Source organism: Eschrichtius robustus, chromosome 15 (assembly GCF_028021215.1).
Source record: "Eschrichtius robustus isolate mEscRob2 chromosome 15, mEscRob2.pri, whole genome shotgun sequence".
Classification (NCBI taxonomy): Eukaryota; Metazoa; Chordata; class Mammalia; order Artiodactyla; family Eschrichtiidae; genus Eschrichtius; species Eschrichtius robustus.
Window position 1 is genome coordinate 88,477 of NC_090838.1, and position 144,179 is coordinate 232,655.

At 42.8% G+C, this 144,179-nt stretch overlaps 3 protein-coding genes across 6 annotated transcripts; 1 reads left to right on the top strand and 2 right to left on the bottom strand.

The window, feature by feature from the left end:
• Positions 1-21,009: 21,009 nt before the first annotated feature.
• Positions 21,010-66,438, bottom strand: SH3YL1 (SH3 and SYLF domain containing 1). Of its 2 annotated transcripts, none has more exons than XM_068564393.1 (10): positions 66,127-66,438; positions 50,888-50,998; positions 47,792-47,905; positions 45,595-45,659; positions 39,896-40,008; positions 38,669-38,797; positions 36,469-36,631; positions 35,763-35,841; positions 26,466-26,522; positions 21,010-21,798 (listed from the first exon to the last, which is right to left on the bottom strand). In XM_068564393.1, coding segments are annotated over exons 1-10 (1,023 nt in total). In that variant the 5' UTR covers positions 66,128-66,438; the 3' UTR covers positions 21,010-21,607. The 2 variants fall into 2 exon arrangements, with proteins under 2 accessions (XP_068420494.1, XP_068420493.1); XM_068564392.1 differs by having other exon boundaries at positions 36,463-36,631.
• Positions 66,439-66,981: 543 nt separating this feature from the next.
• ACP1 (acid phosphatase 1) lies at positions 66,982-80,893 on the top strand. 3 transcript variants are annotated; one of them, XM_068564626.1, is made up of 6 exons: positions 66,982-67,141; positions 71,485-71,558; positions 71,646-71,759; positions 78,307-78,368; positions 80,357-80,462; positions 80,622-80,893. In XM_068564626.1, exons 1-6 carry the CDS (start codon positions 67,099-67,101, stop codon positions 80,697-80,699), a joined length of 477 nt encoding a protein of 158 aa, XP_068420727.1. In that variant the 5' UTR covers positions 66,982-67,098; the 3' UTR covers positions 80,700-80,893. The 3 variants fall into 3 exon arrangements, 2 of the variants coding, with proteins under 2 accessions (XP_068420727.1, XP_068420726.1); XM_068564625.1 differs by lacking the exon at positions 71,646-71,759 and adding an exon at positions 71,807-71,920 and having other exon boundaries at positions 67,019-67,141; XR_011076597.1 differs by lacking the exon at positions 80,622-80,893 and having other exon boundaries at positions 67,019-67,141; positions 71,646-71,920.
• A 2,136-nt stretch (positions 80,894-83,029) lies between these two features.
• ALKAL2 (ALK and LTK ligand 2) lies at positions 83,030-90,832 on the bottom strand. Its single transcript, XM_068564808.1, has 5 exons — positions 90,574-90,832; positions 89,181-89,234; positions 89,015-89,095; positions 86,197-86,262; positions 83,030-83,637 (listed from the first exon to the last, which is right to left on the bottom strand). Exons 1-4 carry the CDS (start codon positions 90,830-90,832, stop codon positions 86,198-86,200), a joined length of 459 nt encoding a protein of 152 aa, XP_068420909.1. The 3' UTR covers positions 83,030-83,637; position 86,197.
• Between the last annotated feature and the right edge of the window lie 53,347 nt (positions 90,833-144,179).

Below are 144,179 nucleotides of genomic sequence, written 5' to 3' on the forward strand. Positions count from 1 at the left end.
AATCTCAAAATGATACATTTTTCCTTTTTTTTAATACTTGTATTAACCCTAATATCAGATAACAGATTCTAGGTGCATGTATCACTTGAGGGAAAAAGTCACCACGTTTCTTTAGTAACTGAAGGTAATTGTATGATTTAACAGCATGTACGCTTCAGCAGCAGCAACAGCAACAAAACAAATAATCTTGTTAAAAAATGGGCAAAGGACGTGAACAGACATTTCTCCCAGGAAGATATACAAATGGTCAATAAATACAGGAAAAGATTCTCAGCATCACTAATCATTACAGAAATGCAAATCAAAACCACAGTGACATGCCACCTCATACCCACCAAGGATGGTTACACTCAAAAGAGTGGACAACAGCAAGTGTTGACAAGGGTGTGGAGAAACTGGAATCGGTGTCGTCACCACGGAAACAGTATGGCGTTCCCTCAGATGATTAGAAATAGAACGACCAACATATTTTCCAGCAATCCCACTTCTGGGGTTATCCCCGCAAGATTTCGAACAGGATCTCACGCCCATGTCCGTTCATTACAGGTTTATCCACAGCAGACAAGAGGTGGAAACAACGCAAGTTTCCACTGGAAGATGAATGAATAAAGAAAATATGGTATACACACTCAATGGAATCTTATTCAACCTTAAAAAAGAAGGAAATTCTGACACATGCTGCAACATGGATGAACTTTGAGGGTCTTTTGTGACTGGCTTATCTCACTCAGCATAAAGGCAAATGCTGTGTGATTCCACTGGTATGAGGAATCTAAAGTAAAAACAAAAAAACAGAAGGAATCAAAGAAACAGAAAGTAGAAAAGTGTTTGCTGAGGGCTGGGAGAGGAGAGTGGGGAGTTAGTGTTTAATGGGCACAGAGTTTCAGTGTTGCAAGACAAAGACGTTCTAGGGATGTGTGGCCCAACAACGTAAATGCTCTTAACACCACTGAACTGGACATTCAGACATGTTTATGATGCCAAATTTAATGTAATGTGATTGTACCCACAATCAGAAATAAAATCTAAAATTTTTAGAAGGCGTGTGTGCTTACCCAATCATAGGACACAATTACTCAGACTGGTAGAGCTTTGTGACCCTGGGTCCAAGAACTGCCAGCGAAACTGAGGAACCTCTGAGGTCTGTCCCACGACCCACGTCTGTGGATTTTCTGTGTTTCTGTTTTCTGTGTTACCACTTGCACTTTTCTATTTGCACCTACTTCTACCAGCCTCCCTGCAAAACCCCCAGCCACACCCCGCCAGCTCTTCCTCACCTGCCGTAGCTCGCAGAACCACTCTTGTTCACCTGCTACGGGGCAGCGGCCCGCTTGGCAAGGTGCTCCCAGCAGCAGGTGGATGGGCTGCAAGTGGCCGGATTTATGATTGGTGAAAATATCGGAGCATTAAGTTGGAGAGAAAGTAAGTGTTGCTATAATTATGATAGAAGAAAAGTAAAGGAAATATGGCACTATTTTCTCAGTGAGAGAGCTGAGAGGGAGGGAAGAAACACTTACGGAATGCCTAGGACGGCCCAGGAAGAAACCTGGGGCTCAGAGCAGGTGAGGGACTTGCCTGAGGTCACGTCACTGCTTGTGAAGGTGAGTTCAAGCCTTTCTGAACCCTACACCTGTGCTTTCCCATTTCACCACAGCAAGAGTCTCTGGCTGCTTGAGTACCCTTAGCAATTCCTCCACTGTAACCAAACGGTCGGAAATCCGTTCAGACCAGGGAGGGTGCCCTCAAGTGACCGTTTCCCCACCTTCTGTCATTATTGATGTCTATTTATTCAAAGGGCCTTGGACTTCCCTCCCTGTGTCTTTTCTTTTTTCTTTGCCACGCGAATCAATGCTTCACTGCTTTTTATTGCTAAACAGCAAAATTCCGTTGAGTGTATGTATCGCAGCTTGTTCGTCAGTGAGAAACTCTGGGCTGCGTCCAGTTTGGGGCGGTTATAGGTACAGCTGACGTTTGCATTCAGACCCTGTGGGGCCCTGAGCTTTCGCCTTTCCTGCGCGGACACGTAGGAGCCAGTTGCCGGGCCGCAGCAACAGTGTGTGTCTGACTTTGTACGCGGCTGCCACACTGTTTACCAAAGTGGCTACACTTGGCTCTCTCACCACCAGGGCATGAGGGTCCCTTTCACACTGGACAACGTCTAGACTTTTCTCGAACACCCAGTGGTCTTTCTTCGTGGAGAAAGAGCTTCCTCAGTCCCCGGGACCCCCCAGGCCTTCACGCTGCTCTACCAGCCCTCACCTGGCCTCTGCTCCCTGCTCCTTGGTAGAGCTTGGGATTGTCTACTTCACTCCTGGAAAATCAGCTGTAAAACCTGACTTGCTTGACCATTATCATAAACCAGGACCCTCTGCCTCTCCCGCCCCACTTGCGGTCAGCTCCCGCGGTCTGAGAAGCACTGCACCGAAGCCCGCCTTCCGCCTGTGTCTGGACCAGCAGGGCTGCGCACAGAATTGTGACTCTTACCCTCCCCAGGCCTGGAGGTCAAGGTCTTGCCAGCTGCCTATGGAAGCTCCTTTCAGGACGTTTCCCTTCACCCAGAGCTCAGAGCCGCTATAAATAGGCCATGCGGCAAAGATCTGCTCCTCGGAGTTGCAAAAGTCCTCCCTGGGACGTTATTTCCCTTCTGAAAACATCTGACTCCTAAAATGTTCTAGCTTTGGGGGAGGTAGAGAAAGAGAGGGTTACTTCAGAGTTGTTTAACCTTCCAATTTTACATTGTCTTGGCCCTTCTATGGCCTATATAGACATTTTCCCATAACCAATAACTCACCATAGCCTGAAGAGAAGGTTGATTTAAAAAAACCACCAATCCTTAAAATGTATTTTTTATTACTAGCTCACAACCTGTATCTAACAGAGAGCAAACTAAATAGAAGTTAATTCTGAACCGAGACAGGCCCTGGGCACACAGGAGGGGCAGCAGACTCTGTGGGTGGGTTCCAGAGACCAGAATCAGGCCAAGCTGATGTTACCCAGCCGGTGACAGCAGGAGCGCTCCTCCTCGGGGACCAGGACCTGGCACGTCCACGGTGGTCTCACCAGGACCCGTCTGCAGACATAGATACACGCACGCCTGTGTGACTATCGCCATCGAGCCTCTGTCTTCACGACATGCACCTGTGGTGAACCAGAGCGGGCATGGGTGGAGCTTCAAAGATCATCTCATGCAGAAATAAGACTGTAAAAACTGAACAAACTCAGAATCCTTTTCTTTTTCACTGACATTCTCCCTATCCTAACAAGTCACTTGTTAGCATTTTCCCACACACTTTTCCAGTTCTTGTTCATATGTATAATCATGTTTACCTCACTTTAATCATTGCTTAGAAAAAATCTTCTCGTATTTATTTCACTTCTAGTACATTGTGCATATTATAATGTGCTGTTCCATGTTTAGATTTTATTTGGATGCTGTACGATGCCCTATAGAGTGACTATATGTGATTCTCTTACGCTCAGTGCTAGTGTTGGACATTTAGATTACGTTATGATTCATAATACAATGAGTAACTTTTATTATAATTTCATTCTCCCTTTGAATTACTTTATTGAGATACATTTCCATAGGTCCATATATTGAAATAAGTAATATTAGAGGTAGTCACAGTGTTTTCTACTGACCAAAGCATATTTGAAGGACTTGTAATAATATGATCTGAACCAACCACGCACCTGAGTGAGTTTCCCTTTGTCTCTCAGGGTGTCCCCCCTCCATGCATCCTTCCCTCTTCCCGACTCTCTTGGGGAAAATACACACACAGTTTGTCTTCAGTACCAGAGCGAAGCCAGGCATCTCTCCTCTCAAAGAGTGTCCTCCCACCCCTTTTTTGGTCTTTTCTCACTGTCTGCTCTTAAACTGGCCTCTAAGCCCCTTCTAAGAAGGAGCTGGCCCCTGAAGGGGAATCTTGCAAATAATACATAACCAAAGAATCAGCGCTGAATTGAACCAGTCAGGTGACAACTCTGAAAGTAAACCACACCAGCACCTTGTGTCCGTTGTCTAGGACATCCGGGCAGGTGGGCGTCCTTCCCTGGGGTTGCCCTGCGTGTTTGCCTGACCTGCCCTTCGGCCCGGAGCCGTGGCCGCCACTCTGGGTCTGCCCCACAGAGCCCAGGGTGACCCCAGGCCTGGAGACGGGCCCCTTTAGCCTCAGACCATGCTTCTCAGTCAGCCCTGCGGGCCACCCAGAAACGACGCCGAGTCCCCACGGTGGCCACTTTATGCTTTTTCTTTTCTCCTGAACCTCCCACGTCTCATGTAGAGACTGAGCTACATGAGATCAGAGGTGGGAAAGCCCTGGTCTTCTGAGCCCAAGCCTACCAGCCCAACAATTTCTGAGCACAGGGTGCCTTTCACCCTGAGACAGTAACTGGATGAGTCTGAACACATCAAAGGCCACCTTCTCGAAGCCCCACCCTTCAGGTGTCCCCTCCGGGCCCTGCAGGCGTCATTCCTGCCCACATGCTCCCACTTCTGCGCTTTTCTCCGCCACCTTCACAGCGGACGCTTCACCTGCCTCCCCGCTGGGCCTCCCTCCACGCAGTTCCCCTCACCCTGCCCTCACCCCACTCCAGAAGGCTCTGGCTTGTACCCGCCCCTGAAGGACTGTGGTCTAGACTGTCATTAACTTCCACACCAAACCCCCCAGGGGCTCTCCTCTGCCTCCACCTCACTTGCCATCCCAGTAGCTCTGGTCCTCTTGACCAGTACCTCTCATTTTAAGTATTTTTTTTCTCTTGGTTTTTTTTTTTTTTTTTTTTTTTAAAGAAGGGTTTTTTTTTTTTATTTTAAGTTATTATTTATTTATTCTTTTGGCTGTGTTGGGTCTTCGTTTCTGTGCAAGGGCCCTCTCCAGTTGCGGCAAGCGGGGGCCACTCTTCATCGCAGTGCGCAGGCCTCTCACCGTCGTGGCCTCTCTCGTTGCGGAGCACAGGCTCCAGACGCGCAGGCTCAGTAGTTGTGGCTCACGGGCCCAGCCGCTCCGCGGCATGTGGAATCCTCCCAGACTAGGGCTCGAACCCGTGTGCCCTGCATTGGCAGGCAGACTCTCAACCACTGCGCCACCAGGGAAGCCCTGGTTTTTTTTTTTAAATTTAGTTATTTACTTATTATTTATTTTTGGCTGCATTGGGTCTTCATTGCTGTGTGCAGGCTTTCTCTAGTTGTGGCGGGCTGCAGCTACTCTTCGTTGCGGTGCGCAGGCTTCTCATTGCGGTGGCTTCTCTTGTTGCAGAGCACGGGCTCTAGGCACACAGGCTTCAGTAGCTGTGGCTCGTGGGCTCTAGAGTGCAGGCTCAGTAGTTGTGGCGCACAGGCTTAGCCTCTCCGTGGCATGTGGGATCTTCCCGGACCAGGGCTCGAACCCGTGTCCCCTGCATTGGCAGGCGGATTCTTAACCACTGCACCACCAGGGAAGCCCTCTCTTGGTTTTAAATCTTCTTGCTTTTCCCAACTTCGCTGGCTACTCATAGCCCCAGTCTTTTGCTCTGCCCCTCACAGAGCTCTCCCAGGACCTGGTCTCCCTCCTCCTCTTCTGTATTCTTCTTTAGGTAAATGCATGTTCCACAGGTAGATGTTAGCCTTCTTTGGGCTTTAGGTCTGCAGACACAGGTCTCACTTGAGAGCACCCCCTTGGATATCTAAGAGGCACATGAGAATTTACGTAGCCAAAGGAGAGCTGCAAGTCCCCCATCGAGCAAATGGACCCCATTCTTCCCTTGCTCTCACCTTCAACATCCAAGCCATTTGGAAGTTCCACAGTAATTCCTCTGTGGCCCCTTTTTGGCCACCACTCCCTGACATTAGAGCACATCTGATTGTCACTCTTCTACCAAAATATCTTGTAAAGGCCTGAAATTTTGGATCTTGGCCTATATGGCCCTAAAACCCAGGCCATCCTTAAAGCCCTTTGTCCCAAAGAGGATGTGTATTTGCTCTATCTAGTCCTGGCCTTTACATTTTAGAATTAGGGTTTGGGGGTCACAGAGGCATGTGGACTGAAGCCCCAAACTGAAGCGTTGTGCTCAGGAAGACTCTGGAGTGACTTTTTTCTCTTTTATCCTGTTTTCCCTCCACCAGGATTCAAAAAGAGCTAAGTATTTCTCCAAGGCTGATTTGCTTTTCAAGCACTCTAGTTGTCCCCTTCCAGAGGACCTGAATTTACAAAGGCCATTTCCACTTCCTGCCACGTGAGCCCTGTGAAATCCCACACTTCCGGCCACCAAGAATTAGCATTGTGCTGAGCCAACCAAGACTTGCCTGTTCTTGCAGATTACACTCCAAGGCTTGCTTTATTTGTCTATGTCGTCAGCTGTAAGTTTTCAAACGTCTCGTTTGTTTTTGTTTTTCCTGGCTCCCTGGTCCATAGGTCGCCACATCACAGACAGTGAGCCCTCTTTGCTATTCTTCATTGTGGTTAGGAACTTAGTGTAATTCTCAACCAGCGTGGTGTCAGATCAAACAAACCTCGAGGAGGGGACTTTATGACAATGGAGGGGAGGTTCTGACCGTGAGATCTTCAAGCATCTCCAGCCTGGGCAGAAGAGTCTTGGTCTTTCTGGGGAGGAGTCGACAAGGATAAGAAGACGGGTGTGGGCAAGCCTGACGGCAGGAGGTCAGAGGTCAGCTGTTCCGCAGAGATGCAGTGAGAGGGGGCATTCCTCATTTTAATGCTCAAGGGAGGGTCCAAGTTCAGGGGCCACGGGGAGGAGCGAATCTCAGCCAAAGTTTGGTTAACAAGCCGACAGGTGTGTTTCCTGCAGCAGTGGCGACAAAGCAGTTCAGCTAACCGTTTATGGGACAAAGAACGGGAACGTGGACAAGTGGCCTTGTCGCTGGTGAACAAGGGGGTCTCATCTCAGGTGTGGGGAAGGTGTTCTTGGCAGTCGGTCCTTTCTCAGAACACAAAGGGGGGATGCCTAACCTTTGCTCTTTGCCAGGAGCCCAGGGCTGGGCAAAGTGCAGCGCCGTCAGTAGTTAGAAATAATTTTTGTCCAGGATGGATTTCATTCTGTATCCAGTGTTCAGTTTTGTGTGGAGTTCCCTACGCTACAGTGTTGTTGAATTCTTACCTCAGCTCCCTTATTACCACTCACAGCAGTATTCAGCTCACAATACTGAGAACTTCTTCCTGGGAGAAGAATTAAACTGAAAATAGAACTTCCATTCCATAGAATGTGGGAGCCTTAGTGAAATCATTGTAACTGCCTGGGAAACAGAAACTTAAGGACTTTAATCACCTTGTTTCTAGAATTATGTGGTTTGTGCCTGCATGCATATAGTATGAACTCAATCTTTTTCAACTAAATATTTTATAGCATTTTTAAAGTCCTATATTTAAGAAACCCTTCAAATATTGTTGAGAGTTAAAAACCCAGACCAACTGGACCCAACTTAACTGCTGCAGCCACCCCAGGGCAGACCTGGGCAGTGGGCGGCAGGGAGGCCCAAGCAAGGGCTACCCCTCGGTTGTCACCCAGGCGGGGAGCAGGGGAACAGCTGCTACGTATTCACCGTTACTCCTATTCAGTAAGAGACAATTTACTTCTAGTGACTTAAACAGGAAACGTACTGATGCGGATGGCTGCCCAGGTACCTTTTAGAACCTAAGTGACACATTAACCCATCCACATTGTAATGCACCGACCTGGCTTCTATGGGGTTGACCGTGTAACCTCATGGGAAGTTCTCTCCTCAGGACTGACCCTGAAATTATAATCTCTGCGGAGGTGCTAAGAGAGAATTTCCAGCTTGTCTGGCAAAGGTACACCAGGACAAAGAAGAGCAAACAAATATCCTGGTTATGTTTATTTTTACCCTTTGGAAAAAAGTTAATTTCTGCTTGAAATCTTTTTTAGCTGTTATTAAGAAAATAAAACATGATATAAAATGTTAGACAAAGAAAAATTTTACTGCACAACCTCAGCACCCTGACACACAGCCTGTGTTCACCTGTATTTTCCCTTCCAACCTCCAAACATGTATACATTTCACTTGGTCATAACGCATGTAAAATTGTGTATCCTAATTTTCTCTGAACAATATATTGTAAGCACTTTTCTGAGTTGTTATTTAGTTGTCATAATCATAATGGTAACGGCTGTGTCATATTTCAGAATTCCTCAACACTAATAAATATAATGTTCATATGGCTGTAAATAAAATAATATTGAACCACGAAGGGTCTTTGAAAGTTAAATGTTATTACCTGTACGGCCAACAATAGTTGGCTTTTCCCTGGGCTTCACGTACTTTGAAACTCATGAAATATTTAAAAATACAATTAATTTATCTCATTTCTTGCATCCTTGGTTCCAGTCTCCATGGTGTGGGTCATCTTGCTGGGGTGAGTATATTACAGCACAGACATTAAGAAACCCTCCCTGTCATTCTTTTTTCTCCAGCTGTGTTGTCTGCATTCCCATAGTTTAAAGTTTATCTTAAACTTTATCCTTTCCCATGTTCTTTGTTTCTTTTAGATAACGTGCATGTAATTATAAAAATAAATTCAGATCAAGGGTGCCTTTTGGAGAGATGGGTGCATCTCAGAAAAACCAAGGTCTGTAAAAGGAGGTATTCCTCCTCCGTTTTGTGCCTATTGTGTGGGAATAAAGCAATGTGACCATTTTAGAATAATTAGGGGGATAAAAGTCCAAAACACTGACTAAAAGTTAGCCTTGCTAGTCTGTTGATTATTTTTGAGTTCCTCAAACTTACACCCATATGTATTTATGGCTTTTTCTGCCTTAATTTTGTTTTCAACCGCTTTGCAAGAGCGCAAGAATGCAAGCTACAGACTTACTTCAGTTGCGTTGGGGCTTTGCCAACCTGACGTGTGCTCTGTGATAGACCTGAGGAGAGAAGATGAGCGAGACACAGAGTGCGCCTCAGGAGCTCGCAGGCAGGAAAAAGACTGTTACCGGCAGGCTTGGGTTTTGGCTGTGGGAAACACCTGGCTTCAAGGTGTCTGGGGCAGGAAGGAGGTGATCTGAGAAGATTTCATGCAACCTGGATGACTTTCAGTTTTATTTCATAGTATGGCATCAGAAAGAGTTGTTTTACCAAACACTGCTTCTAATGCATCCTTGTGCTATTTTTCTAGACCCTGATGAGTGACAAGAGTGCTAGAACCTCCTATTTTGCACCAATACAGTAATAATTCTCACACCACTACAGAGGCACGGGGATATTTGTCTTTTTTATTCTCTGCCTTGAACGGTGTCTGGCACACAGTGTTCAATAAACACATGTTGATTGAATGTATAGATGGTCGAATAGGCATTTAACATAATAGACCAGTATAGATTTCATTAGAAAGTTGTCTTATTATATATGTAGGTACAAAATTTTAACATGGGAATTGCAAGACTTACCCAACTTCCATTTATTAACCGGCAGTTAGTGCAGGTCGGTTAGTAGGCTAAGCTCCGAGGGCGCAACAACAAAGCCCCGTCCTATCAGGGACATAGGGAGATGGAAACAGGCATAGAGAATACAGTGTGCATTAGAGGTAGGTTCAGTCCTCAATAAGCATGCCTCAGAAACTACAGTTAGAACCAGAAGGTACCCACAAAATCCTTGGGTGCAGTGATTCCTGAATTAACAGCCCTGTGTGATGCTCAAGGATCTCCTACTTTCATGTTCCTTGATGATCATGTCTACTGATGATCGTGCCAGAAAGTGGCAAGAGCTAAGTAAAGCACGCCGGCTCTACGGGTGACTGACATCCGAGCGCCCAGTTGGGTTTATGCATATTGATCAACGATGATCGCCAGTTCAAGTTGCAAACTTTACGTGACAATAGTAAAAACACTTCAGTAATGCTTATTGAGCATTTCCTAAATGCCCAGCACTCAATGAAATCACTTACATGCATTATCTCATTTCATACCTGTTTTACAGATGGGAAGCCTGAGGTTCAAAGATGGAAAGTCCTTTACATAAATCATAGAGCTTGTAGGCAGTTGAGTCCAGGTCTGGTATTTACCACTGTGCTTAGCAGTCTAATTCTAGCATATCACATTGACTTAAAATTTATGTGACTCTATATACATTACTTCAGACTCAGGACCCAGACAGGATATGGTAGAAAGGCCCCTACCTGTAGATGGTTGAGAGCCATCGGTGAGACAGCTGGTTTCCCCACAGTCTCAGGGCTGACTGGAGCCTCCATGTAAGTTTGGAACGAGCACACCCACCTGTTTTGGAGCTCTGGGTCTGCCACTTACTAGCAGTGTGATGTTGGGCAGGACATCCAGTTTCTTCACCACTAATATTTGCACAACGGTACTATCTTCATTCAGCTGTGAGGATTAAATGAGAGAATGGTTTGGAAAGTACCCAGTAAACCATGAGGACTGAAATACACATGTAATATTTTTATTCGACATGCTAAAGAAAAAAACATTGCTCACCTTTGTGAATATAAAATAATGACATGAGATTTTAAAATTTTGTTTTATTGTTTTTAACTAAATTCTTTAATCACTCTTTTCTTAGTATGACACAAGTCCTATGGATTTACACTGTAACCAGTAAGGATTTGGAGGTACTTGACGGAGGGATCAGTCTGTTAGATACTAAACTGGCCCCACAGAGTTTATCTGAGCGTGAACCTTAACCATACGTGGAAACCAGGTGACGTCTGGAAACCACCGGCAGAACAAGCTGGTCCAGGCGCGGTGCGCTCACAGCACGGCTCTGTCCAGGCTGAGAAAGGAAAGAGAAATCACTCAGGACCGATTTCTTTTTGTTTCAAACTAATGTCAAAGTCTGGGAAACTTTCCCAGAAATCTCACTTCCTACGTGAGCACAGCAGCCCTAGGACCACCAGGTGACCTGCTAAGCTAAGCGAGAAGGACCCCTTGCTTCAGGCAAAGTCTCCTTCCTTGGTTTCCACTTTCCATCCTTTGCTTATGCAGTCCCACAAGAGCTGTGTCTGAAGACAGACAGCGCTGTTTGCTCTGCTATGATAATAAAAGCACAGTTATGAAATAATGTAAACGTGCATATAAAAACATACAGAAAAGCCAAATACAATAACAACCCAGCCAAGCACAGCAATTTAGCCCTAACCCTTCAGTATGCCAAGTAGAGAGGCTCGGGCCTTAAAGGCATACTCAAGCAATGCTTAAAAACGTGCAAAACTTTTAAAAAACTCTTCATGCACAAAAGTCAATTGCAATTGTATATTTTTTATTTTAACATAATTTTAGACTTACAGAAAATTTGCAAAAATACTGCATAGATTTTCCACATACATTTCACCTATCTCCTTCCAATCTTAATATCTTATCAGTTATCAAAACGATTAACTGCAGACTTTATTTGGATTTCATGTTTTTCCATCGATGCCCTTTGTTGTTCCAGGAATCTGTCTCCTTGCTCTCCTTCAACATCTAACATTTCTCAGTCTCCCCATCTTTCACACTGAGAAAGTGCTTTTGGAGAGTATGCTCAGGTACTTTGCAGACTGCTTCTCAATGTTATTATTGATGGTGTTAGCCCTGGTCACTTGGCTGAAGTACTATCTACTGGGCTTCTCCGTTGTAAGGTTACTGTTTATCCCTTTTAATCAAAGATCTTGGGGAGACACTTTGAAGATACGTATGAATCCCTTGCCCCTAATTTTGCATCCGTGAGTGGATCTGGCCTGCAAGAATGATTACTGTAGTGTTCTAATGGTGATTTTATATTTTCTTGATTCTTTTCACATTATTGATTAGAGTCTTCCCTGAGGAAGAGCTGCCCTTCTTCCCCATTTACTTACTTATTCAATTATTTATATCAGTATCGACTCTGGGTGTTTGTTTTCTGGGTTATAATAGATAGTTTTCATTATTTTTTTGCTCAGATTATTCAAGCTCAGGTCACTGGGAGCTCTCCCCAGTGCATACCTGGCCCTCCCCACATCCGCAGACCCTTTCTGAGCACTTCCTTACTTTCTGGTCCCGCAGACTTCCCAGGCTCATCTTGTATTTTCCCTGCCCCCAACCCAGGAATCAGCCAATTCTTCTATTGATATTTAGATGGTATTTTAATGGTATTTCAAAGCCAGGATCTGGGTGGTGGTGGGGGGGGCTGGGTGAGTTCACAACAACCAGGGTGCCATGGCTCCTGGGCTGTCCCAGGGGACAGAGCTGGAAATGCACGGTGTGGACATTCTGTGTCCATTTATCTGTACACATATTAAAAACCATGAGCTCGTGGGGATGCCTCTGATTCTAATCCCAAACCAAGGGCTCATTCTCACCTTATTCCCTGCTGTACTTGTAACTTTTTTTCCTGAAGATGAGAAACAGGGCTTTCCTGTTTGTTCAGTCCTAGCGCTCACAGAGTTATGATTGCTACCCCACACCACTGAACACATTTACTAACTATAGTGTAGGACTAGTGCATAATTTTAAGTTTGTTTTTTTCAGTCAAAATCCTGTTAAAGTTAGGTTAGCACTTTTCCTTCCTTCCCCTTCCAGAGACTCACCTGCAACACAGTTAGTTTCATTCTGTGGTTTTTCCTCTCATTTTATGTCACTTTCATGTTCTTTGATGCAGTTTAAAATGATGCTTTATTTACATGGTGATCTCCAAAGACTGCTGTTAAATTTACTGGAAACTGCTCCCTGGAGGTGAATGTCAACATCATGGGACCTTAGATGTTCATTTGTGTTCTTGTACATAGAGAGGCATTTCCAAAAATACTATAACAGAGATTGGATTCCAGACAAGCACAAAACCTGTCCAACTCCAGACGATTCCAAGTCAGACATGCCCATCTTCTCCTGGTTGCCCCCCAGAAATGCCCGACGCTCCCACATGCTTTTACCTGTGTGGTTTCCTTCGTCAGCATCCATGCTGACGTTAGTCACTTAATCACACTCTCGCATTCCGAAGGACACTGCAGCATCAAACCAGGGAGAGAGTGTCAGGCTGGCCCACTTTTCTCAGGTCCCAAGAGAAGAAAACCGTATTTTGAGAAGACAGATTTCCTTCCTTTCCTTTGCCTAAGATAGATATTGTGTTGGCCAAAAGGTTCATTTGAGTTTTTCAATAACATTTTGGCCAACCCAGTATCTTGCTGAAGATAGACTGTGAATTAAGAGTATGGAAATTCTTGAATTGCCATGTTCGCTTTTTAAAACTATTCCTTTGCCACCTTTGTTTATTCAGCCGGGGGAATGGGCTGTGGGGAGGGGAAGAAGATGCTGGCTCGTGTTTATTGTAGTTGGATTATGTTAGATTTGCCCTTTTACTCTAGTTTGTAAACACATTTATATACTGAACTGTCATTTTACATATTTGTAATCCCTGCCAAATTTGCTTAATCTAAGAATGTGATAACCAAGACCTTTATAGTGAAATCCAACACGCTAATGAAAATTTTGAGTAGAAATAGGGTCAGGAAGGGCAATTATTATTCCAATTTTCCATAACATTACCATTAGTCTGTAGTATTGCATCTGTCAGATTGTGTTTATTTTATGTCCCCCCCTCCCAATTTAACTTAAGTGAAATTAAGTCAGTGATGTGTTTCATTGACTGTACATTGCATTGTTTGTTTTGTAGACTGGAGATCAAACATGGAACCTGACTTTCACAGTGATCTATGTCATTCGTTTTCACACGTTCTCTCTAAACAATTCTACTGCAGTAACAGCATCTTTCTCGTGAAATTCTAGGTTTAAGAGGAAGCAGATATTTGCCACATTTCTTAAAAGCGGGTGCCTATATCTCCTAAGGTACTGTTTCTCAAACATCAGTGATTATATATAATTTCACAAGTTTTTTTACCACATCAGAAAACCATCTTCCCTGTTACTTAACACTTTTCAAAAGGAAATCGTGTATTGGCATCTTAAATGGAAAATTGGTATCATTTGACATAAATAAAAACAGGAAATATTTATATGTAAGCCTGAGTTCAAAAAAAAGATCACTTTTTATAAATAAAAATAATTAAACATATCTTAATATAGCTATTTGGTTTTACAAAATGAAAACTTAGATATTTCCCAAGTGAGAAAAAATGGTGATTTATGAAGAGTTAGTAACATGTATATTTTGAGTAGATGTCATTTACTCTAAGATAAAGGTAAGTAATTTTTATTTAAGAAAATCAATGTTTTATTTAAGAAAATAAATGTTAAACCATTCTCCAAATACCAACTCATGTGTTTGAAAAAAATCACAATTATTTTACCACTACTTCTCATTAATTTCTCATTAGTTTACAACGAAAATTAAGAAAGTAACTATTTTTTAAAATACTTTTGTTTCCAAAAGACTTCTAGAGCAATGGATTGTTCTTTTGCTGTGTTAAACTATTTCATAATGTCTTGAAAGAGAGCATAAAAGGTCTATTTTTTCACTTACTACTGCCACCTGGCTTGAGAAAATATCCGTGAAGCTCAAATTTGAAATGTTTTATATGACTTTCTTTAAAATTGAGATTGCAGTATCCTGCTCTTAGCGTAACTGACAATTTTTGCCGTCATGTTAAATCTTCAGCATAACTCACATTTGACCCATTAATGAGGGAAGCTCCCAAAGAGCAAAGAAAACCCGCCCACGCTTTTAGCCTTGAGAGTCCTCCCCGCCCTGCAGCTGGAACCAGCCCAAGGGTGGAAAACAGGAGGGGGAGGGGCTCCTTCCAGCAGAGCCAGGTGTGAAGCTGTTTGTGCCGAAGCCTCATTCCTCTGGGGGCTCACCCAGCAGGTGGCAGGAGGAACCGACAGGAGTGAGCCCCGTGGAGGACCCGGGCTTAGCAGAATTTTGTTTTGAGGAGCTATTGTGAATACCAAACCTGGAGGAAACATCCCCGTCTGCGTCTAAGGAGCTGGCCCCATCACCAGTATACATACGACAACGCATTCTGGAGCGGAAGAGAATTGCTTCTTTCCTTTTTGATATAGCTTATCTAAACTGCCAGTACAAGCGATTGCTTGAAAGAGCTGGTTAAGCCAGTGTGTCAGTTAGACATTCTTCTGGTTGCAAAGAAGTGCTAATATTTATTGAGCTTTTCACGTGTTGGGCACTGTTCTAAGTGCTTCACGTGACCGTCAGTGATAAGGCAACTAAGGCACAGAAGGATTAAATAAGTTGTCTGAGGTCCCAGTCACGGAGGCTGGATCCAGAGCCTGCAGTCTTAACTGCTGGGCTCGCTCTCCTGTTACCGAAGAATCTCATCCAGGACAGATTTTTTGCCAGTATCACTAGGGGAACATGGGCTCTGCCCACTAGATGAGCCCCATCTTCACAGGGATGACCGAAACCACCACTGTGTTTGCGGGTGCATTTCTCCCCCACCCCAAAGTATTCATCAATTAGCTCCTAGATGACTTCAGTGGGAACTTTCAGTTGAACATTCTTCGAATACGTGTGAAATTAAAAAATAGACATTCATGACCTTTTGCATCTTCCTTATGCTGTGGGAAATAGCCTTTTAAGGTGTTCCAAACATTTTTCCCTACCTCGGATCCGACTTATATTTGTCGTAGGGCTCAAGAGTGTTGGCCCTCAGGGGTAGTGTGTGTGGAGGGGGGAGGGGGGCCCCCCGACCCCCACCCCCAACCCCCCCCCCCCCCGGAGGAAGAAACCAGTGCTTCCAACCCTGCCCTGCTGCTGCTCTCCTTGGAGGTATCCAGAGTTTTCACATCCATTAGCTCATTTAATCCTCCCAAAAGCTTGTTACGTGGCTATGATAAAAATTTACCAAGACTCAGAAATTCTATTATTGATCCAATTTCACATGGAATTGAACATTCTTTCAAAATCCATGCTTTTGTTCATGCGGCCTTCAGGAGCTCTTGCCTATGAGAAAGAAAAAAGTGGTGTGTCTTCTCCCAGAATATCCTCAGCCTGTAACTTCTAATTTTCTTGAAAGGTTTAAATTACATGCTATAATTATAGTGATGTTTGAATCTTGAAAACAAGGGCTAATACTGTCATATAAAAATAGAAATTATATTTTCCTCAGCTGTTAAAATTTACTTATGAGTGGATTAAGTTATAAGATCAAATGGATTGGTTTCATGTTATTTTTAAATTAAGACTTTACTTTTTGAGCAGGTTTTGGGTTTACAGAAGAAAAGGAGCCCCTAGTATGGAGAATTCCCAAGTCCCTGTCACCTCCACCCCCAGTTTTCCCTGATTTTAACATCTTGCGTTAATGTGGTACATTTGTTACAATTTCGTTTTATTTTAATGAATGGGCTGGATTTTCTTTGTAGTTCTGTAAAATTTATTTTAATTTTTAAGCCACGAAATAAATTGTTATATCCATAGTAGAAGGCATTGCCCTGTTCATTTTTATCATTACTTTTAGGGCAAATCTGATTTCAGGGGAGGTTCTAGAATGATGGATTACTTTTGTTAAAGAACTACCTTCTGTTGGTAAGTGCAAGGCTTTTTATTATGCAACATAAGGATCACTTACTCAATTTTCAATTTAGCTAAAAAAGAAAATAATCTGTGCATGACTTTTGCATGGAAAACAGGGTGCACCATAACACAGGTGTTCTGTGAAAACGGCCAGTACTGTCCCGGGAAGGATGAGCTAATACTGAACTCGTATGAGGTGCCAAGCGCTTGGCTCTTTGCTCATGCAGGCCTCCTCGGGGCCCTGCCAAGCCAGTGTCTTCAGGAGTGAATTTCTAAGCTGTTAGAGCAGGTAACTGGCTGAGCACGATGTCTACCCACAAAACCATGCCAAGCACTGAGGGGTCTGATCTTTACACTTCAAGCTTTTGGGAAGAGGGACCATCTCATAAATTCTCTGTGACAGTCAGATTTAAAATGCGCCCCATTCTGAGGCAGGGAGATCTGCCTTTCGGTGTCCAGCGCTCTGGGCTCAGCCGTCCTAACTGCCCCACAGCGGGCTGTGCTGTCGACGTCTTCCTGCCTGCTGTCTCTCTCTGGTCTGAGTTGGCTACTGTGTCACAGGTGTTTTCAGGAAACCCCGTGGCCTCATTTTACCTTTCCTAGAAGCAGTAAGACCACATTGGGACACAACTTCAAAAAGAAGAGGCCTGGTGATGTTGGAAACACTTGGGGGGTAGTTGTTAAAATTTACTGCTGTCTTTTGTAAATGCAGCCCTGACTGACAGCACATGATGTTGCGTCCCAAAGCCCAGGCCACTCAATGTGACCATAAATTAACGAGGTACTTAAAGAGGCAGGAAAATGAGAATACTGAAATTGAAGAGAGAGTGTACAGAAAATACTCTAGATGGCAAAAGACAAAACTCAAAAAGTGTTTAGGCCTCTAGTTTTTTTTTAAGTATTTTTAATTCTAATTGAACCTCTTGATAACATTTCCAAATTGTAGATAATATTGAAGAAATGCTCATGAACATCTTGGATGAGAAAAAAAAAAATTTATCCTTTTTACAAAAGCTGACTACTAGTGAAGTCTTAAGTGTAAAACAAATATGATATATGAATAATGGTTGGAGGATTTTGTTTAATTCCATTAAATATAGACTGTTTCTGTAGACTCAGAAGAGTGTATTTTAAGTTCCAGTTCTTTTTAACAGTCTGTGACCCTTGGCAAACGGTTTAATTTTCTTGAGTCTTCTCTTTCTTTCCTCAATTGAGAAAGGGAAATTCATTCAGTAACAGAGCATTTTGCTGGGCACTAAATACAAAGTTGAATAAGACTTGGTCTTCTCCTCAAGGACCTTTGGTGAAACGGGAGGCAAGTAAACAAATGAGATGATGAGATATTTAAAGTAGGTAGATGCGAAACTAAGATATCCACAAAAATGATGAAGTGCCGAGATGTAACCTTAACAGGAAATATGCAAATATCATGTGAGAACTTTAAAACACTTCTAAAAACAACATTAGATTTGGACAAATAGAAAGACATCCATTATCCTTGCTTTGGACAAATGAACATCATAAGGATGACAATTTTCCTTACGTTATATATATATGTATATATATTATTAATATAATTTAACACAATCCCACTAAAAAAATAGTAAGTCTTTTTTCTGGAGATGGTTAAGTTGATTCTTAAGTTCACACATGAAAATAAACAAAAAAGAACAGCCAGGGAAGCCTGCAAAAAAAAAAAAAAAAAAAAGTGAGAAGAATTCCTTAACTTGCTACATTTAAAAAATACCATAAAGTCTTGTAATCCAATCAGGGTGGAAAAATGAGCAGACAAGTCTTTCCTGTATTTTCAGTTTTTTCAACTCACTATGCTTTAGACCTACCTTCAGTTCAATGATTCTCTTTTTGCTATGTCTAAATTACTGTTAAATCCACTTATTGTGTTCTTGGTTTATTCTATTTTTCAATTCCAATTTTTTTCATTTCTCTCCTGTAGTGTCAATTTTCTGCTGAAATTCTCCACTCTGTCTTTTAATTCCTTGAATGTATACATCATAATTTATGATAATCCCATTGCAAATGAGTGCATTCACTGTATAATTTTTATAAGTTTAAAAGTCTAAATTTTGTAAGCTTACAAGTATGCAAGACAATACCACATAGCGCTTAGGGACACATACATATGTAATAAAAGTATAAAGAAATATATGGAATTAATAAACAGCTAATTCAGGATGATGATTACCTTTGAGTTAGAAAGGGAGGGAGATTGGGAAGAGTGTTTTATTTCTTGCTGGGTGATGATAATGCAAGTCTTCATTCTTTTTCCATGCCTTAAGAATTACGTTATAAAAAAGTCAACACATGTATGTATAAAATGTAAGTCTATAAGAACACAAAGCAGGATAAAAATCTGGAGCATAAGTTTGGCTTATGGCTGCAGTGTGGAAGCAATGAATCAAAACTGGAAGCTGTGACAATAGTCTAGGGCTAGAGTTAAATTCAGAATACTCTACTGTTGTAATCGTGGTGGTTAAATCACTTATAAATCTAGTGTGAAGGTTAAATAACAAAGCATTAAAATAACTATAGTTACAAGAACTTGTTGATGGACACACGGGTAAAAGAGATAAATTGTAACATTAAAACCATAAAATGGGGGGGAGAGTAAAAATGCAGAGCTTTAATATGTGTGCTAAGTTGTTATCAACCTCAAACAGACTGTTACAAATATAAGATGTTTTATGTAATCCCTCATGGTAACCACAAAGCAAAAATCTACAGTAGATACACAAAAGATGAAGAGAAAGGAATCTAAGCATACCACTACAGAAAAGTATCAAATCACAAAGAATGAGGGCAAGAGGGGAATATAGGAACAAAGGAATCACAAAACAACCAGAAAACAATGAACAAAGTGGCAATAGTAAGTCCATACCTATCAATTATTAGTTTAAGTGTAAATAGACTAAATTCTCTAATCAAAAGACATAGACTGGCTGAATGGATTAAAAAAAAAAAAAAAGACTCAACTATATGCTGCCTACAAGAGACTCACTTCAGATTTAAGGGCACATGCAGACTGAAAGTGAAGGGATGGAAAAAGATATTCCACATAAATGGAAACCAAAAGAAAGCAGAGGTAGCTATACTTATATCAGAAAAAATAGACTTTAAGCCAAATACTGTCATAAGAACAAAGAATGCCATTATATACTGATAAAGTGGTCAATTCAACAAGAGGCAATGACATTTGTAATTATTTATGTGCCCAACATAGGAGCACCTAAATATATAAAGCAAACATTAATAGACTAAAAGGAGAAATAGACAGCAATACAATAATAGTGGGGTACTTTGATACCCCACTTTTACGAATAGATAGATCATCCAGACAGAAAAATCAATAAAGAAACATTGTCTTTAAATAACATGTTAGACCAATAGCAGCAGAATACACGTTCTTCTCAAGTGCACATGGAACATTCTCCAGGATAGAGCCTATGTTAGGCACAAAACAGGTCTTTATAAATTTAATATTGAAATCACATCAAGCATCTTTTCTGACCACAGTGATATGAAACTAGAAATCTACTATAAGAAGAAAACTGGAAAATTCACAAATATGTGGATATTAAACAACATGCTCATATATGGCCAGCACACAGATAACATCATACTCAACGGTGAAAATGTGAAAACTTTCCCTCCAAGATCAGGATGCCCACTGTCACCACTTCTATTCAGCATAGTACTGGAAGCCTTAGCCAGAGCAATTAGGCAAGAAAAAGAAATGAAAAGGACACAAATTGGAAAGGAAGAGGTAAGGTTATCTCTGTTTGCAGATGGCATGCATACTTATATCAGAAAAAATAGACTTTAAGCCAAATACTGTCATAAGAACAAAGAATGTCATTATATACTGATAAAGTAGAAAACCCTAAGTGTCCATCAACAGATGAATGGACAAAGAAAATGTGGTGTATATAAATAAAAGCAGAAAATCCTGGAATTTGCGACAATATGGATGGAACTTGAGAGTATTATGCTAAGTGAAATAAGTCAGTAAGAGAAAGACAAATACTGTACGATCTCATATGGGAATCTAAAAAAGCCAAACTCCTAGAAACAGAGAGTTGATTGGTGGTTACCAGGGGTCAGGAGGTGGGTGAAATTAAGAGATGTTGGTCAAAGAATACAAACTTCCAGTTTCTACGAGGAATATGTTCTGGGGATCTAGTGTACAGCATGGTGACTATGGTTGATGATATTGCATCGTACAATTGAAATTTGCTAAGAGAGTAGAACTTAAAGTGTTCTCACACCCACAAAAAAGTAAATATGTGAGATGATGGATGTGTTAATTAACTAAGTGGGGATCCTTTTGCAATGCATATGTATTTCAAAGCATCATGTTGTACCCTTTAAATATTTTACAACTTTGTCAATTATATATTAATAAAGCTGAAAAAAAGAGGTTAGTAGCGTAGTCATGGAGGTGGGTTTTAACATCCAGACCAACCACAGACCTCTGGTTACTTTACAAAAAGAAAATAAGAAAAACAACGTCAAGACATTAACTTAGCACTTTAAAAACATTTATTTAGGGACAGTGGAACCATATCAACATAACTTTATTCTACTGCTACCAATGAACAAGCGTAACCTCGTAAAGAAGGAAAGTTAACAGATGTCATCTTTTTTTAATGCATAGTGGTTGAATTTCTTTGTCATAGTGTATTTCTTATAGATAATTTTTAAGGATTAATATTCTAGTTAATACCTACAACTCTAAGTATTACTTAATATACTATTTAAGCTGATTTATTCTTTTCTAGTCACTTTGCAAATATATAAATTGGTATTCATGCCCCTATCCTTAAGATTCTCCAGATAAAATAAAGTCATCATATACCTAGCCAAATCAAATGTTTAGTGATGTTTGAAAATGAACACAAAAGAAATATGACCATATAAATTGGAGGATATTAAACTATTAAATAGTATCTGTGATAAAAATCAGTGGAAAGTATTTAAAGATATGTAACTCTCTCTCTCTCTCTCTCTCTCTCTCTATATATATATATATATATATATATATATAAACAAAATCTTTTACATACTGGATAAAAGTTTATGGAATAAACAGAAGTGTTTTTAAACTTATACTAAACATTGTTTAACTGAATAGTAAATCCTGCCAGTATAGTAATAATATTTTTGTAATTCTCAAAGAAGAAAATAATATAAACTTTAATTCATGGTAACATAGTTGGCTGGAAAAATGCCAGTTTGACCTCGAAGGTTTCCTTCCCACCAATCAAAATGTGAATCTGTTTTTGTTATAACTGTGATTCTGTCTCCAGCTTGAAAATTCAAATCTCCTGGCTGTTGTCCTTCAAAAGAATATAGTGCTGTCACTTCTATAGTTTGGTTCAAATTGCCTAAAACAAGAAAAAAGTATTTATTCACATTTTTATGAGAAAAACTGGAAGTATGTGTAGGTAAGATATAAATTAACAACTCAGGGCTTGGTATTCTGATGTCGGAGGCCAGCAGAACTCACAGCACATGGTCTGTGTGATTTTCATCACTTTATTAAACTTACGCTTTTCTTCTTTGTAAAGAGCAAATATTTGGTAATAACATTTCCTAAATCCACACAAGTCAAACTGCATATTGCTATGTACTTAAATAGGTGTTTGGCAAATATTTGTGGTTATAATTGTTTAAATTTTGACTAAACTATAAGATAATATTATTGTTTTTCCAATTTTAATAGAATAGTCATGGTAGCTTCAATGAATTATAGCTATTAGATAAAAGCTGATATTTATGCTCTTGATTGTATCATAAAAGATCCAATTTAAAAACCGTGCTCTGTGGTCATTGATAATGAGGATTCCAGCTCGGATGCATTTGCTGTTTCATCAGTAGACACTTCTTTTCCCCAGCCTTTTACGGCTGTTTTCATTTCTGTACTTACTTGATCCTTTCTCTCAAAAGAGAGATGAAATTCAAATTAGCACATCAAGAAGCATGTCTACATATATTTAATCAGAACTTCAACCCATATTGGGAAAAAAATACCTTGAGAATTGAGTGGGTAACATGAGTAAAAGACATTAAATATTACAAACTGTATAGCATCATAAGAAATCTAAAGAAACAGATACTTTCTGGGTACTCAGCTACATGGAATTTGGTATTTCCATGTTTCATACAATTTTGTGCAATTAGATGCTTGTTAAATGCATCTCAGTACAGTTGTACTGAAAATATAAATAACCAAATTCTAAATCCAGTTACTTATTTGAGCCTATAATACTATAATAAGAAAAAATAAAGTGACCTTGGCCTATTAGTAAGAAATGAAAATAGTCAACACTCTAGTTAAACTACATTTACTGAAGCACTGAATGTGTATCTCACACAAGATGGTGCTACAGTTCTTTCAATAAAGCATGAGCCATGTAGTTGAGTTCTCCTAAAGAAATAACTTTAATAATAACTAATATAATTAATTATATTAGCGATATTACTGGTACAGTTTTTTTCTATAAAACAGAAAAGTTCTGTGTATTTTTATATTTTATACTGTATTTACTTTTAACCTGTTAACTTTAAGAAATGAGATTAAAAGTATGTCATTAAAAGAATAAAATTTTGATATAGTCTGGATAAAATCAAAACCAGCTAAATGACTACTAACACATATGAATGAACAGTCATTACTATGTACTTTGAAACATAGCTATAATACTACATTGAGATGGGGCGTGCAGAAATGCCATGCCTCATTGTGATTAGATCAGAAGAATGTAAGTTAATGTTAAAGAAAAAAATCATTCTGAAAACTATTTTCCTATATTAATTAATGAAAACCCTTGAGTAACTCCTCCTCCACCTCTTGTCTCCCAGACATTTCGGATAATAGAAAGAAGCACGTAAAAAAAGAGTGCTTGTGAATATCAGGGAATGTTCTGGAAGCCACAGCCATTTAGCTGCCACACATGTACACATCTGTAGCACTAATTACAAAATCAAAGATGCATAGGAATGGGGATCACCATGATAACAGGTGTCATTCAGTGTGGCTATAATCAGAGCAGCTCCTGTTCCTTGAGCCGGGCACTGTCATGAGCACCCTTGTTGCTCACTCCCTAGGAAGCAGCTCCCGCATCCCCACTTCACAGAATACGAACCTGAGACTTGCAGATGTTAAGTGATTTGCCCAAGGGGGTGAGATTTGAATCTCGGGAGTCTGTCTCCAGGCAATCTTAATCACTATTGAGATTATACCCCAGGGTCCACAGCAACCATATGAGTCTTAAATTGCATTCAATAGACTGAACTTAGATTCATCAGTGCATTTTGCCTTTGTTAGGCAGACTTTCAAGGAGAACTATTATATTTTCCTGTATCACTGAGTTATCCAGACTGTACAAATAATAAGAATATCCGATGCTGATGACCCCTGGTAATCACTGATAACTGAATTTGTTTTTAGCAGTTTTAGAAATATATTTTATGAGGAATAAATTAGAGGAAGAACGATATTATGACCTAAAGAAAAGACAGAGGGGATCACAGACTTGGTTCAATCCCTGCCCCCCGACCAGGGGTTGCCATTGCCTCTGAATTGCGGTTTCCAAATAAGATAATGGGAAAGATGGGTAGAAGGGCAAAGCAGATGGTTCTGAGTTGCAGCAGAGGACAAGGCAGTGCTGCTGGGTTTGAGGAGGCCAATAGTCAGCGTTCCTCTTCCCACCCGAGTTTCGAACAGAGGTGAGGCAGAGAGGGAGGTGTCATGGCTGGTAGAGCTAGTGAAGAATATGGCTAAGACAGGCAGACAGAGGTGGGCCAAGTTCCTCACCCAACTCACCAGTCAGGCAAACCCCTCTACCTCCTGGGAGGAGTGTAGGAGAGTCGGGAGTTGAGGGGTTGTTGGGAAAGTTCATTCACATGAAAACAAAGGAGTGAGCCGGGCCCGAGTAAGGGCAGGTGCTCCCAGGAGGGACCCGTTCACAGGCCGCTCGGTGCCATGCCCTGCTGCTAGCTTGTTCTTCAATAAGCTCAAAATGACTTAAAGTTCCTCTTTACTGTAAATATTTGTGATAATTTCCATAAGGAGAAGTTTAATGCCCACAAAAAAATTCATTAGAAAAGGTGAGCCAAGGAGATATGTTCTTCCAGGAAGGGAGACCACCCTGGAAACCATGGACGCAAAGCCCACTGGGTTACTATAGCAGCCAGTGTTCACAGACGCCTTCCTTCTGAGTAATATATGACTTCAAGTTTTATATTCCTGCACTCAAAAAAATCTGGAGGATCTCTGAAGCAATTGACTGTTTTCATCAAAATATTCAAGTTTAATTCAAATAGAGATTATTTTTCTCTCCCAAATCAGGGCTACGCTTAACAGGAAACAGATTACAATCAGCTTTGGTGATTGGCAGCTGCTCTGAGGCTCATAATTAGCAAGTCTGCATCCACGGGATGCTGCTATTTTACTTCTCAGCGGAGCCTGCGTCATGTAACCCATATGTAGCCGACACATCTGGCCCAAGACATGACTCAGAAGAAGAGTCTCAGCCTTTGGAAGGTCCCCTTCAAGAAGCAACCAGAAATAAGAGAACACAGCTTTGGTTTTGTTTCACATTTACTGCAGTGATGAGCTGGGTGGCTGACTTGATCCTAGCACCCACGACCCTCCAGGCAACGTGTGGCGTCTATAACTTTGGCGACCACGTCCTCTGTAGGAGTGTGAGGGTCAATGGCGAGTGAGCCAGATGAGGCTCCCAGGCAAGGCCACCAGACCAGCGGTTCTCAAAAGGCAAAGTCTGGGGCATTTGTGGTTGTCACACCTGGGGAGGGGGTACTACTGGCATCGAGTGGGCTTAGTCCATGGGGGCTGCTAAAACCCACACAGCACAGGACAGCCCCACAATAGAGAGCTGTCCACTGTGCCCAAAGTGTCACTGACAGTCATAGGGTGGGTGAGAAGCAGATGATGGAGGCTGGCCGAGGAGGTACAGACCTTCAGTTACAAAAAACCCCAGTAAACAGGGCTGTGGACGCTCCAGGCTTGCTTCACCGAGAGGCCAGATGACAAGGTGGTTTGGAGCTTCCAAAGGGTGCAAAGCAAAAGTACGTACAATCTGGAGAATTATCGTTATGCCCGTGCAAAATTGCAGCTCGTCTGTGGGCACGGGACAGGCTGTGGCGAGCCAGATGTCCCGCTCAAATGGGTTTTCAACTTGAGCCTCAGGACTGTGGGTCATGACTTTTCCCTGCAAGGCTGATAGACCAGGTGTAAGGAAGTCCTTGGTAAGAATTTAACTGTTTCACACAGTAATGTAAAGTAAGATTTATTTTTTAAATAGACTTTAAATCTTTCCTTACATTTTCTTCTTCAAAATCTCTTACACTTTCAGAAAGAACTAAAATAAATTAATATTTGTATTAACTTATTACATGCTGTTTATACCACTTAACTTGTCCTACTCTCAAATATAAAAGCAAAACCCAACCAACCACCCAACCATGGGAAGTAACATTGTGTTTGGATCACACAGCCAGTGAATGAGAGTATTGGCTGTAAGTCAGAGCCTGTGTCTCCAGAGCCCAGTTAGGGTTTTGTTTCTTATTATTAGACATTTTCCCTCATTGCTTTTTAAGAGATATTTCTAATATTTATTAGGCATCTAGACTACAGGTACAGACTTTAGAGAAATCTGAGAAAAGGAACCCTACTTCCCAGAGTCACTTTGCCAAGGCCTTCTTGGGGGGGATCCACATTGGTGGGGGGGGGGGGGAACCACAGCCTCTGCTCAATTGTAGCCAATGTCCCTTATCCCTCAGGTCCCGATGGGCCCCCTTCCCCAAGCAAGTCCAGCCTGTCTGTTGACCTTATCAAGTTTAATCATTCTAACCGTGCGGAGCGTGTTTTAAATGAAGTGCTTCTCAGGATAACGTGGATACCCCATAAATCAAAGAAGCGGTGCTGAACAACTTCCCAGGTATTTTCACAACCTGCCAGATTAATTAGGAAGTTTGTGATTATAAGATGGTTATGAATCATTTTTAAAACAGAGATATTTTTACTTACCAACTCTCTCACGGTAGCTGGAAATTTCAGGATAGAGATTATATTCATTTCTGTTCCCTGAAAAAAAGTAAATAGATAAATAAAAGAGGGGGAACATTTAGAAAACTTATTAGTATATAGTATATAAAATACCCAAGAACGTCAAAGCTTGTTCCGTTAAGCAAATATTTTAAATCACTCTAACTGATAGAAATACCATTATTTTATCATCTTTAAATAAGGAGGAATACCTGAATATTCCTCAGGTATTCCTATTTTCTACCTGAAAATAGACCAAACGTAAGGCAGATGGTAAATGTCTGATATCCGTATGACCCGACGCACATAAACTACAACTCATGGCCTTGCAATTACACATTCATGAAAAACACAGGCACCTCTTTTTCCAGAAAATACCTGAATAAGAAAATTTGTAATCCCCAAGCCAGTGATTTTCAGACATTCTTGCTTGCTTAACATCTAAAGTAATTTTTAAACAGCAAGTATTCACTTGTATGTTTTTAAATTGATACCTAAAATTGTTAACTGTAAGCTTAAGGGTGTACTTTTTAGCATATTTCAATATCAATTCACATTCATATCACTCCCTTTTTGGATAAAAGGATCTAAATAGGATAGTGATCTGAACCCATCAGCATTCATTAAAGAAAATCAACAAGATGTTTTTAATTTTTAACCTTCAAATCATATTTTCAATTCATTTGTCCCAAAGATTTTTTAGCAATGTATTAATATTGTACTTTATGTAAGTTTCTACAACAAAAATTTGTACATAAATTTACTTTTAAAATTTTATTTTATGTAACATGATCATCTATTAAATAATTTCTTATAGATTGAGTTATCATGATCATTATTAGCACACACTGATCAAAACTTTAAATATAGTATGAATTTGTTAATTTACTAAACAGGAAACTAAAACGTTACTTGAAATGAATCTCAGTAAGTGGACAAGACTTTTAAAAATTAGTTCATATACACAGGATGACTAGTATTTCTGGAATGACATAGTTTCAACATAAAATTGTATTTCAGTGTTCTTTTTTAAAGATATAGGTGTTAAGAAAGCTGGTTGTTATAAAAACTAGAGAGGGAGAGAAAGAGATATTTTATAGGAATGTAACAGAATTTTTTATGTGCCTTCTAAGATAGAGGTAAAAAAACCCAAAAAAATCGCATAGTGATCTATCATCAAAACAATAGCAATAATAAAATATTACTTATGAAATAATAAACTATTACTATTATAATTTTTTATTTTGGTGATAAGTAGCTATGTGATTTAAAAAATAATATATAATGATAATATTAATTACTATTCTTATTATAAATTCAGATAACAGTGCCATTAGGTCTCTCTTCAGCTTTGTTGAAAGCAAAAAAAAAAAAAAAAAAAAAAAAATGTAAATCACCTAATCTACAAAGTATTTACTGCTCATCAGACTTAACTAACTACACCAACATTAACATCCATATTTCAAACTGGATCATTGTTCTTACCTTTTGGGGACAATGTGCTGTAGTATGATTAAGATGGTTTGGGGTTTGCTTTTCTTATTCAAGTATGAAAACAAACTACTGTGAAAGGATAGAACACAGAGAGGGTAGCCTGCACGTCATGTTCTCACTTGGACTGGCTTTAAGAAAGAACACATGTGGAAACTGGTCATCTGTAAACTGTATCTCTTAAATTACCTATGCCCAGGTGCACTTCCGCAGTCTCTGTGTTCCCCCTAAGGATAGAGGTACACCACTTTGAAGGCCAGTGGCCTCAGAAGTTTATGAACAGAAAAATATAGAAATAAACATTGGCAAGGTGGGGAAGAGGGTACAAATATCAGAGGATCTATTTTTAACAACTGACTATAAACAAGAGATTTGGGGTTGGTGACCATATATTAGACAAAATATATGCAAATTAAGACTTTCTCAACTATTAAAATAAGCACTCTGAAATATAAATGGGAAAGTACATTCCATTCAACACAGCAAACCAAAATCACAAAGTATTTAGGAATAAATTTAACAAGAAAGGCACAGAAACTATGAAATCTTAGGAAAGACATAAAATAATATCTCAACAAATGGAAAGCATAAAACAGGAAGATTGTCATACAAATGCCAGATTTATTAGCTTATATATGTAATGTTACTGGAATTAATATCAAAAAATCACAGAATTCATGTAAGTACATAATATTACTTCAACTAGAATTGCATATTGGGGGTCGAGGGGAGTATTGGTAAAATGATCTTAAAGTATATGAAGAGTAAGTATCCAGTAATTGCAAGAATAAAACACGGCAAGAAAATTTAGGATACCATGAATGCAATCTTGTATAGGAGGGAAGACCTTAACCATGACTAAAAAATACAAAACCTATGAAAATAGGTGACAGATATATTTTTACATAAAAATTAAAACTTTCATATAGTAAAATACATGAGAAATAAGATCAACAGACAAATGATACATGTAGAAAAAAAAACTGTCATCCAAATGACAAAGCCCTTAATACACAAAGCACTCCTACAAGTTGAAAATGCAACAAATATTCCAATAGCAAAAAATTAACCAATGAAATAAAGAGACTTTTCAGACAAGAGTAAATTCCAAATACCAGCAATAGTATGAAAAAATATTTAAATCACTAATAGGGACAAAAACAATCCAATTAACAAGGAGATATAACCAACCCTCAGACTCGTAAACACTTCAAGACACTCCAACACTAGCAGTGATGAGGAATGAATATGGTGAGGAATGTTACGGTGGGGCATGTGCATAGTAGGGAGTATAGGTATATGATGGGGGTGCACATGGTGGGGAGTGTATATGGTGGGGAGTGTATATGGTGGGAATTGTATATGGTGGGGTGTGTACATAGTAGGGAGTGTAGGTATATGATGGGGGTGCACATGGTGGGGAGTGTATATGGTGGGGAGTGTATATGGTGGGGTGTGTACATAGTAGGGAGTGTAGGTATATGATGGGGGTGCACATGGTGGGGAGTGTATATGGTGGGGAGTGTATATGGTGGGGAGTGTATATGGTGGGGAGTGTATATGGTGAGGAGTGTATATGGTGGGGAGTGTATATGGTGAGGAGTGTATATGGTGGGGAGTGTATATGGTGAGGAGTGTATATGGTGGGGAGTGTATATGGTGAGGAGTGTATATGGTGGGGAGTGTATATGGTGCGGAGTGTATATGGTGGGAAGTGTATATGGTGGGGTGTGTACATAGTAGGGAGTGTAGGTATATGATGGGGGTGCACATGGTGGGGAGTGTATACGGTGGGGAATGGCTAATGAGACTCTGCAGTAGTAAAAACTTTTAAAAAGCAATCTACCAAATCTGTTAAAAATTTAAAAATATATCCTTTGACCTGTCATGTCCTTTCCTGGTAATTATCTTTTAAAAAGTGCCAATGTTGTAGACAACTTAACTTTAAAAGATATTAATTGTGGCATTGCTCGGCATGGGAAAAAAACTGAAAGTTAATATCTATCAGTAGGAGAGTGGCTGAATAAAATATGTACATCTACACGATGGAATATTAAATAGCCTTTAAAAAGAATTAATTAGAGTTGTATCAGTTGATTCAGGGATTTCCATGAGGTGCTGTTGAGCAAAAGGAACAAATAAAACCCACAAACAAACAAGCTACAGTAAAGCATAAATAATACGACAGCATTTTTGTGAGACAACAGCAAAATATTCTGCCCATGCGTATCTACGTGTTTGCACACGTGCCCACGTGTAGGAGTATAGAAACACGGAGAAAAATACCACTCCTGTTGTTCACGTGGGTGTGCTGGGATGAGTATGGAAGAGGGTGCCGTGCAAGTTAAGACAGAGGAGAAATGGGAAAAAGGGAATGACTCCTAAAAGAAAAAGAAAAAAAATGCTTTCAAAAACCATATTTATGAACCACGTATGTACTTATATAAAATTATATATGTGAGGATATATAAAAAATTAAAAATGAAGATTTTGTTTTTAATAAAGAACTTAGGAATAGGTCAGGTTTAAAATAAAAGGTTGAAAATAGATACCAGTTTAAAATTTGCCTTTTATTGAATAAAAAATGGGTGTTCGCAACTGGGGATGATCCGCTGCGTGAGAAAAGGTGATGCGCGTGTGAACAAAATAGGAATCGAGCAACAAACAAGGAAGCTGAGAACGTCAAGGGAGAGGAGAGTGTTCACAAGGACATATGGTGAATAGAGGTGAGTTTGCAGAAACGTGCACAGGCGAGAAGGTGGGCTGGCAAGGACACTGCAAAAAGTAGGGAGAGCAGCCCCTGCCGACACAGATGGACAGATCAGAAGACACGAGATCACTGTGGGAAACAGACAAGCCAAGGCTGGCTAGGGTAGGGGATCCAGTGACCAAAGATGATGGTGAGATTTTAAAATACATGCTCAGGAAGAATATGCAAGAGAAACAAATCTTCCAAGATTTTTCCATTGTTAGGTGAGAGGAGTTTCTTGAGATAAGGTAAGTAGCTTCTTAATCTACACTGACAAGGAATTGATATTGAGGACTAACAGGATTTTTATGTAAGCATGATACAGATACCTATTCTCTTAGCAAGGAAATTTTAGAAACGCTATGTATTTTAAAGTATACACATGGGTCAAATTTTATGTAATCACTCAGATCTAAAATATCAATAAAAATAGATTCAGTGCTCACATCTTGCTACTGAAAATAAGAGCGTAAACAAATTAATCAGCACAACATGAAAGAAAAATAGACTATCCCATCTGGAAGAAGAAAGCAGCATCCCAAGAGAATGGGATACAGAGTAAGTTGTTAGGGCGGGGGGGGGGTGGGTAATAAAGAAGAATAGGTCTAGTTCCTGAGGATCTTCCTGGAAGGGGTGAATTTAAGCTAAAGGCACAGCCAGGAATCAATATAAGGGCCATGAGTCATGTTTCAGGCCCAGTTCTCACCTGGGCATGAAAACTGGGCAAATGGATACAGAACACGGAGGGGGAGGGGCAGAATAGGCTTCGTGCCCTCGGCAGCACTTTGACACTTCCGATCCTCCTCCCAGAACTTATCATGTACTGTTGACCCTTGAATAACATGGGCTTGGACTGCGTGGGTCCTCCTACGCGTGGGATTTTTCCGATAAATACACTGGAAAATTTGTCTGAGATTTGCCACAATTTGAAAAAACTCACAGATGAAATGCACAACCCAGAAATATCAAAAGAATTAAGAAAATGTTAGGTGTGTCATGAATGCATGGAATTTATGTAGATACTAGTCTATTTTATCATGTGCTACCATAAAATATACCCAAACCTTTTACTAAAAGTTAAAATTTATCAAAACGTATGCACACACACACTTGTAGACCCTATATGGCACTATTTGCAGTGGAGAGACATGTAAACAAATGTAAAGCTGCAGTATTAAATCGTAAGTGCACAAATGTACGTACTGCACTACTGCAACAGTTTTGTAGCCACCTCCTGTTGCTGTAGCGCCAAGGTGAGCCGAGGGTCGCACGTAATCATCCCCACACGAGGAGCAGTCTCTCCAGTAAACTGTGTGTCACTGTAATAAGTCCGCTTTCATGGTTCTGGTGTATTTTTCATTGTATTTAGTATGATACCGTAAACCTTGAATAACACCATGGGACCCATACAAAGTGCCACTAGTGGTCCTGGAAGTGCTTCCAAGAAGCAGAGAAAAGTCATTACAAGCAAAAGCTGAACTGCTTGATGTACACTGTAAATCGAGGTCTGCAGCTGCAGCTCCCCACTATTCCAACATAAATAAATTCAGTGTAAGAACCGTTGTAAAATTTGAAAAGGAGGGACTTCCCTGGCAATCCAGTGGTTAAGACTTCACCTTCCAATGCAGGGGTTGCAGGTTGGATCCCTGGTTGGGGAGTTAAGATCCCACATGCCTCGTGGCCAAAAAACCAAAACATAAAGCAGAAGCAATATTGTAACAAATTCAATAAAGACTCTAAAAATGGTCCACATCAAAAACAAAAATTAAAAAGAAAGAAAAGGAAATTCCTGAAGCTGTTGCTGCAGCTACACGGACAGGCGCATAAATCTTGCATCTTTTGTGAAATACCTATTTATCTTGTATTAAAAATACAGTTTTTAATGTGGGCGCAGGATTGCTATCGACTCTAATATGATTCGAGAAAAAGCAAAGTCATTATATGACAGCTTAAAGCAAAAAGAAGGTGAAGGATCTAAAGCTGGAGAATTAAATACCAGCAAAGGCTGGCTTGATAATTTTAGTAAATTATCTGCTTAAATACTGTCAAGACAACAGGAGAAGCATCTTCTGCTGACCAAGAGGCAGCAGACAAGTTCCCAGATGCCATTAAGAAAATCATTGAGGAGGTAGGACATCTGCCTGAACAGGTTTTTAATGCAGATGAAACTACCCTATTCTGAGAAAGAAAAATGCAACCAAGGACATTTATTAGTAAGGAAGAGAAGTGAGCATCACGATTTAAAGCAGGAAGGGATAGAGCAACTCTGCTCTTTTGTGCAGAGGCAGTGGAGTTTATGATCAGGACTGCCCTCATCTATAGAACTGCTAAACTCCAAGCCTAGAAGGGAAAAGATAAACGCAAGCTGCCCATCTTTTGGTTGTACAAAAAGAAGGCCTGGATCATGAGAACCCTTTTTCTGGATTGGTCCCTGAAATCAGGAAGTACCTTGCCAGTAAGGGACTGCCTTTTAAAGTTCTTTTGATATTGGACAATGCCCCTGGCCCCCCAGAACCCCGTGAGTTCAACTCCATGCGTAGACCACCAAGTTGTGTACTTGGCCTCAAACACAACGTCTCTATTTCCAGCCTCTAGATCAGGGGATCATCAAGACCTTTAAAGGCTCTCATCACACATGGTACTCTACGGAAAGAACTGTTGATGCTACGGAAGAAAACGCCTATAGAGAGAACATTAGGAAAGTCTGGAAGGCTTACGCCACTGAAGATGCTATTTCTTATAGGAAAAGTCATGAAAGCCATCAAGCCTGAAACAACAAACTCCTGCTGGAGAAAACTGTTCCAGATGTCGTGCGTGACTTCAGAGGATTTACAACAGAGCCAATCGAGGAAATCATGAAATAGATTGTAGATATGGCAAAATAGATGGGGGCGGGGGGTTGCTGTGAAGGGTTTCAAGATACGGGTCTTGGAGAATTTCAAAAGCTAATAGACACCACACCGGAGGAATTAACAAAAGATACTAGATGGAGATGAGAGCTTCTGAACCAGTGCCAGATGATGAGGAAGAAGATGTAGAAGCAGTGCCACAAACAAACTGACATCAGACAATCCGGAAGAGGGTTCTGATTATTCAAGACTGCTTTTAACTTGTACGATACGGGCACTGAAACTAAAGCAAACAGTGGAAGGAGGACTGGGATCCTATAGACACATTTTTAGAGAAATGAAAAAGCAAAAATGTCAGACAGAAATTACGATGCATTTCCGTCGAGTTACACTGAGTGTGCCTGCCTCCCCTGCTTCCCCCTCCCCCGCCCCTCCCCCACCTCTGCCACCCCTGAGGCCAACCTCCTCCTCCTCCTCCTCAGCCTGCTCAACGTGAGGACGAGGAGGATGAAGACCTTTACGATGATCCACCTCCACTTCATGAATAGTAAATAATTGTCATGCTGTTCAGTTAATAAACTTTTCTGTGGTGTATGTGTGAATGTCCTCATGTGAAAATCTAATAATTGTATGGGACGTCTTTGTGTTATCACCATCATCGCCTAAGTGTTCATCGTGTGGAACTCATGGGCAAGACTTGTATAGAAGTGGATAGCCTATCCTTACATAGGCATAAGGTGAGTCATATTTAATACAAAGTTAATAATGTGTTAGTTTTCTTACTGTTTTATAACTTGGCTTTCAAAGAATTACATTGCTGTACCGTATGCCCCTCTCTCTCTCTCTCTCATAATTGGAGAAACTATCAGTCTTCATCGCATGTAAGTGGTTTTTAAAAAATGTAACAATGTTTCTAATACTGTATTATCACTATGGCTGTAATACTGTGTGCCATAAAAATTTCATAACTTTTCATTCATTAGTGTACAGGCTAGGCTACCATAAAGCAGTCATATTGCTGCTTCTTTTTTATCAATGCATGAATTATTATACCTGTAAATACGAATTTCTTTTTCCATTATCTTTTCATTTTTATGTCTAGTGTTAGTAATACATAAAACATTTACAGTTTTTTGTATCATATAAGACAATATTGATGTACGTACTGACAGACAATTCATCTTGGAAACAATGTAAACTTATGGTATAAATAAATACAGTACAGTATGATCAATGTATTTTCTTTTCCTTATGATTTTCTTAATAATATTTTGTCTAGCTTACTTTATACAAGAATATAGTATGTAACACATATAACATACAAAATACGTGTTAATAAACTGTTTATGTTATCAGTAGGCTTCCAGTCAGCAATGGGCTATTTGGGGGAGTCAAAAGTTATATATGGATTTTTGACTGCATGAGGGGTTGGTGTCCCTAACCTGTGCATTATTCAAGGGTCAACTGTACTTCCTTCCAGTAATTGCAGTTACTTTTCCACCTGTAATATCTCTGCTCCTAGAAGGAAAGTTCTTTAAAGGCAGGAGATAAGTTAGATTCATCACTGTGCTCTCAAAAGCCACAGCCCAAAGCCACTTGCAGAACAGTTAATTATTACATGAAACATTGCCTACTTTAATATATTGCTATTTACTGGTAACCTCTATACATGAAAAGCAGAATTCCAAGAGTGACTGTCATAAAAATGAGTGATGGAAAGAGGTGTAAAGGCCAAAAACCTGGTGCTTTACAAATTTATCCTATTTTTAAAACCACCTTATGAAACCCTGAGCTCCCAAGAATGTATGGTCAAATTAATATTCAGAAATATAAATCTATGTGTATATGAGAAAAATAGGCTTATTTTGTTTCCATTTCAAATTAGCAGGATAATAGTCTTTGGAAGAAATGACAAAAAAAGAAAAACTTTAAAGATAAATCACTTTGTCAATTGGAAAAAGCATTTTCCGAATGAGAATAGACGTTTTCACAAATTACAGGAATGAGAATTTGCCTTGTATGTTTAGAAGAGGCCAAGGATTTGTTTTTCTCTCTTTAATACTCATTAGTTCTTCTATTTGACGCTAAAGTAATGACTTTAGATCTATCATTAAATGTAGCTTGATTTCTTAATAATATTTCACGATTACTTAATTATAAATATATTTGAATTGCAACACAAATATTTACTTTGAGAGCCAGAATTCAGCTGTACTTGTGCAGACGATTGCTGTGGTCTTGACAATGGTTTTGAAGGCAATTCTTTAGCCTGGGAGGAACAACAACAACAAAAAATGCACGTGATTTTAAAACTCTGTTTTTACTTAGGCCCATATAAGGCTTCCCCCCCCCCCCCCAGTGGGTGTACACGCAAACGTTATCCTGTGCACTCGTTAACAGAGCACATGTACTGCTCTGGGCCACATCTGGTTGAACTGGACAACAGGCGGGTGACGGCAGGGGGCGCGCTTCTATAACCGGAAGCTTCCCTCATCCCGGCACCTCTGACACCGCGCATGCGGAGCAAAGCGACGCGCTGAGCGATGGACCCGGAAAGGGCCACGCGGCTCCGAAAGGTGCGGAACTAGATGAACGAGGCGCACAAAACCCTCTGCACGTCAAGGCCCCGGGCTAGCGGCAGTTATTAGTATTATTAATTAATATTATAAAGTTCTATCCTTGCAGAAATGCAATCATGGAAAACCATGTTTCTTCCTGAAATTTGCATAGATGACTGTCAAGGTTTTATGACATTTTCACAAGAACTTTATGTTAATGAAATTACAAGGGAAGTGTAGTAGGTTATTAGAAACCTGGTATCAAGGATAGAATGTTCTATATAAAGACATTTTCTGTGGCTACTAAGAAAAATATAAAAACCAAGCATTACAGAAACCTTCTTCTGCTCCCGTGCTGCTTTTCTTGCATTGATTCGTTGTCCGTCATTTTCATACTTTTCAGTAAAAGAATCAAGAATTTCATAAAGATCTTCTGCTTCAGCAGGCCGTGGTATATCTCCAAATAAAATGTCATAAGCTCGAATGTCTTGACAATAAAATCTAATAAGAAATATATTAAGAACATTTCTTTTGCAGACAGAGATCTTTTCTAGAGTTAAATGTAGGACACACACCTGTGTATGTGTGTATGATTTACTCACATATAGCACTTCATATATACTACTTTTCAAACACTAACTACAAGCCATAACCCATGTTAAAGCCTCTAAATTCACCTCTCCAAGCTCACCTCTAGAGGCAATCACCATAAATGGTGTGATATTTATAACCTTTTCCCAATAATATAAAAGCACATCATATATACATACAAACACTTATACATAAAAACATATATAGAACATTTATATACAAATGCATATAATAAACATATAAATATTCATATAAGCACTTACACACATATAATTACAATCACATACGTATACATCTTTATAGGTTTTTACTTTTTAAGTTTCTTATAAAAATGGTGCTAACATATAGTTTCCTTAAAATGTTTATTTGTATCAAAATTATGTAAGGATTTGCCTTACATGTTTAGAAGCCCTGCAACTGATTAAGAAGTATATTTGTTTTAGTTTATCCAGGATTTAGGTGAACTTTAGTTGGAAAATCTTCCAAAGGCCTAGAATCACAAATTTCTAAAAGCATTCTTAACTTAAATTTCTCAAATTAATAAAACCAGAAGTAAAAACATTTCTCTTGACTTTACAAGATGGAGAGTTCTGCGAACCTTACTTTCCCCCCATTCCTCCTATCTTCTGGTTGTTGAGGTCTGCACTGAACGTTTCTGCATGTGCTCCGGGATTCTGGGTAAACGGGCACCGCAGACTTGGAACTCAACTTCTCTCAGGTCTGCTGTAAGCGGCAGACGTGTGTCCACCACCAGCAGGGGCAGCCCTGTCAGGGTCACTATTAGTGGGATTCCTGCCAGGTTCTAGAATTAGTCCTCTCAGTCTTAGCTTTTTATCTTTTTCTGGGCAATTAGACATATTTTAGTGGAAATACAGAAGAGCAGTTTTGGGAAAAATCAGCCAGATGCCAGTTTAAAGTGGAAGCTCCTCGATGCCTGTTAGGGTACTTCCAAATCTTGTGTTTTTTAAATCAAAATTGGTCTCTATCTTATGGAAGAAAGACAAAGGCTGAGCCTAACAATAGGAAACCTCTCATGAGGAACCCTGCACTTCGACGTTATGGAGACGGCTGCTTCCCTTCAGCCTCACGAACCAACCTCGGCTGGCTTCACGCTTTTCTTCTGCAGCTTCCTCAGCTCTCTCAGCCTGAACAGAATTAAAAAGAATTAGGGCCTTGCTCTGGATGAGGCTTTGGCTGAAGGCAATGTCGTGGCTGGTTTGATCTTCAGTCCAAACCACTAAAACGTTCTCCGTATCAGTAGTAAGGCTGTTTCGCCTTCTTATCATTTGTGTGTTCACTGGAGGAGCACTTGTAATGTCCTTCAAGAGCTTTTCCTTTGCAATCACAGCTTGGCTAACTGTTTGGCACAAGAGACCTAGCTTTCGGCCCGTCTTGGCTTTGACATGCCTTCCTCACTAAGCTCAGTCATTTCTAGCTCTTGATTTAAAGTAAGAGACGTGCAACTCTTCTTTTCACTTGAACACTTGGAGGTCTTTGTAGGGTTATTAATTTCAATATTGTTGTGTCTAAGGGAATAGGGAAGCCTGAGGAGAGGGACAGAAACTTGGGGGCAGGGGGTGGTGGTGAGTGGAAACAGCCAGTCTGAGGAGCCATCAGAATACACACAGTTACTGATTAAGTTCCCCATCCTATAGGGGTGCAGTTTCTGGTGCCCCAAACGATAACCATAGTAACATCAAAGGTCACTGATCACAGATCACCATAGCCAATGTAGTAATAATGAAAAAGTTTGCAATATTGCAGGAATTACTGAAATGTGATGCAGAGACACAAAGTGAGCAAATGTTGTTGGAAAAATGGTGCCGACACAACACTTGCCTGTACAGAGGTACTCTGTACACTCTTAAGAACGACATGAATCTACAAAGTATTATTTTCCCATCGCACGTTTTTCAAATCAATTAAAATTATTTGCCTTGCACTTACTTTCGGTTAGTTTCTTTCCTCTCAATCAAACAGCTACCTTCTAAAGATATGCCAGCGAAGAGGCCTCTTGACTTGCAGTAAGTAAAGACAGCAGCTGAGCTTCTTAGGGAGACGTCTCCTTCTAAATTCCTGCGAAACGGAAGGCTTTGCATCACAGAACTGTAAGCACCTTCGCTTAAGGATGACTGTTTGGCACTGTACTTCTAACCCGAAAGAAGGATCTTGCTCTGCACTTACTTCAATCATTTTTTTTGGGGGGGGGGGTAAGAAATATTGTTTATTGAATATTTAATGAGGTCACGTCCATAGGGCTTTTTTTTTTTAATTTAATTTAATTTATTTATTTTTTATACAGCAGGTTCTTATTAGTTATCTATTTTATACATATTAGTATATATATGTCAATCCCAATCTCCCAATTCATCCCACCACCAACCCCATCCCCAACTTCAATCATTTTCACATATTTTACTTCCTGCTGGCCTAAGCTAGGTGTGTTCACAGTGGTCTAGAGGACGGACAGTTCATGGCAAGTACATAGAAGGTAAGACGGCTGTAGAACAGTGTGATGCACGTGGAGAACACACGCACAGCTGATATTTTCCCATATTGTCTTCCTTCCCTAAAACAGGGAAACACACCTCAAGAGTAAAAGACTGTGGTTCTTTCTACAGTGAGTATTTTCATGGAACTTAGAAACCTTTTTAAATGATTTTACTGAGTAACTTCTATAAACAGTCTGGATTTAAAATATTTAATTGCTCAATTAACTCAAGAATAGTTATTGATTAATAGAGAAGGAAAATACACTTTAAGTATTGTAAACATCACTCAAGGAGAACACTTCCATTTCAATTTTTCACAATTTAGTTTGAAAAAAAAACCCCTTGTTTTCCCTGATCAAAGCTGCCCTTTCTCAGTTAATTAAAATTGACTCGACCTGGCTCCTTCAAAACTTAAAGGTAAATTTTATGTTGATTCCGGTAGATACAACAGCCTGCATTTCTGAAATATTTAATTTCTTTTTGTGTGTTTTAGTTTCAGATTTTCTCATTTTATCACAATGGCTGTGTTTTATTTCTTATTTGTAAGCAGCCTCAAACCCTCTGGGACACGTGTAAATCATAAATTTCTGTCATTTTAATTCGTTTCTCTTAATGAAAAACAATATAGTTTTAAAGCCTTTACTATCCAAGAGCTGTTCAACAGGGATTTCAGAGTACTCACCTTCCCAAGGGCCCAACTGCCACAGTCAAATTCCCTCCAAGTGTTAGGTTACCACCTTTTGCAAAAGCTTCTACTGCTCTGTCATAATTCAAAATTATTACCAAATCCGATACCTGAAATGTAGACAGCCATTTATTTTAAAATAATTATGCCTAAATATCATTTAAAATATATGTTTACTAAAACTCAACATACGATATGTAATGTAGCCAAAGAGAGTGTGAAAGCAGAGTGGTGCTGTATTTTGAGCTGAGGGTGCAAGCAGCTAACCTTCCCGCAGGCAATCGGCGCGCAGGCCTCCGGGCCGCCACTGTGCATCGAGCACGTGGTGGGAGGTCTCCGGGCATCCACTTCTCAGCAGCCTCGCGGGTTCGTGAGGCTGAGTGACGTGTCCTAGTGACACCTGAACAGGTCACACACAGGTAGGTGGGAAAGGTCAAAAGGCTTCCTCAAACTAAGCACTTCACGAAAGCCAAGCCGGAGAACGAGAACGAGGAGGGTCGGAAGGTCCGGGGGCCCGAGTCTGGTCCCCACCGGCGCCCCTGCAGGTCACGCGACCCGCAAGCAGGAGCCGCCCCAAAGTGCAGCACACCAGGAGGAAGAGTAGTTAACCAGCAGTTATGCCTATTACCAGGGTTAACCCTCCAAGTAAAAGCAAAGCTGGAGCGAGTCTCCACGCTCTGGGCGGGTCGCTGGGGACAAGGCGTGTTCTTCAGACTCGCCTCCGCTGGGGCGGGACCCCCGGTGAGGCCGGGCAGGGTGCCCAGGCCACGGCCCCTCACCCCACGAGCCCAGGGGAGAGGCGCCGGCTGGGGAGGCTAGACTTTCAAGCCCAGCTCCTCTTCACAGCACCGGGCCATCTGGGGCATTTTGGCTCCATTTGGCCTTTTCATGGTTAAAGGCCAGGGCAGGACCTGCTCCCTGAACCACGGGGAGGTCAAGCACGTGTGTCAAGTGCCGAAGAACGGAAGGCCTGAGGGCCTGGCGCTGGGAATCTGGGCTCAGAATGGAAACCATTTGGGTGTTAATTCCACTTCTTCCCCTGGCATATTGCATGACCTTGGGCAAATGATTGAGCGGCTCAAAGCCCCAATCTCCTCTGTAAAATGGGTATAATAGTAATCATTTATAAGTATATATAATCGTATAGGTATATGTATATACATGTATGTATGCATATACACAAATCTAGGGTTGTTTGAAAGATGAGTTGAAATCATTTGTAAACCCTGGCATATTTACCACATCTCAATAAAATATGCAAAGGCCAAGCAGATGTTTAAAAGATGACTTCATTTATATCGTTCTTTAAATGTTTTGTATCTTTGTTTTCAGCTGACAGAAGAATCCGATTATTACCAAACGTGATTGCACTTGGAAGGGCCTAGTGGAATTCCTGATACAGTTTAATTTGAATTCCTTCATGAAAAAATACACTCAAGTTCCGTAGGACAGACCAAACACGCCAGCTAATTGATGCATGCCAGACATATCACTGTGACTCATGTCAACTGTTAATCCCACTTTATACATGGACAATTTCTGAGGATCATGGTGTTGAATGATACAGAATTATTTAGCGTTTCTCATGCAAAGCTAAGCAATTTTGCCAGATTATATAACCAAATCTTATATACTTTTAAAGATAACATATATGAAATTACTTTGCGTAATGCTTAGTGTATACACACTCAGATAGTATAAGTCTCTAGCCGTGACCTTGTGGATACTCTAGTTGTTATGTCTCCTTCTACTTGGTACGTCTTAGGATAGTTAAGTAAGGCACAACTATATGAGTCAATAAAGAAAATAAATGAATCCTTTAACTTTATGTCTAGTCTCAATTCAGTTCTCCTGAAATAAGAGTAAGATAATCCTGTGTTCTTTGGTGACATGACTAATCAGAGAACCAGGTCCAAAGCACCACAGTTTGAAGAGCAGCAGTACGGCCAACGGCTCTTGATTTATTTCCACAGCTTAGAATAAAAAGTAAAACAGATTTCCTGAAAGAAAACTGGAGCAATGGAGCCATAAACAGTTAAGACAGACATTTAAGAATTTGATAGAGGCTTCTTAATAAGTTTGCATTAAGATACAATTAACTGTAAATAAAATGCGAGTTTTACAATTAAGCTCAATTCTTTAAAAAGAATTTTAAAAAATACAACTATCATGCAGGAAAAGCTGGGGGAGAAATGTTCTCAGGAACCGGAGGGCTTCTCGTCCCCTGACACACTGTCCCCAACACGGCACTGCCCCATCTCCCTCTCAAGTGTTTACCCACCTTGAACCCAAGCCACTGAGTCCCCAATGCTGTGGTCCTGTAATGAAGCGATAGCTTTCAAGCCCCAAATCCAGACAACCTGGCGAGAAAGCCCAGGGCTCCCTCCTGTGGTTCTAGTGAGACCGTCCCCCAGCCCCACCCCTACCCTCCACAGAAGGGTCTTCTTTCCCATCTCTCAAGCCATTCTGCTCAGGAGTCTGTCTCACTCCCCAGAAAGCCTCATCGTGTGGGCAGTAAGCTTTCACACTCTCGGTACATGGCATCATCAGCCTCAACGTCCAACCCACATCTGAGGGGTTCCCATTGCCTTCCACTCCTCACACCAACAGATCCTCCCCTTGCACAGCGATCTTAGGGGACTTGGAAACTGAACTCTGATCTCTAACAGTAGTCTCTCAGCTTAAGCCTAGATGCCTTCCTCATCATTAAAGTAAAAGAGTTCATCCAAATTCTCCTGGAAAAAGCGGAGTCATTTTTCTCACATTACAATCTTGGGTGAAAGCGAGGTTGATCTGACTTGATGGCCCAGTGTGGATTCTGGATTTTGGTAAACAACGAACAATTGGATAATCCAAGGTATCAGGGTTTTCAGACCTTTGGGCTCTGCTATAATTGTCCTGGAAAGAAAATATTAATGGTGTTTAAACCAAGTCTTAGCATTATCTTTCCTTACTCCACTGACTTTTAAATCTTTCATTTGTTGTTGTTGTGTTTGGTGGGTGTGTGTGAGTTACACAACCTTGGGAACTCTCAGCAGTTCTCATGAGTGGACCAGTGCCATAATCTGTATTTAACTAACGCCCAAGCTCCTGAAGGCCAACAGATTCTGTCAAAAAACGACACGTCCCTAACTTCACATACCTTCAGAACCTTAACCTGGTCGAGATTCCAAAGCGGAGCTAAATCTAGACTTCCTGATAGTCAAGTCCGCTTTCCACGTGTAATGAAGGGGTCACCACCTGGGGGAGGCAGCACGGGGGCGGAAGCTCGCAGGGGGTCCTGGGCTCAGGATAGGGGTCTGGTCCCACCATGGGGGGCGCTGCAGTCTCCTCCAGCCCTGCCACCACACGCCACACCCACGTGCTGCCAGGTGGCGAGAGCAGCCGACCCCAAACGCCAGCCCCCTTGCCTCTGTCGTAAGACCTGCCTTCTCTTCCCGTCATCAGACCAGGGCGACTTTACCTGGAACCATGGCCTTGCTTGGACCCTTCCCCTTCTCTGTCCTGCTTCCCTCAGCCCCTTAGAGTTTCCCCCCCACCCAGAACATTTGCTCAGTAAGTCACGTGCACCATGAGCCCCGTCTCAGGCTCTGTGTCCAGTGAAACCAGTTAGAGACAACCACACACCACCTCTGCAAGCTGCTTAGCACCTCTGTGCGTTGAAAATAATCACATGCGCCCTGCCTACCTCATCCGTGCCCTGAAATCCACGGCGTGTTATACGGGTGGAAGTTACAGTTAGGACCAGATGGGGCACTAGAAGCGAGGAGACTCACCCAAGCACCCATGGAAGCCAGAGGCCTCCCTCTGAATGGCCAGCCTGTCATTCTCAGGCTGGAGGCGTCACATAACTCAGTTATCTACACAATGACAGCAGCGACGGCCACTCAGTGTGGCTACGGTATGGAAATGATTCTATGAGAGTACATGTGAGAGTTTTATGTGAATGTTAGCCATTATTGCTAATTATTCCATTCCAAAACAGAATGGCAGATAATTAAATTATTCAACAAACATTTAATAGTTTGAACCGATGATACAGTGCTTTAAAGAAACAGATTTATTTTGGGTGTCTACTTGTGCTTGATACTTGGCCAGTCTGAGGACACAGGTTTGAAGGACTCAAAATCTAGGTAAGGGCCAGGCAAGAAAATCTCCAGACTGGCACATGTGCCGAGCGCTCCATCCCGCTAGGAGCAAGCGTGAGGCGGAAGAAGAATGCCAGAGAGGAGCCCAGGCAGCCTGGGGGGCTGCAGACTCGAGGGCGTGGGTCCCCCTGCCTGCGTCGGCCACAGGCCTGCTGCACTTCATTGGAACTGGAGCTGGGGCGACAAGAGCATCCAGCCGCAGGAGCTCCGCGGGCGCATGGCCACTGACCTCCAAGCTCCCTCGCTCATCCTGGGCCAGAGCTGCACCCAGAAGGTAACTGCGTGTTTCTGGCCAGGTCTGAGATGCTTCCTGGCGAACCAGCACGGCCTCTCATTAGCACTGAAAAGTGACTGACAGCTCTAACCTTACGGCTACACTCAGGGAAGCAAAGCCAGGTCATGTTCAAGAGGCACAAACTCCTAGGACAGTCTTCTAATCTCTACTTGAAGTGGATATTTTTAAAAGTTAACACTTACCTTCCATGTACAGTATTTAAATGGAATTCCAGAGTTAATTTCTATACAGCCACGAGGGTAAGTTGCATTCAAAGTTTCCACAAATGGCAAATATAAGTAAATGCTCTTTGAGATGGAGCCCCAAAGCCTGGGGTCAGAGGGCAGTGATGAGGGACACCTGGGTACAGTGCCAGGAGGTGTGAGCAGGGGTGCACAACAGATGCTGAAATACGCTTTCCACACGAGTGCGATGTTTCTGAAGGCTATGATTTGGTTGAATATACAACCAAAAGGCAGTCATGATAGCAAAACTAAAATATGTTCCTCTTTTTATATCACAGATTTATGCAGCAGCAAGTAAAGGTCAAATAAAAATGAAAATCAGTAGTGGAAATACTTCCTCCTAATAAGGCCAAGGGCACTTAAAACTATGGCAACAGAGCAAATTCATAAAAGGATAGTTCAGGAAGAAACTGACTGAAATTTGAGAAGAAAATGATTTGGGAATATTAGGAGATTTGATTTACCAATCACTTAGCAATAAAGCAGCAGCTGAAAGACTGATACCATGCAGATGCTCCCTGTGGGAGTGACCTCTGTGTGCTGGTATGATTTCGAGTCCATTTGATTAGAAATGGGCTAGAAACCATAATCATTAGCAGCAAAGTTGTAAAATGAAACAATACAAAGTCAATCTTTACTTAAAAAATTGGAAGTAGTTTGAACATTAGGGGTACCAGACTGGATTTTGCCACAAATGTTGATACATGGCATTGAGCTGTTTGCACCCATGACTCTGCAATCAGAAGCCATAAACTGCCAATTGTAGTTTGTCAGATCTGAGAATATGTGTTCTACTGATGTGCTGAAGATGGAAGCAGATGAGATGGTGAATGAAAGAAACTCTACCCTCAGGGAAGGAAAAGGAGAAAAATGATAAACATTACATAGCTTCAGGTAGAGAGTCAAGAAAATAAATGGGAACAATTTCCATAGGTGGTCAAACAAGAACAGTAGGAGACCACTCAACTTTCACGTATCAGTTGCTTTTAGAGAATAGGGCAATTGTACGTACACACATCACCCACTCACCTCTATTCCTAGTTCAAATCCTCCACCAAGCCCAGCTATCCCGATGGCCGAAGGTGCAGACCATTCTAATAAAAACAAACAAACATTACTCTAATATTAAAACTCCTTGGCACATAAATATGGGGAGGAAAAATGCTAAAATGTGAATTAATAGTGTTTCTTCTTAAAATAATGAGATTTTGGCATTTTTGCCTATGTTTTTAAATGTTCTTTAATAAATATATATAATTTTTTAAGTTAAAAAGGTTTGAAAGATGTTAGGTATTCATTATGAGCCGCACAGACTCACAAGTCTATGTTTTCTAATCTTTCCCTACAAACATGCCTAATACCAAACTATTGAATTCTCACCAATTAAATATACATAGCATTTGATAATTTCAACCATCAGTATTCATAATGTTTTACAAAATAATTGAGCTGGAATTCTAGTCTTTTGTTAGTATTTTATCATAGATATAAGAGAGCAAATGGATTCAAAAGAGTTCATTATAATCACTTCTAAGGGTAACATAATACTAAACTGTTTCTATTGTAAATCCTGGAGGGCAAAAACTGTTTTGACACCCTTTGTGCCTAGTAGAAGCACAAGAAATAGGTTATAAATTCAAGATTATTAAAATTCTATCAAGATACATATCCTTACATTTGGAAACTAAGTACAATAATTCCATTTGCCATGATATGGTACATTTCAGGATTATTGTGTGCCTATTTTTCCTGATCTAGACACAATTGTGTTAAACAAGTCTAGAAAAAAATAATTGGGGGGGTGGGTGGGATAGTCTAGATGAAGTACTTTCTGAAAATGCTCAGTAGCTCCCTAAGCCTAATTTTTCTTGCTATCATGTATTCTAGATGACAGGCTAGTGCTTGAATATACCCAGAACTAATCTATCTGGGCTTAGAGGGGTTTTGATCACAGAAATTAATGTCTCATAATCTCAAAGTTATTTTCCACTTCCTATGTTAGGCACTGGCCCTGTTTAAAAACTGCCCACCTGGCCAGGGTCTGGGGATTTGCTGTGCCCCACTGGGTGGCTTTTATATTACCCTCTGCAGAGCGACCAGCAGCTACTTGGGAAGATGGGAGAGAGAAACTTAGGTATCTAACCCAGTAGGAAGGTCCACCTGAGGTTCTGATAGGAGCCCCAGGTGTCGACGGCTCCTCCCCGTTTTCTGACAGTCACCGGTCCATGACCATTTGGGGCCTGCGGGGCTGGGGGCTCCTTGCAGACTCGGAGCCCATCTCACGGTGGACTCGATTTCGAGTGTGCCTACTTGTCTGGTTGTACTGCTGGGAATCTGCCCGTGAAAATGTGGGTAATGCTTCTTTTCTTGAGAAGAAGAGAATGATGTCATTTTTTGTTCTGTAGCCAAGCCCAGAGCTATGAAATCTGAACCACAACCTCAGGGGCGAACTCTCATTTGCTGTGGGGACGCCTCACAGGGGACAACAAATCCCGCTGACTCAAGTTCTGGGGCCATGCGCCCCCCAAATGCCAGGTGTCTCTCCTGTCAGTGGATGGCCCACGTTCTCCCTCAAAATAAAATTAAATTATCTACACTAAAAAGAGCTATTAACAGAAAAATGTGCTCAATTATATAACTGAACAGCAAATGTTAAATTCATATAAAAAGCCTTTTAGCTGGTTATGACACACCTACACACATTTTAAATATTATGTATGTTGGTTCTTGGGATTCAAGCAAACATATTTTGATGTCATGTCTGAAAAATCAAGTATTAGATTTCGCCCCAGAAAGTAAAACCAAATTATACTGATCTTGATATGATTCTGCCCTGGGGATGTTCTTTAAAATGTTTCGATTTTTAAGATACCGCACAGGAACAATGGGGTAAAAAAGCTTCCATGAAACAAAAGAAAGCAAGTGTAAGGTGAAGCCGAGGAATAAGAAAGCATATTTAACAACAGAAATACAATGTCAATGTTTACTATACGCTCCATGGAAGGACAACAAAGTGTGTAAAGACGGGGGCCCCATCTTCTGATATTCTGAGTCTCACGGGTGGGTCGGTTGACCACAGAGAAAACCGAGGGAGCGGCCCGAGGAAGGTGGTCCAGGCGGCACCGGAAAACCTGTCTCTCTCCCTACAAAACCTGTTCACAGTGGAAACAGAACAAAAAAGGGACGAGGATTCTCTGCCCCTCCCAGTGAAGGGACGCTAGCTTACTTCCATCTGGAAGGCGCGCCAGCACGATCCCACTGCCCCCTCTCGCGGTGACCAGAAACCCAGCTTTTATCGCAGACAGGACCGCCAGGCCCTTGGCTTTGGCAATGACGTGTGCTGCAAAAGATGAAGACAGGTGAGCACCCGGCAGGCGACAGCTCAGCAGGCCCGTGCGTGCAGGTTTGCTTCCCGGGACCAGGGCCTCCGCGGCCTGAGCGGCGCAGGGAACTGCGAGGAAACAGCCCCAGGACAGAGGAGCCTGAAGCCTTTGGTGGCCCTAAGCCGACAGGGCGGGTGCTCAGAATCCTGCAGTGGACACAAGAAATGAGACACTGGGAAGAGACTGTACTGATATCTAGTAGCAGGACAAATAATTTGGAGATTTCAATTAATTTACAACATAATTTATAATTTTACAGGTTATAAAAGTATTTTCAAAGAAATTAAGATCTACACACTATTAAGGAGAAACTTAAAAAGGGACTGACATGCAGTGTGCAGCAGAAGGTTTGAACTTAGAGCCACATTGTTGAGTTCAGCTTCTATTAATATGAAAATCTGGATTCAAAACCAGGAAAATTAAATGATTTTGCCACTTTAAAAAGTTTTTTGACTTTATAAAGTGACCTGATCAGTATTCGAATAACACATAACTACCAGGGCACTGAAAATATAATTCAATTTACAAAATATTGGTTTATTCACATTTCAGGGAAGTTCGTTACATAAAAGGAAGATTATTAACATAGGTACCCACTAAACTCAGTGCCTTACTAGTCTGTGGATTTATTTACATAATAGTACATCTTTCAAATAACAAAGGAATCCTAAACATCGGAAATTATTCTTGGATCCCAATGTTACTTTTAAGGTAGTTTAATTTATCATCATTTTAGTCAAATATTCTGTCAAGGAAGTCAAACCAGACAGTGTACTCACATACACAAAAAAGGCTTTGTAGGTGTCCCTAGGAAACACTAAATTTCTAATACACTTATGCACACCATTTCAAAATTTAAATTAATAACAGACTCTCAGAGACGATTCAACCGAGAGCACGAGTAGGGTAACACACACACCATTCCTGGAGCTCTTGGTACTTAAGGCTTAGAAGTAAGGCTCTCTTCTCTCCGATGGTCATCAACTAAGTGTGCCTTAGTTCGTGTTCTAAAGGGTGTAACACATGGTAATGATGTTGACAGCTTCATTATACATCAGGTAGGTTTGTTTATACAACACTTGTTGGCAGAATATCCTCACATGCCATTCTCAGTGCTTTTACAGTGAGTAGTGCCTCTATTCAGGAACATTAGGTATAACAGAAGTGTATTTTTTAAAATGAACATAGTTCAAATGTCAGGTGTGTTTTTATATCTTATCCACCCAGATTCAGGGACATTAAAATACCGATAATCCCTAAATAATTGTCCAATTAGCTCTTCATTTGTAATGTAGATGCACTGATTGCAGATTTACTCTCTAAATTGAGTTTCACTTACGTCTCAGAGCCCCTCACACCAGAGGACTGTGAACTCACAGCCTAAGAAAGGCTAAGGGTCTGGGCATTTTGTTTTAAAATATTTTTTAGATTTTATCTCCTATCACATAGTACACCTCCTTAGCTTTAATGTACGCGTAATGGGCCCTCCCTCCTCATCCCAAGGAAAGATGAGGCTTGGTCATCTGGCAGCTGCGGCCTCTCTGGCTTCCATCAGACATGCAGCCCGCAGCCCTGCGGGACTTCGCTCTTCTTCAGGCTGCTGTGTAAACGGGTTTTCATTTTCTGAGCTACACCCAGTGAAAGGGAGTCGGGTGGCCTTTGACTGGAAGCAGAATAAAGGCAAGGCAGAATTTTGCTGGACAAAATCCACGAGAAATAATCCGTACCCAAATGTTTTTATGGTAGGAAACACAGCTTATCTAGCCTGACATGTATGTAGATGCTGCTGTATATTGAGAAATGTCTTCTGCCTCCTGCTTCAGAATAGAGCTACAGAAAATCGAGTTCTTCTGGTTGAATTTTCTTCAAGTGTTACACAGTGCTTCTCTAACTTGTACGTGCATGTAACTCACTGGAGATCTTGTGATAAATGCAGATTCTGATTCATCAGGCCGAAGAGGAGCCTGAGGTCCTGCATTTCTAACAAGCTCCCAGGTGGTGCCCAGATGTGGTCATCTGCCTTCGAGTAGCAAGGCTCTGTGAAGTGCTGTTTTCTTAAGATGGGAGGAGCGGCTGGGCCAAAATAACAGCACTTAATATTATTACTATAACAACAACAAATTAGAAATTCTTACAACCCTTAAACGTCTGTTAAATAACTTCAGAAAATCTGGCTTAAGAAATTAAACTGGTTTCTCTAATGCAGGATGAGAGTTATGCACTAAGAGGGAAATTAGCCCGCAGCTGCCTACGCTAGTCTGCATATGAGTGTCTTTGCATCAGACAGAAATTCTCTGAAACACCTTTTAGAAATAACTGGTAGTAGTAATGAACAGACAGTGGTTCCCAAAGGCTTGCCTCTGGACCAGGTCTTGTGTGGTCAGCCGACTACAGGAGAATCACATTAGAGACGTGATAAAATCTGCACTCCTGGCCACGCTGCTCCCAGGGTCTGATTCAGCAGGTCGGGGGGGGGGGGTGGGGTGGAGTTTAGGAACTGCACTTTAATGACCCAGGGAATACAGATGTGTAGCTGTGTTGGGAATCATTGATTAGTCTTCTTAAACCACTATAAAGTATAACTATCTTACCTAGAAAGAAAAAACACAAAATTAAAACTTATTTATGAGATTAGCTAGTGAGTTTGCAAGATGAGTTTGCGAAAGTCCTCAGAAATTGAGGACAAGGACCTGTGAGTTTGAGGAAAGTGGAAGTGGAAAAGGACACAGGGTACTTAGGGCCATGGGCCGTGCAAAGGGGAGGAGGAGAGGGAGTCTTACAAGGCGGGTGGGAGAGGGAGGCCGCCCAGGACCCCAGCCGGGAAGACGGGCTCAGAGGAGAAAGGTGCTCTGAGGACCTGCGTGAAGTCAAGGGTTGAGAAGGTAATTTAAGAAACAGAGCAGGTGTAGAAGTGACAAGTATGTATTTTATTTACCTACCAGGAATGATCTTATCAGGTCCATTTCTGGAAGTTATTTCTGTGAATTCTCTTAGAATTTTAGCAGCCTTTTTTGCTTCAGATTTCAAATTGGAAGGTATAGGGTTATTCACTGAAAGATTAAAAAAATGATTTTAATGAAGAGATCTACTAAATAGAAGTTAGAAATTTGTTGTAATTTCATTTTTCTCATACAAAATTAAGCATTATCAAATTGTATCCTACCAAAGGAAATAAACTGAAAATCCTTATTTATTGATCATTTCATCTCTATTTTCCTAGTAAATTAAATTCACTGGGATTGGGAAACCCTAAACTCTCAAAATCTCAGAAATTATGAAATCATGGAATTCTAAAGGATCTTAAAATCTGGTCCAGTCTCCCAATTATATATCTTTTCGCTGTAATTCTTAACTCACCACAATATTAACAAAAAATATTAAAATGTTAAGAATGAACAAAAGATGTATTTTACTACTGTCTATAACAGATAATATAAAATTTAATATATTTGACTATTGTGTTGAAAATGTTTGACCTGTCTGCACAGATTTTCCTTATCAGTGAAATTCTAGTAGACTCAGGAATTGAGTGATTACTTCCATTAATGGACATTTGCATTTGTATAGCATTCTATGTTTTCAGCATTGGTTGGGTATTCATAAACTCAGAGGAAGGTTTATGCATCCTAGCAATGCTCACATAATCTTTCCAGCTCTGAAGTATGTGGGATGGATCATTCCTTTATCACAGGACAAGGAACCAGAAGAGTCAAAGAAATCAAGAGGCTTCCATATAAATCCTGCTGTTCCGACCATCAGATGAATTTTTCATTTCAAAGACTGTATTTTCAGCCCTGAAAGTCCCATTGGTTGTTTTTCATTCTTTCCATTTCTATCCTCATTGTGTTTTTGTTGTTCTTTCAATCCTTGAGCATATTTTAAAAAGTGTTTTTATATCCTTGTCTGATGATTGCGTCATCTCTGCCCTTTCTGGGTCTGTTTTTTGACTGACTTTTCTCCTAGTTATGGGTTATGTTTTACTGTTTCTGCCCATTCCTAGTGAAATTTGGTGGCTGCTAGAACTGTGAACGCTGCCATGTTGAGGATCTAGATCTTGTTGTCTTCTTTAAACAGTGCTGCTGCGTTTGTGCTGGCGCCAGGGAGTCACTTGCAGATCAGCTCAGTCTTTCCAAGGCTTGCTTTTATGTTTTGCTTGGAGTGTGTAGTCTTCGGTGCCAGGCCTGCAGTTACCCTGTGACTCTGGGCTCTCTCCTGAACGTCCTCGGGTGTGACACACTCTCTCCACTCGCCTGGTTGGAACTACTGCTCCCAACGCTGCATAAGCTCTGAGGACTGTTTGCCTCACAGCTTCCTGAGAGTCGTTCTTTGCCCTGCCTTGAAAGCGTCCCCTTCACACAATGCTTCCTGCTCAGCCAAGGACTCAAGGGTCCCTCTGCAGATTTCTTGAGCCCCTTCCATCTCTGATTCACTCTCCTCTGGGAATCTGCTCTGTAAACTCCAGTTGCTCAGCCTCTCCAAACTCAATGTGTCTCTCCCATTCAGAAGGAACCCATGCCACGGTGGGCTTCCCTCCCTGTGCTGCAGCTTGGAAAGTGTTCCAGGCAGAAACACGGGCAATTGTGGACTTTACCTCAATTTCCCCTCTCCTCTGGGATCCTAGACCCCCTCGCCTGTCGTCCAACATGAAAACAGATGCTCCACATATTTTCCCCAGTTTCTGGTTGTTTACGGCAAGTGGCAATTCCAGTACCAGTTTCTTTGTCATGAAGCTCTCAGTGTACTTTTGTTTTTTATGATGAGTAATATTGAATATCTTTCCATTTCTGTCAAATCTTTTCTTATTTCTTGTCCATTTATGGTGGGTATTTCTCTGTTCCTTATTGATTTGTATATTAAGGGAATTAACCTTTTTTTCTAGAATATGAGTTACAAACATTGATTTCCTCTTTGCCATTTGTCTTTTCAATTTTCTTATGATGGTTTTTCTACTTTTTAAACAATGAAATCAGGGGCTTCCCTGGTGGCGCGGTGGTTGCGAGTCTGTCTGCCGGTGCGGGGGAACGCGGGTTCGAGCCCTGGTCTGGGAGGATCCGGCGTGCCGCGGAGCAACTAGGCCCGTGGGCCACAATTGCTGGGCCTGCGCGTCTGGAGCCTGTGCGCCGCAACAAGAGAGGCCGCGATGGTGGGAGGCCCCCGCCTGCCGCAACTGGAGAGGGCCCTCGCGCAGAAACGAAGACCCAACACAGCCAAAAATAAATAAATAAATAAATTTAAAAAAAGAAAAATGAAATCAAATTCCTATTCTCTTTTAAGTCTAACAAGTGTCTAACTACTAAACAAAGTAGTTCCCAAATTCATATGGAAAAATAAGCAAGAAAAGCTAGAAGAAAATGTGTGAAAGAAGAAGAATGAAGGGGATAAGCTCTGGTTTAACATATTATAAAGCCTCAATAATTTACCTCTTAGTGATGTAAATACAGACAGAAAAATCAATTTCACAAAATAGAAAATTCAGAAATTGGCCCAAATATATAAATTAATTTAATGTATGATAAATATTGCACCTCAAATCATTGTGGAAAAGCTGTTGTACACAATAAATAGTGGTCCTTTGGGGGGAAAAAGTCACCCACAGTTTCGCATTACATAACAATAAACTCCAAATGCATTGACGATTTACAATACCAAAAGTCAAACCATAAAAGAACCAGAAATTATGGGAGAATTACTTTTCAAATTCATAGTGCAAAAGGCCCAACTATGAGGAAGAATTCTTTTTTCTTTTTTTGGCCGCACCGCGTGGCACATGGGATCCTAGTTCCCCGACCAGGGATTGAACCTGCGCCCCCAGAACTGCAAGCATGGAGTCTTAGCCACTGGACCGCCAGGGAAGTCCCTGAAAATTTTTCTATATTTTTTAAACAACCAGAGATTATGGCATAAGTGCATTGTAAAAATAAAGGAAAAATATAGATACACAAATATTGAAGAAGAAAGGCATCCCTACTACTAATACTCACCAATACTACTGTCTGCATTTTAGTGTGTGCTTCAGTTGGTTCCTACTGCTAAACAAGTAGATTATTTCCATTTTTAGTTTTTAGTGATACCACTGTTCGATGGTAATTATCTTGAGAGAATCTTAGGAGTTGGAATTAATGACTGAAAAAAAATCAAGAATGTCTAGCTTTTTATTCCCTTATCAAATCACCTTCTAAAATTACTATCCAACCTTAGAACCACTGGGTATTACCATAAAAAATTCGTACTGTTACTGGGGAAGCTGGTCGAGGCAAAGTGTGCACATCAGAAAGGATGACAAGTTTTTATTTGAACTTAATCTGAATACTAGAGAATTTTTTTGTTTGTTTACATTTTGTTTTGCATATTTTCTGTTCATGTTCTTTGCCTATTTTTCTGGTGCCATACTCCTTTTGTCTATAATTTTAATCATGTCGCAAGTTTGTATCTCAGCTTCTTGTTTTTATACTTTTATGTATAGTTTTTCAGTATTTGATTTTATTTATATGGCAATATCTCTCTGGGCTTTCTACCATTATCATCTTTCTATTATTGTGACTAAAGGCCTTTAAGAAAAAAATTATACAAGTATTATTCTAAATTTTCTTCCAGAGCTTTTATTTTACATTAAATATTTGACCCTCCTCAAACTTGCATTGGTATAGGATATGAAGTAAGAACCTAATATTTTAAAAATATACAACACAATTTATTGAATAATCCACAGCACTTAATTAAAAATGCTACCTTCATGACAAAAGCAAGAAAGGAATATTCATATATATATACTCATATATTTAAAAATATATGACAGGAGGGAGGGAGACGCAAGAGTGAAGAGATATGGGAACATATGTATATGTATAACTGATTCACCTTGTTATAAAGCAGAAACTAACACACCATTGTAAAGCAATTATACTCCAATAAAGATGTTAAAAAGAAAAAAATATATATATATATGACAGAGATGACATGGTAGATTAATAAATTATTCTGGGACTTTAGGTCATTCAAAGGAAAACAAAATAAAATTAGATTACAATATCACATCATACACACACAAAAAAATTCAATGTAATTGAATGCCTAAATATTAAAAGCAAAACTTAGTACTTCTAGAATAAAAAGAATAGGGAATATCTTTATGATTTGAGGAGGGAGGAATGCTACAAACAAGGCACAACAATAACGGGAAACTACAGATACATTCAACTACATTAAAGTTTAAAAAGTTGTATCAACATACATTTAAAAAATAAAAATATAAGCCACAGATTGGAAGATATTTGTCATAAACATAAGTGACAGAGATTTAGAATCCAGAATATATAAAGATCTTTTATTTTTTAATATAGAAATTTAAAATTTATTTACATTTATTATGATTGATATGATTTATGGTTGATTTATTATAATTATGAATCAATTTGAATTTTTCAATTTGTATTTCTATCATATCTTTAGTATCTTCTACTGTTTCTTTTGTTATTTAAAATTTAGAATTCTTCAAGTTGAATTCTTAAATCCTTCTTTAGTTCTGGACATTTTGCTTCTTCCATTTCTTTTTTTTTTTTAATTTTTATTGGAGTATAGTTGATTTACAATGTTGTGTTAGTTTCCAGTGTACAGCAAAGTGAATCAGTTATACATATACATATATCTACTCTTTTTTAGAGTCTTTTCCCATATAGGCCATTATAGATTATTGAGTAGAGTTCCCTGTACTACACAGTAGGTGCTTATTGGTTATCTATCTTATATATAGTAGTGTGTATATGTCAATCCCAATCTCCCAGTTTATCCCTCCCCCCCCAACCCCTGGTAACCATAAGTTTGTTTTCTACATCTGTAACTTTTTCTGTTTTATAGATAAGTTCATTTGTACCCTTTTCTTAGATTCCACATATAAGTGATATCATATATTTGTCTTTCTTTGTCTGACTTACTTCACTCAGTATGACAATCTCTAAGTCCATCCATGTTGCTGCAAATGGCATGATTTTATTCTATTTTATGACTGAGTAATATTCCATTGTATATATGTACCACACCCAGCATATATAAAGATCTTTTAATATCAATAAAAATATGAAGTCACTATAGAAAATGGGGCAAAGTGTTCAACTAGTTAATCCACAGAAGAGGAAACCTCCATGGCCAATAAATATATGAAAAGTTGATCAAACTCCCTAGAAGCCAGGGACACGCAAAGCCAGACCATAATGCATTACCGTTTCTTGTCCTTTAGGTTGACGGAAATTAAAAAAGCCTGCCAATGAGCATGTGTAGGTTGTGCAGGGGCACATAGGGAAGCCTCTGTCCCATTGGTGGGGACGTGAGTAAGTGCAGCTGCTGTGGGAGCTGTTCTGAGGACAGCTGGAGATGACCCACCAATACTACTCCTGGACGTGCTCAGAGGCACTGGCTGCCCGGCTGAATGGTGGCCCCCAAATTCACGTCTACCTGGACCCTGTGAAACAGACCTTATTTGGAAACAGGGTCTTTGCAGACGTAATTAAGTTAATCATTCTCGACCACCCAGGTGGCCCCTAAGTCCTTAAGTAGACAGAAAGGGGAAGATGCAGAGAGGAGGGGAAGGCAACGTGGCCACAGAGGCAGAGGCTGGACCGTGTGGCCACAAGCCCGGGAGCACTGGGGCCCCAGGAGTTGGGAGAGAGAAGGCAGGACTCTTGGAGGGGCGCGTCCCTCCAAGCGCGTGACAGCCCACGGGCCGCCTCCATGCGGGACAGGGCGTGTCTGTGGTAACTTGTTGTGGCAGCCCAGCCACCGAGGCAGGGCCTTTAACAGCACAAAGAAATAAATACATTCAAAGAGGAGACAAACGACCCTCAAAAGGAGGACGGATATATCTAGTTTGGTGTAGTATTAAAATTGTATTCTATACAGAACATCAGATAAACTAGATCTACTGTATCAACATGGCAAAATGTGAATAATATTGACAGCAAAAACAAGTTGCATAAAGATATATAGGGTATCACACATTTACCTAAACATTTACATAAATGTTATACAAATATTTATATATAAAAATAAAGTAAAATGATATTTGATCTGGGGGGTGGGGTGGCCCTGGGGAAGGCTTATATAGGAAGCTTACTGGAAACTACTTTTTTCCCTTAGGCTGTGTATAGTAAGTCATGAATGTAAAAATTGTTATTCTCAATAGTCTTTGGTATGTCTGAAATATTACAGAACAAAGATTGTTCAGCATAAATTGAATCCTGTACTATTAAATATTTAATATATTAGTGGAAACGTATGACTCCAGCTGTAAAAAAAATGTATATTATGAATAATTACTCCGTAAGTTGTCTTTTGTTTAAAATCTGACCTCTCACAGCCAACAACATGTCTTGCGTGAAGAGGTGTAGAAAAGTGAAAAATGTACCCTTATGTTTTACACAAACAAGAGAGCACACACAGCCTCCCCTCCCCCACGCATGTGCGAGAGTGTGCGCGCACACACACACACACGCACACACATAATTCAAAGGACAGGGATTTGGTGAGTGGCCATACGGTAAATATTCAGTTGTTATTATATGCATTTGTATATCATTGACAATTCTGAAATTTGAATTTTTAGGAACTAACATAAAGTTGCTCTTCATCTTCTCGATAATGTATTTGTTTAAAATCACACTGTCCCATTTTGATGATGGTACTGAGATACTGAAAGGCTGATACTCTTGGTTCTCTACTTTCACTTGCAATGGTGAATATGAAACACAAAGATGAACACAGAAAAATTCTCAGAAGCACATAATTTTTAAATAGGGAAGGAATCTTAAAACATCTATTTAAAATTATGTCAATTTACTAGTGGTCTTTAAACTTTTCCTATTATCAATGCTTTGGTTATACAACCTGGATTTAGAAGGCCTTAGAAAAAATACAACCTAGAAAAATTCCAAGTGAACATATTTATGTAGATATTTGGGCCTTTAAAGTACATTTTATGGAAGTAGCTGTTAGTCATGACTTGACTAATGTCAGTAGCAGGCTAATGACATACAATTGTTTTTGGTATTCCACAGTGATCAAGAAAAAGTGTACATGGTAGGGGGCATTTCCAAGTTTCCGATATGGTACTGACACAATTGACAGCTTCTGAAAACCACAACCGGTGTGAACAGACTCGATGGGAGCCCGCCTCTTCTCCGCTGGGTCGCTACAAAGGAGGCACCGAGCTGGCGATCAGCAAGGCAACAGGAGCGCGACTAGAAAACCGACTAACGTGCACCGTCCATTTGTAAGGCACGTGCTTTGATACCTGGCGTAGGACTAGATGAGGCCTTTGTTTTCTTAATTTTTGTTGGGATCTAAGATGATGTAACCTTACTCTTTATGGAATGAACAAGTCGCATGCAGGGGGTCTGCTGTGTTAGCTAGTTTCCCACACACTCGTGTGCTTCCCGCGTCAGCACAGCGCTGGCCCCGGGAGCGGCTGCCCAGAGACAGTAATGGGTGTCGCTTCTACGCCAAGATAGTGGGAAGGAGCGTTTTCTGCACCCTCCCTTTCCTGTCACTGGCTGCCTGAAGGGGTCTCCAGGGTACAGCCGCAGTGGGAGGGGTGGAGAGCCCTGGATCAGAACACAGGGGAAGGTGCCCACCACAGCTCTTCCCATGCTAAGAAATCGAGATTTGGGGGCTCGTTGCTGCAGCTGACATAACCCTACTTACTATGTTTAAAAATTACTTCTCATCTCTCCATGGTATTTGCTGCAGAAGAAAGATGGAGACATATCTGTAATTTTTATTTTCTAACTTAGGACTAGACTTGTTTTATATACATCCTAATCACTTAATTAGTTTGGGGGGGTAAATGGGTAAAAACACATAAAATATAACATACCATATGTTACTATCTTTCTCTTTGATTACATAGCATTCCTAATAGACTACTTGCAGGTCCTTCTAAAAAAGCAAAGCAGTAGTTTTGCCTTTTTATTAAATGTTAAAATGGATAAAAAGATAGATCTTTGCTGTACCAAGTGCTCCTATTAGCACGTGCCTGAAAACAGCTTCATGTTACAGGGCCCTTCCTGTGCCTTCCTCACTGCGCCCGAGTTACGCCTCTGGCCGTAACCCCCCTGGTCACCTGGAGAAGGTGTAGCAGGCAGAGCCCAACGGCAGGTGGGATGCACACAGCGGGTCAAAGAGGGGATATTAACTGTGGGAGTTATTCACTCTGTGTGGCGCCCTCGGCTGAGGGACAGTCCTGGGGGGAAATGTGAGGAGGTGCAGCCCTCCCTGGAGAAGCTGTTGCTCAGCCCGAGGACGGCGGGCAGCTGCGCTCCGCCAGGCTGGGCTCCCCCTGGGTGCGGCAGGGGCCCGAGTCCTCAGAGCAGTGGGGCCTCTGGTTTCCGAGCGCAGGGGGCTGTGGAGAGGACTCTGAGAGGCCTTCCCGGGCCTCTGGCCAAACGGGCTTGCCAGATGGCCTCTCGCCGCTCGCTGAGCCCTGCCTGCCCCATCCCGAGGGAGCTCGGCATCAGCCCCTTACAGCAGCCCCACCGCTCCGCCCAGAGCGCGTACCGAAGGGGCGTCGGAGCTCAGAGGCCCCGAGGACTCGGCACAGCCAGCCACTACCTGTTCTCCCATGGGAACGGCTGGTTGAAAAAAAGGAATCAAAAGAAGAATAGTTTGTGTGAGAACACACTTTCAAAGATGAAATAGGTAACATCACATCATAGATCAGTTTTGATAGCTGAACATTGGTGATCTATCGTGATAAGGGGCGCTAAATAGTGAACTCAAGTTGAAAACATTCTCCCATAAAGAGAATCACATTCTACCCATCAGTAGACTTGGATTACAAAAAAAGTTCTCAATTATTATTATAATTCAGTTTTCATCAATAAAAATTTGTGGAAGATTGTTTTCTCTCTTGTGTAAGTCTCAATACACAGCCTCAGTTTTCCTCGTGGCCCCCAAAGCCTGATATACGGGCTGTCTGGCCCTAGAGGAAAAAAAAATGCCAACCTCTGACCTCTTAAAATTCCACTCATTCTTCAAAATCAACTTTAAACACCGCTTCTACTTGAAACCATGAGTAACTTATATCTTAGACCAGACCTGAGATTTGGCAAGAGCCCCCCCACCCCGGGGCCAGCCCTTCCTGGGGCAGCTGAGCAGAGCTTTACCACCTGGGCCGCACAAAACAACGGATGACCCGAGGAGCAAGGAAGACACCTGCCCCCATGTCTTGTGGGAGAGGTCCCAGAGGACCCAGCAGTGCCAAGGTTGCTAACACTGCCTTCGTCTGTCTTGCCAACTGAAAATTGTCACTTGCCATCTGACTCTACAAAGATTAGGTCACTGCAGTCGCTGACCTTTAACACACCCTGAAAGGAGCTCAGGGCGGAGTTCAGGAATGAGGCCCTCTGTGCTCTGGAAAGAACTGGCAGAACAGGCCTTCAGATACTTAGACATTTTCAGGAGAAGATTTTAAGAGCACAGTTTCTCGCATTTTCTCATATCTAGAAAAGCACTAAAATCATCGACAGAGACATCTGCTCCTCGTGACGGGCAGCAAACTTCTGCCAAAATGTGTGCTTGATTACATGTACCCCCTTCACCGAAATCACGTGTATACGGGCCTCCCCACCCCATCTCTTCAGAGCAGTTCCTCAGCACTATCTGAGAGGCTATCTCCGTGGCTACAGTCCTCATTTTGCCCCAAATAAAACTTAACTCACAACTCTCACATTGTGCATTTTGTTTCCCATCGACAGCCTCCAAGAAGGAGTCAAGAAGTGGAGGCCAGCCCTTTCAGGGTCCTCTCAGCTTCCCCAAGGCTCCACCTTTCCTATTCACACTCACACCTCAGGTCCTGTGACTTGAAGCACCATTTATATCTGATAATCCTCCAAGCTTGATCTATTCTTTAACCTTTCCCTAAATGCCAGACTCACCGTATCAATTACTGATTGGACCTTGAAATCAAGTATCCAAGTAAGCATCTCAAATTAATCACAGTTAGACTTAACTGTGATGCCCTAACCTCCTCTCCAACCTGCTCCCCGAGTTTCCTCTCCAGGTAGGTTTCATCCATCAGGGAGCTCACACTCAACACCTGGGCCAACTGTGACTTCCGTATCTCTCTCATTCCCAGTGCCAATCCACCAGCACACCCTACTGGACCTTCACACGCTACAGACCTTCAACATGCTCCGAATCTGATTACATCTCCCCCCTCCCCTGCCACCAGTCCCGCCCAGGGAATATCCGTTCCGGTGGTGTCTGTTCAGCAGCTTCCTCTGTGGTTTCTCTGTTTCCAGTCCTGAACACCTATGGTCATTTCTCCAAAGAAATGCGCTAAGTAATATCTCATTGATAACACGCCTCAAAGTTTTTCCACCATATTTAGTCTACACCATGGCTTTTATCTACCCTGTCTGTCTATCTATCTATCTAATCTAATCGTTCTAACCTGATCTCCCTCTCTAGAATGTAAGTGCCACTAGGTTAAGCACATTGACTATTTTATTAACTGTAATATCTCCAACACACACCAAAATAACATATAGTAAGTGCCCAATAAATATTTGTTAAATGAATAAAGCATCTGTTGCTTTTAGGAATTAAAGATCAAAACCCTGTGAGGACTAGGAAAGGCTCATTTACATAGAAAATCCAGTGGGTTTAGAAGAATGTGTGCTGAGTAAGAGCAAAGGTTCCCTGACTCTCAGACTCTGCAACATTTCCTAGATCTTGAGAGAGAGGAGGGTGAGAGGGAAGCGTGGTACAAGTTGATGGCATAGTACCTTAAAATAGTCCTTTCTAGGTTGTCACAGGAAAGGGAGGACAAAACCAAACCAAACCGAACACCACAAGCTAAGGAGATCTGAGTGTAAGGAGACCAACAAGCACACTGGTCTAAAAAGCCTCACGCAGCCCCACTGCCGAGTGGCGCTCACCCAACTAGGACCCCTTCAGCCCAGAAGGCACGGGAGAGCCAGCTCTCTGCTTGCAGGAAACTCTGCTGTTGTTCCATCAGAGCCGGGATGTCAGGGCCTTGTGAGTGCAGCAGGGGCCAGCTTCAGAACTAATGATAACTGAAGACCCAGAAGCAAATCTGAGTGGGCAGAGACGGCATACACCTGACGCTTCTTCTCAACACCTGCTCTGAGACGTGACTGAAAACGAGGACTCAACAGAATGCTTACATTTCCGGCACTCGAGTTTGCGATTTGATACTCCTACCCACACAGCTGTCCAGCACTCAGCTGCAATCCTTACAGGCCAGAAGCAGTGCTTTTTACAAAGCTTTGTGCCCCTGCAGAGCCCTCTTCGTATATCCAGATGCTCAGTACATCTCACTGACTTGAATGAATAAACTTCAGTGGAAACTGGTTCCTTTTCCTACTGAACATCTATGCCTCTGGTTTTGGAACCAGCACAGTGTGTCTGTTTCCACTGATGCCGCACCTGAAGGGGACCCATTTGCAGAATTAGACCAAGTGTCCTCCTTGTGCTACAGCAGAGCTTTGTAACCAAGGCTGATCCACATCAGCATCTGACCAAGGGCTTGTGTGGGAGCTGCCGGAACTGCCTCTTTCACAGGCACTTCTGTTTGGACTTGCTGCAAGGTTTTGTCACCACTGGGGAGAGCCTGAGAGCAAAGCCATGCAGAGGAGCGCTTGACTAGAGTTGGAGAAAGAACCTGGGCTCTGCCGGCACTGCTTGAGCCCAGGGTTGGGACACAGCTGGTGCCAAAAGCAGCTCTGGACTCTTCAGTCACATGGACCAGTAAAATACTTTTCTGCTAAAGCCAACTTGGATCAGATTTTCTGGCATGTGCAACTAAAGCTTAGTAAATGATACATAAACCTTACCCCCAAAAGACTTTCTACTTTGAACTCCATCAACCAAGCAGAATTAAACCAGTTAAATAAGCAAATTCCACAGTTGAGAGTTGCTATTGCAAACATCCTGTGTAGGGAAGGTCAGAGCCTCTTTTATAAACATGGGAAGGAAAGCTACTGGACTGGGGAATTCACATGCAGCCCGGGATGCCTGCAGACCACAAAGCTCAATCACTAAGCCTGAGTGCTAGACACAGCCCTGTGTCACTGCGAGCTGGGTGTCACAAGGCTGGTCATGGTGAGGACACCTTCATGTTCAGCTGAATTCCAGAAGAACCTGGCTAATTTGTTTGAATAGTACAGATCCTATTACATTTCTAATAAGAGCATATTGCCAGGTAATAGTTGCATAATGGTGAATTTTTCTGTCAGAGCCAACAAATAATAACAACGATTTAGAGACAAGCCTCAATTCCTGTCCTCAGCATCAAGTCATGGCTCATCCACTTTTCCTCTGCTGTACCATTAGGCAGATGGGCACGGTCTGATCAGAATGTTGATATCATTATATTGCTGAAGTTGCGAAGATAAGGTCATTATTAAGTCATGGTTTGCATCTCAACATTCATAAAATTCTTAAGTCTCTTGAATTCCAAGGCAAAGCAAATCATCTATAAATATTTGAGTTTCCTCTTAAGAGAAGGATGAATGCCAAACCTCAAGCCAAGAAAACAGATGTAAAGTTTTCTTTAAAAAGTAACGGAAATATTTGAAAATTTCCATACTAAGACTTTGTTTTTTAATTAAGATGATTTTTTTTTTTAATACTGAGGAGAAAATTTTTACTTTGGAAACCTCAAAAGCTTGAAATGAGCTTAAGATGTAGAAATAATTCCCATATTGGTCATAGGGCAATAAACTCAGGGCTGGGGTGACAGAGGGCCACAGTGACATTAGAATACTATTTGGAGTAAACTGCCACCTGGGGTGAGAAAACTGACTAGCTTCTAGTCTAGCCCTCCAGTCTAGAATGAAAGCAGGGAGAGGAAAGGCCCCCTCCCAATACCTCATCATTTTAAGACTTCAAGGGCTTCCCAAACTTTCCCTCTGTCAACAAGCATCTAATATACTATTTTCCTTAATGGAGTCTCAATTATGAGAGGGCTACCTATAGGAAATTTTTAAATTAATTTTTATTTTGGCTATAAGCCTTAGCTAAAATAAAAGAAACTTTATGTATCTATGTAATCTTTTGAAAGCCTTTGAAATATTGAGTTTAGCTTTATTAGGACGTTATCATCTCGGACACTACCACCTGATAACTATGGCCATTGTTTCTTTTTTTTTTTTTTAACATCTTTATTGGAGTATAATTGCTTTACAATGGTGTGTTAGTTTCTGCTGTATAACAAAGTGAATCAGCTATACATATAGATACATCCCCATATCCCCTCCCTCTGTCTCCCTCCCACCCTCCCTATCCCACCCCTCTAGGTAGACACCACTGTTTCTTAAATTAATTCTTATCTCTCTGTGGCCTGGGTTTAACTGCTTCCTTTGTCTTAAGGAGACAAAGTCTGTCAGTTCTAGAAATCAAAACTGGTCTCTCCGGTCAGGTCATTAACCTTCTAATCCAAACTTCAAACTAAACTGATGATTTGAGCCCCAAACATTACCGTGGCCTTTTCCTCTTTTCTTGTTCCCCTGACCACAGGATTCAGACAGGGGACAGAGAGTATGGAGTGACAAGAACCGTAACTTCCAGCATAAGGAGACCCTTGACTTACACCACTTCACCTTTTCTCAAACTGAAGAGTGAGCCTGGCTCAGAGCAGAACCACACATGCCACTTTAGTCTGATCAGTGACTGTGAAAAATGAACTCCCCACGAAGAAAATAAAAATTCAGTGTGTTTAGGTCTTAAACTGCACAGGATGATGTCTTATCATGACACACTTGCACATAAGGCAACTTGTAGAAAGACGTCTTTGACCACCGGTCACTCAGCGACACGGCAGCAACATCCCCTTGACTTGTCAGCATTCTCTTTCCAAACACCATATCCTTCTTTCTAAACAGTGAGAAAGCCCCTGAGAAAATTTCCTAAATGGAATAAAAGCATCAAATCACTCTTGATGAGCACAGATTTCTTTTAAATATTATTTTTAATCTTACAAAAGATGAGGGATAGTATTAACTCATTTTAAAGAAACTTTGTTTAAATAGAACACTTGTAAACCAGATAACCAATTCTCCTTAGTTTATGCATGATAAACAGGATGGAAGTAACAACTGATTTTAACCTCCAGCTGGTCACTGCGCAGGTATTCCAATAGCAGGCCACACAAAGAACTAAACAGCACCATGGAGACTTGTTATTTCTCTGAGGTGCGTGTGTGCAGTTTCTGACTAACCCATTATTAATTCAGGCATCTCCCACACCTCAATAAAGACTCTCCTGAGGACAAAAATGCAGGACACGCCTGTTCTGTATACAAAAGAAAACATGAAAACCTCCACCCCTTTGGTGGAACATTCTGGGGCCATCAGATTCCTACTCTCTGTGGGCAGGGGTCCCTTGTCTGTGTCATTCTCTGCAACTCAGCCTCAGCAGCAGCAGTGGTGACACAGAACTATTTGTTGAGATGAAGTGAAGATGACACACTTCCAGCTAGCAGGGTAAATCTCATTACCTTATGGTCATCTACCTGTTCAGAGCAGTTTCCTATTTCATTACACAAGGAAAAACCACCACAGTAAAGTAAAGAGGTCCAAGGTCCAGCGCTCACAGCACCAGGGGGGCGGCCACTCTGCCCCAAGAGGTTCCCCGGAACTGCGGCTGATCACAGGCAGGGCCAGGTGAGGTGTGGAGGGCCTGGCACTTACACCTGGGGAGCCCGGAAACAACGGCAGCCTTCAGACTCGTGCTGCGCGAGCCAGGCGCAGACTGAGCCCAAACCGTCCAACAAAGGTCCAGAATGTCCCCCACTAAAACAGTCGGGAACGAAAACAGATAGTGACTAATAACTTGGCTTTTCAAATATTAGATATTTACAAACGAAGTGAATGATAATCGCTAAAATGAAAAACGAGAAGAGCCATTCTGTGAACTGAATCAACTGGGGCTAAACCTGAATCACAACCGCATTTGTGGAGAGTCCAGGGAGCCGGTTCCTCTTAACTTCTGACAGTTGTGGGATAACTGAGTGTTAATAGATGGGCAACAGCAAAAAAAATCCCAAAGACATCGTTTCTACCTCTTTCACCGAACATTTACCCTCCCCAGCAAAACTTCTGTAAAGCGTAAGGGGTGGTCCCGATTCCAGGTGAGGTTCAGCGGCGTCACCGACACCTGTACTCACTTGCGACCCCGAGCCTGGTCCGTTCCGGCGCCCCTGGAGCTGCGGACACCTACCCAGGAAGAGCAGGGGCCCTCCCCGCTCGGCTCCGCCTCCCAGGGCAGGGACCGGTCTAGCGAGGTGCACACCTGAGACAGGTGAGGGAGCAGGTAAACACCCGCGTTTCCAGGGCAAAGCACCTAGTTTACACATATTCGCAGGACAAAAACAGCAGCTAAGGGAGGTGTGCGCTCGCCCTCACCGGTCCCAGGGCGGCTGCTGAAGCAGCCCATCTTCGACGACTGGGCAGCCCAGCGGCCGCCCTGCCGCAGAGCGGACCTTGCGCAGCGGTTCCGACCCGGGCACCGGGGGCGGGGGTCTCGGGGTACCAGGAGGTGCCCGTGCGGACCCCGCCCAGCCCCTGATCGCGGGCCTCACCTTCGGCCGCGCGGCCCAGGTGACGGGCGCTCACCTGAACCCCAGGACTGACTCCCTACTCTCCGAGGACACTCGGGGACCCATCAGGCCCCGTCTCTCTGGCTTCAGTCTGTGGCCCCCCAAAACCCCGGGACTCGGGGCTACGCCCTCTTCTGCCCTCGCGTGGTCACTCCGCAGAGCCGCGTGACCCCAGCTCTCCCCCATTGGGCCCCTCCCCTTCCAGGTGGCTCTTGGTCCCGCCCCACCCCTCCCCTCCCCGCGCCCCACCCCTCCCCTCCCCGCGCCCCACCCCTCCCCTCCCCGCGCCCCACCCCTCCCCTCCCCGCGCCCCACCCCTCCCCTCCCCGCGCCCCACCCCCCGCCCTCGGGGTGCCTCTCGGCTCCGCCTCCCGCGGGCGGCCCTGGGGCCAGACTGCGCAAGCGCGAGACTGCACTCTCGCCCCGGGTGGGGCCAGGGCAGGACTACGCGGGCGCGCGGAGCCGGCTCCTCGCGGGGCGCATGCGCCGCGCCGGAAAAGTTCCGACGTGATTAGTGGGCGCCTCTATGAGCACGGGAAGATGGCCGAACAGGTGACCAAGTCAGTGCTGTTCGTGTGTCTGGGTGAGACAGCGCCGATCTAGCCCCACTTTGACTTTCCTGGAGGGCTGGGGAGGGCTTCGTGCGCTCTGGGCCGCGCCGCTGGACCAGGAACGGTGATGCGGCGGAGGCCGGAGAGGGGAGACCCGAGGGTGGCATGGGGCGCCGCGCTCTCCGTCAGCGTGGCGCAGTTGCCCGGGCAGCTCTGCAGGCGGGGTGTCCTTGACGTGCTCGGTTCTCTCTCCAAGCGGGGTCCCCTGTTCAGTCCTGTCTCCGAGTCGGATCCCCTGTCACCTGCCGAAGTCCTCTATGCCTGCCTGGACCTCTAGCTTCTGTACAGTCCTTTCTCCAAGCCCGGTTCCCTTCTCACCTGCAGCACCTGTACTCCAAGCCAGGGTTCCTGGCACTGCACTTGCCTAGAATCCCTTTTTCCCCTTCATGAGGTAGACTCGAGGCCACTGGACTGATCTGTCCTTTAAGGGCCTCCTGATGCGCCGAAACCCATGACAACACTGGTTTGCTGGCTTGTTTCCTTGGCCCGTGCTCACAAATGGATCTGACCTAAAGGCAGGGGAAGTGCAAAGGTTTAGGATTTCTTGATTGTAAAAGCCAAACCAGGGAGACCTGATTCCCTAGGTCGCTATGTAACAGCCCCATGTGCCAATATTCCTCTACATGAAAATGAAGGTATTATTTATTTTTAATTCTTCAGGGACCTTCCAGCTCAGAATTATTTTCATTTTTAGGATTTCAACAGTTAGCCTCCCTTACTTTAAATAGAGCTCACTTTCCCTTTAGCTTTCAGGATTTTTCCTTTGATAGGGCACCTCAGTGCTTCCACCCCATCTCCTTAATTCCCCAGAGAGGAAGGCTTACATGGTCAATAGCCCAGTGACTTAAAACCTTCCGATGAGTCTGCATTTCCTGCATTTCCTTCCTCTCCTCTTTAGGCGCACCCTTAAAGAAGACCACAGAAGTGTGCTCAGCGTTTCCCACGTTATCCCCTTTACCGTTTCCTACCCACACACCCTCTGGACTGCCTGTTCCCCAGTACTTCAGATGCTCAGTGTGCCTTCCATTGTGTGCTTCTTTCTGGGAACCCATTTTGCATTTTGCCTGGAAAGCCTTTCTAAAATGTCAGACCCAAGTATTCCCTTCGTTACTTTTTCCAGACCCTCTAGGTAGAGGTAGTTGTTCCCATGACCCTTTATAGACACCTTTCCTCACACAAATTTTATTATAATTACTTGATAGCCTCCTGAGATTATAGCTAGACTTAGCCCTCTTGAAGGCAATAACTGTGGCTTATTTCTCTTTGTATTTCCAGCTTTAGGACAAAATATGATGCACACTAGGTATTTGCAGAATTGAATTTCTATGAGGGGAAAAGTAAAAGGCCTCCTTGTTTCACTTTGACAGTAGGCATCATTTGATTTTTAAGCTCTCCACTGAAGGCTGACTGATGGCTTCAGCACATATTTTAAAGGGCAGCTCAGCCCAGGTTGGGCATCTAACAGGATTCCATTGCCGTGTTTATTTCACTTAGTATTGTTGATTAGGCTGACATAGTGCAGTATGGTGGTTCTTAATGGGAGATGTCTGCTTGTAAGTATTTATCTTCAGTACTTTTTTTTTTTTTTTTAAAGCAACTGCCATGGAACCAGGCAGGCACTGTTCTGAGTGCTAGGGATATAGTGGTGAGGAAAACAGACAAAAACCCCTGCCTCTCTAGAGCTCACATTCCGTCATCAACAATCAAGTATTTGGTTAAGACAGTAAGGCAGGAAGAAAGGGGGAGCGGAAGGGGGGGTGCAGCTGTAAGTAGGCTGTTCAGGGGAGGCCTTACCGAGAAGGTGACATTTGAGCAAAGACTTGAAGGAGGTGAGGAAGCAAGCGTAGGGTATTTTGGAAAAGCACCCTGGACCCAGAGGAAGGCAGGTGAAAGGTTTTGAAGTGAGGGTGCTGGCCATGTTCAAGAAACGGCCGGGAAGCTGAAGTTCTGGGCCTGGTGACCTAGTACCTTCTCAGTCAGACACTCGTCTGTACCTGAGGACTCAGAGATAATGTGAGTGTTTTCTCAGTTCCCAGTGGATACATAAGTAGTACTGTTCTTGGTGCACAGGGGAGAAGTTACTTCCTCACATACAGTGAGTGTTCTGGGGCAGGAGTCTGCAAACTCTTTACGTAAAGAGCCAGAGAAATATTTTGTGCTTTGTAGGTCATACCGGAGGTGTAGTGCAAAAGCAGCCCTAGCCAATACATAAATGATCATGCTTGGCTGTAATTGTGTATGGACACTGGGATTTGAATTCTATGTAATATTCTCAAGATATTCTACTTCTGAGTTTTTTTCAACTGTTGAAAAATGTAAAAAATTATTTTTAGCATTGAGAACTATATACAAAGCTGGTGGGTCCTGAGCCCTAGTTTTCAGACCCACATTTAGGTTCTGTGGTGGACAGATCTGGTGAGGCCGTGTGAGGACTTGGGCTCACTGCGCGAGTTAAGCCATTGGAGGATTTTGAGCAGAGGTGGGAGGTTTAAAAAGAAGCCTTCAGCTGTTGTGTTGAGATTGGACTGAGAAGGGGTGAGGGCCACAGGAGGGAGACCCACAGTTCAGAGAGAGTTTGTGTGTTGGACCAGAGCTTTGCCGGTGGAGGGGGTGAGACGTGGAGTTCTGGGGGGATTTGAGGTTGCTGTTTGCCGTTTCACTTGGCAGCCTGTATGCAGGGCAGTAACAACAGTGCACTTCTGAAAGATACAAGTTTTATTCCTTCAAAGCGTTCATTTGGACCTTTTTCAGACTGAAGTGCAAGGAAGTGTCAGATGTATACCATTGGTAAGGGTAATAGCAGAAAAGAACGGAACTCCTTATTTTGGCAAGATTATTAAGTGTTTAATGTTTTAAAGGTCTAAAGAATGTGTGCTGTTAATTGTGTCCCAGCCAGCACAGTGGGAGATGAGAGAGAACATAGTGGTGTCAGATTACCTTTTTCCTACAATTAACCAGTATTTAAATACTCTTCATCCTTTAAAGACCAGCCCTAATTGTTCTTTCTTTTTTTCTCATAAGAAACTTTCTTATTCTTTATGCTTTTTAGAATCTTTTCCTGTGCTCCTGTAGTATATTGCTTGCCTATCAGAATTTGTTTTCTTGTTTTTATTATAGCTAATTCCATATCTCCCATAAATACATTGCTTGGCACGTGGTAGAAATATTTTGAGGGAAGATTTTCTGTCTTTTATCTTTCTTCCCCTGTGTAGAAAGGAATTTGACCCCATTTCACGAGAGGTCTTGCCTCTATCCTGGCTGCTGGGAGGTAACCTTCAAACCCCTTGGAATTCCCTTGGAGTGATAGGAGAGTTTTGTGATTCAGGGATGGCCCTACACAGCTTTTGCTGAGGAGGTAACTCGGGGCGGAGGCTGGGAGCCACACGTGGGAGGGGAAGGGGCTGGACACTGAGTTCAGCCACAGGCCAGTAATTCAGTCAGTTAGGCTTATTTATGAAATGCCAATAAATCCTTGGCACCGGAGCTCTGCGAGGCGTCCTGGATTGGCAGTACTCTGAGTACTGTCACACATGGGTGACGGGAATGTGACACGTCCCCGAGGACCAGAAAGTTTCCTATTTGGAACTCTTCCAGAATCTTTGCTGTGCTCTCTGACTTTGGCTGGTTCTGCTCTGTATCTTTTTGTGATAATAAAACTATAATCATAAGTATAGCATTTTCCTGAATTCTGCAATCCTTCTGGAGAAATACTGAACCTGTAAGGTTCAGCTGGTTTGAAGTGGCCAGCTGGTTTGAGGTGAGGGTGGCTCTGGGGATCTGTGAACTTGCAGCTGATGTAAGTTCTGGGCAGACTGGACAGCCTGGAGGACCATCCCTACCCCAGCTGGCTGACTTCTGGGTCCACAGCACTCAAGCAAGGGCTCCGCACGGGTCCTGCGGTAGAAGTCTGTGTGGAACTACTCTTAGGCCTAAATACATTTGCTTGTGTATTTTATGAAACAATAGTCGTCTGTATTATGTGCAGTATGCTAGAAAATACATATTTTAAACTCTATTCTGTTGTATTTCATCCTAAAATAGACTGGTTGCCACCCACTTCGTTGATTTCCCGACTCGCTTCTGGGTCAGTGATAGCAACCTGAAAAACGATGGTTTTGGTCATAACTGTTCTGATTTCTGAGGTCTTTGTCATTTGTACTTTGAGTACTTGGACAGTTGGTGTGAAATCATTGAGCGAGGTTGGCTCAGCTGTTCCCCCAGGTTCTGCCAGGTGCTGGCAGGACGGTCACCTCAGAGAAGAGTACCTTGCTTCCCTCAAACCAGACGCTCACTCTGCCCCCTCCTTTTTTTTAAGGTAATATCTGTCGATCACCCATCGCAGAAGCAGTTTTCAGGAAACTTGTAACTGATCAAAACATTTCAGACACTGTAAGTACTGTTCACTACCTTAAAGAGGCCAACCTGAATGGCTTTGGGGCAGAAAATTGTGAAAAAAATTCTTTTTTTCTCCTGCAGTGGAGGATAGACAGTGCAGCAACGTCCACGTATGAACTAGGAAACCCTCCTGATTATCGGGGGCAGGCTTGCATGAAGAAGCATGGTATCCCCATGAGTCACGTTGCCCGGCAGGTACCGTACTTGACCTTGAAGGTGCACTTGTGTGTTTTGTGTTGCAGTGGGTCATTGACAGTGGCGCTGTTTCTGACTGGAACGTGGGCCGGTCACCAGATCCAAGAGCTGTGAGCTGCCTAAGAGATCATGGCATTAACACAGCCCATAAAGCAAGACAGGTAGAAGAGACCTTGTTTAATTTCTAATACGTTGATCCCGTAACCTGAGAGGTTGTGAGAGGCTTAACCAGACTTATGTACAATGAGTGTGTTTATTTGAGTGTGTTTATTTAGGGTCGGCCTAACCAGCCACAATACACCCATTCTGGTTCCACAGTTCTGAAAGGTTTGCATGGTCTTGGAATTGACTTATTAAAATGCATGGTCGAGAGAGCCCTGGCTAAGAGCTGGAAGACCTGAGCTGTCATCTCCTTTTTTTTCTATCTGTGAGGTCTTTAAACATTTAAGCCATAGTGACTTAGTCTGCTTCCATTACTAGGTTGTTGCTAGAATAAATTTCTGTTACAAATGCAGAAACATATTGCCAGCTGTGAAGTGCCTTAGAAATACAGGGTAATGCTGATATTATTATGGAGGCATATCCTGTGCACCAGCAGTAGTACTTCTGGGTTTTGGTTCTGGGATGCGGCCCAGCAGAACGTCCTGCGAGGAGGATGGTGTGCCTTATCTGCTCTCCAGGGTGGAAGCCACCAGCTGCATGTGGCTCTTGCACTTTTGAGATATGGCCAGTGTGATGGAGGCTGAATTTTAAATTGTAACTCATTTAAATAGCCACTTGGTCTGGTGGGCACGTTATCGGGCTACAGGGTTCTAGACTCCCGTGGAACCGCGGGAGGTGGGGTGCTGAGGTTTTCATGGCAGCATTTGTGGCGAGACGTTGGGGTCCGTAGGTGGCCTGTCCAGTCCCTCCCAGTCTAGGAGCCGCTGTGGGTGCTGGTGCTGCACCTTCTATAACCCCAGGGACCAGCTGCCACAGAAACACGCTTCATTTCTGACTAGCGTGTTGTCCTAAAGGGACTGCTACTTTTATCAATATGATTATTTTGTGGAGATTCAGTTGGATTTTTTAAAAACCTCGCTAAAATCTGCTAACTTCCTTTTGTATCCATCCTAACAAAACGTAGGCTCTATAGGCCAAGAAAGGTCATGGCTTGGTGTCAGATGAGCTTTTGAGGCCTTTAGAGTGAGAAGCCAAATATTTTGAAAATCAGTTGTCAAATATATTGCATGTTTGTAAGTATGGATGGCAGTGTGAGAACTATAATTTAGTATTAGTGCTTGGATCAGACCTTTTTGTAAGACTGGATAAAGATTCCTTAGTCATTGGTATACTAAATTTTGTCTCTATTTAAAACTTTGCAGATTGCTTTGCCATATAGCATCGTATTTTAAATTTTGGCCGTTCTCAATTTTTATCAATTACAGAGAGGAGTGGTTGGTAAACACATTTTGCAGATCAAGAAACAGTTCTGGAGAGAAAATAAATGACTTATTGAAGGTTACGCAGCTGCAAAGTGGTAGAACTTGGATTTAATTACAGGTTTATTTGTTGAGGTGTGAGCCAGAAAATTCACAAAACAAAATTTCTATAGAAACACTTTTAATATGTTAATAATGTCTCAGAAATTGGTAATACACACGTTATTTTTGACTTAGATAACTGAGACCTGTGAACTAGTTTCTGGCTACATCAGTTGACTCTGCATGTTAACAATTTACTATTTAAATTAACTATTTTAAGGACCCTTTCTTAAGTGGAATTTTCATTGGAGATTAAACATTTTTTATATCATTTGTCCATTCTAATCTCTTCAGGGTTTTGCATACCTTGCCAATTTCTACTTTCTGTTTTTTAAATAATGTAGATTTATTTTGAGTAGACCTTCAGAATTATGAGCAATCATACTTCCATGTTTTCTATTTTTAAGATCAGATTATTTTTCATATGCTAAGTTTATAATAAAAGTGGGTACAAATGAAATATTTTAAATACACATGCCTTAAAAAAACAAAGCTAGAAAGTTACTGCTTATGAAATTATTACCAGTTTTAGAAGTAGTATTTCCACATGATCTATTTTCTTTTTCTTTTTCCTGTTGCTTTTAAGAAAATTTTCTCAACAATGATTTTTTTAAAAATTTGAAAGTCCTAGTAGGATATGTCAGTATCACGTCAGATCTTTGTTATTTTTTAGCATTTTCTAATGTTTACAGATTTCATCTTTAGTGAGTATCACAATTTGTATGAGAACTATTCTAACATTTCTATTAAACCTGGGTTTTATAGACAAAATACATTTAGGTTACTTTTTTCTTTTTAGCGCGTGTAATCATTTCCCTGGGGTATGTGAACTCTCACATCCAGTTAGTTCTGTGGGGATGTTTACTTTATCATACATTCTTTCCCTTTTCAGTAAACTTTATTTGACACATACACAGATGTCAGGGAGCTCAGTGCATCTTACGGCACGACCAGCTCTACTCCCTCTACTCCAGAGGTCACCACTCAAAATGCCGTCTACCTTTTTAACTTTATGGCAGTGGAATCCTATAGTGTGTATACTTCTGTCAGCATTTTCCTTTGTGAGATTCTCCATATTGTTGCTCATAGCAAAGCTTCAGTCATCTTCATTTGTGGACTCAGTATCATTTTACAGTTAGGCTACAGTTTATTTATCAGTTCCACTCTTGATGAACACTCGGGTTGTTTCTAGTTTGGGGCTGAGTTCCACTTAATATTTTTGTATGTGTGCAGTTCTGTTGGATACACACCCTGCATCACACACTGTGTCAGGGATGGATACACACCTGGCATCACACACTGTGTCAGGGTCGAGCAGCCTCATAAAACAAGTTAGCTAATGTTTTTTTTCTCTTCTGTTAAAAAACTTTTGTCAAACAATGATGGTATTTCTACTTTAACTGTTTGGAAGGATTCATCTAATCCATTGTCTTTTTGTTGTTTCCTGCAGTTGCTGTCATTTTCTTCTGCTGTCTTTAGTTTTTCTTCGGTGTGTAGTTACCAGCAGTTTTATGTGGTCAAACTCACTTCCTGAATTTGTGTCTTGATGGTTTTCATCAGTGCTGGAAGATTCTGGGCTGTTATCTTTGTATACTTTTCTTGCCCTCATTCTTCTGAGATTCAACCTAAATGTATTTTGAACATAAATTTCTTGTGCTTTTTCTACTTTCTCCATCATTTTCACTCTGTTTTTCAGTCTGAGATTTTCCTACTGACCTGTTTTGTGATGTACAAATCTTTCTGTGTTTTCGAACAGTCCATAAGCCTCTATTTATTGAATATTTAGTGTCTGTTACTTTCTTTAATTCTTTAAGTGTTATTTGATTTTTTAAATTGATTCCAGCTCTCTGGTGAAATTCTGCATCTTGCCCTATATTTTCTTGAACAATTCCGATCACAGTTATTTTAAATAAAGTATAGTAACTAATACCTGGCTCATCTGTGAGTCTGCTTTTCTTTTCTTTTCCTCTTTGTTGTATTGCTTGGTATGCTTGCTAGTTTGGATTAAATGCTGAGCATGATGTATAAACAATGTAGAAGCTTTGGGTGAAGGTCCTTTGCCCCCAGATGGCTCCGCTTGAGTGGGGCAGGGATTGGTTTGGAGCTGACTGGTTGCTGGACCTGCCTCGCGGGGCTCGGGCTGTGCTGGACGGGCCCCTCTCGGGTGAACCTCCAGGAGCCCCACCTGCTGGGGAGGTGTTCGGCACACAGGGCTGCTGCTGTTTGGCAGCTTCTGAGGTAGTTCTTCTTCCTTCCTCGCTGAGTGCTGCGTGCGGCCTTCCTCGCTGAGTGCTGCGTGCGGCCTTCCACTTGTTCTCTTGGCTTCTTTCTCTGAATGGTTTAGGAACTTGGCAGATGCTCTGAGGAGAACACGTGTGGGCGCAAGCTTCACCTCCAGCATCTCCAGCCGGTGAGGTTGCCCACTGGCCCTTTGGTGCTTCTGCCTTCCATCAGCGGCCTTCTGCCCAGGCTTCTCGTGACCTGGGAGGCCGGATGGTTCGACCCACGCGATGCTGAGCACCCCTTTCGTCCCCCATCGTGACAATCACGATGTCCTCAGACATTGCTAACAGCCCCTCCTGCGAGAGTCTAAAGCACAGTCCCCAAAGTGGGTTCCAGGGACCCCTAGGCCCGTGAGGTCAAAATGTGTGAGTCAGGGATCCATTCAAAGGGTCACACTAACCATAACCAGTGAGCTTGGACAGAGTAGGAAAAGTTTGCTCGTATATTTTCATGTTCTGCATTGCAAATAACCTGTAAGAAACCACTGCTAATGAGCTTTGGTGTTGCATCAGAGAATATCCACAGTTACACAATGGCTGGTAAAATACTGCTTGTAAGCTACGTACTTGTGTGCGGCTGGGTTTGCATATTTCAGCAGATCAAATGGAGAAGCGCACAGGAGAAGCCGTCTGCCTTGAGTAAGCAGACATTAAAGAGATTTGCAAAAATGTAAAGCAGCGCCACTCTCCTCCCCAAGTTTCCGTGTGGAAAGTAGAGCTGCTTTTCATTTATAAAAATGTTATAGTAACAGGTAATGAATTTTTATTATTTTTAAGTGAATAATAAGTGTTATAAAAATTTCACTTTTAATAGCTTTGGTGAATATTGGTACAATAGATATAACCCTAAGTAACAAGTTGTTCAGAGGGAAGGCCTAAATAATTTTTAAGAGTTAAAAATTTCTGCATCCAGGAAGTTTGAGATCTCTCTTCCGAGCTCTAGCCAGGGCCCAGGGTCAGCAAGTCCTCTTGAGGGCGGGAGCAAGATGCCAGCTGCCCTTTGTGGCCGGTCAGCCCTCTCAGGCAGCCAGGCTTATCTGTAGCAGCAGAGGGCCCGCCAATTTGCATACCTGGTCCTGTGCACGCGGTTGAGATTTTGGCCTTTCTGAGCCTGGCTGTCATGGGAGCACGTTAATGATTGTGCAGAAGTGTTTAGTTTTGATGGGCGTTTTCTACTTTTTTTCTGGCAATGAGGTTGTTTTGCCACAAGCTATTTCATTTATAGCTGCAAGCGGAAATCCTTTACCATGCATTCTTTATAAGATGTTAATTATAGCTGTTCCTCTTCTTCCTCAGTCATTTTAACATCTAAACATCATGTAGCTACATGTAGCTGTCAGTTACTAAGTCTTTCTTAGGATCTGCAATTGCAGTCATTCCAAAATTAAAAACATTGTTTAATATTTAATCCCAGGACATTTCTCAGACAACTAATTTGGGGAAATAACTTGTAATGTTTGCTCTAATAGATTTAAAAATAAGCTAGTACCTTGGGAATGTTAGCAAAATTTGGTCCCAGTACTTTATTAATGTGCTACAATAAAAATTAATGCAAGTGCATACTGAGAGCCAAAATTTATTATTTTTAACAGAATAGTGAGTATATTTATGGTTCTTTCGCAACACTGATTATAGTAGAGTGTCACTACTCTGTTTAACCAGGAATTCAAAATCTTTGTAGTTTCATTGTACCACTATATTTTAGAGGATTTTTTTAGTGATGAAGATGAGTATTGAAAGCATTCTTAGAAATTATTTCCATCCCATCCTTGATTATGGCATGTTTCCCTTCCTTCCTTCCTTCCTACCTGCCTACCATTTTTTTAATTGAAGTATAGTTAATTTACAATGCTGTGTTAGTTTCAGGTGTACAGCAGAGCGATTCAGTTATATATATATATATATATATATATATATATATATATATATTCTTTTTCCGATTCTTTTCCCTTATAGGTTATTAAAATTGAATATAGTTGTTCCTTTCTTATTCTGTCATTATTTATACTACTAAAAAATCATAAGAGTTTTTGTTTATATTTTAGTGAGCTTATGTTTATGAATTATGTCAGAAAACAGTGCAAAGTTTAGGTTAGAATTAGTAAAAATACTGAGTGGCACTCTCTTCTGTGTCATGTCCAAGTTATGGATATTTAGTCAGAATAGAGAAGATCCAGAGATTCAGTTGCTCCTGTGTTTCTTTCTAGTGAGCCTGACCACCCTACTTAAAATGTTGTCTTCCTCTCTGCCCTCTTCTCTGCTTTATTTTTCTGTGAGGCATTGTCACTCCTGAGAGCTGCCCACCCTGCGTAGGAGGGAAGCCCCACGAGGACAGCCGTCAGTGCTGCAGTTGATACATGTCACTGGGGCTGAGGATGAGTACTTGTAGAATGAAAACTAGGGCTCAGATACGGAACATTTTAATAAGTTAACTGAATTATACTTTGTTTCTAAGAAGTCGAAGATGAAGTATAAACTTCGCATCCACATATTATACTACTTAATGATTATTCTAGGGAACTGTATAAAATAAAATTTATTTGCAATACAATTTTAGGAAATCAGGTTAACTGTTTTAACTTTAAAGTACCTTAATTGATTTATAACTTAATTAGTGAGTAGCAGATTCAAGTATAGCCTTTTTTTTTTTTTTTTTTTTTTTTTTAAGGTTCTGTTTTGGATCCTCTAGGCTTGATTGGTCTAAACGTAAACATTATGTTTTCACTTCTCATTTACTTTTAGGTTACCAAAGAAGACTTTGCCACTTTTGATTATATGCTATGTATGGATGAAAGCAACCTGAGGTAATCGTATTTTTAAAGGGTATTTCTCTTCAACTCAGTTTAGTAATAGGCTAAGCAGTTTGTTGTCCAAAATGACTTTTCTAGTACCTTAAACTTTTAATATATAGTGATGGTCACAACGTGTAGAAGTACTTATTTAGAATAGTAAGAAATCCAGAGAATAATTTAGAATTGAAGTCTCATACATCTGTTTATACTGAGACACACCCTTTGATAAGGAAAAGTCTGATATATAAGGTGATGCTTTGTTTCGCAGGAGAATGAGTTTGTTATTGCTATAATGATTCAGGGCCAGCATGGTGTTTTATTGTGTTTCTCATCTTATTACCCCTTACAGCTGCCCCACACCAACCCCCAAAAAAAGACGAACAAAAAAGAAGACTTTTTAGTTCATTTAAATTGTTGATTGCCTTAATCAATTTAAAAAACAAAAACTGTCAGATTAAGGTATTAGATAAAAATGGCTACTCATGGTGCATATCATGTGCTGTGCACGCCAAAGCGCGTCCTCTGAAGGTTTGCACTGTTGCTCCGTCTTATCAAAGAGGAATTCGAGGCACAGAGAGGTTACGTTACTTGCCCAAGTTCACAGATTCAGCGGTGGGTGTGTTGGAATTTTAGCCTAGGCTCTGTGAGGCATGAGTCACACTCACCACTGTGCCCTATCGCCTCACATGTGCGTTTGACCCCAGGGGACATGGATCTGGGCAACAAGGAACTTGGTGTGGCATTTCTTCAGCCAGGCATTGGTAACCAATGATGAGAGCATTTTCCTGGGCCTCTCCTCGTGAAGTCTGAGGTGGGCTTACATGTATTACGGGCGTCATGTATTAAAATTAAACCTAACAAACAGTATGATACAATGTGACCATGCAAAGATAAATGAATACGATATATTTTACAAATACAGAGGCAGACTCGGGCTAAGTGACCAAAGGGAACACATGAGCAGACCGTGCGCCAGTTGCAAGACGGGCACCGTGCTGCCTGGCACACAATAGGTCTTGCCGAGTGAGATGCCTCAGCAGTCCGCCTGCAGGGCCCTTGGTGTCTGCCCTCACCGGGAGGACCGAGCTGAGCCCTCGGTGTGAGCACAGAACCACACTGCCTTGCTTCACTGCTAACCTGTAAAGGTTGCACGTGTTTGATTCACAGAAACTCTTTCCTTTAGTCACTGTTGTAGGTGGACAGGTACGGATGCAACAGGCTTACCTAGGCTTTCATTAATCACGAACTGCGTTAAAATGCATAGATTTTCTGTTTTTGTTTTTCGCTTGTGAGTTTTGTTCTGTCCTCATTTTTCTCACAGAATAGCTCATGAGTAGCCTCAGCAGTGTCCTGTTAGAGAACTCCGTGTGGCACCCTGTCTGTTAATGCAATGTCCAGACGTGGTTGGCACTTGGTGGTGCAGCCCGAGCCACCCCTGTGCCCACCTGCCCTTCACATTTCAGCCGCAGTGGCTTCCTGGGGAGGGTCTGTGCTCCGAGGCGTCGCGGGTTTCCCCTTAGACTCTGTTGTCCCCCATAGAGATTTGGTAACCTAATGCGGGAACAGTGCACACGAAGCTCAGTCAGTGAGAAAGCGGGGGTGGGAGGTGGGAGCGGAGCCCCCCTAGGCAGTGGAGTGGGTGCAAGGACCACCGTCAGGACACCTTAGCGTGGAACCTCCCGCCCTCTGGGACTTGGTTCTCAAGGCTTTTTGCGTTCCATTCTGTCACCTTCTCAGGAGAATGCTGATTACTGTCTGACTCGAAGCTGTACGCTTAGTGTAAATCCCCTGCTGTTGCGAGCTCCCTTGCCTGAGAGACAGAGCCCCATGACCGCAGCCCCACGGAGGGCCGTACAGAGCTGCCGAGTGTTTGATTTCTCCTTTAAATCAGGTCACTTTTGCTGGATTTTGACATGGATGCTTCATAAAACCCTAGCAGATGTCCCAGTTTACCTTGAAACCATAGATCTGAAAACGAAGTTCATGTTTCAACTTTACAGAGATTTGAATGGGAAAAGTAATCAAGTTAGAAACTGCAGAGCGAAAATCGAACTGCTTGGGAGCTACGACCCACAGAAACAGTTCATCATTGAAGACCCTTATTATGTAAGTATGGCTTACAGGCTTCCATCCTGCGGTTCAGGGCAGGGGTAACGCAAGGATCAGCCTGTCTGTGGGCCCTAACGTCCGGAGTCGGAGGCAGCCTCCCGAAGGGCCTCTTCCTTACGCAGGCTTTGTTCCTCTTCCTTTTCCCTGTCTTTTCAGGGTAATGACGCTGACTTTGAGGCCGTCTACCAGCAGTGTGTGCGGTGCTGCAGAGCCTTCCTGGAGAAGGTTCGCTGACCCGGGTCCAGTCCTGCTGCGGCCCAGGCTCGTTCCCGCGGGCCCGCATTCTCAGGTGTCACAGTGTCGCCATTCCCTAGCCAGGGCCGCAGCCCTTTCTTCAGTTGACTCACTGTTTCTTACCTTAAAAAATAATTGTAGATGGAAATCAGTTGTTGCGTTTGGTGGAAGAATAAATAAAAAATTTTGATTCAGACAGTTTATGGGGTAAATGTTCTTAGACTAGTTGAACCTCCCACTTTGCCCCAGTTACAAAAATAGTGGAACAAACAAAATAGTAGAGCAGCAAAATAGAACATTATGAAGTAAAACATTACTGTAAGGCCCGTCAGCATCTGAGCCCATCGGCGCTTCCAAGAATCTGCACTACCTCTTCCCTCTGTGTGGACGGGGCCCCTGCCCTGCACTACCTCTTGATGCCAGGGCCCGGTGTCCCGTGATGCTGGCGAGAAGTGTTCACACTTGTGCATTTACAGGACAGGAAGGCAGATTTGTGCGACTCATCTTCAGCACCTTCACTCCTTCGTTTGTGTCTGTCTAGTTGATTTCATAAGGAAGTCAGCTTACGTGTTCCCGTTTGAACCACTTTGCCTCTGGACACGTAATTATGTCTGGGAAGGAGGACACTTGTGTGCTGGTTTACCTTAGGGTCAGTTTGGGGACCACGTCTGCTTTTACATGCATGTGATTAACCTGAATGTCAAATATAGATCAGCTTAGGTGGGAAAAAAATAGTAAGTGGGAAAAAGTCCTTTTATGTTGGAATGCTTAAGTATCGATAAGTATTCTTTTATCAGTGCTTAGTTTATAGGCAAATATAGGTAATTTCTGTGCACTTGGAGATAACTGATCTAAAATTCATATGAATATATGTCAGAAAAGATTGTTTTCAAATAAACTGGGGAAATTACAAAACTACAACTAAGTGCAAGTGTGGTGTCTGCCTGGTTTTTTTACTGACAGGTGGAGAAGAATCAGAAAGCATTGCCTCCACTGTCCCTTTTGGATGGTGTGTGATGTGTGCCTGTCTGCTCAGTGCCAGGCAGTACCCTGAGGAGCCTAAGTGCCTAAGTAAGCACGTTGCTTCCACTTGAGTGATCAGTTCATGGAAGAGGCTGGCAGCCCTGCAGCCACAGTGGCCTTGCCTCTGCCCCCGTCTTCAGTGGAGTGTGGGTTCTCCTCCTTGGGGCCAGCACCCCAAAGCAGATCCCTGTGGACGGCTAGATGAGGGACAGCTTTTCTCCACTCCCGGTCTTCACCCCAGGTCATCGTCGATGACCCGAAATCCTGGGAGGACTCTGAGGCCCAGATCAGTGCGAGTGACGGTCGCTCAGAAGCAGGGAGAGTTCAGAGGAACGGCCTCTAGTATCACAGGCGTCCCAGACGGGGGACCTTCAGTCCTGAACTCACTCGGGTCTGAGGGATGAGCAAGGCAGCTTTCCCACCAGGCCACCGCGGGCGGCAGACTCGGGGACACTGGGGAGGCCACGGCAAGAAGACTGGCCAGGCGTGTGTGTGGCGGCCTGTGGGATTGCTCCAGGAGGGCTTATCCTGAAACGTGGGAGGTTGGGTGGATTGAGAATTTGATAATGGTAGCTCTAAAAAGTAAAGAATTGAGGGAAAAAGTCTACCTGCAACTAGCAAACAGGAAAGTAAAGCACTTCAAAAATTACACCCTAGTGCCCTAATCGTTCAGTAATTGCTTAATACTCTCAAAGTAAGGAAATTTCTTACTCTTTTCTGTTCCTTTATGTTGATCAATAAATCTCTATAGTTTGTTTTCTTTAATATTTACATATATGTCTTAAATACAGATCCTCAGACAAATGCTAGGATTCCTAAGTTGACTTTGTCCTTAGGCTGTATCCAGACTAGGGGTCATATGAACAGAGAACCTCACTGCTGAATTCACTTGTCTTAAAAAATTAGATCCAGTCAGATTTGTTCAAAATATATCTACCTGTAAAAATCTGGAGCTTCTTGGAAGTCTTAAGGTCCCTCTTAGTTTAGCGTTTCCATTACAGAGTCATACAGGAAATACGGATGCAACCTTATTTGAAATATTCGCTACCAAATCACGTACGTTAAGAAATATGTCGCCAATATATAGTGGCCACTCTCTTTAAAAAATGCTGATGTCCTTTACAAGAATTCATAGCTTTCTCGTTTTATTTATTTATGCCTTTTATATTCTGTGATATCCTGCCAGTATTTCATAGTCTTTTCAAAAGATCTGTAAATCATGAATTCCCAACGATGAACTTGTTCAGAAGTAAAGAGTCGCTTTGAAGACTTCATTATAACAAACACTTCATTTATTACTTGCGTTTTATTTACAGTATTTACATATTGCACAGTATCTGGATACTATTTTACATTTATTATACAAAGGACAAATGAAATTAGCCTGAGCATGTACACAGATTTACACTCCAATGTCTCCACAACTGAAGTTCTTTTCTCTCTCTTTTTTTTTTTTTTTTTTAATTTTTCATGCAATTCCAAATGATACTCTGGGAATTTAATTGTAAAAGTAATAAAATATTAAATAATACCATATGCTATATGAAAATATAGTTTTAGATTCTGCTGATTCTGCTTATGCTTCTAAAGGAATATTTGTGATGTCACCTAATCAGGAAAATGAGATATCTCTCTGCCATTTCACAGCATGACACATCAAATGTGGAGCATTCTCCAGTTTTCTAAAATGACCAGTGGCAAGCGTTACTGTCGGGCACACCCATTTACTGACTCTGTGTCCACAGACGGTGTCAGCATACAAAACTCAAGGTAAAGGAATTATGGAGGAGTCTGTCTGCAAAAATAAAGCTCTGTTCACGGGGTGTGTCCAGAAGGCAGTGGGTTCTGTCCTTTGGTCTCCAAGGCACTTCTTGTGGTTCCTGGGCCGTTGCTCCTGCACGGTGCTCTCTGCTCACTGCGAAACAAACACGTTTGGTTTCAAAGAATGATTCACAGTTGCTTAGTGATTCTGGAAGACCTATACATTAAATTACGTGCAACGTAATGTGTGCCTAGATATGAGGAATTACAGTGTGCATGTTGCCCTGTGTTCCAAAATGTGTGTCTGTTTTATTCTGGAAAGTAACTCAGTCCTCAGTCATCGCGGGCCTGCGGTGCTAAAGGGATGAAAATCATCACAGACGAAGAGAATGCTCGTTAGGATCTGAAGGACAGCGCTCAGTGTCGACGCGTCTGCCGTCAAGTCCTCAGTAGTTCCGTCCACGCTGATTTGGGGCAATCCTGGGCTGCTCAGGTGAGGCTGCATTTTGTAGAATGAGCTGGATACTTGTTACTCAAAACTCCGTTTCTCTGAAAGTATTCCAGGGCTCAGACTTCTAACTTACTGGAGCGGCAAGTCCAGGTAATGAAGGGGTGTGTTTGGGAGGCTGTCTTGCTGTGTGGGAGGATGGCTGGGAAGCTACAGCTTCTCTTTGGCTCAGAGGAGATCAGGTCATGAGTTTCAGCAAGAAGGAGCGAAGGGCTCGGGCTCTGGCTCTGCTCTGAGACCACAAGTGTGGAGGGTCCCTGTGCTCGGACCCCTCTAAAGACTTACTTCTTTCACACTTAGCCTTTAAGAAGTTGAGGTTATGGTCTGGAGTAGGAAGAGGAATCTTACTCTGCAGCTTTGTCCTGACATCTTCACGTGTTAGGGCAGCAGAAGAAAGGTATGTGGACACAGCTTATGCCACTTAAGGAAAACCTACTGCTAACGCACGATGTGTGCTCTGCCCTCTGGGATGTCAGGGTACACAGAAACCCTTGACTGCATCGTCCCAACCAGTGAAGAGTTTGCTACTGCGGTTTAGAACTTCTGGACTTGGAAGAAGTTAATCTTTTAAAATGTTATAAAATTATTTTAGCAGAAGTATCTGTATTTTAAACTACCCATTTCTTGGCCAAAGTGAACACGGTTACTGACAGTGGTGACCAGTGTGATGTGGGTCTCCGTGTTGTGTTGGGAAAGCCCTGGTGTGCCCGTCCCGAGACGGTGCAGAGGTAGGCCCATGCTCGGGAGCAGTTCCACGCAAGCGTAGGCTCCTGGGTACCATTACTCTCGACTTTTCGCTCCGAGGAGCTGTCTCTGCAGGAGAGCAGTCTTTGGGGACCCGCTGTGGGGAAGCACGGGGTTAGCGCGCAGGCACAGAGACAGGAAGCCTGTGGCCTGAGCGGTTCTTCCGGTGGATGTGGACGCTGGGCATCTGGTCTCCCCACTTGTAAGTAGATGGCAGTTGTTTTCCAAGGATGTGCCTGGTTCATCTTTGGAAATAGTGATGCTTTAACTATAAAGAAATGCTTAATAAAGACAAGATTCTCATCTCCCCGGGCAGGTACTTTGGGAGACTTGCAAGAATCCATTCCTTGCTTTAAAAATAAGAAGTTTTCTGTTGGCCACGTGGGCAGTGGAAGAGAAACTGGACAGCATTCAGATGAGAAGTGAAGGTGGAGGAATTTCTCAGCTTTGGCATTAAAAACTGTGCTTTCACTTCCCCCACATAGAAAGTGTTATACAGGTTTCAGTGAGCGTGTGGAAAATGTGGGATGATACCCTCCACTAACCACTTGTTTCACTGAACCCCCATTTGCTAGTGGGACTTCTGATGGGAAGAAGCAGCGCTAAGGACGCAGCTCAGGGCAGCACCCACTGCCCGGCTGACCCCGAGCATCTGTGCAAGACGTTGTTCAGCGCAGCCTTCACCATGGTGAGCACCCCTCCTCCACTTACAGGAGACGAAGGGACAGCCATCTGACTGCGAGGTAGACCCAGCATCTGGCCGTGCCTAGCACACAAGACACACAGCTAGTGTCCAGTTGTGAAGTTATAGTTTGTGGCTGAAATCGATGGCATTTGTCTCAGGAAAATAAAACCTTTCAGCCCATCCCTTGACTCTTGCTGACAGTTAGTGTATATGTGTTACATGTCAGCCCTCAAGAGGCCAAGGTAAAAAGTTTAGCTCATAAACTCAATGTGTATTTATATTTTTACCATCAGAGGCTTTGAAAAAATAACTTTTTGATAGAAACATTTAAAGAGGATACCTATTCTTAGCTATTCTTTATAAGCGTATTGGTATAATGGTAGAATTCAACGCAAACATTTGCCAGATACGTCGCTAAAATTTGCATGGATATGGTTGGTCATATACTTATTTATGAATGTTTGAGTGAAAGCCTAGAAGTGGGTGGGCAGATACACACCGTGTCACGCACTGAAGTCAGTAGCCAGTGGGCTGTGTGCAGGTTAATGTGAGCTCGGCCAGCGTGTCCTCCTGCGACAGGTCTCAGTGGCTTCCTGGGGTGCTGTGTGTTTACCGCTGGACAGTATCTAGAGCTATTTTGAGTGTTCGGTCAGCCTTACTCAGAGTAAGGCTACTTTACCTAAGGAGTGACGTCTCTGAACTCCCATGAAGTTTTCATGTCCCAAATGCATCCAGTCTTTGGTGTGTGGGCCACAGCGACAGGGCTGTCGGCTTACCTTATCCCTCCATGCACGTCGGACTGACAGCCAGCCGGGTAAGAAGCCGGGCGCATCTCTTATAGTCTACAAGGGAAGTAAATCACAGACCCTCGTCAGCTACCTCAACAACTTACATGAATAGCATTCATTTTAAATAAGCATAGCAACTGCTAAAGCCATTCATTCCTTTAAATATTCTGAATTCCTTGAAAACAATACATAGACTGTCATCTGCAATCGTGGCTCGAAGTTGTTGACTTAATAATCCATGGTGCCTCGGGGCCTTTAGCGTCACGTGACAGAAGTTAAATGGTGTAACTGGGAGGCTGTGGGAAGTGGGGATGCAGAGTCTCCCACGCGGCTGCTCTCGGCCTGTTTTCTTCTCGCAGTAGCTGCTGGGCTCATTAAAACAGCTTTCGTTTTGCTTCCTAGTGTACGGTCTTCCCGTGCCCTGTGTTACTTAACTTTTAGGTCACGTGCAGGCCGAGTCCCCTCTTGAGTTAATCATAACACAAAGCCTTCCGCACAGAAATTCTAAAGACAGTGGGTCAACAGCCAAGTACCAGAGCAAGAAAACCTGGTTGGACGATGGAGGGAAGCGAGAGCTGATTTCTGAGCGCAGACTGGTTTTCCTAGGCATCTCATATGGTTTCCTGTTTCATTAGTCTCACAGGTGCTGCCTCACAGGAGACAGCAATCACGCCCATAAAGGGATTCCTCAATATGAAGTTCACGTCTCAAGAGTCACAAAATCCTACTTAAAGATGGAAGAATTCATACTCTTAGCTGAAATTCTGAGTGAATGAGTAAATTGACAGCAATAAATATGCACAGCATGTTAGGCAAGCACCTAAAAGTCTTCTAAAAACACACCCGCTAAATATCTAGAGGACATAATAATTTGGGCTCAAAGGAAAACTATCTGACAGCTGGAAGCAGGGTCATCAGGATTCCTGGCTTTTCTGCTCTTCTTCAGATGTGCCATGTTTTTTAGGATGTGGTTTTCCTAAAGAGACCACATGTGGAAGCAGCGGACTGTAGGAGCTCAAAGGAGATACTGGCATTTGCCACACACCCTGAGATCCTGAGGGTGACCGCGACCCCGCTGGGCCACATGTTCTCCACCCTGATGTCCACCTGGGGTCCCCTTAAGGCGCAGACTTTGCTCAGCAGGTGTGGTGGACTCAGAAGTCCTGCTCTTCCCAGGAGCTCACCCCAGGACCACACCTTGAGTGAGAAGGTCTGTGGCTCCTTCCGTCTAACCGGCCAGGATTCCGGGAACTGGCGTATGCAGCCTTGAGCAGCACAGAAGGGGCCAGGTTGTCTCTGCAGCTCTTTATGGGCTGAGAGAGGTGGGACCCAACGAGCAGCCACTTGTTCAGGGCACAGATCTGCTTCCAGGCCCAGGGGCATTTCTGACCGGTCCTGGTCTCACCGCCTCACCTTATGGGTGACTAGGAGCTTGGTGGCGGCCCACTCAGCAAAGGAGGCGGCAATGTGGGTGGCACCTGTGGCGTCTGCGATGGGGCACACGCAGCCTAAGTGCCTTGTCTGTCTCCTTGCCCGTGAATGAAAGGATTCAAGCAATGACCCTAAGGGTCACTTTCAAATTTAGAATCTATGATCCTATTATTGTAAAACAAGATTTAATATAAAAATATATACACGTTGAAACAAAATGAGAAGGTTCTCTGACCCCTAGAAGCAGGTTAGTAATTCTCAAACAGAAGGTGATTCCATTTCAGAGGAAGGAAAGAGGGAGGTGAGGTGTCCCAGGTCCACGTGGCCTCGATGAGAGGGTGAGACTGGAGCATGGGGCTGCTGGGACACGGGTGCCACCCGCTGACTTGTGCCACTGTCCCTGTGACAGCTTCGACCGGGACCACCTCAGCTCCCTCCTGAAGGCGCTGCCCGTCTTCCTGCCATGTCTGGGGACGTGCGAGACGAGGAGCCCCATGACGTGATGCTGCGGCCTGCACAGAGCGGCTTCCCCTTCATGGAAAGGAGCTTGTTGTTTTGAGCAGGACGGGCAGGTCTGGCCCGCTGCCCCTTGGGACAGTCCTGAAAGCAGCTCCTAAGATACCTGGCTCATTTGTACAACTGCCCTCCTGTGAGCCTTCAATGGAAGGAAAGTTGTGGTCCCTACACACAAAAAAATTGGTGTAGGGCTCTAGCAGATGTCACTCTAGCGAATAAGTTACTTGTCATCATTGTATGTTTTGTGAAGAGCACAGGGAACCACTTTTGGGGGAATGAAGTACACTTGGTTGTGGACAAACCAGGAAGTTACAGCAGAGAGCCAGACAGAAGAGGGCACCTGCATTGCTGAATTAGTGATGAAGCCAAGCAGAAGAGCAGGATTTTGAAATAGCAGCAAAATTCCTGGGTGATGGGGTTATAACTACTGGTGGAAACACAAAGTCTCTGGCCAGGGTGGTGGGGACGGCCCAGGGCCAACCATAGTTACCTCACACCCTGCAGTAGTCATTTTAGCAACTCATTTGAAACATTTGTTCCACTGTCAGAGTTGAGTGGATACAAGGACAGGCATCAGACCAGAATTCGAGAACGTGCATGGAAGAGTCCAGCCCCTTCCAAGAGCCGATTCATTCCAGTGACTGTAAACCATGTTCCGTTTGGCACTAGCTGCTGCTGCCTGTACTTATCTTCTTAAGTGGTCTACTCACCCCAGCCCCTGACTGCATAGTCAACAGGGAGTAAATATTAGCAAACCCGGGTTACAGAAGGCAGGGGCCTGTTCACCTAGGTGGAGGGGCCTGAAGTCGCGTCTACCCTGTACTGGCATTTCTAAAGCGAGTTGGATGCGGTCACTTACAGGCGGGTATGGTGCAGTCTCGGGTGTTGTGGTAAAGTCTGTGGAAGTGCTTGCTGCACTTTGGGCTGAAATAAAGAGGACCTGGAACGTGGAAGAAGAAACAGATTGTGAGGGCTGCGGGATGCCAGGAGCTGGGGAGCAGCGAAGTAATGCGTGGAAAGCTTACCTGTAAGATGTTTCAGAAACTTGTCTTTCATCCTTAGATCTCGAGGAACAATTTCTGTTTGAGGGAAAGTAAATTAATTATTAAATTGCCTGAAAGAAGCATGTTTTCATGTGATCCGAAGTGAATGTTTAAAGTTACTGGAAATTCTGCCCTGAACACAGCAGCCCCGTGACTGCAGTACGTGACAATGTGAAGACGGGTGATGATAGGGCACATTTTCCTCAAACTGCTCTCCAAGCTCCGGTATTAATGCCCAGTCTCCACCACTAGGATAGAGGCAGGGACTGTAAAGCTATAGGAAGAGAAAGGGGTGTGTGTGTGTGACAGTTATCTTCCAGTGAATAAACCACTCGTAGACACTTTCATCTTGAAGAACTTGGGAATCATATTCCACAACCTCTCAAAGTTTAGGAAGAAAACCTGATCTCATACTTCAAACAAAAAATTTGCTATAGGTATATATTCTTCTAGGTATATATTTAGAAAAAGGGTTAGTTGCTGTCAAAACCACTTCTTACGAGGGCTGGTGTGAATGCATGGAAACAGACATTAACCTGGTTGGATGAGATAAAGGTACAGTTCCCAGGGAAAGACAGTACCGGCACAGCGCCTAGGTAGTGTTGGTAACTAACCTGACTGACATTCTTTCTGATTTCAGCCTTGTTTTTGCTTTTTTTTTTTTTACAGTCATCTGGATTCATTTTCACTCACCTGTTCTGCACTAGTAATGCGATGGCACGTGGTCACGCTACCACCAATTCTCCTCATCTGAAGAGGGAACATTTCCATAAGAATCTTACTTGCAAGGTTCAGACATCTCCTAAATGTCAGTCTTCATTTACAACTAACTTTAGTCAGTCTATATAAAATTGACCTTATCATATTTGACCTAATTGTGTCATGAAAGCATTAAAAGCTTGCATGCTTTCCTTGGTAATTTCCCAAGGGGCAGCCGCTCTGGGAAGGCTCTGCCATGGGGAGGGGGGGCGGGGAATGGGAATTTGTGTCTCAGTTGAAACTGCTTTGCTGAAAATATTTCCATTTCCAAAATAACAGATGACAGTTCTATGCTGAAATTACTGACCTAGGTGACAACTCACACGTCTTAGAAGTGGACGAGGGATAGTTATGCTATCTGCCAGGCATCATTCATGGAATTCCTATTTCCTTCTCTAAAAAAAATATTTCCCAGTTTTTTTAACAGTCAAAATGTATTTATATTTTAAAAATACGTATGTGTTCTCAAAGACAATTCTATTTGCAAGCAAGTACTAGCTCTTCCAGCGTCTCCCGAGACAGGACAGGCGGACACGCCGCCAACACCGCACACACCCGAGAGGCCCTGGGAAGCGGCCCGCTCCGTCTGCACAGCCACGCGGGCGGGGACACTCACCCACTCTCTGCTCCTCCGGGTAAGCCCCGTAGTCCGAGACCGCCCTGCGGCCCAGGCTGTAGTCCTGCCGGCCCGAGAGCTGCAGCCTCTTGGACTCTCCCGAGTGGTACTTCCTGAGCTCCTGGACGATCTCCACGATGAGCTGCAGCAGCGTCTGCCCGTCTGCCGCCTCCCGCGTCTCCGCGAGCCCCCGGCCGGGCCCCGCCGCCCCCAGCACGAGCAGCAGCCCCAGGAGGAGCGGGCGCCCGGGTCCGCGCATCCTGCGCTCGGCCAGGCGGGGCGGATCCGACGCGCGCCCGGAGCTCGGCTCGCTGCAGGGACAGGGGTGCGGGGACACCCGGACAGCCAGTCGGCGGGGCGAGCGGGGAGGGCGGGAGAGGCCACTCCCCTCGGGCCGCGCGCCCGGGCCCTGCGGACCCAGAGGCCGCCCGCCCACCCAGTGGAGGGCCGCCCCGCGCCGCCCCGGGCCTGGAGGGCGGGCAGGGGCCCGGCGGCGGGAGGCCGGGCCGCGGTCTCCACGAGGACTCGCCCTCCCCGAGGTGCCACGCGCTGATGCTGAGAGCAGCCTTGGGTGCGCCCGCCCTCCGCGCGCGGGCGACACGGGCCCTGGCCGCCCTGCGCCCGCGTCCCGCCCCCGCCGCCGGCCTCCGAACTTTCCGGGAAATGGCGCATCGGCCGGCGCCCCGCGGCTCAGCGCGGCGCCACAACTTTCCGTCCCCTTTAGACGCCGAGCGGGGCGGCGGCGGCCGCTCGGAGGGTCGGGCCCACACCCATCTCCCTCGGGGAGCGGCCGCGCTCAAGTTTCCAGCAGCGCCTTTGTGTGGCGGTCGCCCCCTCCTCCCGCTGTCCCCGATCCCCCCCGAGGAGCTCCCGCGCCGGGACCCTCGCCCCGGCCGCCCGCTGGGCCAGGCTCTGGAAAACCCTTGGCCCCCGGGGACGGGGCCCGGCCCACACCTGCCCGGCGCCGCCCGCGGGGCCACCTGCGCGCAGGAGCCCGGCCGGGTTACCTGTCCCCGCGCCCCGCAGCCGCGGGCGTCCTCTGGCGTCTGTCCCGGCGTCCGTCCGCGCGCCCCGCTCGCTACTCCATGCCCGGCGGCGCCCGGGCCGGCGGAGCGCACTGGACGCGCGGGGAAGCGGACGCCGTGCCTCGGCAGCTCCGAGCTGGGAGCCCGCGGTTGCCTGGAGTGCGCGCCGGCAGAGTCCGGCCTCGGACCTCGGGGCGCCTCTTATCCCCGCGGCCGCCGACGTCAGGCGGGTCCCCGAGGGCCCGGCTCGGGGCTTTAATTAGAAGCCGCTGAAGTGTTCGTATCCCCGCGCGGATCTTCGTCAGACACCCCCCCGCCCCCCCGCCAACAACTCCTCCCATGTCTCCCTATCCCGCCTGTCTCCCCCTCTCCCCACCCCCTCCATCGCCCCCTCCGCGTCTCCCCCGTCTCCTCCTCCATCTCCCCCATTTCCCCCCTCTCCCCCTCTCCCCATCCCCCTCCAGCTCCCCTCCCCTCGCCTCCTCGCCTCTCCCATCCCCCCTCCTGCATCCCCGCATCTCCCCCATTTCCTCTCTCCTCCATCTCTACCCGCCCTGTCGGTCTCCCTTACCCTCTTCGCCCTCCCCTTCCCCACCTCCCCCATTTCCCCCTCTCCTGCCTCTTCCCCCTTCATCCCACCTCCCTCCTCCTCCCCTTTGTCCCTCCCCTTCACCCCCCCTTCTCTCCTTCAGTCTATTTCCCTCCGTTCCTGTCACTTGTGACAGGATGAGAAGAAACGCCTTTACCAGGAACTCGGATCTGTTTTTGTCTAAATGTAGATCTTGGGCTATTAAAAAAGGAGCTGCCTGATTGCCTCGACATTTAATAAGTCAACTGGAGTCTGTGCGTTTTGGGGGGATCTGCCGGCGAGGCTGGGGACCACTCTGGGGCCGAGGTCCCAGGCGGGCAGCCCGGAGGGCAGGGGCTGGGTTAGGGCTGGGCACCTCGGGGCACAGCTGCCGGGCAGGACACCGGCAGCACCCCTCCCCCACCCCCCCCACCCCCAGCCCGCGGACCCACGCACGAGGACAGCGCTCTGGACCGTCAGCGCCCACCCGCTCCCCGGGTTCTCTCTCTCCCTTTCCCCGGAAACGCCCGCGGGAGCGCTCCCGGGTCACCTCCCTCCAGGCCCGACTCTTTCAGAAAGTTTTGGTTCTTTGGATGTAGGCAGGCACATTTGTGAGAGTTCAGCAATTTATCTCCTTTAATTTTTTTTTCTTGTAAAATGTATTATCAATCAATTGCGCACTTTCCCATTTTATTGGCGCTTTCTGGGCAGGAGCTGGACATCCTCCAAGTCGGCGATCTGGCTGAGAAAGGTGTTCTCAGTTCAATACCCGAAAGGGAGCGTGGGGACCAGAATTAAAAGCCTCAGCCATTAGCCGGGCAGCGCACAGTGGGTGGATGGGATGGCCGGCGAGGATGCTGCGGGCGCGGCCCGGGCGGCCTCGACGCCCCAGGCAGGGCCCGCGCCGCGCCTCTGCCTCTCCCTCTCCCTCTCCCTCTCCCTCCCTTCCCTCGGTCTGTTTCCTCAGGAAGACAAGAGAGTTTGGCAGAGTCAGGTGGGGTAAACAGAACAGAGAGGAAAGATACTGAGCTGTGACCATCTAAGTCCAGCCCCTTCCGCACACGCACCTTTTAAGGGTATGTGTTTAACGGAGATGGTTTGATTTCTCAGTGAGGTTCCCCCCCCCCCCCCCCTCCCCAAGCAATATGAGTAAAATGTGAATGTTTCTGTCAAGATATACTCTAGAAACAGTAAAAATTCATATCAAACTGCTCTGAAGCAGATAAAATGAGGTATTTTTCTTTTTTCCCTTTCCCCTTTCTGTGTGTAAATGGAAGTTTAAGCTCCTCTTGGGAGAGCACCGCCTAGCGACAAGTCTTTCTCCGCCAGCACTCACCAGCATCCCGCAGGCAGCCCGGGTACTGTCTGCGCCGGACTCCTTTCCTGCATAATGGAAGCATGTGACGCTGCTATTGTCAAATATTTTGGTGTGAATCTGTTTTTGGAAAAACATCTTGCTGCAATGAAAAAGGAAAAGAAATTAGCCCAATCACATATTATTTTAAATTTACAAATAATCTTTCTTTCTAAATAGTATCTTACCATATCAAAAGCTACATATTTTTTCTAAAAAATACCAGTAAGAACTATCTTCCACTGCCCCACCAATCAAAGAAGTCTTGTTAGTAATCACTATTATCCTTTTTCTTATTTTGCAGTTTTTAACGGGACAGACAAATGGATTCCTTGAATGACTCCTTCTACCACCCAATTATAGATATGCCAACACTTCAGCCCAGCTTATTAGATATTTAGATGTATAAACAACAGCGACAAAACTGGTACTTGGTCAGTCTTTAGATTCATGAGATCTGGCATTTGAGGATCAGACAGTTCATGTGTTAGTTCATCCGTTTTTGCAAAGCTCTGTGCTGAAATGACTGTAGGTGCCCTCAGTTTGAGACTTTTTTACAGACTTTTTCAACTTAATAAAAGAGTGCACTGATTTAGAATCTCTACTGAGCTTTTCCATTTGCGGTATTGTCAGAATGAACTTTTTGGAGCTCTCCGATCACCAGAAATATGTGCATTGTGCAGATGGCTAGCACACCTGATTGGCTAAGTTAAGTTGTGCTGGTGAAGGCAAAGCGGACTGTAAACCGGTTCACATGGAAATGTGAAGTTGTAGCTGCAAATCGCTTAGACTCTCCGCTATCTTTTGTGCAAAATGGTGGTTGGACTGGATGATTTCTGAAGTCTAAAGCTATATAATTCTATGATTGTTACCAACAAAGTTTAAAAACAGCATAACGCAAGTTTCCTACAAAAAGCTGAAGGTAATTCACTGAAATAATCACTCTGAGTTTCACATCTGTTTTCAGGCAAGAGGAGGTGATATATTCATATTAAGTAATTTAATTCCCTCCTTTAGAAAGTGAACAACTTTCTACTATGAAGTGCCCAAAAAAGATAAATGAGAAAATTACACAACAAACTATATTCTAGCATTATTGGTAAAAAATAACTAATGTTTTATTTTTCTAGATTTGATTTAGTATTTTGAGAAAACTATATTGGATCATAGAAAGAAAACTAACCAAAGAGGGAAGAGCTGTGTTTAACTTACTCTTACTGTAGATCTATGTTGTCAGATGAAAAAGTTTTTGTTTTTTTTTAATTTATAAACACTGTAAAATTCCAATGTTTCAACTACAATCAATTTTCTCTTTCCCCCCCAAAAGGAATATATTTTATTTGAGATGACTATTAACTGACTTCAAAGATTTCTAAAGTAGATATATATTAATGAACTATAAGTTTTAAAATGGTAAAGCAATTATACTCCAATAAAGATGTTTAAAAAAATTTAAAAAATAAAACGAATTGTTACATTTGTTCAACCATTATGTTGATCATTTAATAATCTAACTAAACTCTTACTAGAGAGAAAACAATTACCTTTCATAAAGGATAACGTTATGAACTATAAAGAAATATTGCTTAATGTTTAACTTTTATCAGCTCTGTTATTTTCACTATTAATATGAGGTTAGTATGCTAGGAATGTCCCAGAAACTGTATAAAGCATTTAGGAAGACAAGCTTTTTAACAGGACTGACCTTCTCAGTATAAATGTATCAATAATACATGTAACCCTTTATAAGTAACAACGCTACCTAGTAGTGTATTCTGGATTAGTGAAATACAGCTTTTACCTAGTTCTTTCCCTCAGATATGAGAGGGAGTATGCTATTCTAAGGATATGTAGCTCATCCACCCCCTTTTCACTCCTCGATACACGCTTTTGAATTTGCAGAACCACGTTGCACGCTGGTCCAGAAACGATAGAGGCCGAAGGCTGTGCACAGGCTGGGGACACGCTGAGCATGACCTGACTCTCGCTCAGATTTTTGCCCCAGGGCCAAGCTGAAGAGGACTCCGCAGAGGCGAAAGGCTTAAAGGGAGCGTGGACCTTACCTTGTTCCTTGGAACTGGTTCAGTTATAAAATCCAACTGGGGAAGATGTCTTGAGGCTTGGTGACACTTATCTGTCCTTTGAGGCTCCAGTCTGGCACCTTTGATGGCAACAATGAGAGTAAATTGAAATGTACGCACCCTGCATCAACACATAAAAAAAAGACCCTCCTATTTGGTAAAAAGCCCATCTCAAATTTATAAACAGTCAGATTTGCCCATGGGAATATCATACAAAGTATAGTCATGCTGAGGAGCAATACGACATACCCACATCAATATATTTTCTGGATTTTTTTTTTTTTTTTTCTGCAGGAGATCAAATATCCTGATCAAAGGAGACACATGTACTGATTGGGGTCATGTAGACACTTCCAATGTGCCAAAAAGGTGCCATATTCCAAAGATATTCCCAAACCAAGTAGTGCTTTTTAGGGTAAGATAACCCCTCTAACAAACAGTCCATACATTTTAGAGGCTTAATGCAATAAAACTTTATTGCTCTCAAGTCCTGCTCTAATATGTGGAGGGGAGTGGTCTCTTCCTGCTGTCACTCAGGCTCTGTCTTTCTTGGGATCCGAGGTCCCCACTGGGTTCTCTGCATCTGGCCCGGGAGAAGTGGTGGAGCACGCCGGGAGCCGGAACACGGCACCCCTGCCCAGTTCCCGTGGTCAGCACCTCGCCAAACACCCAGCTTGTCCTCTCGCAAGGGGTGGGTTCAGATCAGTGTGAGGAGGAAGGGCAGGCTCTCTTCAGAAAACTAATACATGTTATGTTTTCTTTCCCTTAAGCAGTTCAGGAAGAAACAACTCCTAACCCCTGGCCAAGGGTCTGGGGCCCTGGCCCCTCTTGTGGACAGCAGGACGGGGGGAGTGTGTGCCAGCAACCAGCCCTGTGCAGCCAAGTGCCAGGCTCGGGGCAGACAGGCAGGACTGCGAGGCCCGCTGGCCTCCCTGAAGGGAGCCCCAGTCTCAAGATCTGTGCTTCGGCCATGCGGAGCTGTTCACAAATTCTTGCCCCCTGGACCATCACCCAAACTGCTCTTTTTGTCCAGAACCACATCCTTCTACTCCTTGCGTTCACTGAATAACTCATCCTTACTCCCAACTCAGACACCAGATCCTCTGGGAACACCCTGCCCCCACCTCCCTGAGGCTTGCATCCTTGCTTCTTCCTATCACGGCACCAACCTCACTCGCTCCATTTAGTTTCCGAGATATCCTGCATTACTTTTCTGTATCTTCCATTAGACGATCATATTTTTGCAGCCAGGAGCTATTTTATATCGCCAGTGCTTAGTATCATGCAGGGAACATTGTGCACGCAAAGTAAAATTTTTGAAAAGACAAATAAAGATATTATTTTATGTATTTTTTCTGACAGATGCTCATAAAACATCACTTAAATACTTAGGCACCTATTCTATGAAAACCAGTGTTGTAGAATTACAAAGACGACTTGAACATGTACCATCTCTTTAGAAAGTATCTGATCATACGGTAAAGTCATGACCAACATACTGTTAATAAGAAAAGATGATATCCAATTGAAGCTGTCTCATAAGACTTTGTAGGCAAAGTGATATTTGAAATGCTCTTGAATGATGGGGGGTGGTCTTGTTGGGATGAGAGATGTGCATATGCAAGTCCAAGGTGGGAGCACAGAGCCATGGGAGTCTGGACCGTAAGAAAGTAGGTGAGAGCAGCTCTGCTGACCAAAGAGCCAAGGAGGGTGGAGGAGAACATGGGCTCAGGTCTGATTTCCACTCCCCAGTGTGTGAACCTGGGTGAGATTCCCCTTTGAACCCCATTTCTTCATGTCTAAAAGGGACATGACAAGAATCTGTTACTGCAGGAGTTTTGTGAGTATTAAAACAAGATAATGTATGTTAACCTTTTAGTACAGTGTCTAAAATTTTTTTTAAAAACTGATAAAAAATGTCTAAGTCTTTCCTAACGTGTACTGTCCTAAAAGTCTTTTTTTCTATATTTCATCATTTCCTACAATATGCCGTGAAAAAGAGCATCATCGAAATCCTACAGAGTGTCTGGGGCAGCAGCATTTTGTGACTTGTTCACAGCTGCATGGAAAATCTATAGTTAGAAAGTGGACTGAAATATCCTGAAGTATTAACTGTCCACGTGACCAGCCAGCACTCAGACCAGTGGGTGAGGGCTACTGCGGAATCCGAGGCAGCACACAGTCCGCTCCTAAGTGAAGGTGATAGACATGTACGGTTGGCTAAGGATATGAATTGTTAAGAATGATCTATTTTTTGCTCACCTGACCCTTACTTATAATCATGGGGACATTTGAACATGGCAGTACTGCTTTCTCTAATATTTTTGCCACTTTTATAATGCAATCCATTAGACAAAGCGGATTTGGTATACTCAGTACCCATCACATACAGGCTGATTCCTGGTCCTGATAGAACTCAGTTTCAGTGATATCAAACAGAAGCAGTTCTATACTTCTGCCAGGGAAGGGTGAGTTCATGCAGAGAAACTTGAACGCACACATTCAGCGGCGGCTGTTGTGAGTCGGTAGATGCGCAGGATGCACAGGTGAGGATTTCTGCCTCTAAGACTCGGTGTTTGTTGGGGTGACGAGCATGTCAGTTAGTGAGACCAGGGCGGATGGAGTGCATGTGTCGGGCTGGAGCCAGGTGGTCTATGGAGGGAGGGGGATAAGGAGGGAGAGGGTATCTCAGTGTAAAAGATCATCACGTATATGGAACATCTGAGGAGTTCCTCTCTGGAGCAGAGCGTAAGGGAGAAACGAGAAGAGAAGAGGCCATTCTGAGTTCTGTGGACTCTCTCCTGTGATCTGTAATAAGTGACCATGGGTGCTCAGATTTGTATTTTACGTAGATAGCTCTGGAGGTGGTTGTGGAGAATGGGCCCAGAGGGTTTGCCAGCGGCAGATGGACCAGTGAGGGGGCCTAAAATTCACTCCCTCACTCCCCCCTCCCTCCAGGCAGCTGCCGTCCTTCCACGGAGCCGTGGACCTTCTGTGTGCATCAAGCGCTGCACCAGGTCCCTGCCCAGTGACGTTCTCACGCCAGCTAATAGAGGACTGAATAAAAACTAGCAAGTTACAAAGAATGCAGAAGAAGGGAAGAAAGAATTGCTGAGAGAGAGATGGGATGACAAGGGGTAGAGGGGAACCTACATTTCACTAGGTGGCTGGAGAAGTCTTCTCCGAAGAGGTGTCATTTGAACTGAAATCTAAAGAACGGAAGCAGCCGTTTTGCAGTAATAGTTAAAAAAGGAAGAAGCCCAGAGAGAGGACATGGAGATGAGGTTGGAGAGGAGAGAAAGTTGCCACTGCCTGAGAGAACTGTCTCTTTTTCTTGAATGTTTCACCCTGAGATCAGTATTCCCAGTGAGGCAAGGTTCCATGTGCGCATTTTAAAATACAGTGAAAAAGAAAAAAGAAAAAAGAAAAAAAAAATACAGTGAAAAGAGCAAACGTAAACTTTAACTTCCATAAGGTAATTCATCCGTCCATTCAGCAAATACTGGTCTTGCGCCCACCACGTGCCGACATAGTTCTCGGCAGATTTAGGAATACCGACCGCAGTGTGCAAAGTAAGTTCTCATTACTTGGCTTAAGAGGTAATGTTAGGTGGGAGGGAGGGAGACGCAGAGGGAAGAGATATGGGAACATATGTATATGTATAACTGATTCACTTTGTTATACAGCAGAAACTAACACACCATTGTAAAGCAATTATACTCCAATAAAGATGTTAAAAAAAAAAAGAGGTAATGTTAGATTACTTAGAAAAAATAGGCAAAATAAAACAAATGCAAAACAAAAGTTTAAATCAAAGCCTTCTCCTGCCTTTACCCTCCTCTGTGTGGGGCAGAGGACACGGCCGCACACCTGACCGCTTTGTGCTGCTGGGCCTGTGGACGCAGCTCACCTCCGAGGCGCGCCTGTGGCTGAGGACCTGTGCGCAGGTGGACGGCACTGGGTGTGGCCCGGTCCACCTGTGCGCCAGGTGCAGAGCTTTGCACCGAGAGCACAAAACTGGAACCCCCGAGAAGGACTCCAGATCCTTCCAGCTCTGCGTTCTGGGGAACCATTGGGAAGGCTCGGAGATGCCAAACTCAGGTTGTCCTCTGACATCCTGATTTTGCTGTGTCATCCCTGAGGTTGTTTATAAATGTTGGAGTGATTCCTCACAGATGCCTTTGGACACGTTTATGTCTATAGTTTATGCTGCATTTTGTGGCAGTGAGTTCCATAAGTTTGCTTTTCATTAAAATACTTTCTTTAGTTCGACATAAGCGTGATTCCGAGACGCCCAAACGTGCCTATCTTTGTCCTCTTCTGCTGGAATCTAGCGCGAGGCACCGCGGGGTGGCTTTGGAGTCACAGGACATCAGGTAGGCAGCGGAGCTGCTCTCACTCTGGCACAGTCGCTGAGGCCAAGGCTAGTCCCTTAAATTCTTGGCTCTTAATCCGTCATCTGCAAATCTTTTTAGACAAAGGATACGGACGTGTCTGTAACTAAGCAGGAGGCCGTATTGGGTTGTCACACGATTCGTGATTCGGTTGCCTTTGACCAAATACTCACCTGGCCTCTGTCCTTTCTGAATCCTACTTTTGTCCTTAGATGACAATGTTTTTTGTTGCCTGTCTGAGAACCTGTCATAGTGGAGTGGCCACGACAACTTTGTCAAAGCATCATCACTGCACCTGCCACCCTCCTGCTGACTATGGTGTCGGACCGAGTTTAGCTGTCACCTCTGCCCCCTAAGTGCGCGGGTCCCCCTCTCTCAGGACCCAGGCTCCGCTGCTGAGTGGCTAAAATTGATGATTTGCATCAGGCACACTTCGGCTTACTTTCCCTCTGTATCTGTTCAAATTGAAATTCACTATTTTTTCTTCACAGTTTTGAGTGGTATTGGTGGATATTTCTTGAACGGCTTAGTATTTTACAGTCCGTCGTACTCATGTCACTGGCGGACTTCACATTTACTCTTCCATTGCTGGCAGCACGTGGATTCAGAATTTTTGTAACCCGTGTGCTGGTCCCACTTAGCCTACACTCGCATATCCAGAAAAGATCCATTTTATTCCTATCTTTTTTCCTCTATCTATAAACGAATGACCACAGTCATGTAATTATTATGCCCTATTATGGATCCTTTTCAGAGGCTTTAAAGACCTGAAGAGGCTGAGGTCTCCTGGTTTTGTTCTCACCTCCTCAACGCCGAGTCCTTACCTGGCGTGATACCCCTTCCCCGTTGTCCTGCCTCTTCTTTACTCCTGGGCATTACTGAAAAGCTGCATGTTTCAGGTATGAGTCCTGCTAATGTATCATATGGTTTTATTTCATAGGTAACCATTCTGCATATTTACAAAAGCACACATTAAAAATGAGCAAAGTAGGAACAATGAGCCTATTCTAACAGTGTTACGGCAGAAATGTGAACAATATCTTGTACAACGGGGTTTAAGTCAATGACAATGGGGGATTGTTTTCTCCCCACACAGTGGGAGCATTTGAGTCTGAGAAAAGACAGCACCTTTAAACGTGGCACTTCGTTTTAATATCGTGTTGCATTTATTTTATAAAGTATTAGCTGGACATAAATAGCAGAAGGTAAATCCAGTTTGCATTATTCAGAATCTTGGTTGCCAGACTTTCTTCAGGCAGGCCCTGACTAAATGTCATCAATAACCGTGGCATTAGTGAGCATGTAACCAGTCTCATGGAGATCTGTGTTGGAACAACCTGGAATTGATCGGTGTAATTTTAAAAGCAATCCTAGTTGAAGTGATAGCAATAAACAGTTTTCAAGGGACTTTTTTTGCTAAAATTAATTGAGGTCCTATTTAAAGTGGTTGATGGTGCTTCTTACTTCCTGACTGTGCTCTTACTCAAATCTTGATGAAATTTCTAATGATGAAGTTCACGTACATACCACAGTAGGAAGAAATTCCATTTTCGTTGTCAGCACGTTGAAATTAGAGTGATAGAAAATGGTAGAAACAAACTTATATCAATTCCAAAGTTGTAGCTTTCATTGGGCCCAGCTTTGTTTCTGATATAATTTGTATGTACAAGAAGTAAAAGAGCTCTTTACATTTTTGACTTTTATTTGAACCCTTATGATTAGCAGGTTTGTGAAAGAATAGTCCCATATGCAGGGGTTTGGTAATTATAATTCCCTCCATCTTTTAAAATGCACTCAGTTTTGAGAAACTGACATATAGTATGGCAATATCCACTCTACAAAAAGCAAGAACATTCAGATGAAAAATGAAAAATGGAATCAATCATTCAGATGCTTTCAAATGTTTGGCATCTGTAGAAATTCCATCTGAGTAACTAGCTAATTTTTTTAGAAAGTATTTTTGCAGAGCTGACCCTGAGAATATGCTTGTAATTGCTTACGTATATCCCTGAGAACATGGGTGAAATTTAAGTTGAATTGAATCCTAAACGTGCTAAGGGTGTTTGTTATTTAAAGAATCTGGTTAATTTATTTTTAAAGAAATATGTACTTCACAAGGAAAATTGCTATTCATTATTATTTTTTGTAAATTTAAATTTATGTCACTATGTAGAAATAGATTTTTAAAACAATCTCGGATGCTTTAGGATTATTTTGATTATTTCTTTATATTTTTACAATAGTTATTTTAATCCTAATATTTAAATAATGATAAGCTACGGAAGAACATTGTGATATTTGCAGATATACAAAGACGTCATGTTTACTGCTGTGGAATTCTGCATTTCTAAGCCTCATTACCTCCAAGCGGACTCTGGCTAAACTTGAGTTTGGGGAGCGAGGGCGAGGGGCTTTGGAAGAATACGTAGAAGTGCAATGCGGCTCCTTTTTGTTTCTCAAGAAAGATTCATCTTTATTATTGTCATTCTTGTTATATTCATCATCACGTCCTAGAAAATCTTCTTCGAAGGTCAAGGAGAGACCACTTGCACATTATGCCACATTCTCTACGTATACACTGTCCTTTCCAAAAATTGTTGACTTATAATGGTCAGATCAAGTAAACAACCTCAAACAGAATAAAACAACCCGCGCCTTGAGGCCCTGAGTCCTTTCCTCTCCACAGGAGGTGTTCAGTTCCTGAAGCCGTTCCTGCAGCTGGTGGTGGCCCCCAGGTGCAGGTGGTACCAGTCCCCGGCCAGCCCGGCATCCTCTCGATGCAGACGCCCCACCCCTACTGGAGAATCTGAGTCTGCATTTCAGTGAGACCCCAGGGGATTCCACACACCTTAAAAGTTAGAAGCATTAATTTACATTATTTTAAACATGTTAGACTATTTAAAAGTATGTCCTTTGACGTCTGGGTGTGGTCTGCATCCTCCCAGCTCTCTCCCTGGTGTCCAAGACAAACGGAATTATTTCTCTGTGTTTTGCTTTTCCACTTGTTCCACTGGAAATTTCCAAATACATACGCTTTAACCTTACACTTATTATCGATAATACACCTGACCTTCTACTCTACAAGCATTTTCTTTCTTTCAATCACCTCAGCATCTGGGCCTCTGATTTTTACTTTCAAGGTTGATAAGTCACACGTTCTGTTCAAACCACCATTAAGTCTATCATGCTCTGGCTACAGTTGACCTAAAAGTTGAGAATGAATGATTTAGCAATGATTTTTGTAACAATAATGGGAAACTCAAAGGTGGCTTAAAATATACATGTACAATGCATATACACATATACATGCGTATGTATGTACATTACACACGTACACGAAGTCAGGGTGGGAGCTTCGGGGGTTGGTCTGTGGCTCTAGGACGTCAGGTCCAGCGCCTCTGTCATTTGTTTGGACATTTCGTTGTGGTCTCACGTTAGCTGCCTCGGACTGAGGGTTTTGCCTCCCCGTCCTCGGGTGGAGAGCCTTCCCGAGCCAGTGTCCGCAGCGTGTTGATGACCGAGGGTTTATCGTGTGATTCAGTTTTGTTCCTGTTTCCTCAGCACCAGAGCGCGTGGGGTATGTCGGCAGGGCAGCTAGTTTTATCTTTTAGGTTAATGGGTTTTTGGACTGGAGGAGCCACATCTTGTCCTCACATCATCTGTGATCCTGGATTTTGAACTGAAGGCAGCATGCAGGTGAGAAATGTGTAGGTTCCGGCAGAAGACTGTGTCCAGGAGCTGGTTGGCCAAAGGGGGCACTCTGCTAGGGCATGGTTCACAGATGCGCTCATCTGTCATTAGAATTAGTAGGGGAAATTTAATGATATGATGATTTACAAGGTTAGGGACAGGCCATGGGGAAACCACAAAGGCTACTGCAGTACTTCAGGGCTTCCCGCCTCCCAGACCCAGAAGGATGAGGGTCAGAACAATGCGGAGGATCTGGTTTCAGGAGAGAGACAAATGACCTTGGGGCGACTTTACAGGGTGGGAGCAAGGGGATGACAGCCCAAGCACATTCTCTCCCTCCCTCAGATGGGCTTCCTGCTGGCCGAGCCTTGCTGGGAGCTGGAAGGAAGGGACCACAAGGGTGGTTTAAGTCAGCCACGTTGGAGCAGACACGGAGGAAAACGCAGAGAGCCCACGGGAAGGTCAGAGGAAGACACAGCTGCCCGATGCGTGGTCTCCTTGGTCCCCTTGCTAATTGAAGCCCCGTGTGAGGGGGTGGCGGCTCCTTGGTTTGCTACACATGTTGTTTCTTATCCCCCAAGCCAGGGCCAAGCGGAAGCCATTAAGACAAGAGCCAAGCCCAGGACGCACGAGGCAGAAAGCCGGTGGGACGCTGGTGATATTGCAGGTTTGCTGTTTGCGAGCTAGATCGTCTACCTGCGTCTGCTTGTTTTCTGCAAAAAATAATTCTCTGTGTGGTCAAGCCACTGCAGATTGGGTGTGCTGGTCCATGTAACCAGACTCGACCTAATGCATGCTACTTTGTCAGTGAAACAACCTATCCCCCAATCAATTGCTGTGATTCAAGGCTGCTACTGTAAATGTTAACCTGGGTCATTCCCTTTACAAATTACAACTTCCCCATATCTCCTCTTTCATCAAGAACTGAGACGTCCCCATTTTAGAGACAGTACCATTTTGTGCTTACCATGTCTTTGTGTGAAAATCTCCATTTGTTTTTCTTGTTGTTGAGTTACTTCATATTCTCATGTCATATTGCATTGGAACTAGCACCAGTATTTCAAGAGCTCCAGGGAGCCCCACAAGAGGCCAGGAAGTCTGAGCTTCTGGTAGTAGGACCCTTAATCTAGAACAACTCTCCTTCATTTTTAAATTGAGCTTCTGCTTAATATTACACTTTTGAAAAACTTAAAGAATTTCACTGCTTAATAAAAATTGAAAATTACTAATCTATTCCCATGCTCTCACCTTTGTAGGAGAGTATTCAGAAAAGTTAAGTGTCTTAAGATCACACAGCTTATTAAGTGGCAGATTCAAGGCCAGAATCAAGGCTTTGGATGTTTGCTCCAGTTTGCTCCCACTAGGCCTCCTAGTTTCTTACGCTAACCTTTTTAAGGTAACTATGTAAACAAGATGAAAATACGGGCTTATTTTGTAAAAAGAACAAGAGTCGGGTATCTGAGTGGATATCCGTGTCCGTGGGGACCAACTGGGTAAAAGGTGGATGGGGGCGGGGCTGTGCCTCTCACAGAAGCAGGAGGAGGAGACGAAGCTGCTGTCTGTGAGCTGGGGCTTCGGTGTCTGAGCGTCTCTGAGGTTAGGAGGCCGACGTGGAACAAATCCCCCATGGTCTCCAGGGCCTGCTTGGACCCCTGGACACTGACATTAGGTGAAGTGAAAAAGCTTTCAAGCCGAGGTTGTCTGGGAAATCTCAGTGGCAATTGATGGTCAACAAAATTCATCTGTCTTACATGTATTTAGTATTTTCTGTTAGTTTATTTCTTAATGTAATTTATGTAAATACATTGGTCCTGTATGGCCCAGTTTTTCTGAGACAGGGTGATATGCATCAGTGAGAGTGAGTGCAGTGAATTATCAAGATCAATTTATTCCACAAGTGTATCAACTATGATGTTACCTGTTTTAATGCAGGTACCCCAATACCCTTAGACTCCCTTTGTTGCTATGGTAACCACTGTGTTAATTTATCCTTCATGCTAAATGGAGCTTTAATTAGCATTCCATTTCAATTTTTCTGCTGACCAAGGGACTTCAACCTGGGGGTTTTATAGCCAGCTATTCCTTTGCTTACTAACATTTTTTTCTCACCTGAATCTTTTTTTAACAGTATAAACAGTTATGTATTGTGCTGTGTCAATTGTTAGCCTTCACTAATATATATCTAAAAGTACAGTATGATACTGTATTCCTTTTTGAATTTTGTTAAATAACACCAGTAACATGAAAATACATTTTCATTGTAAAAGAAATAAACAATTTATATTAATGTAGAATAAATCAGGACTCTCCCCCTCACTCCACTCATCTCCTAAGTAGTTTGGAGAGTCACTGAGAGTCTGTTTCTACACATCTCATATAAATGGAGAGACAAATCAGCACCTACTCTCTTTCTCTCTCTCTCCTGCCCTCTCTCTGTCTCTGAATCTTTTATACATTTAAAAATAAAACACAAATCGTTTATTTTGCCCAAGGGTTTCTTGTGAACATTTCTTGCTTATCCAGTGATCAGTATTTTTCCTTGGCAGGTAGTGACTGGAATCTGATTGGAAATCCCTGTTGAAGGACATTGACCATTTAATTGAAGAGCACGTCTTCAATGCACAAGATTTCCTCCACCAGAGGCTAAAACATCTCCTTAAATGACTCTATAAAAATTTCAGAATAATAAAGTGGAAACACATCAATTGCTTTCACTAATAATTGATGATATAATTTTGTGGGTTCAACACAGTAAATTGATTGCCTTGGAATCAACATTGCATTGAAACATGACAATGTTGAATGATCCAAGAATGAGGCATTGTTTTATTCCCCAATTTTATTTCAGATAGCCAATTGTTACAGAAAGCACTTTATTTTTGGCAGAAATGTTGCCTTCCTCCCCCAAATAATGAGAGAATGGAAAGGTTTCTTTAAGGTGGATTAGCGGCAGCCCTAGTCCAGCGTGAAAATCTTGAGCCTATAATTTAAATTCTCAACCTAGACAATGAGTTGAATGACTATGTAAGGGCTACATATTTTAAATGATGACTCCCACGTTCTGAAGTGACTTGCCTTCCAGCATTCAAAGCACTTTGTTTAGTCTCTGTGCTATGCAACTTTGCATACTTTAACACCATTCTCATAGTTATTAATGACCTAATGTTATTACAACTATGAAAGAAAATATGCCTCCTAAAACTTATTTTAAAAATTTCTTTACATTTTTATCTATGTTCTAGCCACTCCAAAGTGTTCAGCTCTGTTTCCTTCAATACCATGAAGAGAATAACCTGTGATGTTGGTAAACAGACACCTTTTGCCATAATTTAGCAACAAGTAGTTTTCTTAGATTGGCGCAATGCACATGTAAGACCGTGGCTGGTGGCTGTATTTGGGCTGATGCATGTCAGACCATGAATTTGCATGACCACACCTCTTTTAAGAAAGCAGTGATTGCCGTGGCCGCTTTGAATGCATTTCAGTTGTAGGCAGTGCTTCATGGCCTCTGCGAAGTGAGGAGAATTTCAGCGGGTGTTTCACCTCTTGGGGACCTTTGCTACTTGAGGTTGTGAGGCATCTTGAATACCTTATTAAGTGGCAGATTCAAGGCCAGAATCAAGGCTTTTGATGTTTGCTCCAGTTTGCTCCACATGTTTGCTCTGTCTCAGGTGTCCCAGGTGCAGCCTGCAGGTGTGTGACCTCAGCTCTCAGTGAGACCCAGTGACCCACCTGGGAGGGGCGGGGGAGAAGTCCCTGGCACCTGGCCGGCCCCCCCACGTGGCCAGTGGCAGGAGCACCTTTCAGAGGAGCCCCTGCGATGGCTCCATGTGAAGCTGGAAGCCTGGCTCTGGCTCTTGGAGATATTTCTACCATCTTACACCGTTTTAAAATTTACTTTGCTGCTTAAACTATCTATATCTGCCTCTCTTGCTTGTAAATAAGAACAAAGAATTTTTTTTTTTTTTTAGGTTAAACAGTTAACAAGCATTTATAGAGTAGCTTCTGCGCAGAACACTGGAGCATATTTTGCAGAATGTGGTCTGTAGCCACCAGCATCAGATGAAATAGGAGAGCTTTAAAGGCCAGGTTTTTGGGGGTGCCCAGAACTGCTGACCAAGCGTCTGGGTGAAGCCCAGAGCCCTGTATTCCTTGAACAAGATGCCAGGTGATTCCTATGTAAACTAAGAATGCCACGAAAGAGAGTAAGATATTGTTCCCATCAACAGTGAATTCAGATTCAGTAAGGAGGACCCATCCATATCCGCCTCCAATGCATACCACATTATATCTATTTATATGCGTCTCTCCCTGCCCCCTATATATACACATATAGACATAGTCTGTTTTAAAGATCCCCCAACTTATCTGATGTTGGTGGTTTACAGAGTACATTTTGCAAAATATGCTCTAATGTTCTGTGTAGAAGCTACTCTATAAATACATGTTGACTGTTTCATGCAAATAAAGTACTTTTCTTTGTTCTGGGTTGTTAAACAAGAGAGCAGACCCTCTGCAGGTGACTTTCCAGGGCCAGCACCATAGCTGCTGACACTTGATGGGTGCGTCCTACGTGCCAGTAGCTGCATGAGCTGGAAACACACATTCATTCATTCAACAAACATCTGCGCCCTTTACGTGTCAAGCACTGTTGTGCATGCTGGAAATGCAGCAGTGAGTAAATGGAGAAAATTCTGTTCTCGTGGAACTTCATTCTGGTGAGGGGGTTGACGATCAGCAGACAAATAGAATAAAGCATACGGTGCGTCAGATGATGGATCAAAGCCGGCAGAGAAGAAGGGGAAGTGTGGGGTGTGTGCATTTTGAAGCACGGTCAGGGGTTCCCTTCTGGCTTCATGAGGTCAGCATTACGATCGATCGTCCCTGCTTACAGACCCAGAAACCCAGTCCTAGAGCCTTAATGATGCCCCCCGTGTCTCATTAAGGGGTAAGTGGCAGAACTGGAATTTAATACTGTAAGTCTAACAAGAAAGTGAGAATTTAAAAATATTGAATAAAAAAGATATAAGATGAATTTGTCAAGGAAGAGAATGAAGGTGACATCATAAATGTTGATGCTTGTATTCACAACTGCATCTTAAAATCAGCCCAGTTTTTATACAAAGCAGATTTCCCTCGGAGCCCATGTTCTGCTGTTGGGTGTAAATGCTTCACAGGTGCTATTTGGACTCAAGGGAGGGGCTGCATCACTCTTGTGCCCAGAGGACAATACAGATCTTTTGTGCTTGTGAAACATCTGGAATTCGGTTCAGATGGAGAAAAGGGACCGTGGGGCTGGGTGGGCTGCAGCAAACATTTAGGCTGTGTTCAGTCTAAGCCCTTGGCCCCTAGTTGGCTTTTTAGCATTTGTTCATCTTAGGAGAGTTTGAAAGTAGCATTCAGTGCAGTTCAAAAATGCATGACAATCCTCCACTCAAGCTAGTCCAAAGAAAACAGAAAGATTGCAAAGTATAGCCAGAGGCCCGGATCAGGAAGACAACAGACATGTTTTGTTCTTTTGCTCTCCCCTCACCTCCTCTGTCACCCGGTTCAGGACACCAAGCCTCTGGCGGTTATTTCACCGGGTCGAACCTGTTTCTCTCTGGAATTCTCTTGAAACAACTGCCGTCTTCCGGGAAGGGTGTCCAGAGACATGGTTGCCATATGGGAAGGGCAAGCTGTATATATTTACAGCTTTTATGGTATGTTTCTGTTCCCCTAACTGGAAACACACTGGGGGCTCACCTGCAGCCCACGGCCCAGCCCTGCCCGGAGCAGACCACCCACTGCTGAGGGCCTGGCCCTGGGCCACTCTTGTCCTCCCACTGGCCTGGCTGCCCCTCCCAGCCCCGGACACCTGAGGCTGCTACCCGCCAGGACTGCTTACCTGAGTCATGCCCGAGGTGTTGCTTTGGTTTCGGTTTTTAGCTTTTATTCCTAAGTGCATTTGTTTAACATTTACTTGATTTTTCCCCTTGGGCTTTATGAAAAGAATGTCTTTGAATTGAAAACAGGAGAAAGAAGGAAAATAATTATTTTTTGCATATAAAACTGAGGTCACCCAATGCCTTCAAAAGTGAACCTTATAAGTTTCTGCACTAAGTAGCTACTGAAAGTATGGTCCATACGTGGCAGAATGCGGTGGCCGGTGCCACTGCAGTTCTACATCCTAAGAAGGTAAAGACCTGGCTTCCTTAGGTCGGTATCATCCCTCTGGGATGTGCGGTGTGGGTTAGAACCCTCAGAGCATCTTTTGTTTATCCGTCCTTTAGTTCAGCAGTGCACGTGGATCTCTAAGTGCCCATGGGCTGGGGCTGCAGGTGAAAGCATGCATTAGAAAAGCCTCCAGTTCTCCTAGATCATAACTGTGTTAAGAGGAACAATGTATCTGTTTTGCTTCCTTTAGACTCTACTAAACATTTAGCTGAATATTTGAAACCTAGTAGACACTCCTTAAATGTTTCTGAATGATTATGGATCAATGGAACAGAATAGAGAGCCCAGAATTAAACCCACACTCCTACAGTCACCTAGTCTTCAACAAAGGAGGCAAGAATATACAATGGGAAAAAAGAGAGTCTCTTCAGCAAGTGGTGCTGGGAAAGTTGGCCAGCCACATGTAAATCAATAAAGTTAGAACACACCCTCACACCATACACAAAAATAAACTCAAAATGGCTTAAAGAATTAAACATAAGTCATGACACCATAAAACTCCTAGAAGAGAACATAGGCAAAACATTCTCTGACATAAATCGTACCAAAGTTTCCTTAGATCACTCTCCAAGGCAATAGAAATAAAAGCAAAAATAAACAAGTGGGACCTAATCAAACTTACAAGCTTTTTTTTTTAAACATCTTTATTGGAGTATAATTGCTTTACAATGTTGTGTTAGTTTCTGCTGTATAACAATGTGAATCAGCTATATGTATACATATATCCCCATATCCCCTCCCTCTTGAGCCTCCCTCCCACCCCTCTAGGGGGACACAAAGCACCAAGCTGATCTCCCCATGCGATATAGCTGCTATCCACTAGCTATCTATTTTACATTTGGTAGTGTATATATGTCCATGCCACTCTCACTTCGTCCCAGCTTACCCTCCCCCCCTACCATGTCCTAAAGTCCATTCTCTATGTCTGAATCTTTATTCCTGTCCTGCCCCTAGGTTTATCAGAACCTTTTTTTTTTTTTTTTTAGATTCCATGTATGTATGTTAGCATGTCGTATTTGTTTTTCTCTTTCTGACTTACTTCACTGTGTATAACAGACTCTATATGTCCATTCACCTCACTACAGATAACTCAATTTTGTCTCTTTTCATGGCTGAGTAATATTCCATTGTATATATGTGCCACATCTTCTTTATCCATCCATCTGTCAATGGACACTTAGGTTGCTTCCATGTCCTGGCTATTTTAAATAGTGCTGCAATGAACATTGTGATACATGACTCTTTCTGAAAACCTGAATTATGGTTTTCTCAGGGTATATGCCCAGTAGTGGGATTGCTGGGTCATATGGTAGTTCTATTTTCAGTTTTTTAAGGACCCTCCATACTGTTCTCCATAGTGGCTATATCAATTTACATTCCCACCAACAGTGCAAGAGGGTTCCCTTTTCTCCACACCCTCTCCAGGATTTGTTGTTTATAGATTTTTTGATCATGGCCGTTCTGACTGGTGTGAGGTGATACCTCACTGTAGTTTTGATTTGCATTTCTCTAATGATTAGTGATGTTGAGCATCCTTTCATGTGTTTGTTGGCAACCTGTATATCTTCTTTGGAGAAATGTCTATTTAGATCTGATGCCCATTTTTGGATTGGGTTGTTTGTTTTTTTTGATATTGAGCTGCATGAGCTGCTTGTATATTTTGGAGGTTAATCCTTCGTCAGTTGCTTCATTTGCAAATATTTTCTCCCATTCTGAGGGTTGTCTTTTCATCTTGTTTATGGTTTCCTTTGCTGTGCAAAAACTTTTAAGTTTCATTAGGTCCCACTTGTTTATTTTTGTTTTTATTTCCATTTCTCTAGGAGGTGGGTCAAAAAAGATCTTGCTGTGATTTATGTCAAAGAGTATTCTTCCTATGTTTTCCTCTAAGAGTTTTAGTGTCTGGCCTTACATTTAGGTCTTTAACCCATTTTGAGTTTACTTTTGTGTATGGTGTTAGGAAGTGCTCTAATTTCATTCTTTTACATGTAGCTGTCTAGTTTTCCCAGCACCACTTATTGAAGAGGCTGCCTTTTCTCCATTGTATATTCTTGCCTCCTTTATCAAAGATAAGGTGACCATATGTGCATGGGTTTAATCTCTGGGCTTTCTATCCTGTTCCATTGATCTATATTTCTGTTTTTGTGCCAGTACCATACTGTCTTGATTACTGTAGCTGTGTAGTATATTCTGAAGTCAGGGAGCCTGATTCCTCTAGCTCGGTTTTTCTTTCTCAAGATTGCTTTGCCTATTCGGGGTCTTTTGTGTTTCCATACAAATTGTGAATTTTTTTGTTCTAGTTCTGTGAAAAATGCCGTTGGTAGTTTGGAAGGAATTGCATTGAATCTGTAGATTGCTTTGGGTAGTATAGTCATTTTCACAATGTTGATTCTTCCAATCCAAGAACATGGTATATCTCTCCATCTGTTGGTATCATCTTTAATTTCTTTCATCAGTGTCTTATAGTTTTCTGCATACAGGTCTTTTGTCTCCTTAAATAGGTTTATTCCTAGGTATTTTATTCTTTTTGTTGCAATGGTAAATGGGAGTGTTTCCTTAATTTCTCTTTCAGATTTTTCATCATTAGTGTATAGGAATGCAAGAGATTTCTGTGTATTAATTTTGTATCCTGCTACTTTACCAAATTCATTGATTAGCTCTAGTAGTTTTCTGGTAGCATCTTTAGGATTCTCTATGTATAGTATCATGTCATCTGCAAACAGTGATGGCTTTACTTCTTCTTTTCTGATTTGGATTCCTTTTATTTCTTTTTCTTCTCTGATTGTTGTGGCTAAAACTACCACAACTATGTTTAATAATAGTGGTGAGAGTGGACAACATTGTCTTGTTCCTGATCTTAGAGGAAATGGTTTCAGTTTTTCACCATTGAGAATGATGTTGGCTGTGGGTTTTTCATATATGGCCTTTATTATGTTGAGGTAGGTTCCCTCTATGCCTACTATCTGGAGAGTTTTTATCATAAATGGGTGTTGAATTTTGTCAAAAGCTTTTTCTGCATCTATTGAGATGATCATATGGTTTTTATTCTTCAATTTGTTAATATGGTGTATCACGTTGATTGATTTGCGTATATTGAAGAATCCTTGCATCCCTGGGATAAATCCCACTTGATCTTGGTGTATGATCCTTTTAATGTGCTGTTGGATTCTGTTTGCTAGTATTTTGTTGAGGATTTTTGCATCTATGTTCATCAGTGATAATGGCCTGTAGTTTTCTTTTTTTGGGACATCTTTGTCTGGTTTTGGTATCAGGGTGATGGTGGCCTCGTAGAATGAGTCTGGGAGTGTTCCTCCCTCTGCTATATTTTGGAAGAGTTTGAGAAGCATAGGTGTTAGCTCTTCTCTAAATGTTTGATAGAATTCACCTGTGAGGCCATCTGGTCCTGGGCTTTTGTTTGTTGGAAGATTTTTAATCACAGTTTAAATTTCAGTGCTTGTGATTGGTCTGTTTATATTTTGTATTTCTTCCTGGTTCAGTCTCAGAAGGTTGTTCTTTTCTAAGAATTTGTCCATATCTTCCAGGTTGTCCATTTTATTGGCATGTAGTTCTTGTAGTAATCCCTCATGATTCTTTGTATTTCTGCAGTGTCAGTTGTTACTTCTCCTTTTTCATTTCTAATTCTGTTGATTTGTGTCTTCTCCCTTTTTTTCTTGATGAGTCTGGCTAGTGGTTTATCAATTTTGTTTATCTTCTCAAAGAACCAACTTTTAGTTTTATTGATCTTTGCTATTGTTTCCTTCATTTCTTTTTCATTTATTTCTGATCTGATCTTTATGATTTCTTTCCTTCTGCTAACTTTGGGGTTTTTTTGTTCTTCTTTCTCTAATTGCTTTAGGTGTAAGGTTAGGTTGTTTATTTGAGATTTTTCTTGTTTCTTCAGGTAGGATTGTATTGCTATAAACTCTCCTCTTAGAACTGCTTTTGCTGCATCCCATAGGTTTTGGGTCGTTGTGTTTTCATTGTCATTTGTTTCTAGGTACTTTTTTATTTCCTCTTTGATTTCTTCAGTGATCTCTTGGTTATTTAGTAGAATATTGTTTAGCCTCCATGTGTTTGTATTTTTTACAGTTTTTTTCCTCTAAGTGATATCTAGTCTCATAGTGTTGTGGTCGGAAAAGATACTTGATATGATTTCAATTTTCTTAAATTTACCAAGGCTTGATTTGTGACCCAAGATATGATGTATCCTGAAGAATGTTCAATGAGCACTTGAGAAGAAAGTGTATTCTGTTGTTTTTGGATGGAATGTCCTATAAATATCAATTAAGTCCATATTGTTTAATGTGTCATATAAAGCTTGTGTTTCCTTATTTATTTTCATTTTGGATGATCTTTCCATTGGTGAAAGTGAGGTGTTAAAGTACCCTACTATGATTGTGTTACTGTCAATTTCCCCTTTTATGGCTGTTAGCATTTTCCTTATGTATTGAGGTGCTCCTATGTTGGGTGCATAAATATTTACAATTGTTATATCTTCTTCTTGGATTGATCCCTTGATCATTATGTAGTGTCCTTCTTTGTCTCTTGTAATAGTCTTTGTTTTAAAGTCTATTTTGTCTGATATGAGAATTGCTACTCCAGCTTTCTTTTGATTTCCATTTGCATGGAGTATCTTTTTCCATCCCATCTCTTTCAGTCTGTATGTGTCCCTAGGTCTGAAGTGGGTCTCTTGTAGACAGCATATATACGGGTCTTGTTTTTGTATCCATTCAGCCAGTCTATGTCTTTTGGTTGGAGCATTTAATCCATTTACACTTAAGGTAATTATCGATATGTATATTCCTATTGCCATTTTCTTAATTGTTTTGGGGTTTTTTTTTGTAGTTCTTTTCCTTCTCTTGTGTTTCCTGCCTGGAGAAGTTCCTTTAGCATTTGTTGTAAAGCTGGTTTAGTGGTGCTGAATTCTCTTAACTTTTGCTTGTTTGTAAAGGTTTTAATTTCTCCATCAAATCTGAATGAGATCCTTGCTGGTTAGAGTAATCTTCATTGTAGGTTTTCCCCTTTCATCACTTTAAATATGTCCTGCCACTCCCTTCTGGCTTGCGGAGTTTCTGCTGAAAGATCAGCTGTTAACCTCATGGGGATTCCCTTGTATGTTATTTGTTGCTTTCCCCTTGCTGCTTTTAATATTTTTTCTTTGTATTTAATTTCTGATAGCTTGATTAATATGTGTCTTGGCATGTTTCTCCTTGGATTTAACCTGTATGGGACTCTCTGCACTTCTTGGACTTGATTGACTATTTCCTTTCCCATGTCAGGGAAATTTTTGGCTATAATCTCTTCAAATATTTTCTCAGAACCTTTCTTTTTCTCTTCTTCTTCTGGTACCCCTATAATTCGAATGTTGGTGCATTTAATGTTGTCCCAGATGTCTCTGACACTGTCCTCAATTCTTTTCATTCTTTTTTCTTTATTCTGCTCTGTGGTAGTTATTTCCACTATTTTATCTTCCAGGTCACTTATCCGTTCTTCTGCCTCAGTTATTCTGCTATTGATTCCTTCTAGAGAATTTTTAATTTCATTTATTGTGTTGTTCATCATTGTTTGTTTGCTCTTTAGTTCTTCTTGGTCCTTGTTAAACATTTCTTGTATTTTCTCCATTCTATTTCCAAGATTTTGGATCATCTTTCCTACCATTACTCTGAATTCTTTTTCAGGTAGACTGCCTATTTCCTCTTCATTTGTTTGTTCTGGTGGGTTTTTACCTTGCTCCTTCATCTGCTGTGTGTTTCTCTGTCTTCCCATTTTGCTTAACTTACTGTGTTTGGGGTCTCCTTTTTGCAGGCTGCAGGTTCATAGTTCCCATTGTTTTTGGTGTCTGCCCCCAGTGGGTAAGGTTGGTTCAGTGGCTTGTGTAGGCTTCCTGGTGGAAAGGACTGGAGCCTGTGTTCTGGTGGATGAGGCTGGATCTTGTCTTTCTGGTGGGCAGGGCTGTGTCCAGTGGTGTGTTTTGGGGTGTCTGTGAACTTAGTACGATTTTAGGCAGCCTCTCCGCTAGTGGGTGGGGTTGTGTTCCTGTCTTGCTATTTGTTTGGCTTGGGGCATCCAGCACTGGATGTTGCTGGCCGTTGGGTGGAGCTGGGTCTTAGCGTTGAGATGGAGATCTCTGGGACAGCTCTCGCTGATCGACATTACTGGGGTCTGGAGGTCTCTGGTGGTCCAATGTCCTGAACTCAGCTCTCCCATCTCAGAGGCTCAGGCCTGGCACCAGGCCGGAGCACCAAGACCCTGTCAGCCACATGGCTCAGAAAAAAAGGGAGAAAAAAAGAAAGAGAAAAAATAAAATAAAATAAATAAAAATAAAATAAAATAATTAAAATAAAACAATAAAAATTATTAAAATAAAAAAATAAGAAAGTAATTAAAAAAAGAAAAGAAGAGAGCAACCAAACCAATAAACAAATCCACCAATGATAACAAATGCTAAAAACTATACTAAGATAAACATAAAAATCAGAAACAAATCAGTCCTAGACAGCAGACCCCAAGTCTACAGTTGCTCCCAACATCCACCGCCTCAATTTTGGGTTGATCCGTTGTCTATTCAGGTATTCCACAGATGCAGGGTACATCAAGTTGATTGTGGAGATTTAATCCACTGCTCCTGAGGCTGCTGGGAGAGATTTCCCTTTCTCTTCTTTGTTCGCACAGCTCCTGGGGTTCAGCTTTGGATCTGGCCCTGCCTCTGCGTGTAGGTCGCCTGAGGGCATCTGTTCTTCGCTCAGACAGGACGGGGTTAAAGCAGAGGCTGATTAAGGGGCTCTGGCTCACTCAGGCTGGAGGGAGGGAAGGGCATGGAATGCAGGGCAAGCCAGCAGTGGCAGAGGCTGACATCACGTTGCAACAGCCTGAGGTGTGCAATGTGTTCTCCCCAGGAAGTTACCCCTGGATCATGGGACCCTGGCAGTGGTGGGCTGCACAGGTTCCTGGAGGGGAGGTGTGGATAGTGACCTGTGCTTGCACACAGGATTCTTGGTGGCTGCAGCATCAGCCTTAGTGTTTCATGCCCATCTCTGGGGTCTGCGATGACAGCTGTGGCTCACGCCCATCTCATTTAGGCAATGCTCTGCCTTCTGTGGGCAGACAGGGAAGGAATCCCCTCTCCTTGCGCACCCCAAAACAATGGTCTCTTGCCTTTCCAGGAGGTCCAGACTTTTTCCTGAACTCCTTCCCTGCTAGCTGTGGTGCACTAGCCCCATTCAGGCTGTGTTCATGCAGCCAACCCCAGTCCTCTCCCTGGGATCTGACCTCTGAAGCCCGAGTCTCAGCTCCCAGCTCCCACCTGCCCCAGCGGGTGAGCAGACAAACCTCTCAGGCTGGTGGGCGCTGGTCAGCAGCGATCCTCTATGCGGGAATCTCTCCGCTTTGCCCTCTGCACCCCTGTTGCTGTGCTCTCCTCCATGGCTCCAAAGCTTACCCCTGCCCACCCACCATCTCTGCCAGTGAAGGGGCGTCCTAGTGTGTGGAAACATTTCCTCCTTCACAGCTCCCTCCCAGAGGTGCAGGTCCCATCCTTATTCTTTTGTCTCTGTTTTTTCTTTTTTCTTTTGCCCTACCCAGGTACGTGGGGAGTTTCTTGCCTTTTGGGAAGTCTGAGGTCTTCTGCCAGCATTCAGTAGGTGTTCTGTAAGAGTTGTTCCACATGTAGATGTATTTTTGATGTATTTGTGGGGAGAAAGGTGATCTCTACATCTTACTACTCTGCCACGTTGAAGGTCCCTCCAAACTTACAAGCTTTTGAACAACAAGAGAAACCATAAAACGAAAAGACAACCTACAGGCTGGGAGAAATTATCTGCAAATGACGTGACTGACAAGGGCTTAATTTCCAAAATATACAGATAGCTCATACAAGTCAATAACAAAAAAGCAAACAATCCAATCGAAAAATGGGTAGAAGACCTAAATAGACATTTCTCCAAAGAAGACATACAGATGGTCAACAGGCACATGAAAAGATGCTCAGGATCACTAAATATTAGAGAAATGCAAATGAAAACTATAGTGAGATATCACCACATACCGGTCAGAATGGCCATAATTAAAAAACCTACAAATAACAAATGCTGGAAGGGTGTGGAGAAAAGGGAGTCCTCCTACATGGTTGGCGGGAATCTAAGTTGGTGCAGCCACTATGGAAAACAGTATGGAGTTTCCTCAAAAAACTAAAAATAGAGTTGCCATATGATCCAGTAATCCCACTCCTGGGCATATATCTGGACAAAGCTATAATTCAAAAAGATACATGCCCCCATTGTTCATAGCAGCACTATTTACAATAACCAAGACATGGAAACAACCTAAATGTCCATTGACAGATGAATGGATAAAGAAGATGTGGTACATATATACAATGGAATATTACTCAGCCATAAAAAAGAATGAAATAATGCCATTTGCAGCAACATGGATGGACCTAGACATGCTCATACTAAGTGAAGTCAGAAAGACAATTTTTGTATGCTATCACTTACATGGGGAATCTAAAGTATGACACAAATGAACTTATCTATAAAACAGAAGCAGACTCACAGAGAACAGGCTTATGGTTGCCAAGGGGGAGGGAAGGTGGGGGAGGGATGGACTGGGAGTTTGGGATTAGCAGATGCAAACTATTATATATAGAATAGGTAAACAACAAGGTCCTACCATATAGCACAGGGAACTATATTCAATATCCTGTGATTAACCATAATGGAAAAGAATATGAAAAGAATGTGTACATATATGTATAACTGAATCACTTTGCTGTACAGCAGAAATTAACACAACATTGTAAATTAACTATACTTCAAAAAGATAAATTTAAAAAAAAGAAAAAAATGTTTCTGAATGATTGACTCAATGCCTTTACTCAGTTTAATGACGAAGAATGGAAATTTTTAGACTTTTAATTCTTTCCAAATCAAAGCCACTTGCGTAGGTGATATTGAAAACACTCTCCTAAAATACATAGCTATTTAAATTGGTTTATAATGGTTGTCACAGGAAAAATATTCAAAAAGGCCTAATTAATCAAAATAGCAGTTAATAATCCAAGAGGAAGCATCTCTTTGATTGGGACTACCAGCAAGTGTTCACCAAAATGGTCCTACATGTCCCCAATTTTTATATTATATATTTTTATATCGTATATTATATATATCATATATACCACACAATGTTTCCTGCATCAATACTGAATAAATGCCTAATATCTAAATCATAGCACAAGCTGTAATGTCATCATGTGGAGTTCACATGGATTTTTGACTCATTGCTGAGCAGATATTTATAGAGTGGGAAAGGCAGGTGCTCTGGTTTGATTCTTTCTACCATCCACCCTGGTCCGAAGCATCATAGGAAACTTAAATCTACATTGGCTGAGGGGGCCCGGATATTCCCAAATCACCCGTCACCGTCAGCCTGGCGGAAATGATTGAGAAAATATTCTTTCAGTCCCTGAACAGTGACCAATGAGCTTGTTGGTCTGCGCTGAGTTGGGTAGGAGTGTCGTTGGGGGTGGAGCTCCAGGCAGTGGAGGGAGGGACCAAGAGCAGTGCCCCGGGGGCTGGCTGCCAGGTCCATGCTTGGACAGGGCTCTGGGCCCAGCTGCAACTAATTAGCTTAAGACCCTGGACTTCGGCCTCTGTGCCCTCAAATGAGAAAAAAGAAGACAAACTTAGGAAATCTCTTAGAACCATTCACACTCTGTGCAAATTCAGTGGTCTAGTTTCATGATTCACCATTCATCCAAGTAAATGGTATTTTTCACTTTTCAACTAAATTACTTTCTGTTGTATAGTCAGAGCTGTCAACCCACACGAGAGTTAAGTTGGAGGCTTTAGTTTAATTAACACGTTTACTGTGATGGAATAAAAATCAGAGCCTGTCGCTCCCAGCCCCGTGAGTGGCAAGGATTTTGTACCATGATCTGTGATCGGGGGGAGCCCAAAGGCTCTGCTGGGAGGTCCTTGAGTCTCTTTCCTGCCTGGCTCGGGGCCCTGGGGCCGGCGTAGGGGGTGGACGGGGGGAGCGGTCAGGCAGGCAGCAGCTGGTGGCCCCGGGGCCTCCAGTGTGTCAACTGCTGAGCAAAGTCTTGACTCAGGAGGTCACCTCCGTCAGGCTCCCCCGCCCCAGCTTCTCAGCACCTCCTCTGCGAGTCCCCAACATGCTCGCTTTTAATGAGAGGCTTGATCGTTTCATGAGTCAGAGATGATGGCAAATTGCACCAGATTGGCACCTAAGCCTATGTTCGTTTCAGGAGAACTTGTCTCTGTCACTTTGGCAAAAAGTTAACCCTATGTTTGCAAAAAAAATGTTTTTTTGGCTTCTGATCCTCTAAGATTCAGATTTCCGACTGCCTTGCAACTTATCAGCTTTGTTTTATAAGAGATAAAACTTCGAGTTTAGTAACACATAAATTTGAAAGCTAAGTCATGGCCATAGTAGTGATAATATGAGGAAAAGTAGATTAAGAAACCTAATTTTGTATTGTTTCCACAATAGAATAACAACCAGATGCCCGTAGAACACGGTGTCAGCCAAAAAAAGGAGCCCATCTCAAGGAGCAGAAATAATAAGATACTGACCTCCACCTCACCCACCTTCTAAAAAATAACCCCTAACAGTATAACACCAGGACAGGATTACTCACTTTACATGCCCTAGTGTAAACCATCCTGAGTGCACGTGGCCTGGCGGGAAGGGCGGTCGTGTCTGGCACCTTATATGTCCTTGTTTAATACCGGGCAAGCATTCTATTCCTGATATGAGACATCTGCTGGCTGTGTCAGGCACGTGGAGCAGGGCACCGAGGGCTAATGGGAGGTTTCTTTCACTGGCACCAAAATGTAATGATAAAGCCCTTGGCCACCCAAATTCAAAATTCAAAAAGAAATTTGAGTTTTTCATCAAGAAGATATTCTTGGCTTCCATTCCTCTCACTTGCTCATTTTCTTTCTTCCTCTGGTACCAAATAAAGGCAAAATTCCACCACCAGCTTTGCGTGGCAGGCCACTGGCCACTCTTGGCATCTGGCCAAATTATTTATGCACCACCAGTACTCAAATTTTTCATCTCCCCCATGGTGGCTTAGCAAGTGACAGAAAAAGCAGGGAGATATAAACAGCCTGCACTGTGTTTGCAGGGAGGTTGGAGAGGGGCCAGCCCCCGCCCCCTGCCTGACACAGCATTGCTTGACTTGACCTCCCATAATTCAGGCTCTTCAGACTCACTCTACTTTTGGACACATGCAATCAATACAGCACGTGCTAATTATGAAAGGGCGATTAAATTTGGGATATCGTTTTAGATTGGACTCAGGTTGTTCACCAAGGGCACCGAGCAGCAGGGCTGACTTCTAATCAAAGGCAGGCGCGGGCTCCATCTTCAGAAGTTCTCACCACAGAGAACAGCGCCTTTGAACTTTGGGAAGTAGGATCCAGGTGGGGAATCCTGACTCGTGTGGTTGGGAGGGGGGCAGGATTGGAGGGTGCACAGACTTGGGTGGCTCTTTCTCCTTTCCCACTTGCAATTACATAAAATCAAAGCAGAAAATGATCTTTCCATGTCCTGTTTCTCTGCGCACATCTGCTTATTTGGTGGCCTAGAGGGTCTGCACATATGTTCAGGATAAGCATGTCCTCTGACTTCATTGAGTGAAATGACCCCCGTCCTGCTCACCCTGGACACTTTTCGAGGTGAGGTTTCACGGGGGGTTGTGCCTCGGCCTCGGGACCCAAGCTAGCCTGCCTGACCCACCTGCAGGGTAACGTGCGGATCCCATCTGCCTGTTTATAGGCTCCAACTAGTGGATGCTGATCGCTTGGGACTATTTTTGGACACACCTTTCTCAGAAGTGACCCTGGTGTGAAAATTGCCATGTTTGCAATGTCAGAATCTGCCAGCTTTCCCCCTTTCCTTCCCATGTGGTTCGACCAGCATTCGACAGTGAATATAGTTAAACTTTTAGGAAGAAGCAGCTGAGCTGAGATCCAGTCACCACAGACATCACACCTGGGACTGTCTCGAGCGATGGTGTCCTTCTGCTAAACTGGTCAATTAGGAAACGCCACACGCCACTGAGAAGAGTCAGAGCAGGACTGAAGCCAGAGGCAGAGGGGAGTTTGGAGAGCAATCGCTTCAAAGGCGTTTTCTTCACTCTGTTGAGGAAACGTGCGGGCGTGAGCTCTGAGCCTCTGCGACACAGCCTGACCTGCTCGCCTTTGCTCTGGGCAGGTGCACCCCAGGGGACAGCTTCTAGAGCCCAAATCCCTGGGCACACCTGGGACGACCGTGGCTGAAGCTCTAGGTGGGAAATATCATGGGTTGTAGAACGCACACATCTGGTAGAACATTTTCTTATATTTACATACAATATTTAAACAGATAAGGTAAAAGAAGTTTTGTAAAGGTTTCATTCAAGTAATCCATGCAAATCCTCATGCCTTTCACGAGGGAGAGTGCCTCCATTTCAGTGTGGACCCCGACACTCTTCAGTGGGTGATCACAGAGGGGCAGGTGGAAGAGGCCTAGCTCAGCCATCACCAAACATCCCAGCCAGGTAGGTCTCTGTCCTCCACACGCCTGAACTGGAAACGTGCATGTGTGTCCTGACCCGAGGAAAGGGCAGCTGCCACGTGCTGGGCCATTTCTCACTCATCCCTGAGGTGTCTGGCCAGACATCGAGGGGCTCCTGGTCCAGGTCACAGGTGCTGAGTGGATGTCCCCAGGGGGCGGGAGGGGTGCAGAAGTCAGGCTGTGTGACCTGGGGCGGGTTTTACATTCCCAGCTTCCTCGTCTACGAGGCAGGGGTGATGCCACATCGCGTGGGCTGCCGTGTGGACACAGGTCTGGTGTGTGGAGGACAATCAGTGGTGATTTTTCCTGTTTTCCAACATATCTTGCAGGGTGATCCTCTCAGTCAGGCCAAGAACTATCATAAAAGAAATTTCAAGGTATATTGAGCATCTAAAATACCATTTGTTTTTAGTTATTTAAATAGATGTATTTTGGATCTGAAATGGTAAGACTAGCAGGAAAGCTGCCCCTTTTGGAGGCTGTTGGAAGCTTGGCCGCTGTGGACACCGTCTCAGAGGCTGACCAAGTCCACGTGGTCTGGGTCCTGACACGGCCTGTGAGGGGAGAGGAGCTTCGAATGTGAGGTGTGATTTCCAGGCCCCACGAAGCAAAGAGAAAGAAAACATGCTGCAGTTTTGGGGAGGTGGCGGGGGTGGACGCTGCAGGTGGAGGGGCTGCGTCCAAGCCCTGTGAGGGTCATCAGTCCCAGGAAGGCTGTGGGACCAGGGGCGCCAGCTTGACGCATTTTCTGGAGAGAACTCTTCTTTCCCCTGATCCAAGCAGGGGCAGGGGGCACCTGTCACCCACCTGCCATGACTCCACCTGCCATCACCCCTGCGTTCCGCTCCCTCCCTGGGGTCTGCCTGTGCTTCTCTCAGCTCTGAGGCTGCGCTGAGTTGTCTGGGTTGAAGGGCAGCCAGACCTTGTCTGGAGGGTGCCAAGCTCTGGTCCCTCAGGCTGCCCTGGGCCGTAAGCAGCAGCCTCCGTGAATAGAAGCCCTTAGAGCTACAGGGAAACCTGAAAATCTTCCAATCTCTCCCTTTTGAACCAGGGTTTTTTGAGTCATAGGGGTAAGTGGAGTTTTTGGTGGTGGTGGGGGTTTTGGGGGTGCAGACTGTGGCCTGAATCCAGAGCCCTTGCCCCGTGGGGTGGCTCTTCCCTGGGGCGGTAGGCTGGCTGTTTGTGCAGCCTCGGATCAGAAAGGTAGTGCCGGTTTGAAAAGCTAGTTTATTTCAGAAATATGTAGAACTTTATGTGAAGGATAAAGTGTTTCTGTTTCTATCCTCTGCATTTCCATGGCACCCATTTGTCTATTATATCAACTGCTTTCCCCTAAACCTTAAAAGGAACCAGAGAAAAGTAGGGTGTTCAGAGAAGTGAGCACAAGAGACCAGAAAACAGCGGTAAAGTGACAGCTTAGCCTAGAGGGGTGCACACCCTGCGGAAGCTGTTTTGCTTTCTTTGTCCCTGGGGTTTGCTGGCTGACCATGGGGTCTCCTGTTCTCCAGGAGTTTGGCAGCTTGGCCCCTTGTTCCTGGTACAAGACTGGAAATGGTGTAAACTGACTCTGCATCTAAGGGATGTGGTGACCACCTGTGGTCCTTGTACGCTGTCTCCCGACCTCCCAGGGCTACATTAATAATTAGAATCCATGAAGGTAAATATGGAAACCAACCTCTGGTTGCCAGCTCTGGCTTAAGACCTAGAGTTCCTTCCTTATGCCTGACGGCCATCATGAGTAGATGGACGGAGGGAGGGCTCCTGTAGAGCCAGGCCGGCTGGGAAGATTCCTCCCAGGCCTCTATCAGCTCCTCCTCTTCATTCTTGCAACACACAACTCAAGTCTCCAGATGTTCCAAGTTTCATGGTTTGTAGGTCCAGGACCTAGAAGCCAGAAATCTTATTTCCCACACATGTGGGCTGCCGCATGCTGAACCTGGAACTCTCTCTAACTATGGCAGGTCCAAGACAACAATTCTGTGACTCAAAAGAGGCATGAAGGTGGCTTGAGTTACCCGTCTTTGCCACGTCTACCCTGATGTTGTTTTAGGCGGTCCTGTGAACACATTGTTGAACTGGTAAGTTTTGAACTCTCATGACTAAAAAGGCAAACCATATCTGTTTGTTTTTGTTCAATTTTCCAAGTTTTATATAACGTTCCCATAAATAAAACATTGTGCTTTGAGAATGTGAGGGCATGAAAACAAATGTAGTTTAGCCAACAGCAGTACCTAATATTTTAGCCTCCTGCGTTGTTTCTTAGGAATCCTGAATTTTATATTAGAAAATGATCCTCAGGGTCCAAAATGTTACTAAACTGAAATTTTCATTTCTTTTTTATTTATACATGAAGTGTTAAAAGTATTTGTGTACAAAATCTTGTTCCATACCATCATCAATAAGAGCACGGGTGCTCCTACAAGTATTGATAACATATGAGCACGGCTTAGTGCCCTCTCATGGGTCCTGGCAGTTTGTGTTCTTGTTTTGTTTGATTCAACTGTTTGATGAAAGTGAGCTTGAAAGTTAATGTGTTTTTCATCAATGACACATATTGAAGACAGTGTGCCTGTGAGATGCATATACAAGCTTGCTATATTTAGAATATTTGTGAGTTAATGACCAATGATGTTTTTAATGGGTCCCATCCTTTCCCTGAGACATTTCATCCTCTGCTAGAGCAACCTCAGGATAACCATATATAAATACACAGCTGACCCTTGAACTGCGTGGGTCCACTTACGCTTGGATATTTCTCAGCAGTAACACTACAGGACTACACAGTCCATGGTTGGCTGAACCCTCGGATGTGGAGGAACTGTGGATACAGTGGCCAAATATAAATTATACTCAAATTAACCCCCTCGTTGTTCAAGGGTCAACTGTATAGATTTTCCATGTATTTTGATTTTTAGCACCATTAAGTTTTCACAGAGACGTTATAGTCCCCACCTATATACTGACTCGATAACAGCATTCAAAAATAGACATGGGTGAGATTTTCTGGCTGCCCAAAGAAAGTACTCTAACTGATGGAATATTGAAGATCTATTTTTGAAAGAAGTGGAAAAAGTCAAGAATAGGCAAATATATTAAAGAAAAAAGTCAGCCTCCTAAAGATTAAAATAGAAGTTTAGGTGGATAATTTGGGATCATCTAAGAAAACATTACTTGAAGATGAGCAGAGATCTTAGAAGTTGAACATACTCAAATGAAATCATCTACAGAATGAAATTTAGCAAAAGTGTTTTTGTTTGTTTTTTTGTTTTGTTTTCAACCAGAAGTGGACTTAACAGATTTTCTACAGATATATAACATGGGAAAAGTGTCAGGCAAAGAAACATTTGGACTAACTTAGAGATGAGACAGTTATGGGAAAGTGTAGTTAGAACAGTCAATTAATTAAACAGTAGTCAGTGAGGTAGTGTATCAGCTAGTTTTTGGCTGTGTAATCAAAACTTAGCAGTTAAAATAATAGCCGTTTATTTAGTTCACAATTCTGTGGGTTAGCTGATGTTCTTCAGGCTTGAGGTAGTTCAATTGGTCTCTGAAGGGCTCTCTCATTCATCTGTGAACAGTTGGCAGGGGCTAGCGCATTTTCAGCTGAGATTCTTAGGTTCTTCTCCATCTGTTTTTACATTTTTCAGGCTAGCTTAGCCTCATTAAGTATGACTGTTTTGCAATTTTGTTAAATGTAAATGGGTCAAATATTCCAATTAAAATACAGAGATTATCTAACTAGACTAAATAGAAAAAAAGACATATCCTGCCTACAAGAGACTGTAAATATAAAAAATAGGTTGAAAGTAAAAGGATTGAAAAAGATATATCTGCAATCAGTATAAGAAGGCTGATATGGCTACCTTAGTACCAGACAGTGTAGACTTAAAGACAGAAACTATTATCAGAGGTACAGAGGAACATTTTACAAATACAAAATGGTCAATTTTCTAAATATAAACCTCAAAGTACTTTCTTTTTATAAGAAAACTGAGAATGAAAGGAAGACAGAGAAATCCAAAATCACAGGATTTTTAACACCCCTTTCTTGGTAATTCATAGAATAACTAGACAAAATATGAGAATATGAAAATTTTAAACAATTATCAACAACCTTGACCTATTTTACTTTTATAGAACACTCCACACAACAACTAGAGCATACACGTACTTTCCAAGTGCAGCTGGAACACTCCCAGGTAGACCACATGTTGGGCCATAAAATAAGTCTCAGTAACTTTTGAGAGCCTGAAACCTTACAGTTTCTGTTCTCTGATCAAAACAGAATCAAATGAAAGATCAATTACAAAAAAAAAAAAAAAAAGTTCTACAAAAGCCCCCAAGTACTCGGAATCTAAACAGCACACTTCTAAATAACTCATTGATAAGGGATGAAAACACTAGAAAAATTAGAAAATTTTTGAACTTTATGAAAATAAATACAGTAGTTCTTACTGTATTTATTTTCATAAAGTTTATTTTACTGTATTTATTTTATTTATTATTATAATTTACTGTATTTATTTTATTTATTATTATAATGCTGTTATAGCATTTAGAGGGAAATTTCCAGTTTTAATGCTGATATTAGAAAAGACCAATTGTTTAAATTTGTTCTACGTATCCACATAAGAAACTAGAAAAAGTAATGTAAATTAAATTGGTAAATTGAAACCAAATAAGTAGATGAACTGAAATAAGTAAAACAGAGAAAAGCAAACAATAAAGACAAAAATATTATAAGTTGGTTCTTTGAAAAGAATAGTAAATTGATAACTCTCTAGTGAGATGAATGAAAACACAAATTATCAGAAATAAAAGAGGGAAAATCACTGCAATTTCTACATAATTTAGAAAGATTATAAGAGAATATTATAAACAAAGTTATTCCAATTAATGTGATAACTTAGATGAAATGAACAAAGTCTTTGACAGAGATAGCTTACCAAAATAGACACAAAAATAAACTGAAAATCTGAATAGCTATGCATTAATAAAATGTTTGAATGTTTGTATTCAAGTTTATCAAAAAACCTTAACACAAAGGTAACGTTGAGCCCAGATGGTGAATTCTGGAATGATGGAAGAAATAATGGAAATTTACACTAACTCTTACAGAATGTAAGTGAAGGAGGAATATACCCAATACTTGTGTGTGTGGTTTTATGAGTCCGTACCGCCCTGACACCAAAATATGACAAAGACATAAATATATGTATGTACATACATGTGTATATAGATACATATATGCACACACACAAGTACTCTTCGTGAACATAATCATAAAAATATTCAACAAAATATTGGCAATAAAAAGATAATATAACATTACCAAGTGGGATATATCCCAGGAGTGCAAGATTGATTTAACACTTGAAAAACATCAATTTACCAACATATTAACAAAATAAAGGGGAAAAATCATATCATTTCAAGAAATGCAGAAAAAATATTTGACAAAATTAAACACTCATTCAAGATAGCAAATGCAAACAAAGAATAAAAAGGAATTTCCTCAAACTGACAAAGGGCATCTATGAAAAACCTGCATGTCGCTGAATGGTGAAATGTTGAAGGTTTTTCCACCCAGATCAGGAACAAGACGAGGATGACCTTTCTGACCACTTCAATTCAACTCTGCACAGGAGTACCTGGCCGATGCATTCAAGCAAGAAAAAGGGATAAAAAGGCTTTCTTTTAAGTTTTGCTTGGAGTGTGTAGTCTTCGGTGCCAGGCCTGCAGTTACCATGTGACTCTGGGCTCTCTCCTGAACGTCCTCGGGTGTGACACACTCTCTCCACTCGGCTGGTTGGAACTACTGCTCCCAACGCTGCATAAGCTCTGAGGACTGTTTGCCTCACAGCTTCCTGAGAGTCATTCTTGGCCCTGCCTTGAAAGCGTCCCCTTCACACAATGCTTCCTGCTCAGCCAAGGACTCAAGGGTCCCTCTGCAGATTTCTTGAGCTCCTTGCATCTCTGATTCACTCTCCTCTGGGAATCTGCTCTGTAAACTCCAGTTGCTCAGCCTCTCCAAACTCAATGTGTCTCTCCCATTCAGAAGGAACCCATGCCACGGTGGGCTTCCCTCCCTGTGCTGCAGCTTGGAAAGTGCTCCAGGCAGAAACACGGGCAATTGTGGACTTTACCTCAATTTCCCGTCTCCTCTGGGATCCTAGACCCACTCGCCTGTCGTCCAACATGAAAACAGATGCCCCACATATTTTCCCCAGTTTCTGGTTGTTTACGGCAAGTGGCAATTCCAGTACCAGTTTCTTTGTCATGAAGCTCTCATACAAATTGGAACAGAAAAAATAAAACTCTTAAATTTACATGTGGCACAATTGTTTATGCAGAAGATTCTAAGGAATTTACAAATAACTGCTAGAAATAATAAGTGAACTTAGCAAAGCCATAAGACACAAAATAAATATAAAAATTAATTGCATTGCTATATACTAGCATAGATCAAGTGAAAAATAAAATAAAACTTTATTCATAATAGAATCAAAAAAAGAATATAAAATATTCAAGAGCGTATTTCATAAAAAGGGCAAGAATTGTGCAGTGAAATTAAAGATCTAAGTAAATGGAGAGAAGCACTACTTTCATTAATGTAGAGGCTCTTGTTAAGAATTCAAATACCCACAAATTAATCCAACACAACTTCAACCAAAATACCAACAGGCTGTTTTTCTAAAAATTTATAAGTTAATTCTAACATTTATATGGAAACATTAAGGACCTGGAATAGCTCATATATTTCTGATAAGAAAGAATCAAGAAGGGACCCATCCTTCCTAATTCCAAGACTCACTCTAAAGACAGGCTGGGGTTGGCACATACACACTGGCAATTTCACCAGTGCAACAAGCAGCTCAGAAATAAACCCTATGTAGACTGTAAGAAATTCTAAAGAAATTAAATGGAGAAAGGTGTTTTTTAACATGGTGCTGGGACAACAGAATAAACATGTGGAAAAAACAACCTCTATCCCTGCCTCTCATACACATATAGATACGTTACAGTTCACACATCAAATACAAGCTAAAACTATAAAGCTTCCAGAAGAAATGCTGGAGGGTATCCTGGCAACCTTAGACAAAGATTTCTTGAGTAGACGGATGGAGGGGAGGGCTCCTTGAAGAGAACAAAAGAGGCACTAATCTATAAAGAACAAATTGGAAAATCAAACAGCATCAAAATTTTAAAATACCCTTGAAACATATCATTAAGAAAACACAAAGGCAATCATAGACTGGCAGAAAATATTCAGAGTACGTATATCTGACAAAGGACTTGTAAACAGAGTATATAAATAACTCCAGCCAATCAATAAAAAGTAGATAACCAAATAAAAATGGTTCAATGACATAAAGACGTTCCACCAAAGATGATGTACAAATGGCTAATAAAAACACAAAAAGATGCTCAAAAATAAGATTTCAGGGAGTGTAAACTAAAGTCACAGTGTGATAACATTTTGATAAAATTAAAAACCCAACCCAATGTGTGGGGGATTGGAGAGTAGCTGAAACTCTCACCTGAGCTGAGGGGGAGGGCTCACCACTTTGCAGGAGTTTGGCAGCTCCTGACAAGGTAAAGATGCACCTGCCATTTCGCTCAGTGATACCACTCTGGTGTCCACCCAAAACGCAGGAAAAAATCTGTCCACGAAAGACTTGTTCAGGGATGTCTGCACTGGCTTTGCTGTGAACAAACCAAATCCCCATCAACAGGAAAATAGATTTTAAAAGTATGATACAACCATACAATGGATGCTACCAGGCAACGACGAGGCAGGGACTGCTGATGCACACGTAGCATGGGCGAGGGTGGAGACGTTCTGCTCCCGACGTAGGCAGAGGAGAGGGCGGCGCCTGGCTCCCGCACGCTGTGTAAGAACCGGCAGTCCTGTCGACAGAAGCCACAACTATGGTCGCCTGTGGGGACTGGTGTCCACGGGGATGCCAGAGCCCTTCCTGCATCTTGACTGGTGTGGTGGCCTCCAGAGATACCCAGGCCCTAATCCCGGGACCTGTGGATGTGATTGCATATGGAAGAGGGACTCTGCAGATGCTACTAAGGTAAGGGTCTTGAGATGGGGAGATTGTCCTGGATTTGCCGAGAAGAGGGAGGCACAGGAGGTGTGAAGACGGCCGAGAAGGGATGTGAGCAGGGAAGCAGGGGGAGGAAAGGTGGTGGAGGGAGGGCCACCTCCAGGACCCAAACAGGGCAGGGAGCCAGGCTCTGCCCTAGGGCTTCAGAGGGAGTGGCCCTGCCGACACCCTGACCGCAGCGCAGTGAAGCCCGCCTTGGACTTCGGCCACCAGACTGTAAGAGAATAAGTGTGTGCTGGTTTAACCCCCCCCGTTTGTGGTCATGTGCTCTGCAGCCCCAGGAAACTAATACAGCTGGCATGCTGGTTTTATGACATATTAACAAAATACATATTTATCAAAATATCAAAATGTACCCTTAACAAAACTCTGGTGACAATAAAAAGGTCAGTGGTTGCCAGGCGTTGGGGGCAGGGAGGGGTGAGTAGGCGGAGCTCAGAGGATGTCAGGGCAGTGAAATACTCCGAATGTCACTATACCAGGGGACACACGTCATTACACATCTGTCCAAACCCACAGAACATACAACCCCAAGTCTGAACCCTGATGTAAACGACGGCCTCTGGGTGGTGATGATGTGTCAGTGCTGGTTTATCCTTGGGAACAAACGCCCCCTGCGCGGAGCTGGTGGTAATGGGCGCTGGGCACACGTGGTGCCGGACGGGTATATAAGAAATCTCTATACTGCCCTCCCAATTTTGTTGTTAACCTAAAAAAGTAAAGTCTTAAAAAATGTACCCTTAAGATCTGTACATCTGACTGCATGAAAATTTTGCCTCAATTACAAAAAAAACAACCCTCAGAAACAACAAAAAAGAAAAAGAAATAAAAACATATAATCTACGCTTAGGCACAAAAATATATACATACACAAAGTGGGAATCCGTGACCTCTGCTGTGCTCTTCCGGAGGGAATTCATACGTGGTATTTTTTGTGGGGTTCTTATTCGCAATGGTTCTGAATCCGTCAGATCTCAGCTCCTCTAAATCACAGCAGCACAGCCAGGCCAAGGTCGGCCTCACACTGAAGGAGTTTCCAGACGCCTCCTCGCTCCTGGTCTCCATCGCGCTTGCCATCACTGGTCACTGCCTCCGCCCGGTCCTCCCTCGTCCCGAAACGCGCGCCACCACAGCACGTGCGCAGCGCCGGGAAGCAGAGCCCTGGAGACCCGGGGGCGCGGCTCCCTTCAGGGCAAGGGCCGCGGGGCGAGGCTGGACCCGGCAACGCAGCACAGGACGGAAAGAGGCTGCGCCGGGACGGAGTGCTCTTAGGGGACAAGGCCGAGAGCGGACAGAGTGGACGCGGCCGGCAGCTCCCAGGCAGCGCGGCAGTGACCCGCAGGGGCGCACGGCCACCAGCTGGTGAGCCTGCAGGCTTCCGGGCGGAAGTGCAGCGTGAGCCGCAGCCCGGGAAGCTCTGCCTTTCACGCTGATACACTCCCTGCAGGTGGAAACGAAGGTGTGGGCTGCGCCTGAGGCCACGCGGCACCAGGCCGCCAATGGGGTGCAGAGGGGCCCAAACATCCTGGGCCTGGACGCACGCGGAGGTCCCGGCCTGGGCAGGCTGGGGACGACCCTGCCTCCGTGTCAGCCAACAGGCCGTACGCCTCGTGCCAGGGCCCCTTCTCTTTCACTCACAATTTACAGTAATGTGCTTGTCTGCATTTCCAAATGTAATAAAGAAAAGCTTTAAAAGAGTCTCTGAACAGTGAAAACTTCAGAAAGGACTATAAAAGGTTAAAACTAACTTCGAATATGTTCGAAAATATAATTGCTTTGGATACACAGTCTGCAGCTCTCAGATGTCTCTGCTAAGTGCCGGCACTTGTGCGCTTGGGGCTGACATAGCTCTGCTCGCCCAGACCCTCCACAAAGGCGGGCACGCTCACCTCCAGCCCCCGGCAGAGTGACCACCAGGTAGCACACAAGTTTTGCTGCCTGAGCCGTGCTTACGGGATGAATCCGGCTGTTATCCCTGGCCGTGACTCCCAAACCCCTCATGTCTTTGTGTGCATATTGAATCTTATGTAAAATTAGGCATTTTCCTACTTTCTTCCTGGGAAGCAGACTGGGTGTCTGAATCTTCCCTGTCAGCAGCAGGACCCTGCAGGTGCTGGTGTGGGTGCATCGGGGAGACTGCCTGGCAGGTCATGAAGGGTGTGGGAAAGCAGGAGAAGTCCATTCTCCCCTCCCTGGGGGTGTCCACCCATACTGGAGACGCTCAGCACCCTCACGCTGCCTCCTAACTTGCATTTTTTTCTTCTTCAGAAGCGGAGCTGCAAGCTACCTCACATTGCACTGGGAGAGCAGAATCTTGGCCTCACTGGTGGCGGCTTTCCCTGGAAGGGTGGCCTCAGGGGAAGGGAACTGTCTCCCTCCCGAGGACAGTGGGCAGGTGAGAGTCGGCCGAGCCGGTCCTAGGGATGTGCAGGGAAGAGCAACATCCCTAGAGGCAGGGAAACCTGTGCTTCGCCGGGAGAGGGCTGCGTGGGGTCGGGCCACTGCAGGGGTGGCGAGTAACACGGAATGGGTGATGGACCCCAGCGATTACCAGCCTATCAGGAAAGCTTCTAGCAGGAAAGACAGAGAACAAATAGACAACAAGCAAATGCACAATTTGCACAAGAAAGCAGAAAAATAATAACATCTTGAGGGAGGTTAGAGATGGTATCAGGTGAGAACAGATGTTATCAGACAGAAACATTCAGAGAACAACAATGAACCCTTCGACGTTAAAAACATGTGACAAAAGTTAAACCTCAGTAAGTGTTGGAAACTACTGTTGAGGATCTTTTGGAAGCTAGCGCTAAAAGACAGAGACAGGAAAGGTGGTGGAGTGAAAACGAAGCTTGGGCAGCCGGTCCTCCAGGCCTTTGTCACTAAATCAGGGTTCCAGGATCAGAGGGCAGAGGCGTCTGAGGGAAAGAGGCCACTGAAGTGATTAAAGAACACGTCTCCAGCACTAGAAGACATGGCTTTCCAAACTGAAAGGCAACACCAAGGGCCCAGCACAAGGGATGAAAATCCAACCAAACCAAAGCATGAGGCCAGGAAACTTCAGGACAGCAGGGAAGCAGCAACCCTGAGACAAAACACAAGGACCAGCCGTTCACAAAGCAGCACAGAGATCAGAAGATCCCACGTTCCCATGAGAAACGACTTCCGCCTTATGCACCAAATCCAGTCAGACTTAACAATCAAAACTGAGGGTGGAATATAGAGGTTTTCAGATATGATTGGACACTTTCAGACCAAGATATTTGCCTCCTAATTGCCCTCCTAAGGAAGCCGCTGGAATGTGTCCTTCACCAAGAACAAGAGAGGAACCAGGAGAGAAGAGCCTGCCCACGACGGCGGGTGGGGTGGCCCTGGAGCAGCACTTGTGCTTCCGGCATAGAGAGTTCTGTCTCCAAGAAGAAATTGGGAGAAAACTTGATGATGGGTCTGAAAGCCTGGAGAGGTGATTTGGTGTTGCATTACTTGAGTAACAACCAAATAAAAAGCAAGGCAATTACTAACTCCAGAGAAAAGGGAATCTACTTTAAAACACAGACTCATAGTTTGTTATATGTCCTCGCCAATTAAATTTGCAGTGACAAACTGAATGCTGACATTGATCTAAACCAGGTTACAAGATACTTGTTTGAGGAAGATGGGGAGCTCACGCAGAGCCTGGAGGGGAGGAAGTGGGGCCAGTTCTGGGGACTCAGAAGTGGGAACACAGCACAACAGGTCTGATCTGAAAATTCAGCAGTGTCCATTCAAACGTGTGACATAGAAATAAGGATATCGTACAAACGTGTTAGCTGACAGAGGAAAGTCAGTTGCCTCTGTGCATGAATAGCTTTGATACAAATAAAGAGTAAAACTAAAAATCAGTGAGGACAAACTACAGATGCTCACGACAAAGTTGTTAGAACTTGTAAACAAGCATTATTTCATCAGGGACTTTGCATCTTGTGCTTAGCAGCACTAGCCAGCGCCTCAGCAATATGCCTGGGGGCCATTTTACACCTCAAAGTCATCCCAAACATGCACAAAGCTGCAAAAAATGGGGCACTAAATATGCTGCAACAGCACACCTGTTCACGTGTTTATGGGTGAGACCTGAAACAGGAAGGCAGAGGGCAGCCTCGTGTGACCCCAGTTAGGAACATGGGCCTCGGGCGACTCAACATTTTACCACTCTGGTTATGCCTGCAAGTAACCCTGAAAGCAAGTGCTGCAAGTATTGACTTTGGGGTAACAAATTCTAGCAAGTAGGTGAATTCGCAAATGCTTTTTAGTAAGTTTTGAAACTGGGAAGTGTGAGTTCTCCTATTTTTTTTTTTTTAAGATTATTTTGACTATTTTGGGATTCCTCATAGTTCCATATGAATTTGAGAATCAGCTTTTCTATTTCTTCAAAAAAGGCCGTTAAATATGGCCTTTAATTATGTTCAGTATGAAGACCACTTTGGGGAGTATTGCCGTATTAACAATTTTAAGTTTCCCGGTCTATAATCATGGGATGTCTTTCCATTTATTTAGGTCTTTGATTTCTTTCAACGATGTTTTGTAGTTATAGTGAATAAAGCTTTTACTTCCTTGGGTAAATTTCTTTCTAGATGTTTTACTCTTTTGAATGCTATTGTAAATCTAATTTTTAAAATTTCCTTTCAGATTATTTACTGCTGTGTAGAAATACAACTGATTTTTTTGTGTTGATCTCATACCCTGCAACTTTACTAGGTTTCTTTATTATTGCTAATAGTTTATTTTGGGCATGAATTCTATAGGTTTTCTATGTATAGAATCACATCATCTGCAAATAGAGACAGCTTTACTTCTTTGTTTCCAATTTGAATGACTTTTATTTCTTTTTATTTCCCAATTGCTCTGGCTAGGACCTCCAGTACTATGTGGAAGTGGGCATCCTTGTATCGTTCTTGATCCTGGGGAGGGGGGAGATTTTAGTCTTTCAGTATTAAGTATGATGTTAGCTGTAGCTTTTTTTCAATTGTCCTGTGTCATGTTAAAAAAGTTCTCTTGTACTCCTAGTTTGCTGAGTTGTTGTTTTTTTTTTTTAATCAGCAAAGTGTGTTGAATTTTGTCAAATGCTTTTCCTGCATCTATGTAGATGACCGTGTGTGTTTGTTCTTCATTCTGTTAATATGGTGTCTTGCATTGATTGATTTTCTTATATTGAACTACCTTTACATTCCCAGGATGAATTCTACTGTGTAGAATCCTTTCTATGTGCCATTAGCTTCAACGTGCCAGAAGGTGATGTTAATCTGTAAAAGTGTTCACATCGGTGTTATATCACTTATAGTGAGCTTTATTTGATGAGCCCAGGTCGAGACCCAAAGCTGAAGTTACCTGAATAATGTTGGTTACACCTTTGCTAGTTAGACCCTTCACAGAAGTGGAAATTGAGCATATTAAGATAAACATACAAAAAGTCTTTCTGTTTCTGGGAGTTTCAGTTCCATACTAAGTTATTTAATATACCTAGTCAGTAAGTCTGTAATGCTGCCATGAATTTATACTAAATTTATTTAGGTTTAAAAAATAAAAATAGTAAAACATTCGTCACTGTTATCTAGCCTCACACATAGAACATATGAAATCTGATTTAATACAAGTTCAGTGTAAGCTTTTTTCTTTTTACCAATAGTGATTTGTAATCAGATTTAGCTTTGAAATGTTTTCCTCTAGTTAAATATTTCCTAAGCATTATTATGTTTCTATTTGATATGTATTGAAGGTATAACATTCACTGACTCTTGCTTTTTTTCTGTAGTATTGCCTCCAGCTATTGAGTTAATTTTCCTTATAGTGTTAATTTCTATTTTTCATTTGGCTTACAAAAGTAATGATTTCTTATACTTATGCCTTCGTTAATAATATATAGGGTTTTTAAAATAAAAAATGGTATTATTCTTGAAATAATTATGTTTTTCCAAGAGGTTCGTTAAAAAATGTGGTACATGTATATGAATTTATATCCATTTTCTTAAATTCATCTTTCTTCTCTCCTCTTATACTTTGAAGATATTAGAGGATAAAATTCTTATTTTACATTTTAAAAAGTTAAATCTTCCAAAAAAAGAAAATCTAAGACAGTTTAAAATTTCCTTTCATTTTAGATAATTACTTATAAAATTTATCATAGTATGCAACTTTTGCTAGTAAAATAATTTTAATTATTGAAATTAAATTTATGTATATAAAGTCTGCTTTTAGACCTGTTTTCCATCATCACATTGCCACTCCTGTTAGTGTGGGCTCCATGGATTCAGGGGCCAAGCGTCATTCATCTGATCCTGCAGCTCCTGAGAAGGCAGGATTTGCATGGTTTATTTCCTTCCTCCTTCCGTTCCTTCCTTCTTCTTGTTTTCTTTCTTCTCTTGCTCCTTATTTCTTTCTTGTTTTTCTTCATTTCTCTTGTTCTTTTCCCATTGCTCTTTCTTTCTTCCATGTTTGTTGAATGAAAAGTCCTGTAGCCTTGATCTCGGAGAGATAGCAGTGAGCAGTCCTGCAGAGAGATCTTAGTTCCCTGCCCAGGGATTGAACCTGGGTAGCCTGGATGAAAACCAGGAATTCTAGCCGCTAGACCACCAGGGGCTAGAGGCTAGAAGCAAAGTGGCCCTAGCTCTTTCCCCCATTTGAAAGTAAGAATGTTTCAGGGAGGGAAAAACTGCAAAAACAGGTACAAAGTTTATTACTAGAGGCACAGCACAAGGTATGGGAGAGCACACAGGGAAGCAGTTTGTTTATTTAAGTCAGAAACAGGGCAGAAATGCACGCCCAGAGAGAAAGGGGATGGGCATCCTCTCTCAGTGTGGGCATCCTGCGGAGGAGCGCAGTACAGAGGTGATTGTAATCCCTTCTATATGACAGGCCTTCCGGGTCTTCGTTTACCTTTGGCCAACTACCTCGTTTCTTTTTTCACACCTGACTGGTCCCTGGATCCTCCCCATCACGTGTGCACAACTTTTTGCTGAGATGGATCCCAGCGCAGAGGCCTGTGTTTGCATATCCATACATATTGTGAAGTGGCGGCCTCTCCCTTTTCGACCCCCAAGGAACCTTCCTGCGCGTGTGCAGACAGGGAAGTTTTCCTTGACCTCAGGAGGGGTCATCTTATCTCTTTGCTTCAGCAGAGCTCAGCTTCTGACACTAGCTTTGTCCTTGGAGTGTCTGGGTGAGAACAGAGCTTCAATGTTACTCCACTTGATAAACACCAGCTGTCCGGCCCAGGGGCCCATCTATCTCCTACCTCGGCTTTAAGTAGTGATTTTACGTCTCCTCCATCTAAATAACCTAAGGCAGAATATGCCTTTGACCATATCCCGAAACTCCGTAGTGTTAGCCTGCTGGGTCGAGTTGAGTAAGGAACTCTGCAGGACCCCGAAGGCAGTTCCAGACCCTATATGAAACACTTTCTTCTTCACAGTCTCTGTATATGCCTCATAAGGTATTTTGCAAAGAGAAAAAGAACGTAATTGAGAATATAATAAATGCACTTTGACAATCCTGATTTATTATCATCAGAAGACTTGACAGCTGCTTTCATTTCTGGTTACATCATTCTCAGGTTAAGTCTTACCTGTCTGGACCCCTGAGCGACCTTGGCTCGGTGTTAGAAGACAGAAAAGCAAGAGGGTCCTTAGGACAGAGGAAACCCTCTCTACAGAGCTCACTTCCAGTGATTCCGGAGCTCTTCCAGACATGAGTCAAGCCCAGCGATGGCGCTTTATATAGGACGGTTCCTCTGGCCCCTAAGACTTTGTCTGCCCTTCAGGAGCTCCTCAGAGCCTGGGAGAACCAACAGCCGCTCTTCTCAGACAGACGCCAGCGTAAGTGAGTGCAGCCCTCAGGGTCGGAGGTCAGCCTGAAGGTTAGAGGTGACAGCATGTTAGACTGTCCCCCTCCTGCCTCAGCACCACTTGCTTTCTCTAAAGACGCAGGCTTAACACCCCCTATTTTGTCAGGTGCAGTTTCCAAAGCCATAAAAAAGCCCATACCACCCACATACCTTTTCAAACAGGCTTGAATTCCATCATGAAAATACACTCTGCAAAATGGGATCTGTATTTTTGGAAAGAAGTGTCCAAATTCTGTTTCTCATATCTAAGCAGGAAAGATTCTTTTTCTAAGCCTGACTGAGGATGAGAAATTATCTGATTAATCAAGAATATAATAATTTTTTTAAAAGAAGAATGGAATTTTATTTGAATTCTGGCAGGACAGTGCAGGATGGAAGAGGTACAGATGGGAAACCAGTGGCTGAAGCCACTAGCTAGCCTTCCTTTGGTCAGTTTCTAAAGAATTCAAATGTAGTAAGATACAGAGAACGCCGATTATAGTGCACATAATTTAGTCATATTTGGCTAAACTATGAATCTTGCTTTAGGATTAGCATTATGAATATCAGATGACATTGCATAGTTTTGCACTCTAGAGAAACCTGGTTTATCACCACCGAGTGCATAACATAGCCCAGAAGATACTGTTGCATCTAAAATCCCAATATCAGCTTCTTTACTTAAAAGCCGACCCTTGGGCTTCCCTGGTGGCACAGTTGTTGAGAGTCTGCCTGCCAATGCAGGGGACACGGGTTCGAGCCCTGGTCTGGGAAGATCCCACATGCCGCAGAGTGACTAGGCCCGTGAGCCACAATTACTGAGCCTGCGCGTCTGGAGCCTGTGCTCCACAACAAGAGAGGCCGCGATAGTGAGAGGCCCGCGCACCGCGATGAAGAGTGGCCCCCACTTGCCGCAACTAGAGAAAGCCCTCGCACAGAAACGAAGACCCAACACAGCCATAAATAAATAAATAATTTTAAAAAAAAGATGTAAATGAAAACAGTATTTAAAAAAAAAAATATCCAACCCTTCAGTGGTGAAAGGTACCAACTTCCAGTTATAAAATAAGTAAGTCCTGGGGATGTAATGTACAGCATGAAGACTATAGTTGCTAATACTGTATTGTATATTTGAAAGTTACTGAGAGTAGATTTTTTTTTAATTTTTTTTTTTTTTTTTACAGTAGGTCCTTGTTGGTTGTCTATTTTAAATACAGCAGTGTGTACATGTCAATCCCAAACTCCCTGTCTATCCCTCCCCACCACCCTAACCCCTGGTAACCATAAATTCATTCTCTAAGACTGTGAGTCTTGTTTCTGTTTTGTAAATTAGTTCATTGTTATCATTTATTTTTAGATTCTGCATATAAGCGTTATCATATGATATTTATCTTTCTCTGTCTGACTTACTTAGCTTAGTATGATAATCTCCAGGTCCATCCATGTTGCTACAAATGGCATTATTTCATTCTTTTTAATGGCTGAGTAATAGATCTTAAAAGTTCTCATCACAGGAAAAAATTTTTAAATATGTGAGGTGATGGATGTTAATTAGACATACTGTGGTGACCATTTTGCAATATATACAAATATCAAATTACTGTGTTGTACACCTGAAACTAATATAATGGTATATGTCAATCACACCTCAATTTAAAAAAATAAATTAAATAATTTTAGAAATTGTCTTTCTATTATACTTAATTCATGTTACTTATTGGGAAAAACAATATTCACCATGTAAGAACATTTTTGTATTTCTTGGGTCTATTTATAGAGTATTATTTTTGTGCATATATATATATATATATATATATCAGTTACTGTAACATTGTGATACTTTTACAATTATTAAAACTTTAAAATACATTTTAATATCATTTGTACAGGTATCACCTTACTGTACTTTAAATAATGTTTTAAATTTAGTTTTTCTCCATTTCTTTAAATAAATTTAGATTTGTCCTATCAGATTATATGGGGAGAAATAATATCTTTATAATATTTTGTTCTTAGAGTTTTTCTCTTTAGCAGATGACAGATTTTGGTATATAGGTCCTCCACATCTGTGGGTATGCATTCCTAGGTATTTTATATATTTTTTGGTGCTATTAAAAAGGACATCTTTTTCATTATATTTTCTAATACTAGCACAGTGATTTTTCACATTATTTGTGCCTGACCACCTTTTTTCATTACTGATTTTCAAGACTCCTTTGAATTTTGCATGAAAATAGTTACATGATCTACAAACAACACTGATTGGGCCCCCTCCTCCTTGTATTTGTCTTGTACTTCTTCTTTTCGTCTCATTTCATTATGCAGAATATCCAGAACAAGGAAATAAGTGACAGGTGATCAAAAGGAATGTCTTTGGATTTAGACAGACCTGGTTCCCATCTCAGTCCTACCATTCACTTCCAGGAGGCTTTCCCCAAAGCTTCCATTTTGTCTTCATTAAATTGGGAAAATAATGTTGCCTCATTGGTTGATGTAAGGATAAGAGAAAATCTTTGTCATTTTCTTGACTAAGATGCCAGATGTTGTAAGTATACATGTTATTGTACTTATTGTTTATATTAAAACATTGTGATGATATTGGGCATCCTTGCTTATTCTGATTTTAAGAATAATCATCCTTGCTTATTCATTTTTTAAATATGAATTTCTTGTATTAGTCTGACATTAAGATTTTTGATGATGGTTTGCATTTGGTTTGTTTTAAATCCAATTTTGGTATAGATTTTTTTCCCATAAATAGATGCTAGATTTTATTATAAGATACTTTTATGTTCTAAAAAAAAGATAGTTTTTCTTTGACCAAGTGGTGTGATGAATTATGATAACACATATATAAATATTAAACCATCCTTGCAGTTTTGATATAAATACTAATTGGTCAAAATGTATAATTATGTTAAAATGCTTATTATTAAATTAGTAAATACATTATATATTGGGTTTATATCTCTAAAATAGAAAATATTCTTCTCCATAACTCTATTTTTAATAGGATTTTGTGTTTTCTTTTATTTTCTTGACTCATAAAATAATTATTTTATTGCTTATTTTTAAATAATTAGCATTTGAATTGTGTTATTTATATTATTTTTCTATATTCTGATTCCTCATTTTTTGTTTTTATGATTCTTCTGACCATTATCCTTATTTTATTAATTGCATGCTTACTTTATTTCTATTTTTAAAAATTAATAATGAAACAATATTGACCAGTATTTTGTATGCTGTTTATTGACTGTGTAATTTATTGACTGGTTATTTTCATTAAAATCACTTTAGCCTATGTTCCTCTAACTGTCAAAATTTGTTGATTTCCCAACACTCTAAAATAGGAAACATTTTATGGTACATATGTTAGTCAGCTCAGGCTACCATAACAAAATACCACAGACTTGGTGCTGAAACAGCAGAAATGTGTTTTCTCTCCATTCTGGGCTAGAAGTCCCAGGTCAAGGTGCTGGCAGGTTGGTTTCTGGCGGGGCCTCTCTCTCTGCCTTGCAGACGGCCACCTTCTCATTGTGTCTACACTGGCCTTCCCTCTATGTACATCCCTGGTGTCTCTTCCTCTTCTTATAGGGAAGCCAGTCCTATGGGATTAGGGCCACACTCTATGGTCTTATTTAACCTTAATTACCCCCTGAAAGGCCCCATCTCCAAATGCAGTCATGTTGGGGGTTAGGGCTTCAACCTATGGATTTGGGGGACACAATTCCACCCATAACATACATAATTGTGTTTCACATTCTAGATCTGTGACTGAAAAATAATCTTGATGTCTGAGTCTGTTTTTGTAAGCAGATTTCTTCGACATATTTATGTTCAGGTGGTTTCAGTACTTACTGGTGATCTTTTCATGACACAATTTTCTGTTCTTGGGCTCGGCACCTGGATTCACGTCAAGCTGGATTGGAGTCATTCCCTGAGGAGGGGTCCGTGAGGGGAATCGTTCTGAGCTCTGCTATTTCTGCTGTCAGATGAAACGTACCTTGAAGGTTAAAACACTGTGTAGTCCTATGCTCTCCCTCAGACACTGGGAGACTTATTCCATGATGTTTTGACGTTTCGTGCTTAAGAAGAAATGGTATTTTGGTTGCTGAGGAGGCAAATTGCCACTTGCCCTGTTGCTAATATAGGATTTAGGTTTTTTTCTTTATTCTTGTCCACGCAACTTCATCTGTTGTCACTATTTATTGTTTTTTTTTTTTTTAGATCTGGAATGACTTCATACACTGCTTTTCAGCTCAGGAAAGTTGTCTTGTATCATTGTTCTATTGTTTTCCATGTTCCTGGCAGCTTTCTTTGTATCGTTAGTGACCCTTATAAAGATCCTCAATTTTCTGTTCTCCACAAATACCCGTTTCATTCCTGCGACTTTCTCCCATTTACTTTATGTTCTCGAGCTGCTCTCAGTTTCCCCTTCACGTCTCAGCGTGTGTGCTTCTGTTGATGATTATTGAACTCCTGCTCGCAGATCCCTGCGTGCATCACGACTGAGACTCTTCTCTGCCTCTTTACAGAGCTTCACTTGTGACAAGCCTGTGTAACCCCCACTCTCCAGCCTTAAGAACCGATTCCCCACCTGCAGTTTTTCTCCAGTTTGTTGCCTCTGAAGAGACCAAGAAAGACAGAGGGCCTGGAAGCAGGCAGCACCATAGACACTGCCGAGCGACGGGTGACACTTCTCTAGAGAGGGCTTCATCTGCATCCCTAATTTAGGGTGGATTCTGTGAGAGCATCAGAGTTTCTCTCCTCTCCCTTGGAGAGGGAGCCCTCAGTCGTATGACCCCCAAGCCCCGGTGTACTGGCTTCACTCTGGTCCCTCTACCAGATGAAGAGGGACATTGTAAGCCAGTCTCAGCACTTTCTTCTCTCTTCATTCCTGGCTCTGTGGGAAGAAGGGAGATGCAACAGGGGATGCTGGAGAGGTACCATAGCTGCATTTAGGTTACCCCTCAAACGTCCAATCCTGCCTCTCCTCACTGTGCCTGTCTACCTCCTTTTGAACTTGCTTGCGAACTTAGAGGAAGAAAAGATAATTGGATTCTGTCAAATTTTTATTTATATTTAAGACTACACATTGGTGTGTGATTAGTTCCCAAATGTCAATTTATATGAATGAACTTAAACCCTTTAGATATTTTAATGAACAGAGATTTTAGTTTGTAGGAACAGTGACTTTTTTAATTTCTAAAGGATAAAGGAAAGACTTCCACTAAATTTCGCTGAAATTTTAAAAGTGTAAAATTTTGGGTTTATTTTACAATCTAGAAAGATCACTTGAATTTCCAGATTATGGGAATAATTTTAACTAGCTGCGTGACATTTGGTAGATATATTAACCTCTCTGGACATCTAATTAGATCTCATATACAGGGTGCTGCAATCGACTTACTCATTTCCCTGGGGCCATTTCAACTAACAATCTGCAAGGGTGAGTGGTCTTTTTACTGTTCCTGTGGGAATATATTATGCTTGCTTTTGTGGGTCTGTGGGAGGGTGAGCTAGGGGCTTCTTTCCGATGCCACGGGTCCTGTGGTTATTCCAGGCAAACTAGGGATCCCCACCCATGGGCGATCCCCCCCTGGGATTATGTGGCACTGACGAGGGACACTTTGGTCGTCACCTCTGGGGGAGGATGCGCTCCTCTAATGGGGAGAGGCCAGGGACGACGCTAAATCCCACGGTGTACAGAACAGCCCCACAGTACAG

Bases quoted from the DNA above. Each gene is read 5' to 3' on its own strand.
- SH3YL1 (XM_068564392.1), bottom strand. The intron at 35,842-36,462 runs GTAATGCTTGGT...TGTTCCTCCCAG, and splicing joins GGGAGCAGAAGAAGGTTTCT to GCTAAAGAATTGCCTTCAAA. The intron at 26,523-35,762 runs GTAAATATTTGT...ACTTTTTTTCAG, and splicing joins GCTGAATTCTGGCTCTCAAA to GGAACAGAAATGAATATAAT.
- ACP1 (XM_068564626.1), top strand. From the start codon at position 67,099: ATGGCCGAACAGGTGACCAAGTCAGTGCTGTTCGTGTGTCTGG. The intron at 78,369-80,356 runs GTAATCGTATTT...TCAACTTTACAG, and splicing joins ATGGATGAAAGCAACCTGAG to AGATTTGAATGGGAAAAGTA. The intron at 80,463-80,621 runs GTAAGTATGGCT...CTGTCTTTTCAG, and splicing joins TCATTGAAGACCCTTATTAT to GGTAATGACGCTGACTTTGA.
- ALKAL2 (XM_068564808.1), bottom strand. From the start codon at position 90,832: ATGCGCGGACCCGGGCGCCCGCTCCTCCTGGGGCTGCTGCTCGTGCTG. The intron at 89,235-90,573 runs GTGAGTGTCCCC...TCCCTCAAACAG, and splicing joins CCCGGAGGAGCAGAGAGTGG to AAATTGTTCCTCGAGATCTA. The intron at 89,096-89,180 runs GTAAGCTTTCCA...TCCACGTTCCAG, and splicing joins GTTTCTGAAACATCTTACAG to GTCCTCTTTATTTCAGCCCA.